This window comes from Oncorhynchus keta, unplaced genomic scaffold, assembly GCF_023373465.1.
Source record: "Oncorhynchus keta strain PuntledgeMale-10-30-2019 unplaced genomic scaffold, Oket_V2 Un_scaffold_1526_pilon_pilon, whole genome shotgun sequence".
Taxonomy (NCBI): domain Eukaryota; kingdom Metazoa; phylum Chordata; class Actinopteri; order Salmoniformes; family Salmonidae; genus Oncorhynchus; species Oncorhynchus keta.
This window is the reverse complement of record NW_026290798.1, coordinates 1,162,655-1,284,550: the sequence shown is the minus strand read 5'-3', so window position 1 is coordinate 1,284,550 and position 121,896 is coordinate 1,162,655. Positions and strand designations below refer to the sequence as shown.

Here is a 121,896-nt window from a genome sequence, read left to right as displayed (position 1 = left end):
TGATTCTGGCACCCTCATCATCTCAGGACTTATTGCTAGGAACAGCAGCGTGTTTGTCCAGAAACAATAGACGAGAGATTAGAATACATCAACACATGCTGCGGAATAGAATTCTACTTGACAAATGTTGCCATGTTAAGAAGTAATAGACTAGCACACCAAGATGGAAGCTTTTTTGTGTGCAAGTTTTGTTTTTTCATATGAACTTCCTAGTAACCGCCAAGAGGTGGCCCTCTTTCCTGTGTTTCAACTGTGGAGCAAAAACGATGAGTCTCAGTGGCAGATAAAGCAGAGGGAAGTGAGAAATACATGATTGATAGTAACAACATGAAGTCAAATAGGACATCATTCACACAAATAGAGAAATATATTTACTTGTCCATGTAGTTCTGTCGGCAACATAATAATGACCCAATTAATGGAATAAAGTCAAGAATCAACAGCTGCCATTTTCGTATCTATACATATCCCTCTATACGTACCCAAGTAAAACAAGATGACAAAATATTGAGGCTTGAGTGGCATAAATACACATAAATCTTACAAACACACATGTCATGGCTGTGTACATTTTCTGAGAAACTGGCACTTTTTGAAAATTGCACTTGTCAGACATGTTTCAATAAGGCATATTCTAATATTCACTAACTAAATTGATTGTTTCTATAACAAGTGTGTTATCTTTAAAGTGGCAATCAGCAGTTGAAACAATAACAAAGCTGCCTCCCCGCCCCTGGTTCAGTAAAAAGCTGAGGGATGGGACTGGAGAAATGGAATCACTTTCAAATTCATGGACAGAGATATGGATGCAACGATTGACCATCCATGATTTAAAAAAAGTATAGTTTTAACAAGGTTTTGAGGCTATATAGTGTTTGTTTACATTTGACTTGTTTACAAATATTGGAGTAAAACAATCCTATATTTTGGTTTGTAATGGGGAACGACAGTCGAACTAAGCTGCTGAGGCATTTATAAGTTATGTTCTTCAAGAATCGATGGGTACATATCATTCATGTATGAGTCCAAAAATGGATGTAGCAAATGCTGATGGCCCCTTTAAGGTGCTTCCATAAAGTAGCATACAGTACATTTCTAGCTATATTTGTCTTTCCTATAAAAGGCTGGTCTGGTATATATTCCCCTGAGGAGGTCATTCAGGTCCACCTCCCGCTGACCCCTCTCTGTAGTGAAGTACATAGTAGTCATGGACGTACATGAGCACGGCGATTGGCTGGCCAATGATGAGAGAGAGCCATACGGCTGCGTTGCCATAGTTACCTCGGAGAAAACGCGCCACAAACCAGGCCAGCGGAAGCTGTAAGCCAAGGACTCCATTTAGTGAGTAAACAAACACAACATTCATTTTAATGAGTGAAAAACACCACCAGTAAATTGTTTCAGACAATAAACTTGTGGATTATAATTTCTCAGTTCTAAAATCTCACCTGAGCCATCATGCCCATAAAAGCCCATGGCCTCAACATCTTCAGTGGAACACTGACCAGGTACTGTGAAGACAACATCAGCAACATTAAGTTTTAGTTTTCAAGAACAGTTTTCAACACAGTCATCTGCTTTATCCACAGTGAACAGGAAAATAATGTTTCCACTCCAGACAGCTAACCTATGGAATGACACCTGAGGTAACAGACAGGTAGCTAACCTATGGAATGACACCTGAGGTAACAGACAGGTAGCTAACCTATGGAATGACACCTGAGGTAACAGACAGGTAGCTAACCTATGGAATGACACCTGAGGTAACAGACAGACAGCTAACCTATGGAATGACACCTGAGGTAACAGACAGGTAGCTAACCTATGGAATGACACCTGAGGTAACAGACAGACAGCTAACCTATGGAATGACACCTGAGGTAACAGACAGACAGCTAACCTATGGAATGACACCTGAGGTAACAGACAGACAGCTAACCTATGGAATGACACCTGAGGTAACAGACAGACAGCTAACCTATGGAATGACACCTGAGGTAACAGACAGGTAGCTAACCTATGGAATGACACCTGAGGTAACAGACAGACAGCTAACCTATGGAATGACACCTGAGGTAACAGACAGGTAGCTAACCTATGGAATGACACCTGAGGTAACAGACAGACAGCTAACCTATGGAATGACACCTGAGGTAACAGACAGACAGCTAACCTATGGAATGACACCTGAGGTAACAGACAGACAGCTAACCTATGGAATGATTTCCTGAGGTAACAGACAGACAGCTAACCTATGGAATGACACCTGAGGTAACAGACAGGTAGCTAACCTATGGAATGACACCTGAGGTAACAGACAGACAGCTAACCTATGGAATGACACCTGAGGTAACAGACAGACAGCTAACCTATGGAATGACACCTGAGGTAACAGACAGACAGCTAACCTATGGAATGACACCTGAGGTAACAGACAGGTAGCTAACCTATGGAATGACACCTGAGGTAACAGACAGACAGCTAACCTATGGAATGACACCTGAGGTAACAGACAGGTAGCTAACCTATGGAATGACACCTGAGGTAACAGACAGACAGCTAACCTATGGAATGACACCTGAGGTAACAGACAGACAGCTAACCTATGGAATGACACCTGAGGTAACAGACAGACAGCTAACCTATGGAATGACACCTGAGGTAACAGGCAGGTAGCTAACCTATGGAATGACACCTGAGGTAACAGACAGACAGCTAACCTATGGAATGACACCTGAGGTAACAGACAGACAGCTAACCTATGGAATGACACCTGAGGTAACAGACAGGTAGCTAACCTATGGAATGACACCTGAGGTAACAGACAGACAGCTAACCTATGGAATGACACCTGAGGTAACAGACAGGTAGCTAACCTATGGAATGACACCTGAGGTAACAGACAGACAGCTAACCTATGGAATGACACCTGAGGTAACAGACAGACAGCTAACCTATGGAATGACACCTGAGGTAACAGACAGACAGCTAACCTATGGAATGACACCTGAGGTAACAGACAGGTAGCTAACCTATGGAATGACACCTGAGGTAACAGACAGACAGCTAACCTATGGAATGACACCTGAGGTAACAGACAGGTAGCTAACCTATGGAATGACACCTGAGGTAACAGACAGACAGCTAACCTATGGAATGACACCTGAGGTAACAGACAGACAGCTAACCTATGGAATGACACCTGAGGTAACAGGCAGGTAGCTAACCTATGGAATGACACCTGAGGTAACAGACAGGTAGCTAACCTATGGAATGACACCTGAGGTAACAGACAGACAGCTAACCTATGGAATGACACCTGAGGTAACAGACAGACAGCTAACCTATGGAATGACACCTGAGGTAACAGGCAGGTAGCTAACCTATGGAATGACACCTGAGGTAACAGACAGACAGCTAACCTATGGAATGACACCTTGTTTGTACAGGAAATAAAGGTATCTGAGGTAACAGACAGGTAGCTAAACTACGGAATGACACCTGAGGTAACAGACAGACAGCTAACCTATGGAATGACACCTTGTTTGTACAGGAAATAAAGGTATCTGAGGTAACAGACAGGTAGCTAACCTATGGAATGACACCTGAGGTAACAGACAGACAGCTAACCTATGGAATGACACCTAGTTTGTACAGGAGATAAAGGTATCTGAGGTAACAGACAGGTAGCTAAACTATGGAATGACTGCTGGATGACTATCAAGCCTCGCCTCATTGCTCTGAGTGATGGGGAGCTGACAGAACCCTGCTGTGTGACCCTCTGATCTACAGATCCCAGTCTCCTGATCCCTCCTGGAATTACTCAGGGAATTGTATGTGTGTGAGAGTGTGTGTGTGTGTGTGTGTATGTGTGTGTGTGTGTCTGTCTGTGTGTGTGTGACACAAGGATCCCTCCTGTCATTACTCAAGGGAGAGGGGGAGACTGGTGTCCCGCAGGGCGCTGTGGTGCTCCGCTCCTCTCTGCTCCGCTCGCTGTCCTCTGAAGGTCAGCGTTTAAAACAGCAGCAGCAGCCCCATTTGTCTGTCTGTCCGGGATGGGGATGAGGAGAGGGAGGGAGCCATATCTCTGTGAACCTGCTGACTGAACAGGCTCCTCACCGTACACTGCTCTTATCTCCTCCTCCAGAAGCACAGCAGCCTGATATGGCCTTGTGTTCCACTCCTTTCCTCCTCCTCTCATCCCAGCTACACTAACGTCCCTCCAACACTGACCTTCGTCAATGATGAAGAGTGCTGGATATAAGCCAAGTGCACCCACGTGTGTGTGTGTGTGTGTGTTTGTATGTGTGTGTCTGGACAGGTATTGCCACTGTGTAGTATAGCAACTGTGTAGTATAGCCACTGTGTAGTGTTGCCACAGTGTAGTATAGTCATTGTATAGTGTTGCCACTGTGTAGTATAGTCACTGTGTAGTATAGTCATTGTGTAGTATAGTCACTGTGTAGTATAGCATAGCCACTGTGTAGTATAGTCACTGTGCGGTATAGTCACTGTGTAGTATAGCCACGGTGTAGTATTGCCACTGTGTAGTATTGTCACTGTGTAGTATAGTCACTGTGTAGTGTTGCCACAGTGTAGTATAGCCACTGTGTAGTATAGTCACTGTGTAGTATAGTCACTGTGTATAGTGTTGCCACGGTGTAGTATTGCCACTGTGTAGTATAGTCATTGTGTAGTATAGTCACTGTGTAGTATAGCCACGGTGTAGTATTGCCACTGTGTAGTATAGTAATTGTGTAGTATAGTCACTGTGTAGTATAGTCACTGTGTAGTGTTGCCACTGTGTAGTATAGTCACTGTGTAGTATAGCCACTGTTTAGTATAGCCACTGTGTATTATAGCCACTGTGTAGTATAGTCACTGTGTAGTATAGCCACTGTGTAGTATAGCCACTGTGTAGTATAGTCACTGTGTAGTGTTGCCACTGTGCAGTATAGCCACGGTGTAGTATAGCTACTGTGTAGTATAGCTACTGTGTAGTATAGCCACTGTGTCGTATAGTCACTGTGTAGTATAGCCACTGTGTAGTATAGCTACTGTGTAGTAGTGCTACTGTGTAGTATAGTCACTGTGTAGTGTTGCCACTGTGCCGTATAGTCACTGTGTAGTATAGCCACTGTGTAGTATAGCATAGCCACTGTGTAGTATAGTCACTGTGCGGTATAGTCACTGTGCAGTATAGCCACTGTGTAGTATAGTCACTGTGTAGTATAGTCACTGTGTAGTGTTGCCACAGTGTAGTATAGTCATTGTATAGTGTTGCCACTGTGTAGTATAGTCACTGTGTAGTATAGTCATTGTGTAGTATAGTCACTGTGTAGTGTTGCCACAGTGTAGTATAGTCACTGTGTAGTATAGTCACTATGTAGTATAGTCACTGTGTAGTATAGTCACTGTGTAGTGTTGCCACGGTGTAGTATTGCCACTGTGTAGTATAGTCATTGTGTAGTATAGTCATTGTGTAGTATAGTCACTGTGTAGTATTGCCACTGTGTAGTATAGCCACGGTGTAGTATAGTCACTGTACTGTTATGCAATAACTATATCTGTGGCCTTTAAAGTCTAATCTGACTAGCAATCTCAGCAATTATGAAACTGTAGTCTGATAGAATGCAGGATTTCTTCACAAATGGTATACATACTGTATAAAGTCATTGTCTGATGAAAACCTTGTAACTACATGTTTTGCCAATTTAAATTGTTTTACATTTATTGAAAGTGGTATCTAACGTCAATGTACTCTGAACATTTCATGTCTTTAGAATCAAGAACATTCAAAATAGCTTCTAAATTGTCATAATTCTATATTCGTTGATGGAAAACATGTTTTTTTCTTGTATTTTCTCTTTGAAAAGTTGATGTTTTGGCGATTGAATGTTTGGGTCAGACTGTGATGATATGAGCTGCAGTAGCAGCAGAGCATCCTGGTTAAAAACCACCTGATGAAGCTAACACTCTGTTTCACTTCACAAGGAATAGTAAAGATGAGCGCAGCGGTCAGTCTGCTTTCACCCAGCTAGGAGCAGAGCACCTTACCTCATGAAAGAAGGCTGAAGCCAGGAACACTGCTGATTGGCCGAGCCACTTACTGACTCCACTCTTCAGCAGGGGCTTGTAGAAGTGGCTTTGGGAGAGAGAGAGAGGGAGCAACACAGGAGGAAGCATATCAAACACCTCATGGCAGCTACCAGCTCACAAATCCCCAATACATTCTCAATACATTTCTGCTCAGTATCAACCTCCATTCCACTGATTCCGTACCACTGAATCATTTATAGGATCTCAATGTTAACATATAGTATACTATGTATAGAATACATTGCATCTACTCACCGAAGGCACCATTTGTGTACTGGAATATTCCAGTTTTGCCAAAAGTATGTGATGGTCTCAGAGTTCCTGCAAGAAAGGGAAAAGTCTCCTAGTCATGTGAAGTGATGTATTTTACAGTGGTACATGCTATTGATATTTTACTTGTGTACATCTCAAATGATCACTTCTCCCTCTTAGTAACATACTGGCAATAAACAATGGGATGTCAGAAAACAGACCGTATTCATTTCACCTACCACCAGTCTCTGTAAAACTCTCGGTCTCCAAATTGCAGGAGCTCAGCAATAAAGTTCAAGGACGAGTGGAAGAACCAGTAGAAGAATATCAACCAGAGAAGATGATTGGGCACCTGATGGGAGAGAGAAGACAGGGGAATAATACTGTGTCCAGGACAACATAAAACAACAGTAGAACAACGGAACGGCCCAATACAATGTTTATGTCATATCTCTCAAGGCCCAAGGTTACTATCAAGCATGTTACCATGACCACATTACCCCGGTGTTCTCTTGTGTACTCACGGCTAGTCTGAGTAGACGCTCCATCATCATAGGCAGGTCCATATCCTACAGGATCAGGATCAATGAAGAAAGAGAGATTGTATTGATAGAGAAAAATTGTCAAAAATGCTTTAAATGTAAATCATAAATGTATCAGTAATCCTACTTTACCTCCAATGGCTTCATAGAACTCTGAATAATGGGTATCATCCACTGGAGGCAAATAAGAGACCGATGAGGTGAATAAACAGCACAAATCATAAATAAAATGAGGTGCTTATTCTCAATAAATACATGTAGTCACTATACATAAGTCAATGTCAGGAGAAAACATACCTGCTGTGTTAATCCCACCAATAACTGGGTGAAGAACAGCTGGGAAGACAGATGATTTGTTTACTTAGCATTTCTCCTCTAAATCAAACAAAGATACTGTGTGTGTGTGTGTGTGTGTGTGTGTGTGTGTGTGTGTGTGTGTGTGTGTGTGTGTGTGTGTGTGTGTGTGTGTGTGTGTGTGTGTGTGTGTGTGTGTGTGTGTGTGTGTGTGTGTGTGTGTGTGTGTGTGTGTGTGTGTGTGTGTGTGTGTGTGTGTGTGTGTGTGTGTGTGTGTGTGTGTGTGTGTGTGTGTGTGTGTGTGTGTGTGTGTGTGTGTGTGTGTGTGTGTGTAGGAAAAACGCTGTCTGCCTTTTATCTTTGGATAAGTCTAGGGACCAGAGTGCACATCTCCACAGTCGACCAATAACCAAGCTAATGTTCTAATGGAGGTTCAGAGAAATTCACAATGGAACTTGACATTGTTAAATAAGATACTTCTATTTGTTCTATCCATGTTTGCTGTAGATGACTGTGTCAGATCGTATTGAAGAGAATAGATCTGATGTTTGCTGTAGATGACTGTGTCAGATCGTATTGAAGAGAATAGATCTGATGTTTGCTGTAGATGACTGATCGTATTGAAGAGAATAGATCTGATGTTTGCTGTAGATGACTGTGTCAGATCGTATTGAAGAGAATAGATCTGATGTTTGATGTAGATGACTGGGTCAGATCATATTGAAGAGAATAGATCTGATGTTTGATGTAGATGACTGATCGTATTGAAGAGAACAGATCTGATGTTTGCTGTAGATGACTGTGTCAGATCGTATTGAAGAGAATAGATCCGATGTTTGCTGTAGATGACTGATCGTATTGAAGAGAATAGATCTGATGTTTGCTGTAGATGACTGGGTCAGATCGTATTGAAGAGAATAGATCTGATGTTTGCTGTAGATGACTGTGTCAGATCGTATTGAAGAGAATAGATCTGATGTTTGCTGTAGATGACTGTGTCAGATCGTATTGAAGAGAATAGATCCGATGTTTGCTGTAGATGACTGTGTCAGATCATATTGAAGAGAATAGATCTGATGTTTGCTGTAGATGACTGTGTCAGATCGTATTGAAGAGAATAGATCCGATGTTTGCTGTAGATGACTGATCATATTGAAGAAAATAGATCTGATGTTTGCTGTAGATGACTGTGTCAGATCATATTGAAGAGAATAGATCTGATGTTTGCTGTAGATGACTGTGTCAGATCATATTGAAGAGAATAGATCTGATGTTTGCTCTAGATGACTGATCGTATTGAAGAGAATAGATCTGATGTTTGCTGTAGATGACTGATCGTATTGAAGAGAATAGATCTGATGTTTGGTGTAGATGACTGGGTCAGATCATATTGAAGAGAATAGATCTGATGTTTGCTGTAGATGACTGTGTCAGATCATATTGAAGAGAATAGATCTGATGTTTGCTCTAGATGACTGATCGTATTGAAGAGAATAGATCTGATGTTTGCTGTAGATGACTGATCGTATTGAAGAGAATAGATCTGATGTTTGGTGTAGATGACTGGGTCAGATCATATTGAAGAGAATAGATCTGATGTTTGCTGTAGATGACTGTGTCAGATCGTATTGAAGAGAATAGATCTGATGTTTGCTGTAGATGACTGTGTCAGATCGTATTGAAGAGAATAGATCTGATGTTTGCTGTAGATGACTGTGTCAGATCGTATTGAAGAGAATAGATCTGATGTTTGCTGTAGATGACTGTGTCAGATCGTATTGAAGAGAATAGATCTGATGTTTGCTGTAGATGACTGTGTCAGATCGTATTGAAGAGAATAGATCTGATGTTTGCTGTAGATGACTGTGTCAGATCGTATTGAAGAGAATAGATCTCATGTTTGCTGTAGATGACTGATCGTATTGAAGAGAATAGATCTGATGTTTGCTGTAGATGACTGTGTCAGATCGTATTGAAGAGAATAGATCTGATGTTTGCTGTAGATGACTGTGTCAAATCGTATTGAAGAGAATAGATCTGATGTTTGCTGTAGATGACTGGGTCAGATCGTATTGAAGAGAATATATCTGATGTTTGCTGTAGATGACTGTGTCAGATCGTATTGAAGAGAATAGATCTGATGTTTGATGTAGATGACTGTGTCAGATCATATTGAAGAGAATAGATCTGATGTTTGCTGTAGATGACTGTGTCAGATCATATTGAAGAGAATAGATCTGATGTTTGCTGTAGATGACTGTGTCAGATCGTATTGAAGAGAATAGATCCGATGTTTGCTGTAGATGACTGATCATATTGAAGAAAATAGATCTGATGTTTGCTGTAGATGACTGTGTCAGATCATATTGAAGAGAATAGATCTGATGTTTGCTGTAGATGACTGTGTCAGATCATATTGAAGAGAATAGATCTGATGTTTGCTCTAGATGACTGATCGTATTGAAGAGAATAGATCTGATGTTTGCTGTAGATGACTGATCGTATTGAAGAGAATAGATCTGATGTTTGGTGTAGATGACTGGGTCAGATCATATTGAAGAGAATAGATCTGATGTTTGCTCTAGATGACTGATCGTATTGAAGAGAATTGATCTGATGTTTGCTGTAGATGACTGATCGTATTGAAGAGAATAGACCTGATGTTTGGTGTAGATGACTGGGTCAGATCATATTGAAGAGAATAGATCTGATGTTTGCTGTAGATGACTGTGTCAGATAGTATTGAAGAGAATAGATCTGATGTTTGCTGTAGATGACTGTGTCAGATCGTATTGAAGAGAATAGATCTGATGTTTGCTGTAGATGACTGTGTCAGATCGTATTGAAGAGAATAGATCTGATGTTTGCTGTAGATGACTGTGTCAGATCGTATTGAAGAGAATAGATCTGATGTTTGCTGTAGATGACTGTGTCAGATCGTATTGAAGAGAATAGATCTGATGTTTGCTGTAGATGACTGTGTCAGATTGTATTGAAGAGAATAGATCTCATGTTTGCTGTAGATGACTGATCGTATTGAAGAGAATAGATCTGATGTTTGCTGTAGATGACTGTGTCAGATCGTATTGAAGAGAATAGATCTGATGTTTGCTGTAGATGACTGTGTCAAATCGTATTGAAGAGAATAGATCTGATGTTTGCTGTAGATGACTGGGTCAGATCGTATTGAAGAGAATATATCTGATGTTTGCTGTAGATGACTGTGTCAGATCGTATTGAAGAGAATAGATCTGATGTTTGATGTAGATGACTGTGTCAGATCATATTGAAGAGAATAGATCTGATGTTTGCTGTAGATGACTGTGTCAGATCATATTGAAGAGAATAGATCTGATGTTTGCTGTAGATGACTGTGTCAGATCGTATTGAAGAGAATAGATCCGATGTTTGCTGTAGATGACTGATCATATTGAAGAAAATAGATCTGATGTTTGCTGTAGATGACTGTGTCAGATCATATTGAAGAGAATAGATCTGATGTTTGCTGTAGATGACTGTGTCAGATCATATTGAAGAGAATAGATCTGATGTTTGCTCTAGATGACTGATCGTATTGAAGAGAATAGATCTGATGTTTGCTGTAGATGACTGATCGTATTGAAGAGAATAGATCTGATGTTTGGTGTAGATGACTGGGTCAGATCATATTGAAGAGAATAGATCTGATGTTTGCTCTAGATGACTGATCGTATTGAAGAGAATTGATCTGATGTTTGCTGTAGATGACTGATCGTATTGAAGAGAATAGACCTGATGTTTGGTGTAGATGACTGGGTCAGATCATATTGAAGAGAATAGATCTGATGTTTGCTGTAGATGACTGTGTCAGATAGTATTGAAGAGAATAGATCTGATGTTTGCTGTAGATGACTGTGTCAGATCGTATTGAAGAGAATAGATCTGATGTTTGCTGTAGATGACTGTGTCAGATCGTATTGAAGAGAATAGATCTGATGTTTGCTGTAGATGACTGTGTCAGATCGTATTGAAGAGAATAGATCCGATGTTTGCTGTAGATGACTGTGTCAGATCATATTGAAGAGAATAGATCTGATGTTTTCTGTAGATGACTGTGTCAGATCATATTGAAGAGAATAGATCCGATGTTTGCTGTAGATGACTGTGTCAGATCATATTGAAGAGAATAGATCTGATGTTTGCTGTAGATGACTGATCGTATTGAAGAGAATAGATCTGATGTTTGCTGTAGATGACTGTGTCAGATCGTCTTGAAGAGAATAGATCTGATGTTTGCTGTAGATGACTGTGTCTGATCGTATTGAAGAGAATAGATCTGATGTTTGCTGTAGATGACTGTGTCAGATCGTATTGAAGAGAATAGATCTGATGTTTGCTGTAGATGACTGTGTCAAATCGTATTGAAGAGAATAGATCTGATGTTTGCTGTAGATGACTGGGTCAGATCATATTGAAGAGAATAGATCTGATGTTTGCTGTAGATGACTGTGTCAGATCGTATTGAAGAGAATAGATCTGATGTTTGCTGTAGATGAATGATCGTATTGAAGAGAATAGATCTGATGTTTGCTGTAGATGACTGTGTCAGATCATATTGAAGAGAATAGATCTGATGTTTGCTGTAGATGACTGATCGTATTGAAGAGAATAAATCTGATGTTTGCTGTAGATGACTGTGTCAGATCGTATTTAAGAGAATAGATCTGATGTTTGCTGTAGATGACTGTGTCAGATCATATTGAAGAGAATAGATCTGATGTTTGCTGTAGATGACTGTGTCAGACCATATTGAAGAGAATAGATCTGATGTTTGCTCTAGATGACTGATCGTATTGAAGAGAATAGATCTGATGTTTGCTGTAGATGACTGATCGTATTGAAGAGAATAGATCTGATGTTTGCTGTAGATGACTGGGTCAGATCATATTGAAGAGAATAGATCTGATGTTTGCTGTAGATGACTGGGTCAGATCATATTGAAGAGAATAGATCTGATGTTTGCTGTAGATGACTGTGTCAGATCGTATTGAAGAGAATAGATCTGATGTTTGCTGTAGATGACTGTGTCAGATCGTATTGAAGAGAATAGATCTGATGTTTGCTGTAGATGACTGTGTCAGATCGTATTGAAGAGAATAGATCTGATGTTTGCTGTAGATGACTGTGTCAGATCGTATTGAAGAGAATAGATCTGATGTTTGCTGTAGATGACTGTGTCAGATCGTATTGAAGAGAATAGATCTGATGTTTGCTGTAGATGACTGATCGTATTGAAGAGAATAAATCTGATGTTTGCTGTAGATGACTGTGTCAGATCATATTGAAGAGAATAGATCTGATGTTTGCTGTAGATGACTGTGTCAGATCGTATTGAAGAGAATAGATCTGATGTTTGCTGTAGATGACTGATCGTATTGAAGAGAATAAATCTGATGTTTGCTGTAGATGACTGTGTCAGATCGTATTGAAGAGAATAGATCTGATGTTTGCTGTAGATGACTGTGTCAGATCATATTGAAGAGAATAGATCTGATGTTTGCTGTAGATGACTGTGTCAGATCATATTGAAGAGAATAGATCTGATGTTTGCTCTAGATGACTGATCGTATTGAAGAGAATAGATCTGATGTTTGCTGTAGATGACTGATCGTATTGAAGAGAATAGATCTGATGTTTGCTGTAGATGACTGGGTCAGATCATATTGAAGAGAATAGATCTGATGTTTGCTGTAGATGACTGGGTCAGATCATATTGAAGAGAATAGATCTGATGTTTGCTGTAGATGACTGGGTCAGATCGTATTGAAGAGAATAGATCTGATGTTTGCTGTAGATGACTGTGTCAGATCGTATTGAAGAGAATAGATCTGATGTTTGCTGTAGATGACTGTGTCAGATGGTATTGAAGAGAATAGATCTGATGTTTGCTGTAGATGACTGGGTCAGATCATATTGAAGAGAATAGATCTGATGTTTGCTGTAGATGACTGTGTCAGATCGTATTGAAGAGAATAGATCTGATGTTTGCTGTAGATGACTGTGTCAGATCGTATTGAAGAGAATAGATCTGATGTTTGCTGTAGATGACTGTGTCAGATCGTATTGAAGAGAATAGATCTGATGTTTGCTGTAGATGACTGTGTCAGATCGTATTGAAGAGAATAGATCTGATGTTTGCTGTAGATGACTGTGTCAGATCGTATTGAAGAGAATAGATCTGATGTTTGCTGTAGATGACTGTGTCAGATCGTATTGAAGAGAATAGATCTGATGTTTGCTGTAGATGACTGTGTCAGATCGTATTGAAGAGAATAGATCTGATGTTTGCTGTAGATGACTGTGTCAGATCGTATTGAAGAGAATAGATCTGATGTTTGCTGTAGATGACTGTGTCAGATCATATTGAAGAGAATAGATCTGATGTTTGCTGTAGATGACTGTGTCAGATCGTATTGAAGAGAATAGATCTGATGTTTGCTGTAGATGACTGATCGTATTGAAGAGAATAAATCTGATGTTTGCTGTAGATGACTGTGTCAGATCGTATTTAAGAGAATAGATCTGATGTTTGCTGTAGATGACTGTGTCAGATCATATTGAAGAGAATATATCTGATGTTTTCTGTAGATGACTGTGTCAGATCATATTGAAGAGAATAGATCTGATGTTTGCTCTAGATGACTGATCGTATTGAAGAGAATAGATCTGATGTTTGCTGTAGATGACTGATCGTATTGAAGAGAATAGATCTGATGTTTGCTGTAGATGACTGGGTCAGATCATATTGAAGAGAATAGATCTGATGTTTGCTGTAGATGACTGGGTCAGATCATATTGAAGAGAATAGATCTGATGTTTGCTGTAGATGACTGTGTCAGATCGTATTGAAGAGAATAGATCTGATGTTTGCTGTAGATGACTGATCGTATTGAAGAGAATAGATCTGATGTTTGCTGTAGATGACTGGGTCAGATCATATTGAAGAGAATAGATCTGATGTTTGCTGTAGATGACTGTGTCAGATCGTATTGAAGAGAATAGATCTGATGTTTGCTGTAGATGACTGTGTCAGATCGTATTGAAGAGAATAGATCTGATGTTTGCTGTAGATGACTGTGTCAGATCGTATTGAAGAGAATAGATCTGATGTTTGCTGTAGATGACTGTGTCAGATCGTATTGAAGAGAATAGATCTGATGTTTCTGTATCTCTATAATGTGCTCCTTCACATGGGGCTAAACAGGAAGTTGTACATCTTCTTTTATACCCATAGCACAACATTGGGAAATAACCAGTAGGACAAAGCCGTGACAACATCAACTGTTCAATCTAGTTTACAGAGTATAAAGCAACGTATTAACAAACCTATGCAGAAAGGGTGATTGGGGACAGAACTCACCATCTCAAAAAGCCTCCTTAGCAGGAAGCTCATTCGAATCCGTGGAGACCGGGGGAAGTTTAATTCATAGCAGAGGGTTGGTGCAAAAACAAAATAATACAAATCTAAAAACACAAGAGAGATTAGAAAGAAAGAGGGGAGTGAGATAAATTAGAAAGAGGGAGATAGGAGAGAGAGAAAGAGAGAGGAGAGAGAGAGGAGAGAGAAAAATAGAAAACGAGAGAGAGGAGAGAGAGAAAGAGAAAAAGAGAGAGGGGAGAGAGAGCGAGAGAGAGAGAGCAAGAGGAGAGAAAGAGAGAGTATTATTATAGTCTGATATAGCTCCAGTAGCAGGCTACAGCAGGATAGGCTGAGGCAGCAGTGATAAGAGTGGGGTCTGCTACAGCAGGATAGGTTGAGGCAGCAGTGATACGAGTGGGGACTGCTACAGCAGGATAGGCTGAGGCAGCAGTGATAAGAGTGGGATCTGCTACAGCAGGATAGGTCGAGGCAGCAGTGATAAGAGTGGGGTCTGCTACAGCAGGATAGGTTGAGGCAGCAGTGATAAGAGTGGGATCTGCTACAGCAGGATAGGTTGAGGCAGCAGTGACAAGAGTGGGGTCTGTTACAGCAGGATAGGTTGAGGCAGCAGTGATAAGAGTGGGGTCTGCTACAGCAGGATAGGTTGAGGCAGCAGTGATAAGAGTGGGGTCTGCTACAGCAGGATAGGTTGAGGCAGCAGTGATAAGAGTGGGGTCTGCTACAGGGATCTGAGGCAGCAGTGATAAGAGTGGGGTCTGCTACAGCAGCAGGATAAATTGAGGCAGCAGTGATAAGAGTGGGGTCTGCTACAGCAGGATAGGTTGAGGCAGCAGTGACAAGAGTGGGGTCTGCTACAGCAGGATAAATTGAGGCAGCAGTGATAAGAGTGGGGACTGCTACAGCAGGATAGGTTGAGGCAGCAGTGATAAGAGTGGGGTCTGCTACAGCAGGATAGGTTGAGGCAGCAGTGACAAGAGTGGGGTCTGCTACAGCAGGATAAATTGAGGCAGCAGTGATAAGAGTGGGGTCTGCTACAGCAGGATAAATTGAGGCAGCAGTGATAAGATTGGGGTCTGTTACAGCAGGATAAATTGAGGCAGCAGTGATAAGATTGGGGTCTGTTACAGCAGGATAGGTTGAGGCAGCAGTGATAAGAGTGGGATCTGCTACAGCAGGATAGGTTGCGACAGCAGTGATAAGAGTGGGGTCTGCTACAGCAGGATAGGTTGAGGCAGCAGTGATAAGAGTGGGGTCTGCTACAGCAGGATAAATTGAGGCAGCAGTGATAAGAGTGGGGTCTGCTACAGCAGGATAGGTTGAGGCAGCAGTGATAAGAGTGGGGTCTGCTACAGCAGGATAGGTTGAGGCAGCAGTGATAAGAGTGGGGTCTGTTACAGCAGGATAAATTGAGGCAGCAGTGATAAGAGTGGGGTCTGCTACAGCAGGATAGGTTGAGGCAGCAGTGATAAGAGTGGGGTCTGCTACAGCAGGATAAATTGAGGCAGCAGTGATAAGATTGGGGTCTGTTACAGCAGGATAAATTGAGGCAGCAGTGATAAGATTGGGGTCTGTTACAGCAGGATAGGTTGCGACAGCAGTGATAAGAGTGGGGACTGCTACAGCAGGATAAATTGAGGCAGCAGTGATAAGATTGGGGTCTGCTACAGCAGGATAAATTGAGGCAGCAGTGATAAGATTGGGGTCTGCTACAGCAGGATAGGTTGAGGCAGCAGTGATAAGAGTGGGGACTGCTACAGCAGGATAAATTGAGGCAGCAGTGATAAGATTGGGGTCTGCTACAGCAGGATAAATTGAGGCAGCAGTGATAAGATTGGGGTCTGCTACAGCAGGATAAATTGAGGCAGCAGTGATAAGATTGGGGTCTGTTACAGCAGGATAAATTGAGGCAGCAGTGATAAGATTGGGGTCTGTTACAGCAGGATAGGTTGAGGCAGCAGTGATAAGAGTGGGACCTGGGTTCAAATACATGCATTTGTTATTTAAATAGGTTCTGTGTATTTGAGTATTTTCAAACACAGCCGAAAACAAGTACTTAAAACAAATATTTTAATGGTTATTTGTAAAAACCAAATAGTCGACCAAATTGTATTTTAAAGTATTTTCTAACACTATTTCAGATTCTATTTTCAAAAACATGGGTTAAATGCATGGGAGTGTATTTGAGTATCTCCAAATATATTCAAATACTTGTTTTTTCAAATAAAAGTTATCTGAATACTTGTTTTGAAACGTTATTGAAATACCTGAAATTGTATTTGAACCCAGGTCGTGGTCTACCTGGGATGGAATGTCCAACCTCTACTGACCTCTGAGGGTGACATTTCCAGGATAGGAGACCTGATAATCCTGTCCACTTTCCCTAGACCGTGGTATAGAGGAACCTGTAGAGGAGAGTACTAGCCATGTCAGCAATTAAACATGTATGATTCTCACAGTCACAATCACTCTACTTCGAGAACAGCTTCTTGTGTACAGTCAACCAGCAGGTGGCAGTGCAGCAGTTAAGGAGCGATGTGGATTGTAGTATCATGTGTGTGTGTAAATGTTTATGTGTACATTTTCACCAACAGGAAAACGGTTTCCATTAGGGTACATATACAAACACTCAGCATCGCCGCCTATTAAACATTAGGTCACAGTTGCCATTTCCGTGGAGGCGAGTCAGAAATCTCATTAAGCCCTTTATTAGTAGTCAAAGGTCAGTGTTGAACCCAGGTGACACAAACTCTCTAGACAAAGCAACTCTGGGAGTCAAAGGTCAACGTAGAACCCAGGTGACACAAACTCTCTAGACAAAGCAACTCTGGGAGTCAAAGGTCAATGTAGAACCCAGGTGACACAAACTCTCTAGACAAAGCAACTCTGGGAGTCAAAGGTCAATGTAGAACCCAGGTGACACAAACTCTCTAGACAAAGCAACTCTGGGAGTCAAAGGTCAACGTAGAACCCAGGTGACACAAACTCTCTAGACAAAGCAACTCTGGGAGTCAAAGGTCAATGTAGAACCCAGGTGACACAAACTCTCTAGACAAAGCAACTCTGGGAGTCAAAGGTCAATGTAGAACCCAGGTGACACAAACTCTCTAGACAAAGCAACTCTGGGAGTCAAAGGTCAATGTAGAACCCAGGTGACACAAACTCTCTAGACAAAGCAACTCTGGGAGTCAAAGGTCAATGTAGAACCCAGGTGACACAAACTCTCTAGAAAACACAACTCTGGGAGTCGTCACAGTAGAGCTTATAGGATGAGGGTTGAAATCAAACCTGTTATAACAATATTAGTTATTTTTCAAATACTTGATTGCCTGGCGCAATGGATAAAAAGGAATTGTCCATAAAGTACATACTCCGCCCATCTGGCACTCGAGGCAATCTCAATCAAATATAAAGTATTTGAAAAATCTCCCTCACACCGCACAAACTTCAACAACAGACGTATCAGTAGTCATTAAAGTAGTAGCAGTGTTGTTGTTGGCCAGTTACTGGTAGGGGGCATAGAGGACTGTGGAAACTGAGGACTTACATGAGAGGGACCGGGCCAGGCTATGGGCTTTAGCATGGGGCATAGAGGACTGTGGAAACTGAGGACTTACATGAGAGGGACCGGGCCAGGCTATGGGCTTTAGCATGGGGCATAGAGGACTGTGAAGACTGAGGACTTACATGAGAGGGACCGGGCCAGGCTATGGGCTTTAGCATGGGGCATAGAGGACTGTGGAGACTGAGGACTTACATGAGAGGGGCCGGGTCAGGCTATGGGCTTTAGCATGGGGCATAGAGGACTGTGAAGACTGAGGACTTACATGAGAGGGAGCGGGCCAGGCTATGGGCTTTAGCACGGGGCATAGAGGACTGTGGAGACTGAGGACTTACATGAGAGGGACCGGGCCAGGCTATGGGCTTTAGCATGGGGCATAGAGGACTGTGGAGACTGAGGACTTACATGAGAGGGACCGGGCCAGGCTATGGGCTTTAGCATGGGGCATAGAGGACTGTGGAGACTGAGGACTTACATGAGAGGGACCGGGCCAGGCTACGGGCTTTAGCATGGGGCATAGAGGACTGTGGAGACTGAGGACTTACATGAGAGGGACCGGGCCAGGCTACGGGCTTTAGCATGGGGCATAGAGGACTGTGGAGACTGAGGACTTACATGAGAGGGAGCGGGCCAGGCTATGGGCTTTAGCATGGGGCATAGAGGACTGTGGAGACTGAGGACTGACATGAGAGGGAGCGGGTCAGGCTACGGGCTTTAGCACGGGGCATAGAGGACTGTGGAGACTGAGGACTTACATGAGAGGGAGCGGGCCAGGCTATGGGCTTTAGCATGGGGCATAGAGGACTGTGGAGACTGAGGACTTACATGAGAGGGAGCGGGCCAGGCTATGGGCTTTAGCACGGGGCATAGAGGACTGTGGAGACTGAGGACTTACATGAGAGGGACCGGGCCAGGCTACGGGCTTTAGCACGGGGCATAGAGGACTGTGGAGACTGAGGACTTACATGAGAGGGAGCGGGTCAGGCTACGGGCTTTAGCACGGGGCATAGAGGACTGTGGAGACTGAGGACTTACATGAGAGGGACCGGGCCAGGCTATGGGCTTTAGCACGGGGCATAGAGGACTGTGGAGACTGAGGACTTACATGAGAGGGACCGGGCCAGGCTACGGGCTTTAGCATGGGGCATAGAGGAATGTGGAGACTGAGGACTTACATGAGAGGGACCGGGCCAGGCTATGGGCTTTAGCATGGGGCATAGAGGACTGTGGAGACTGAGGACTTACATGAGAGGGACCGGGCCAGGCTACGGGCTTTAGCATGGGGCATAGAGGACTGTGGAGACTGAGGACTTACATGAGAGGGACCGGGCCAGGCTATGGGCTTTAGCATGGGGCATAGAGGACTGTGGAGACTGAGGACTTACATGAGAGGGACCGGGCCAGGCTATGGGCTTTAGCACGGGGCATAGAGGACTGTGGAGACTGAGGACTTACATGAGAGGGAGCAGGCCAGGCTACGGGCTTTAGCATGGGGCATAGAGGACTGTGGAGACTGAGGACTTACATGAGAGGGACCGGGCCAGGCTACGGGCTTTAGCACGGGGCATAGAGGACTGTGGAGACTGAGGACTTACATGAGAGGGACCGGGCCAGGCTACGGTCTTTAGCACGGGGCATAGAGGACTGTGGAGACTGAGGACTTACATGAGAGGGACCGGGCCAGGCTATGGGCTTTAGCATGGGGCATAGAGGACTGTGGAGACTGAGGACTTACATGAGAGGGAGCGGGTCAGGCTATGGGCTTTAGCACGGGGCATAGAGGACTGTGGAGACTGAAGACTTACATGAGAGGGACCGGGCCAGGCTACGGTCTTTAGCACGGGGCATAGAGGACTGTGGAGACTGAAGACTTACATGAGAGGGACCGGGCCAGGCTACGGGCTTTAGCATGGCTCATCTCTCTACACCACTTGTTCACATCTTTGTAGGAGTAGAGCTTCAGGAAGAGGACGGTGTACACTCCCAGAGCAGACGCTCCACCCACTGAGGACAAGGACAATGTGCAATGTTAAATATCAGCAATATTTATGCAATATTTGCTGTTAGAATTCACAGTCAATCATATTAAGTGTTGTATGCACAACAGTACAATACATATTATCCATTAAATGGAGTTAATGATGTGGGTGTGGGTGGTTGTAAATGATCTTTATGTGTAGTAGCACAGTGCGTTATGTAGTATATTTAAGCAATAAGGCCTGAGGTGGTGTTGTATATGAATCAATATACCACGGCTAAGGGCTGTCCTTAGGCAGTGCCTGGATACAGCCTTTAGCCGTGGTATATTGGCCATATATCACAAACCCCGAGGTGCCTTGCTATTATAAACTGGTTACCAACATAATTAGAACAGTAAAAATAGATGTTGTGTCATACCTGTGGTATACGGTCTGATATACCACGGCTGTCAGCCAATCAGAATTCAGGGCTCGAACCACACAGTTTATAATATAGTACAGTCAACTTGAGGTATTCAACATGCATATCACACTGTAGAACAGAAAAGAATGAAACCCTCTGATTCCCAGTTAGCGAAGACATTGTCTTTGATGTGTAGTTAACAAACAGGCCCTAACAAGAAGCTGAGGAATGCTGCCCACCTGGTTCTTACTGTCCTTCTCTAGGGCTATCCATATATGTCAACAGTTACAACACTCACCATCCTCTCCTTGTCTATCACACAAGATGAACGACTGGGAACACAAAGTCCACTCACTTTCAACCAACTACCAGCGCTACCGCCCGAGGTCCAGGGAAACCTGGCAAGGCCCCCAGGTCATTCTAACAGACTAGTACTGCTTTATCAACAGCGGCCATATGCTGCATGGAAATGGGCCGTGCTGGTTACCTAGTAGATGGCATGGGCACAGAGAGAGAAAGACAGAGACGGTCTCCCTCGCCAAGAGGAGCATCCGTGGCCCTCTCCCCTGACCTTGATGTATAAACAGTAGCTCTGCATGAGGTACACGAGACAGATGGTACATCTTTGTCCGTTCCCGTGGCGACGGCAGATGAGGAGAGAGAAAGACTTTCAGGTAAGGAAGGATACTGTAGCTACGCAGACAACGTCCAGGGAAAGATGATCTGATTTGTGAGAGGTAAAATGAAGATCTTAAAGACACTAAGACACAAGACCTTCCTATTCTCCTCTAAGAGGAATGATAACTAAAAACTCATGACTGTAGCTTCACCTTTGTCTTTATGCGTTTACAGATGTAGGATCTTAATTTGAGCCAGTTTGCTACAGTAGGAAAATATTCCTGCACCAAAGGAATTGATTATTATTATGTGGACATTTGTGTAGGGGTTGATCCATTTTCATAAGGGAAAATCAAGTCTGAAATGCCAAAGTGGAAATGACAGCTTCAGAAATACACAAGTTATACATTTCCTTTATTGCAGGAAAATTCTCCAGCAAAAGTGGGAACAAACTAAGATCCTACATTTGTAAATATGAAACTATAGAACAACAGACAGTTAATATCATATTGTGGTTGTGGTCAGTTTCCTAAGTTCTGAGACATGTGTAGCCATGAGAGGCTCAGTTAGCTGTTGTATGTCACCAGATGCCATGCTGGCTAGCAACCAGCTTGATGAAGACAGGCAGAGCTGACCTGACATTGACCTGTCTCTCAGCCACTCCTCTTTTGGCCTCATATCCACCTCACTCCTTACTTCCTCTCCCTGTGAGCCAACTGGGACTGATCAAACACTGCCCAACTGATTCCATTCAGATAAAATCACATACTTGGATAATATAATGCTACATTAACAACACATTAATGACCAACTGATTCCATTAATATAAAATCACATACTTGGATAATATAATACTACAGTAACTACACATTAATGACCAACTAGATAATATAATACTACATTAACTACACATTAATGACCAACTGGATAATATAATACTACAGTAACTACACATTAATGACCAACTGGATAATATAATACTACATGAACTACACATTAATGACCAACTGGATAATATAATACTACATTAACAACACATTAATGACCAACTGGATAATATAATACTACATGAACTACACATTAATGACCAACTGGATAATATAATACTACATTAACTACACATTAATGACCAACTGGATAATATAATACTACATTAACAACACATTAATGACCAACTGGATAATATAATACTACATGAACTACACATTAATGACCAACTGGATAATATAATACTACATTAACAACACATTAATGACCAACTGGATAATATAATACTACATTAACTACACATTAATGACCAACTGGATAATATAATACTACATTAACAACACATTAATGACCAACTGATTCCATTAATATAAAATCACATACTTGGATAATATAATACTACAGTAACTACACATTAATGACCAACTAGATGATATAATACTACATTAACTACACATTAATGACCAACTGGATAATATAATACTACAGTAACTACACATTAATGACCAACTGGATAATATAATACTACATGAACTACACATTAATGACCAACTGGATAATATAATACTACAGTAACTACACATTAATGACCAACTGGATAATATAATACTACATGAACTACACATTAATGACCAACTGGATAATATAATACTACAGTAACTACACATTAATGACCGACTGGATAATATAATACTACATTAACTACACATTAATGACCAACTGGATAAAACACACAGAGACACACTAACTAAACTAATAGTGAAGACACACAGAGACACAATAACTAAACGAATAGTGAAGACACAGAGACACACTAACTAAACTAATTGTGAAGAAACAGAGACACACTAACTAAACTAATAGTGAAGACACACAGAGACACACTAACTAAACTAATAGTGAAGACACACAGAGACACACTAACTAAACTAATATTGAACACACAGAGACACACTAACTAAACTAATAGTGAAGACACAGAGACACACTAACTAAACTAATAGTGAACACACAGAGACACACGAACTAAACTAATAGTGAAGACACACAAAGACAAAATAACTAAACTAATAGTGAAGACACACAGAGACACACTAACTAAACTAATAGTGAAGACACAGAGACACACTAACTAAACTAATAGTGAAGACACACAGAGACACAATAACTAAACTAATAGTGAAGACACAGAGACACACTAACTAAACTAATAGTGAAGACACAGAGACACATTAACTAAACTAATAGTGAAGACACACAGAGACACACTAACTAAACTAATAGTGAAGACACACAGAGACACACTAACTAAACTAATAGTGAAGACACACAGAGACACACTAACTAAACTAATAGTGAAGACAGAGAGACACACTAACTAAACTAATAGTGAAGACACACAGAGACACACGAACTAAACTAATAGTGAAGACACAGAGACACACTAACTAAACTAATAGTGAAGACACACAGAGACACACTAACTAAACTAATAGTGAACACACAGAGACACAATAACTAAACTAATAGTGAAGACACAGAGACACACTAACTAAACTAATAGTGAAGACACAGAGACACAATAACTAAACTAATAGTGAAGACACACAGAGACACACTAACTAAACTAATAGTGAACACACAGAGACACACTAGATTCAGATACAGTTTTGTTTTTTTCTGAAAAGCAGGATTTGCTATACAGATGTAGGATCTTAATTTGAGCCAGTTTGCTACTGCAGGGAAAAACATACTGCAGCAACAGGAAATGTAAATGATTATGTGGATTATAATTCAAGAAAAACTTCACTCAGAAACTCTCCTTTGTTATTTTTTTCATTCATCCACAGTTGATACAATCCCAAAATGTTTTGCATGTCATCAGTCAAGTTTTCAAGATATTGGACTTTCAAGAAGCAACGTGTCACTGGCCAAATCATCATGGTGATGCAAAACGGAAAGTTCTCCTGCAATAGGGCGATCAAATTAAGATCCTACATCTGTAGGCTGACGAGAACACATACAGCAGTACCTGGAGTAATGGACTTCACCATTAGTACGATAGTCACCGGGAAGCACAGTGTGACTGACAGATTAATGGAATGAACCAGCAGCCCAACACGTTCACTGAAGCAGCCCTGGAGGGACAGAAGACCTGCACGTTAAGGCATAGCCACGGGAAGCAGAGGTGTGAGGGGGCTGCAGCACCCCCTGACAAATCACAATATATTTATACATTTGAAATCATTAAATAAAAATCACAAAAGTAGTGCACTGGGCCTTTAATAGTCCTGTATCAGTGGACTGATATAGCCGACAGCAGCGCAGGCAAAACTTTTTTTCTAACACTAATAGCAACACTGGTAAGTACATCAGAATGAAACTCACCACTGAGAGCCTTCGCTCTGTGTACAAAGCTGCCACAATAAACACGTTGGACACTGGAAGGAAAGACGAGACAAATGATGTCGGTTATCAAAGAAATGTTACCAAACAAACACACGACAAGCATGGCGAGTTAACATATACATGGGAGATGATAAAATAATGTTATATATGTTGTTCCTCCCTACAGTACTGGGGTGGGGGGGGTCCACCACTGCCCTGTTAAGATAAACCTGCTGTCACAGCATCAGCTTCTGGGACAAATGAGGCAGCACAAACACAGCATATGTGTTGCATAGACCACCTGCTACTACTGCACTGTTACTGTCCTACTGCAGGACTGGCAGGGGAGCTCTGCAGTGGGGAGGAAACACACACTTAAACCAAACACAAACACACGCATGAGAACGGACACAAACACACGCATGAGAACGGACACAAAGACACGCATGAGAACAGACACAAACACACGCATGAGAACGGACACAAACACACACATGAGAACGGACACAAACACACGCATGAGAACAGACACAAACACACGCATGAGAACGGACACAAACACACGCATGAGAACGGACACAAACACACGCATGAGAACAGACACAAACACACACATGAGAACAGACACAAACACACGCATGAGAACGGACACAAACACACGCATGAGAACAGACACAAACACACACATGAGAACGGACACAAACACACGCATGAGAACAGACACAAACACACGCATGAGAACGGACACAAACACACGCATGAGAACGGACACAAAGACACGCATGAGAACAGACACAAACACACGCATGAGAACGGACACAAACACACGCATGAGAACGGACACAAAGACACGCATGAGAACGGACACAAACACACACATGAGAACGGACACAAAGACACGCATGAGAACGGACACAAACACACGCATGAGAACGGACACAAACACAGACATGAGAACGGACACAAACACACGCATGAGAACGGACACATGAAAACGGACACAAACACACGCATGAGAACGGACACAAACACAGACATGAGAACGGACACAAACACAGACATGAGAACGGACACAAACACAGACATGAGAACGGACACAAACACAGACATGAGAACGGACACAAACACACGCATGAGAACGGACACATGAAAACGGACACAAACACACGCATGAGAACGGACACAAACACACGCATGAGAACGGACACAAACACAGACATGAGAACGGACACAAACACAGACATGAGAACGGACACAAACACACGCATGAGAACGGACACAAACACAGACATGAGAACGGACACAAACACACGCATGAGAACGGACACAAACACACGCATGAGAACGGACACAAACACAGACATGAGAACGGACACAAACACAGACATGAGAACGGACACAAACACACGCATGAGAACGGACACAAACACAGACATGAGAACGGACACAAACACAGACATGAGAACGGACACAAACACACGCATGAGAACGGACACAAACACACGCATGAGAACGGACACAAACACACGCATGAGAACGGACACAAACACAGACATGAGAACGGACACAAACACACGCATGAGAACGGACACAAACACACGCATGAGAACGGACACAAAGACACACATGAGAACGGACACAAACACACGCATGAGAACGGACACAAACACACACATGAGAACGGACACAAACACACGCATGAGAACGGACACAAAGACACACATGAGAACGGACACAAACACACGCATGAGAACGGACACAGAGACACGCATGAGAACGGACACAAAGACACACATGAGAACGGACACAAACACACGCATGAGAACGGACACATGAGAACAGACACAAACACACGCATGAGAACGGACACATGAGAACGGACACAAAGACACGCATGAGAACGGACACAAACACACACATGAGAACGGACACAAACACAGACATGAGAACGGACACAAACACACGCATGAGAACGGACACAAACACACACATGAGAACGGACACAAACACAGACATGAGAACGGACACAAACACACGCATGAGAACGGACACAAACACACGCATGAGAACGGACACATGAAAACGGACACAAAGACACACATGAGAACGGACACAAACACACGCATGAGAACGGACACATGAAAACGGACACAAACACACGCATGAGAACGGACACAAACACACACATGAGAACGGACACAAACACAGACATGAGAACGGACACAAACACACGCATGAGAACGGACACAAACACAGACATGAGAACGGACACATGAAAACGGACACAAACACACGCATGAGAACGGACACAAACACACGCATGAGAACGGACACAAACACACGCATGAGAACGGACACAAACACAGACATGAGAACGGACACAAACACAGACATGAGAACGGACACAAACACACACATGAGAACGGACACAAACACAGACATGAGAACGGACACAAACACAGACATGAGAACGGACACAAACACACGCATGAGAACGGACACAAACACACGCATGAGAACGGACACAAACACACACATGAGAACGGACACATGAGAACGGACACAAACACACGCATGAGAACGGACACAAACACACACATGAGAACGGACACATGAGAACGGACACAAACACACGCATGAGAACGGACACAAACACACACATGAGAACGGACACATGAGAACGGACACAAACACACGCATGAGAACGGACACAAACACACGCATGAGAACGGACACAAAGACACGCATGAGAACAGACACAAACACACGCATGAGAACGGACACAAACACACGCATGAGAACGGACACAAACACACGCATGAGAACGGACACAAAGACACGCATGAGAACAGACACAAACACACGCATGAGAACGGACACAAACACACGCATGAGAACGGACACAAAGACACGCATGAGAACAGACACAAACACACGCATGAGAACGGACACAAACACAGACATGAGAACGGACACAAACACACGCATGAGAACGGACACAAACACACACATGAGAACGGACACAAACACAGACATGAGAACGGACACAAAGACACGCATGAGAACGGACACAAACACACACATGAGAACGGACACAAACACAGACATGAGAACGGACACAAACACACGCATGAGAACGGACACAAACACAGACATGAGAACGGACACAAACACACACATGAGAACGGACACAAACACAGACATGAGAACGGACACAAACACACGCATGAGAACGGACACAAAGACACACATGAGAACGGACACAAAGACACGCATGAGAACGGACACAAACACAGACATGAGAACGGACACAAACACAGACATGAGAACGGACACAAACACACGCATGAGAACGGACACAAACACACGCATGAGAACGGACACAAACACACACATGAGAACGGACACAAACACACGCATGAGAACGGACACAAAGACACACATGAGAACGGACACAAAGACACGCATGAGAACGGACACAAACACAGACATGAGAACGGACACAAACACAGACATGAGAACGGACACAAACACACGCATGAGAACGGACACAAACACACGCATGAGAACGGACACAAACACACACATGAGAACGGACACAAACACACGCATGAGAACGGACACAAAGACACACATGAGAACGGACACAAAGACACGCATGAGAACGGACACAAACACAGACATGAGAACGGACACAAACACAGACATGAGAACGGACACAAACACACGCATGAGAACGGACACAAACACACGCATGAGAACGGACACAAACACACACATGAGAACGGACACATGAGAACGGACACAAACACACGCATGAGAACGGACACAAACACACGCATGAGAACGGACACAAACACACGCATGAGAACGGACACAAACACACACATGAGAACGGACACATGAGAACGGACACAAACACACGCATGAGAACGGACACAAACACACACATGAGAACGGACACATGAGAACGGACACAAACACACGCATGAGAACGGACACAAACACACACATGAGAACGGACACAAAGACACGCATGAGAACAGACACAAACACACGCATGAGAACGGACACAAACACACGCATGAGAACGGACACAAAGACACGCATGAGAACAGACACAAACACACGCATGAGAACGGACACAAACACAGACATGAGAACGGACACAAACACACGCATGAGAACGGACACAAAGACACGCATGAGAACGGACACAAACACACACATGAGAACGGACACAAACACACGCATGAGAACGGACACAAACACACACATGAGAACGGACACAAACACAGACATGAGAACGGACACAAACACAGACATGAGAACGGACACAAACACAGACATGAGAACGGACACAAACACACGCATGAGAACGGACACAAACACACACATGAGAACGGACACAAACACACGCATGAGAACAGACACAAACACACGCATGAGAACGGACACAAACACAGACATGAGAACGGACACAAACACAGACATGAGAATGGACACAAACACAGACATGAGAACGGACACAAACACACGCATGAGAACGGACACAAACACACACATGAGAACGGACACAAACACAGACATGAGAACGGACACAAACACAGACATGAGAACGGACACAAACACAGACATGAGAACGGACACAAAGACACACATGAGAACGGACACAAACACACGCATGAGAACGGACACAAACACACGCATGAGAACGGACACAAACACACGCATGAGAACGGACACAAACACACACATGAGAACGGACACAAACACACGCATGAGAACGGACACAAACACACGCATGAGAACGGACACAAACACACACATGAGAACGGACACAAACACAGACATGAGAACGGACACAAACACACATGAGCATGCACACACGAACATGCGTGTATGCACACACAGAAAGAAATGAAAGGCTCAACTATTTTGAATCGTGGGATTATCTAACTAGCTGCAGGGCTGCCTCTCGCTCCATACCATATCATGTGACCTGGTCTTTGGAATAATGTTTTTCTGCTGTGTTTTGAAGGAGACATCATAGAACCAATTCTAAAGGCCTACAGTATTCACAATGTCAAAGGCCTGATGGAATAGGTTGAGGTGGACTTTTATGGAAACCAACCTTCAATAAAACAGAATAAAATACAATAGGTGTCTGTCTCTAACACCTTGGCAACTTCTGTGGAAACCAACCTTCAATAAAACAGAATAAAATACAGTAGGTGTCTGTCTCTAACGCCTTGGCAACTTCTGTGGAAACCAACCTTCAATAAAACAGAATAAAATACAGTAGGTGTCTGTCTCTAACACCTTGGCAACTTCTGTGGAAACCAACCTTCAATAAAACAGAATAAAATACAGTAGGTGTCTGTCTCTAACACCCTGGCAACTTCTGTGGAAACCAACCTTCAATAAAACAGAATAAAATACAGTAGGTGTCTGTCTCTAACACCCTGGCAACTTCTGTGGAAACCAACCTTCAATAAAACAGAATAAAATACAGTAGGTGTCTGTCTCTAACACCCTGGCAACTTCTGTGGAAACCAACCTTCAATAAAACAGAATAAAATACAGTAGGTGTCTGTCTCTAACACCTTGGCAACTTCTGTGGAAACCAACCTTCAATAAAACAGAATAAAATACAATAGTCTTCTGTCTCTAACACCTTGGCAACTTCTGTGGAAACCAACCTTCAATAAAACAGAATAAAATACAGTAGGTGTCTGTCTCTAACACCTTGGCAACTTCTGTGGAAACCAACCTTCAATAAAACAGAATAAAATACAATAGTCTTCTGTCTCTAACGCCTTGGGAACTTCTGTGGAAACCAACCTTCAATAAAACAGAATAAAATACAATAGTCTTCTGTCTCTAACGCCTTGGCAACTTCTGTGGAAACCAACCTTCAATAAAACAGAATAAAATACAGTAGGTGTCTGTCTCTAACACCTTGGCAACTTCTGTGGAAACCAACCTTCAATAAAACAGAATAAAATACAGTAGGTGTCTGTCTCTAACACCTTGGCAACTTCTGTGGAAACCAACCTTCAATAAATCAGAATAAAATACAATAGGTGTCTGTCTCTAACACCTTGGCAACTTCTGTGGAAACCAACCTTCAATAAAACAGAATAAAATACAGTAGGTGTCTGTCTCTAACACCTTGGCAACTTCTGTGGAAACCAACCTTCAATAAAACAGAATAAAATACAGTAGGTGTCTGTCTCTAACACCCTGGCAACTTCTGTGGAAACCAACCTTCAATAAAACAGAATAAAATACAGTAGGTGTCTGTCTCTAACACCCTGGCAACTTCTGTGGAAACCAACCTTCAATAAAACAGAATAAAATACAGTAGGTGTCTGTCTCTAACACCTTGGCAACTTCTGTGGAAACCAACCTTCAATAAAACAGAATAAAATACAATAGTCTTCTGTCTCTAACGCCTTGGCAACTTCTGTGGAAACCAACCTTCAATAAAACAGAATAAAATACAATAGTCTTCTGTCTCTAACGCCTTGGCAACTTCTGTGGAAACCAACCTTCAATAAAACAGAATAAAATACAGTAGGTGTCTGTCTCTAACACCTTGGCAACTTCTGTGGAAACCAACCTTCAATAAAACAGAATAAAATACAGTAGGTGTCTGTCTCTAACGCCTTGGCAACTTCTGTGGAAACCAACCTTCAATAAAACAGAATAAAATACAGTAGGTGTCTGTCTCTAACACCTTGGCAACTTCTGTGGAAACCAACCTTCAATAAAACAGAATAAAATACAGTAGGTGTCTGTCTCTAACACCCTGGCAACTTCTGTGGAAACCAACCTTCAATAAAACAGAATAAAATACAGTAGGTGTCTGTCTCTAACACCCTGGCAACTTCTGTGGAAACCAACCTTCAATAAAACAGAATAAAATACAATAGTCTTCTGTCTCTAACACCTTGGCAACTTCTGTGGAAACCAACCTTCAATAAAACAGAATAAAATACAATAGTCTTCTGTCTCTAACGCCTTGGCAACTTCTGTGGAAACCAACCTTCAATAAAACAGAATAAAATACAATAGTCTTCTGTCTCTAACGCCTTGGCAACTTCTGTGGAAACCAACCTTCAATAAAACAGAATAAAATACAGTAGGTGTCTGTCTCTAACACCTTGGCAACTTCTGTGGAAACCAACCTTCAATAAAACAGAATAAAATACAGTAGGTGTCTGTCTCTAACACCTTGGCAACTTCTGTGGAAACCAACCTTCAATAAAACAGAATAAAATACAATAGGTGTCTGTCTCTAACACCTTGGCAACTTCTGTGGAAACCAACCTTCAATAAAACAGAATAAAATACAGTAGGTGTCTGTCTCTAACACCTTGGCAACTTCTGTGGAAACCAACCTTCAATAAAACAGAATAAAATACAGTAGGTGTCTGTCTCTAACACCCTGGCAACTTCTGTGGAAACCAACCTTCAATAAAACAGAATAAAATACAGTAGGTGTCTGTCTCTAACACCCTGGCAACTTCTGTGGAAACCAACCTTCAATAAAACAGAATAAAATACAGTAGGTGTCTGTCTCTAACACCTTGGCAACTTCTGTGGAAACCAACCTTCAATAAAACAGAATAAAATACAATAGTCTTCTGTCTCTAACGCCTTGGCAACTTCTGTGGAAACCAACCTTCAATAAAACAGAATAAAATACAATAGTCTTCTGTCTCTAACGCCTTGGCAACTTCTGTGGAAACCAACCTTCAATAAAACAGAATAAAATACAGTAGGTGTCTGTCTCTAACACCTTGGCAACTTCTGTGGAAACCAACCTTCAATAAAACAGAATAAAATACAGTAGGTGTCTGTCTCTAACGCCTTGGCAACTTCTGTGGAAACCAACCTTCAATAAAACAGAATAAAATACAGTAGGTGTCTGTCTCTAACACCTTGGCAACTTCTGTGGAAACCAACCTTCAATAAAACAGAATAAAATACAGTAGGTGTCTGTCTCTAACACCCTGGCAACTTCTGTGGAAACCAACCTTCAATAAAACAGAATAAAATACAGTAGGTGTCTGTCTCTAACACCCTGGCAACTTCTGTGGAAACCAACCTTCAATAAAACAGAATAAAATACAGTAGGTGTCTGTCTCTAACACCTTGGCAACTTCTGTGGAAACCAACCTTCAATAAAACAGAATAAAATACAGTAGGTGTCTGTCTCTAACACCCTGGCAACTTCTGTGGAAACCAACCTTCAATAAAACAGAATAAAATACAGTAGGTGTCTGTCTCTAACACCTTGGCAACTTCTGTGGAAACCAACCTTCAATAAAACAGAATAAAATACAGTAGGTGTCTGTCTCTAACGCCTTGGCAACTTCTGTGGAAACCAACCTTCAATAAAACAGAATAAAATACAGTAGGTGTCTGTCTCTAACACCTTGGCAACTTCTGTGGAAACCAACCTTCAATAAAACAGAATAAAATACAGTAGGTGTCTGTCTCTAACACCTTGGCAACTTCTGTGGAAACCAACCTTCAATAAAACAGAATAAAATACAATAGTCTTCTGTCTCTAACACCTTGGCAATTTCTGTGGAAACCAACCTTCAATAAAACAGAATAAAATACAGTAGGTGTCTGTCTCTAACACCTTGGCAACTTCTGTGGAAACCAACCTTCAATAAAACAGAATAAAATACAGTAGGTGTCTGTCTCTAACACCTTGGCAACTTCTGTGGAAACCAACCTTCAATAAAACAGAATAAAATACAGTAGGTGTCTGTTTCTAACACCCTGGCAACTTCTGTGGAAACCAACCTTCAATAAAACAGAATAAAATACAGTAGGTGTCTGTCTCTAACACCTTGGCAACTTCTGTGGAAACCAACCTTCAATAAAACAGAATAAAATACAATAGTCTTCTGTCTCTAACACCTTGGTAACTTCTGTGGAAACCAACCTTCAATAAAACAGAATAAAATACAATAGTCTTCTGTCTCTAACACCTTGGCAACTTCTGTGGAAACCAACCTTCAATAAAACAGAATAAAATACAGTAGGTGTCTGTCTCTAACACCTTGGCAACTTCTGTGGAAACCAACCTTCAATAAAACAGAATAAAATACAGTAGGTGTCTGTCTCTAACACCTTGGCAACCTCTGTGGAAACCAACCTTCAATAAAACAGAATAAAATACAGTAGGTGTCTGTCTCTAACGCCTTGGTAACTTCTGTGGAAACCAACCTTCAATAAAACAGAATAAAATACAATAGGTGTCTGTCTCTAACACCTTGGCAACTTCTGTGGAAACCAACCTTCAATAAAACAGAATAAAATACAGTAGGTGTCTGTCTCTAACACCTTGGCAACTTCTGTGGAAACCAACCTTCAATAAAACAGAATAAAATACAGTAGGTGTCTGTCTCTAACACCCTGGCAACTTCTGTGGAAACCAACCTTCAATAAAACAGAATAAAATACAGTAGGTGTCTGTCTCTAACACCCTGGCAACTTCTGTGGAAACCAACCTTCAATAAAACAGAATAAAATACAGTAGGTGTCTGTCTCTAACACCTTGGCAACTTCTGTGGAAACCAACCTTCAATAAAACAGAATAAAATGCAATAGTCTTCTGTCTCTAACGCCTTGGCAACTTCTGTGGAAACCAACCTTCAATAAAACAGAATAAAATACAATAGTCTTCTGTCTCTAACGCCTTGGCAACTTCTGTGGAAACCAACCTTCAATAAAACAGAATAAAATACAGTAGGTGTCTGTCTCTAACACCTTGGCAACTTCTGTGGAAACCAACCTTCAATAAAACAGAATAAAATACAGTAGGTGTCTGTCTCTAACGCCTTGGCAACTTCTGTGGAAACCAACCTTCAATAAAACAGAATAAAATACAGTAGGTGTCTGTCTCTAACACCTTGGCAACTTCTGTGGAAACCAACCTTCAATAAAACAGAATAAAATACAGTAGGTGTCTGTCTCTAACACCCTGGCAACTTCTGTGGAAACCAACCTTCAATAAAACAGAATAAAATACAGTAGGTGTCTGTCTCTAACACCCTGGCAACTTCTGTGGAAACCAACCTTCAATAAAACAGAATAAAATACAGTAGGTGTCTGTCTCTAACACCTTGGCAACTTCTGTGGAAACCAACCTTCAATAAAACAGAATAAAATACAGTAGGTGTCTGTCTCTAACACCCTGGCAACTTCTGTGGAAACCAACCTTCAATAAAACAGAATAAAATACAGTAGGTGTCTGTCTCTAACACCTTGGCAACTTCTGTGGAAACCAACCTTCAATAAAACAGAATAAAATACAGTAGGTGTCTGTCTCTAACGCCTTGGCAACTTCTGTGGAAACCAACCTTCAATAAAACAGAATAAAATACAGTAGGTGTCTGTCTCTAACACCTTGGCAACTTCTGTGGAAACCAACCTTCAATAAAACAGAATAAAATACAGTAGGTGTCTGTCTCTAACACCTTGGCAACTTCTGTGGAAACCAACCTTCAATAAAACAGAATAAAATACAATAGTCTTCTGTCTCTAACACCTTGGCAATTTCTGTGGAAACCAACCTTCAATAAAACAGAATAAAATACAGTAGGTGTCTGTCTCTAACACCTTGGCAACTTCTGTGGAAACCAACCTTCAATAAAACAGAATAAAATACAGTAGGTGTCTGTCTCTAACACCTTGGCAACTTCTGTGGAAACCAACCTTCAATAAAACAGAATAAAATACAGTAGGTGTCTGTTTCTAACACCCTGGCAACTTCTATGGAAACCAACCTTCAATAAAACAGAATAAAATACAGTAGGTGTCTGTCTCTAACACCTTGGCAACTTCTGTGGAAACCAACCTTCAATAAAACAGAATAAAATACAATAGTCTTCTGTCTCTAACACCTTGGTAACTTCTGTGGAAACCAACCTTCAATAAAACAGAATAAAATACAATAGTCTTCTGTCTCTAACACCTTGGCAACTTCTGTGGAAACCAACCTTCAATAAAACAGAATAAAATACAGTAGGTGTCTGTCTCTAACACCTTGGCAACTTCTGTGGAAACCAACCTTCAACAAAACAGAATAAAATACAGTAGGTGTCTGTCTCTAACACCTTGGCAACCTCTGTGGAAACCAACCTTCAATAAAACAGAATAAAATACAGTAGGTGTCTGTCTCTAACGCCTTGGCAACTTCTGTGGAAACCAACCTTCAATAAAACAGAATAAAATACAGTAGGTGTCTGTCTCTAACACCTTGGCAACTTCTGTGGAAACCAACCTTCAATAAAACAGAATAAAATACAGTAGGTGTCTGTCTCTAACACCTTGGCAACTTCTGTGGAAACCAACCTTCAATAAAACAGAATAAAATACAGTAGGTGTCTGTCTCTAACGCCTTGGCAACTTCTGTGGAAACCAACCTTCAATAAAACAGAATAAAATACAGTAGGTGTCTGTCTCTAACACCTTGGCAACTTCTGTGGAAACCAACCTTCAATAAAACAGAATAAAATACAGTAGGTGTCTGTCTCTAACACCCTGGCAACTTCTGTGGAAACCAACCTTCAATAAAACAGAATAAAATACAGTAGGTGTCTGTCTCTAACACCCTGGCAACTTCTGTGGAAACCAACCTTCAATAAAACAGAATAAAATACAGTAGGTGTCTGTCTCTAACACCTTGGCAACTTCTGTGGAAACCAACCTTCAATAAAACAGAATAAAATACAGTAGGTGTCTGTCTCTAACACCCTGGCAACTTCTGTGGAAACCAACCTTCAATAAAACAGAATAAAATACAGTAGGTGTCTGTCTCTAACACCTTGGCAACTTCTGTGGAAACCAACCTTCAATAAAACAGAATAAAATACAGTAGGTGTCTGTCTCTAACACCTTGGCAACTTCTGTGGAAACCAACCTTCAATAAAACAGAATAAAATACAGTAGGTGTCTGTCTCTAACACCTTGGCAACTTCTGTGGAAACCAACCTTCAATAAAACAGAATAAAATACAGTAGGTGTCTGTCTCTAACACCTTGGCAACTTCTGTGGAAACCAACCTTCAATAAAACAGAATAAAATACAATAGTCTTCTGTCTCTAACACCTTGGCAATTTCTGTGGAAACCAACCTTCAATAAAACAGAATAAAATACAGTAGGTGTCTGTCTCTAACACCTTGGCAACTTCTGTGGAAACCAACCTTCAATAAAACAGAATAAAATACAGTAGGTGTCTGTCTCTAACACCTTGGCAACTTTTGTGGAAACCAACCTTCAATAAAACAGAATAAAATACAGTAGGTGTCTGTTTCTAACACCCTGGCAACTTCTGTGGAAACCAACCTTCAATAAAACAGAATAAAATACAGTAGGTGTCTGTCTCTAACACCTTGGCAACTTCTGTGGAAACCAACCTTCAATAAAACAGAATAAAATACAATAGTCTTCTGTCTCTAACACCTTGGCAACTTCTGTGGAAACCAACCTTCAATAAAACAGAATAAAATACAATAGTCTTCTGTCTCTAACACCTTGGCAACTTCTGTGGAAACCAACCTTCAATAAAACAGAATAAAATACAGTAGGTGTCTGTCTCTAACACCTTGGCAACTTCTGTGGAAACCAACCTTCAATAAAACAGAATAAAATACAGTAGGTGTCTGTCTCTAACACCTTGGCAACCTCTGTGGAAACCAACCTTCAATAAAACAGAATAAAATACAGTAGGTGTCTGTCTCTAACACCTTGGCAACTTCTGTGAAACCAACCTTCAATAAAACAGAATAAAATACAGTAGGTGTCTGTCTCTAACACCTTGGCAACTTCTGTGGAAACCAACCTTCAATAAAACAGAATAAAATACAGTAGGTGTCTGTCTCTAACACCTTGGCAACTTCTGTGGAAACCAACCTTCAATAAAACAGAATAAAATACAGTAGGTGTCTGTCTCTAACACCTTGGCAACTTCTGTGGAAACCAACCTTCAATAAAACAGAATAAAATACAGTAGGTGTCTGTCTCTAACACCTTGGCAACTTCTGTGGAAACCAACCTTCAATAAAACAGAATAAAATACAGTAGGTGTCTGTCTCTAACACCCTGGCAACTTCTGTGGAAACCAACCTTCAATAAAACAGAATAAAATACAGTAGGTGTCTGTCTCTAACACCCTGGCAACTTCTGTGGAAACCAACCTTCAATAAAACAGAATAAAATACAGTAGGTGTCTGTCTCTAACACCTTGGCAACTTCTGTGGAAACCAACCTTCAATAAAACAGAATAAAATACAATAGTCTTCTGTCTCTAACGCCTTGGCAACTTCTGTGGAAACCAACCTTCAATAAAACAGAATAAAATACAATAGTCTTCTGTCTCTAACGCCTTGGCAACTTCTGTGGAAACCAACCTTCAATAAAACAGAATAAAATACAGTAGGTGTCTGTCTCTAACACCTTGGCAACTTCTGTGGAAACCAACCTTCAATAAAACAGAATAAAATACAGTAGGTGTCTGTCTCTAACACCTTGGCAACTTCTGTGGAAACCAACCTTCAATAAAACAGAATAAAATACAGTAGGTGTCTGTCTCTAACACCTTGGCAACTTCTGTGGAAACCAACCTTCAATAAAACAGAATAAAATACAGTAGGTGTCTGTCTCTAACACCCTGGCAACTTCTGTGGAAACCAACCTTCAATAAAACAGAATAAAATACAGTAGGTGTCTGTCTCTAACACCCTGGCAACTTCTGTGGAAACCAACCTTCAATAAAACAGAATAAAATACAGTAGGTGTCTGTCTCTAACACCCTGGCAACTTCTGTGGAAACCAACCTTCAATAAAACAGAATAAAATACAATAGTCTTCTGTCTCTAACGCCTTGGCAACTTCTGTGGAAACCAACCTTCAATAAAACAGAATAAAATACAATAGTCTTCTGTCTCTAACGCCTTGGCAACTTCTGTGGAAACCAACCTTCAATAAAACAGAATAAAATACAGTAGGTGTCTGTCTCTAACACCTTGGCAACTTCTGTGGAAACCAACCTTCAATAAAACAGAATAAAATACAGTAGGTGTCTGTCTCTAACGCCTTGGCAACTTCTGTGGAAACCAACCTTCAATAAAACAGAATAAAATACAGTAGGTGTCTGTCTCTAACACCTTGGCAACTTCTGTGGAAACCAACCTTCAATAAAACAGAATAAAATACAGTAGGTGTCTGTCTCTAACACCCTGGCAACTTCTGTGGAAACCAACCTTCAATAAAACAGAATAAAATACAGTAGGTGTCTGTCTCTAACACCCTGGCAACTTCTGTGGAAACCAACCTTCAATAAAACAGAATAAAATACAGTAGGTGTCTGTCTCTAACACCTTGGCAACTTCTGTGGAAACCAACCTTCAATAAAACAGAATAAAATACAGTAGGTGTCTGTCTCTAACACCCTGGCAACTTCTGTGGAAACCAACCTTCAATAAAACAGAATAAAATACAGTAGGTGTCTGTCTCTAACACCTTGGCAACTTCTGTGGAAACCAACCTTCAATAAAACAGAATAAAATACAGTAGGTGTCTGTCTCTAACGCCTTGGCAACTTCTGTGGAAACCAACCTTCAATAAAACAGAATAAAATACAGTAGGTGTCTGTCTCTAACACCTTGGCAACTTCTGTGGAAACCAACCTTCAATAAAACAGAATAAAATACAGTAGGTGTCTGTCTCTAACACCTTGGCAACTTCTGTGGAAACCAACCTTCAATAAAACAGAATAAAATACAATAGTCTTCTGTCTCTAACACCTTGGCAATTTCTGTGGAAACCAACCTTCAATAAAACAGAATAAAATACAGTAGGTGTCTGTCTCTAACACCTTGGCAACTTCTGTGGAAACCAACCTTCAATAAAACAGAATAAAATACAGTAGGTGTCTGTCTCTAACACCTTGGCAACTTCTGTGGAAACCAACCTTCAATAAAACAGAATAAAATACAGTAGGTGTCTGTTTCTAACACCCTGGCAACTTCTGTGGAAACCAACCTTCAATAAAACAGAATAAAATACAGTAGGTGTCTGTCTCTAACACCTTGGCAACTTCTGTGGAAACCAACCTTCAATAAAACAGAATAAAATACAATAGTCTTCTGTCTCTAACACCTTGGCAACTTCTGTGGAAACCAACCTTCAATAAAACAGAATAAAATACAATAGTCTTCTGTCTCTAACACCTTGGCAACTTCTGTGGAAACCAACCTTCAATAAAACAGAATAAAATACAGTAGGTGTCTGTCTCTAACACCTTGGCAACTTCTGTGGAAACCAACCTTCAATAAAACAGAATAAAATACAGTAGGTGTCTGTCTCTAACACCTTGGCAACCTCTGTGGAAACCAACCTTCAATAAAACAGAATAAAATACAGTAGGTGTCTGTCTCTAACGCCTTGGCAACTTCTGTGGAAACCAACCTTCAATAAAACAGAATAAAATACAGTAGGTGTCTGTCTCTAACACCTTGGCAACTTCTGTGGAAACCAACCTTCAATAAAACAGAATAAAATACAGTAGGTGTCTGTCTCTAACACCTTGGCAACTTCTGTGGAAACCAACCTTCAATAAAACAGAATAAAATACAGTAGGTGTCTGTCTCTAACACCTTGGCAACTTCTGTGGAAACCAACCTTCAATAAAACAGAATAAAATACAGTAGGTGTCTGTCTCTAACACCTTGGCAACTTCTGTGGAAACCAACCTTCAATAAAACAGAATAAAATACAGTAGGTGTCTGTCTCTAACACCCTGGCAACTTCTGTGGAAACCAACCTTCAATAAAACAGAATAAAATACAGTAGGTGTCTGTCTCTAACACCCTGGCAACTTCTGTGGAAACCAACCTTCAATAAAACAGAATAAAATACAGTAGGTGTCTGTCTCTAACACCTTGGCAACTTCTGTGGAAACCAACCTTCAATAAAACAGAATAAAATACAATAGTCTTCTGTCTCTAACGCCTTGGCAACTTCTGTGGAAACCAACCTTCAATAAAACAGAATAAAATACAATAGTCTTCTGTCTCTAACGCCTTGGCAACTTCTGTGAAACCAACCTTCAATAAAACAGAATAAAATACAGTAGGTGTCTGTCTCTAACACCTTGGCAACTTCTGTGGAAACCAACCTTCAATAAAACAGAATAAAATACAGTAGGTGTCTGTCTCTAACGCCTTGGCAACTTCTGTGGAAACCAACCTTCAATAAAACAGAATAAAATACAGTAGGTGTCTGTCTCTAACACCTTGGCAACTTCTGTGGAAACCAACCTTCAATAAAACAGAATAAAATACAGTAGGTGTCTGTCTCTAACACCCTGGCAACTTCTGTGGAAACCAACCTTCAATAAAACAGAATAAAATACAGTAGGTGTCTGTCTCTAACACCCTGGCAACTTCTGTGGAAACCAACCTTCAATAAAACAGAATAAAATACAGTAGGTGTCTGTCTCTAACACCTTGGCAACTTCTGTGGAAACCAACCTTCAATAAAACAGAATAAAATACAGTAGGTGTCTGTCTCTAACACCCTGGCAACTTCTGTGGAAACCAACCTTCAATAAAACAGAATAAAATACAGTAGGTGTCTGTCTCTAACACCTTGGCAACTTCTGTGGAAACCAACCTTCAATAAAACAGAATAAAATACAGTAGGTGTCTGTCTCTAACGCCTTGGCAACTTCTGTGGAAACCAACCTTCAATAAAACAGAATAAAATACAGTAGGTGTCTGTCTCTAACACCTTGGCAACTTCTGTGGAAACCAACCTTCAATAAAACAGAATAAAATACAGTAGGTGTCTGTCTCTAACACCTTGGCAACTTCTGTGGAAACCAACCTTCAATAAAACAGAATAAAATACAATAGTCTTCTGTCTCTAACACCTTGGCAATTTCTGTGGAAACCAACCTTCAATAAAACAGAATAAAATACAGTAGGTGTCTGTCTCTAACACCTTGGCAACTTCTGTGGAAACCAACCTTCAATAAAACAGAATAAAATACAGTAGGTGTCTGTCTCTAACACCTTGGCAACTTCTGTGGAAACCAACCTTCAATAAAACAGAATAAAATACAGTAGGTGTCTGTTTCTAACACCCTGGCAACTTCTGTGGAAACCAACCTTCAATAAAACAGAATAAAATACAGTAGGTGTCTGTCTCTAACACCTTGGCAACTTCTGTGGAAACCAACCTTCAATAAAACAGAATAAAATACAATAGTCTTCTGTCTCTAACACCTTGGCAACTTCTGTGGAAACCAACCTTCAATAAAACAGAATAAAATACAGTAGGTGTCTGTCTCTAACACCTTGGCAACTTCTGTGGAAACCAACCTTCAATAAAACAGAATAAAATACAGTAGGTGTCTGTCTCTAACACCTTGGCAACTTCTGTGGAAACCAACCTTCAATAAAACAGAATAAAATACAGTAGGTGTCTGTCTCTAACACCTTGGCAACCTCTGTGGAAACCAACCTTCAATAAAACAGAATAAAATACAGTAGGTGTCTGTCTCTAACGCCTTGGCAACTTCTGTGGAAACCAACCTTCAATAAAACAGAATAAAATACAGTAGGTGTCTGTCTCTAACACCTTGGCAACTTCTGTGGAAACCAACCTTCAATAAAACAGAATAAAATACAGTAGGTGTCTGTCTCTAACACCTTGGCAACTTCTGTGGAAACCAACCTTCAATAAAACAGAGAATAAAATACAGTAGGTGTCTGTCTCTAACACCTTGGCAACTTCTGTGGAAACCAACCTTCAATAAAACAGAATAAAATACAGTAGGTGTCTGTCTCTAACACCTTGGCAACTTCTGTGGAAACCAACCTTCAATAAAACAGAATAAAATACAGTAGGTGTCTGTCTCTAACACCCTGGCAACTTCTGTGGAAACCAACCTTCAATAAAACAGAATAAAATACAGTAGGTGTCTGTCTCTAACACCCTGGCAACTTCTGTGGAAACCAACCTTCAATAAAACAGAATAAAATACAGTAGGTGTCTGTCTCTAACACCTTGGCAACTTCTGTGGAAACCAACCTTCAATAAAACAGAATAAAATACAATAGTCTTCTGTCTCTAACGCCTTGGCAACTTCTGTGGAAACCAACCTTCAATAAAACAGAATAAAATACAATAGTCTTCTGTCTCTAACGCCTTGGCAACTTCTGTGGAAACCAACCTTCAATAAAACAGAATAAAATACAGTAGGTGTCTGTCTCTAACACCTTGGCAACTTCTGTGGAAACCAACCTTCAATAAAACAGAATAAAATACAGTAGGTGTCTGTCTCTAACGCCTTGGCAACTTCTGTGGAAACCAACCTTCAATAAAACAGAATAAAATACAGTAGGTGTCTGTCTCTAACACCTTGGCAACTTCTGTGGAAACCAACCTTCAATAAAACAGAATAAAATACAGTAGGTGTCTGTCTCTAACACCCTGGCAACTTCTGTGGAAACCAACCTTCAATAAAACAGAATAAAATACAGTAGGTGTCTGTCTCTAACACCCTGGCAACTTCTGTGGAAACCAACCTTCAATAAAACAGAATAAAATACAGTAGGTGTCTGTCTCTAACACCTTGGCAACTTCTGTGGAAACCAACCTTCAATAAAACAGAATAAAATACAGTAGGTGTCTGTCTCTAACACCCTGGCAACTTCTGTGGAAACCAACCTTCAATAAAACAGAATAAAATACAGTAGGTGTCTGTCTCTAACACCTTGGCAACTTCTGTGGAAACCAACCTTCAATAAAACAGAATAAAATACAGTAGGTGTCTGTCTCTAACGCCTTGGCAACTTCTGTGGAAACCAACCTTCAATAAAACAGAATAAAATACAGTAGGTGTCTGTCTCTAACACCTTGGCAACTTCTGTGGAAACCAACCTTCAATAAAACAGAATAAAATACAGTAGGTGTCTGTCTCTAACACCTTGGCAACTTCTGTGGAAACCAACCTTCAATAAAACAGAATAAAATACAATAGTCTTCTGTCTCTAACACCTTGGCAATTTCTGTGGAAACCAACCTTCAATAAAACAGAATAAAATACAGTAGGTGTCTGTCTCTAACACCTTGGCAACTTCTGTGGAAACCAACCTTCAATAAAACAGAATAAAATACAGTAGGTGTCTGTCTCTAACACCTTGGCAACTTCTGTGGAAACCAACCTTCAATAAAACAGAATAAAATACAGTAGGTGTCTGTTTCTAACACCCTGGCAACTTCTGTGGAAACCAACCTTCAATAAAACAGAATAAAATACAGTAGGTGTCTGTCTCTAACACCTTGGCAACTTCTGTGGAAACCAACCTTCAATAAAACAGAATAAAATACAATAGTCTTCTGTCTCTAACACCTTGGCAACTTCTGTGGAAACCAACCTTCAATAAAACAGAATAAAATACAATAGTCTTCTGTCTCTAACACCTTGGCAACTTCTGTGGAAACCAACCTTCAATAAAACAGAATAAAATACAGTAGGTGTCTGTCTCTAACACCTTGGCAACTTCTGTGGAAACCAACCTTCAATAAAACAGAATAAAATACAGTAGGTGTCTGTCTCTAACACCTTGGCAACCTCTGTGGAAACCAACCTTCAATAAAACAGAATAAAATACAGTAGGTGTCTGTCTCTAACGCCTTGGCAACTTCTGTGGAAACCAACCTTCAATAAAACAGAATAAAATACAGTAGGTGTCTGTCTCTAACACCTTGGCAACTTCTGTGGAAACCAACCTTCAATAAAACAGAATAAAATACAGTAGGTGTCTGTCTCTAACACCTTGGCAACTTCTGTGGAAACCAACCTTCAATAAAACAGAGAATAAAATACAGTAGGTGTCTGTCTCTAACACCTTGGCAACTTCTGTGGAAACCAACCTTCAATAAAACAGAATAAAATACAGTAGGTGTCTGTCTCTAACACCTTGGCAACTTCTGTGGAAACCAACCTTCAATAAAACAGAATAAAATACAGTAGGTTGTCTCTAACACCTTGGCAACTTCTGTGGAAACCAACCTTCAATAAAACAGAATAAAATACAGTAGGTGTCTGTCTCTAACACCTTGGCAACTTCTGTGGAAACCAACCTTCAATAAAACAGAATAAAATACAGTAGGTGTCTGTCTCTAACACCCTGGCAACTTCTGTGGAAACCAACCTTCAATAAAACAGAATAAAATACAGTAGGTGTCTGTCTCTAACACCTTGGCAACTTCTGTGGAAACCAACCTTCAATAAAACAGAATAAAATACAATAGTCTTCTGTCTCTAACGCCTTGGCAACTTCTGTGGAAACCAACCTTCAATAAAACAGAATAAAATACAATAGTCTTCTGTCTCTAACGCCTTGGCAACTTCTGTGGAAACCAACCTTCAATAAAACAGAATAAAATACAGTAGGTGTCTGTCTCTAACACCTTGGCAACTTCTGTGGAAACCAACCTTCAATAAAACAGAATAAAATACAGTAGGTGTCTGTCTCTAACGCCTTGGCAACTTCTGTGGAAACCAACCTTCAATAAAACAGAATAAAATACAGTAGGTGTCTGTCTCTAACACCTTGGCAACTTCTGTGGAAACCAACCTTCAATAAAACAGAATAAAATACAGTAGGTGTCTGTCTCTAACACCCTGGCAACTTCTGTGGAAACCAACCTTCAATAAAACAGAATAAAATACAGTAGGTGTCTGTCTCTAACACCCTGGCAACTTCTGTGGAAACCAACCTTCAATAAAACAGAATAAAATACAGTAGGTGTCTGTCTCTAACACCTTGGCAACTTCTGTGGAAACCAACATTCAATAAAACAGAATAAAATACAGTAGGTGTCTGTCTCTAACACCCTGGCAACTTCTGTGGAAACCAACCTTCAATAAAACAGAATAAAATACAGTAGGTGTCTGTCTCTAACACCTTGGCAACTTCTGTGGAAACCAACCTTCAATAAAACAGAATAAAATACAGTAGGTGTCTGTCTCTAACGCCTTGGCAACTTCTGTGGAAACCAACCTTCAATAAAACAGAATAAAATACAGTAGGTGTCTGTCTCTAACACCTTGGCAACTTCTGTGGAAACCAACCTTCAATAAAACAGAATAAAATACAGTAGGTGTCTGTCTCTAACACCTTGGCAACTTCTGTGGAAACCAACCTTCAATAAAACAGAATAAAATACAGTAGGTGTCTGTCTCTAACACCTTGGCAACTTCTGTGGAAACCAACCTTCAATAAAACAGAATAAAATACAGTAGGTGTCTGTCTCTAACACCTTGGCAACTTCTGTGGAAACCAACCTTCAATAAAACAGAATAAAATACAGTAGGTGTCTGTCTCTAACACCCTGGCAACTTCTGTGGAAACCAACCTTCAATAAAACAGAATAAAATACAGTAGGTGTCTGTCTCTAACACCTTGGCAACTTCTGTGGAAACCAACCTTCAATAAAACAGAATAAAATACAGTAGGTGTCTGTCTCTAACGCCTTGGCAACTTCTGTGGAAACCAACCTTCAATAAAACAGAATAAAATACAGTAGGTGTCTGTCTCTAACACCTTGGCAACTTCTGTGGAAACCAACCTTCAATAAAACAGAATAAAATACAGTAGGTGTCTGTCTCTAACACCTTGGCAACTTCTGTGGAAACCAACCTTCAATAAAACAGAATAAAATACAGTAGGTGTCTGTCTCTAACACCTTGGCAACTTCTGTGGAAACCAACCTTCAATAAAACAGAGAATAAAATACAGTAGGTGTCTGTCTCTAACACCTTGGCAACTTCTGTGGAAACCAACCTTCAATAAAACAGAATAAAATACAGTAGGTGTCTGTCTCTAACACCCTGGCAACTTCTGTGGAAACCAACCTTCAATAAAACAGAATAAAATACAGTAGGTGTCTGTCTCTAACACCTTGGCAACTTCTGTGGAAACCAACCTTCAATAAAACAGAATAAAATACAGTAGGTGTCTGTCTCTAACGCCTTGGCAACTTCTGTGGAAACCAACCTTCAATAAAACAGAATAAAATACAGTAGGTGTCTGTCTCTAACACCTTGGCAACTTCTGTGGAAACCAACCTTCAATAAAACAGAATAAAATACAGTAGGTGTCTGTCTCTAACACCCTGGCAACTTCTGTGGAAACCAACCTTCAATAAAACAGAATAAAATACAGTAGGTGTCTGTCTCTAACACCTTGGCAACTTCTGTGGAAACCAACCTTCAATAAAACAGAATAAAATACAGTAGGTGTCTGTCTCTAACACCTTGGCAACTTCTGTGGAAACCAACCTTCAATAAAACAGAATAAAATACAGTAGGTGTCTGTCTCTAACACCTTGGCAACTTCTGTGGAAACCAACCTTCAATAAAACAGAATAAAATACAGTAGGTGTCTGTCTCTAACACCTTGGCAACTTCTGTGGAAACCAACCTTCAATAAAACAGAATAAAATACAGTAGGTGTCTGTCTCTAACACCTTGGCAACTTCTGTGGAAACCAACCTTCAATAAAACAGAATAAAATACAGTAGGTGTCTGTCTCTAACACCTTGGCAACTTCTGTGGAAACCAACCTTCAATAAAACAGAATAAAATACAGTAGGTGTCTGTCTCTAACACCTTGGCAACTTCTGTGGAAACCAACCTTCAATAAAACAGAATAAAATACAGTAGGTGTCTGTCTCTAACACCTTGGCAACTTCTGTGGAAACCAACCTTCAATAAAACAGAATAAAATACAGTAGGTGTCTGTCTCTAACACCCTGGCAACTTCTGTGGAAACCAACCTTCAATAAAACAGAATAAAATACAGTAGGTGTCTGTCTCTAACACCTTGGCAACTTCTGTGGAAACCAACCTTCAATAAAACAGAATAAAATACAGTAGGTGTCTGTCTCTAACGCCTTGGCAACTTCTGTGGAAACCAACCTTCAATAAAACAGAATAAAATACAGTAGGTGTCTGTCTCTAACACCTTGGCAACTTCTGTGGAAACCAACCTTCAATAAAACAGAATAAAATACAGTAGGTGTCTGTCTCTAACACCTTGGCAACTTCTGTGGAAACCAACCTTCAATAAAACAGAATAAAATACAGTAGGTGTCTGTCTCTAACACCTTGGCAACTTCTGTGGAAACCAACCTTCAATAAAACAGAATAAAATACAATAGTCTTCTGTCTCTAACACCTTGGCAACTTCTGTGGAAACCAACCTTCAATAAAACAGAATAAAATACAATAGTCTTCTGTCTCTAACACCTTGGCAACTTCTGTGGAAACCAACCTTCAATAAAACAGAATAAAATACAGTAGGTGTCTGTCTCTAACACCTTGGCAACTTCTGTGGAAACCAACCTTCAATAAAACAGAATAAAATACAGTAGGTGTCTGTCTCTAACACCTTGGCAACCTCTGTGGAAACCAACCTTCAATAAAACAGAATAAAATACAGTAGGTGTCTGTCTCTAACGCCTTGGCAACTTCTGTGGAAACCAACCTTCAATAAAACAGAATAAAATACAGTAGGTGTCTGTCTCTAACACCTTGGCAACTTCTGTGGAAACCAACCTTCAATAAAACAGAATAAAATACAGTAGGTGTCTGTCTCTAACACCTTGGCAACTTCTGTGGAAACCAACCTTCAATAAAACAGAGAATAAAATACAGTAGGTGTCTGTCTCTAACACCTTGGCAACTTCTGTGGAAACCAACCTTCAAATAAAACAGAATAAAATACAGTAGGTGTCTGTCTCTAACACCTTGGCAACTTCTGTGGAAACCAACCTTCAATAAAACAGAGAATAAAATACAGTAGGTGTCTGTCTCTAACACCTTGGCAACTTCTGTGGAAACCAACCTTCAATAAAACAGAATAAAATACAGTAGGTGTCTGTCTCTAACACCTTGGCAACTTCTGTGGAAACCAACCTTCAATAAAAACAGAATAAAATACAATAGTCTTCTGTCTCTAACACCTTGGCAACTTCTGTGGAAACCAACCTTCAATAAAACAGAATAAAATACAGTAGTCTTCTGTCTCTAACGCCTTGGCAACTTCTGTGGAAACCAACCTTCAATAAAACAGAATAAAATACAATAGTCTTCTGTCTCTAACGCCTTGGCAACTTCTGTGGAAACCAACCTTCAATAAAACAGAATAAAATACAGTAGTCTTCTGTCTCTAACGCCTTGGCAACTTCTGTGGAAACCAACCTTCAATAAAACAGAATAAAATACAATAGTCTTCTGTCTCTAACGCCTTGGCAACTTCTGTGGAAACCAACCTTCAATAAAACAGAATAAAATACAATAGTCTTCTGTCTCTAACGCCTTGGCAACTTCTGTGGAAACCAACCTTCAATAAAACAGAATAAAATACAGTAGTCTTCTGTCTCTAACGCCTTGGCAACTTCTGTGGAAACCAACCTTCAATAAAACAGAATAAAATACAATAGTCTTCTGTCTCTAACACCTTGGCAACTTCTGTGGAAACCAACCTTCAATAAAACAGAATAAAATACAGTAGGTGTCTGTCTCTAACACCTTGGCAACTTCTGTGGAAACCAACCTTCAATAAAACAGAATAAAATACAGTAGGTGTCTGTCTCTAACACCTTGGCAACTTCTGTGGAAACCAACCTTCAATAAAACAGAATAAAATACAGTAGGTGTCTGTCTCTAACACCTTGGCAACTTCTGTGGAAACCAACCTTCAATAAAAACAGAATAAAATACAGTAGTCTTCTGTCTCTAACACCTTGGCAACTTCTGTGGAAACCAACCTTCAATAAAACAGAATAAAATACAATAGTCTTCTGTCTCTAACGCCTTGGCAACTTCTGTGGAAACCAACCTTCAATAAAACAGAATAAAATACAATAGTCTTCTGTCTCTAACACCCTGGCAACTTCTGTGGAAACCAACCTTCAATAAAACAGAATAAAATACAGTAGGTGTCTGTCTCTAACGCCTTGGCAACTTCTGTGGAAACCAACCTTCAATAAAACAGAATAAAATACAATAGTCTTCTGTCTCTAACACCTTGGCAACTTCTGTGGAAACCAACCTTCAATAAAACAGAGAATAAAATACAGTAGGTGTCTGTCTCTAACACCTTGGCAACTTCTGTGGAAACCAACCTTCAATAAAACAGAATAAAATACAATAGTCTTCTGTCTCTAACACCTTGGCAACTTCTGTGGAAACCAACCTTCAATAAAACAGAATAAAATACAGTAGTCTTCTGTCTCTAACGCCTTGGCAACTTCTGTGGAAACCAACCTTCAATAAAACAGAATAAAATACAATAGTCTTCTGTCTCTAACGCCTTGGCAACTTCTGTGGAAACCAACCTTCAATAAAAAAGAATAAAATACAGTAGGTGTCTGTCTCTAATTCCTTGGCAACTTCTGTGGAAACCAACCTTCAATAAAACAGAATAAAATACAGTAGGTGTCTGTCTCTAACACCCTGGCAACTTCTGTGGAAACCAACCTTCAATAAAACAGAATAAAATACAGTAGGTGTCTGTCTCTAACACCCTGGCAACTTCTGTGGAAACCAACCTTCAATAAAACAGAATAAAATACAATAGTCTTCTGTCTCTAACGCCTTGGCAACTTCTGTGGAAACCAACCTTCAATAAAACAGAATAAAATACAATAGTCTTCTGTCTCTAACGCCATGGCAACTTCTGTGGAAACCAACCTTCAATAAAAACAGAATAAAATACAATAGTCTTCTGTCTCTAACGCCTTGGCAACTTCTGTGGAAACCAACCTTCAATAAAACAGAATAAAATACAGTAGTCTTCTGTCTCTAACACCTTGGCAACTTCTGTGGAAACCAACCTTCAATAAAACAGAATAAAATACAATAGTCTTCTGTCTCTAACGCCTTGGCAACTTCTGTGGAAACCAACCTTCAATAAAACAGAATAAAATACAGTAGGTGTCTGTCTCTAACGCCTTGGCAACTTCTGTGGAAACCAACCTTCAATAAAACAGAATAAAATACAGTAGGTGTCTGTCTCTAACACCTTGGCAACTTCTGTGGAAACCAACCTTCAATAAAACAGAGAATAAAATACAGTAGGTGTCTGTCTCTAACACCTTGGCAACTTCTGTGAAAACCAACCTTCAATAAAACAGAATAAAATACAGTAGGTGTCTGTCTCTAACACCCTGGCAACTTCTGTGGAAACCAACCTTCAATAAAACAGAGAATAAAATACAATAGTCTTCTGTCTCTAACGCCTTGGCAACTTCTGTGGAAACCAACCTTCAATAAAACAGAATAAAATACAGTAGGTGTCTGTCTCTAACACCCTGGCAACTTCTGTGGAAACCAACCTTCAATAAAACAGAATAAAATACAGTAGGTGTCTGTCTCTAACACCCTGGCAACTTCTGTGGAAACCAACCTTCAATAAAACAGAATAAAATACAGTAGGTGTCTGTCTCTAACACCCTGGCAACTTCTGTGGAAACCAACCTTCAATAAAACAGAGAATAAAATACAGTAGGTGTCTGTCTCTAACACCTTGGCAACTTCTGTGGAAACCAACCTTCAATAAAACAGAATAAAATACAGTAGGTGTCTGTCTCTAACACCCTGGCAACTTCTGTGGAAACCAACCTTCAATAAAACAGAATAAAATACAGTAGGTGTCTGTCTCTAACACCCTGGCAACTTCTGTGGAAACCAACCTTCAATAAAACAGAATAAAATACAGTAGTCTTCTGTCTCTAACACCTTGGCAACTTCTGTGGAAACCAACCTTCAATAAAACAGAATAAAATACAGTAGGTGTCTGTCTCTAACACCTTGGCAACTTCTGTGGAAACCAACCTTCAATAAAACAGAATAAAATACAGTAGGTGTCTGTCTCTAACACCTTGGCAACTTCTGTGGAAACCAACCTTCAATAAAACAGAATAAAATACAGTAGGTGTCTGTCTCTAACACCTTGGCAACTTCTGTGGAAACCAACCTTCAATAAAACAGAATAAAATACAATAGGTGTCTGTCTCTAACACCTTGGCAACTTCTGTGGAAACCAACCTTCAATAAAACAGAATAAAATACAGTAGGTGTCTGTCTCTAACACCTTGGCAACTTCTGTGGAAACCAACCTTCAATAAAACAGAATAAAATACAGTAGGTGTCTGTCTCTAACACCTTGGCAACTTCTGTGGAAACCAACCTTCAATAAAACAGAATAAAATACAGTAGGTGTCTGTCTCTAACACCTTGGCAACTTCTGTGGAAACCAACCTTCAATAAAACAGAATAAAATACAGTAGGTGTCTGTCTCTAACACCTTGGCAACTTCTGTGGAAACCAACCTTCAATAAAACAGAATAAAATACAGTAGGTGTCTGTCTCTAACACCTTGGCAACTTCTGTGGAAACCAACCTTCAATAAAACAGAATAAAATACAGTAGGTGTCTGTCTCTAACACCTTGGCAACTTCTGTGGAAACCAACCTTCAATAAAACAGAATAAAATACAGTAGGTGTCTGTCTCTAACACCTTGGCAACTTCTGTGGAAACCAACCTTCAATAAAACAGAATAAAATACAGTAGGTGTCTGTCTCTAACACCTTGGCAACTTCTGTGGAAACCAACCTTCAATAAAACAGAATAAAATACAGTAGGTGTCTGTCTCTAACACCTTGGCAACTTCTGTGGAAACCAACCTTCAATAAAACAGAATAAAATACAGTAGGTGTCTGTCTCTAACACCTTGGCAACTTCTGTGGAAACCAACCTTCAATAAAACAGAATAAAATACAATAGTCTTCTGTCTCTAACACCTTGGCAACTTCTGTGGAAACCAACCTTCAATAAAACAGAGAATAAAATACAGTAGGTGTCTGTCTCTAACACCTTGGCAACTTCTGTGGAAACCAACCTTCAATAAAACAGAATAAAATACAGTAGGTGTCTGTCTCTAACGCCTTGGCAACTTCTGTGGAAACCAACCTTCAATAAAACAGAATAAAATACAGTAGGTGTCTGTCTCTAACACCTTGGCAACCTCTGTGCCTGGCTCACAATCAGAACAAGTGCTTGAGTTTAACTGATACTACAGACAATAAAACAGACACTGGATCACGCCTCAATGACTACGAGTGTTAATGAAATACACATGCTGCAATGCATATAAAACCAGTGCCTTCTGAGGGCGTCCTTGTCTGCTATGCCCAGTACTGTACTGTACTGTATAGGGAGTCCCTTGTCCCATAGTCCTTCTCTCTGTACTGTATAGGGAGACCCTTGTCCCATAGTCCTTCTCTCTGTACTGTATAGGGAGTCCCTTGTCCCATAGTCCTTCTCTCTGTACTGTATAGGGAGACCCTTGTCCCATAGTCCTTCTCTCTGTACTGTATAGGGAGTCCCTTGTCCCATAGTCCTTCTCTCTGTACTGTATAGGGAGACCCTTGTCCCATAGTCCATCTCTCTGTACTGTATAGGGAGTCCCTTGTCCCATAGTCCTTCTCTCTGTACTGTATAGGGAGTCCCTTGTCCCATAGTCCTTCTCTCTGTACTGTATAGGGAGACCCTTGTCCCATAGTCCATCTCTCTGTACTGTATAGGGAGACCCTTGTCCCATAGTCCATCTCTCTGTACTGTATAGGGAGACCCTTGTCCCATAGCCCTTCTCTCTGTACTGTATAGGGAGTCCCTTGTCCCATAGTCCTTCTCTCTGTACTGTATAGGGAGACCCTTGTCCCATAGTCCATCTCTCTGTACTGTATAGGGAGTCCCTTGTCCCATAGTCCTTCTCTCTGTACTGTATAGGGAGTCCCTTGTCCCATAGTCCTTCTCTCTGTACTGTATAGGGAGACCCTTGTCTCATAGTCCATCTCTCTGTACTGTATAGGGAGACCCTTGTCCCATAGTCCATCTCTCTGTACTGTATAGGGAGACCCTTGTCCCATAGTCCATCTCTCTGTACTGTATAGGGAGACCCTTGTCCCATAGTCAATCTCTCTGTACTGTATAGGGAGACCCTTGTCCCATAGTCCATCTCTCTGTACTGTATAGGGAGACCCTTGTCCCATAGTCCATCTCTCTGTACTGTATAGGGAGACCCTTGTCCCATAGTCCATCTCTCTGTACTGTATAGGGAGACCCTTGTCCCATAGTCCATCTCTCTGTACTGTATAGGGAGTCCCTTGTCCCATAGTCATTCTCTCTGTACTGTATAGGGAGACCCTTGTCCCATAGTCCATCTCTCTGTACTGTATAGGGAGTCCCTTGTCCCATAGTCATTCTCTCAGACCTAGACCTACAAATCAGCTATATAACAAAAACGTTATTTAAAATTTTTAAAAAGATGTGTGTTCATACACACGATAAACATTGACAGAAAGGCAGAAATAGCATTTCCAAGATGATGATTCAGGTGGTACTCAAGAGTTAGCCATTCCACCTGATTCACAGTGTTATAGTAACAATAGAGTAAAATATGTTAGAAAATGCCTCTAAAGAAATGTCAGCGTCAAAATACAAACGTAGATCTCAGATATGTAAGCATTGTGACCAACTGAAATGGGGTTTCTATGTACATGGCCGGCCCATAAAATAGGCCAGGGGGATGGTCCTCAGGAGACGGCTGCAACAGGACAGCCTGTAATGACCTGCCTACAGATCTACTGTGTACGGGGAGTGATAGTGTGTAAGGGGGAGTGATCAAGTGTGTAGGGTCTGGGGAGTGATAGTGTGTAAGGGGGAGTGATCAAGTGTGTAGGGTCTGGGGAATGATAGTGTGTAAGGGGGAGTGATCAAGTGTGTAGGGTCTGGGGAGTGATAGTGTGTAAGGGGGAGTGATCAAGTGTGTAGGGTCTGGGGAATGATAGTGTGTAAGGGGGAGTGATCAAGTGTGTAGGGTCTGGGGAGTGATAGTGTGTAAGGGGGAGTGATCAAGTGTGTAGGGTCTGGGGAATGATAGTGTGTTGGGTGAGTGATCAAGTGTGTAGGGTCTGGGGAATGATAGTGTGTTGGGCGAGTGATCAAGTGTGTAGGGTCTGGGGAATGATAGTGTGTAAGGGGGAGTGATCAAGTGTGTAGGGTCTGGGGAATGATAGTGTGTAAGGGGGAGTGATCAAGTGTGTAGGGTCTGGGGAGTGATAGTGTGTAAGGGGGAGTGATCAAGTGTGTAGGGTCTGGGGAATGATAGTGTGTAAGGGGGAGTGATCAAGTGTGTAGGGTCTGGGGAATGATAGTGTGTTGGGCGAGTGATCAAGTGTGTAGGGTCTGGGGAATGATAGTGTGTTGGGCGAGTGATCAAGTGTGTAGGGTCTGGGGAATGATAGTGTGTAAGGGGGAGTGATCAAGTGTGTAGGGTCTGGGGAATGATAGTGATAGTGTGTTGGGAGAGTGATCTGCGTAGGGGAGTGAGGGGTAATATCCAGAAGGGCCCTAAATGACATGCTGGAGCAGAGTAAAGTCCACGTACCGATAACAAGGCAGGCTGCAGGCATGTTGTAGGGGTCCTTTATGAATAGAGAAACCACTTGTATTGGGTCCACTAGAATGCCATACCTAGAAAAACACAACCCTGCGGTTAGACACTCACAGCTCAGCTGAATCAAACCACAGTCGGATTTTATATCTCCTGTGTTTTTGTTCTACCTTGTTATATTTAGTATTACATTGTTATTTATTATTGCATTGTTGGGATTAGAGCTTGCAAGAAAGACATTGCACTGCACTTGTGCATGTGACATTAAAACTTATTACAGCCTTTCAGTCATCAGAATGCTGCGAGTGTAAGTGATGCAGCATGTTTGAGTGAATCAGGCACAGAACCTCCTATCTTACTTTACAGTAATACATGACAATGTACCCTCCTTGCACGTCTTGACCACAGTATGCCTTTAGTAAGCAATGCCTGGCAGCTCCCTATAGGCTGTTATTGTGCTGGGCATCTGTGGACAGTCAGGAGGCATCGCGCTTGCAGTAGCGTACAGGACAGCATAAGGTCTTAGCAGTGAAGGGGCCTTACATTCCATTCTCTGAAAACGGGGCCTTTACTTCGAACAGTCAAAGGACAGCCGTAAGACTACACTCTCCTTTCCCCCTCTTCTCTTATAGCAAGCTCCTCATAACATTCTGTACTTACTTTAAAAGGTTTTCCAAGAACAGACGGGCATTGCTTAAGACCTACAACAAAAGAGGGCTTGTAAATTCATTGCATCCTTGAAAATACAGTTTGTTTCACTTGGTAGAAGCATACATTCATCATATGATTCAATTACAGTGTCTCTTCTCCACTGTAGTTTCAAGTTTTATTAGTCATATATACGTGATACACATGGTATATATCGTCAAATGAAATGCTTACTTGCAGGTTCCTTTTTGACAATGCAACAATAAGAAATAATAACAATTAAGAATACAAACAAAGTAAATGTCTCAGTAGAGTAAAATGTTAAGCATAATAATACAGGAAGGCACAATTTATAGTTCAATATTTACACATGTTTTGGGGAAGGGAGGATTGGGGGAGAGTGTGGGGGACAAGTGTTTAAATGATGAGGTATTTAGCAATCATAATGAGAGTGTTACGTGGGGTGGAGCAGGTGGACCCAAGTGCAGACTCAGACGAGGAGACAGGAATAAGGTAAAACCAAGGTATTTATTGAAAAGCGGGGAGAGCGGAGAGAAAAGCAGCGTCTGACTGGAGAAAACAGGCAACACAGGATAACAAGATCTATGCAGGAACAAACGGCTTCAAATGCAGACTGACAGAGCAGAGGCTACGATCTGGCAGCGTGGAAGTGGCAGGGCTGAGTATTTGTCGAGTTCTGATTATGGAACATGTTGCAGCTGGTGGGGATCTGCTCTGACTCCAGCACATCTGCCGCCACTCCCACAATCAGATACACCCACACAGAGAGAGAGAGAGGGAGAGAGCACTGGGGCGGCAGGTTTGGGAGACACAGGATGAGAAGTAGACAAGGGCAGATGTAACAAAGAGTCTGGTAGCAGCAGTTGTGATGTGTGTGTAGCATGAATGTATGAGGGTGTGTGTGGATGAGTTTACATGTATATCTGTGTAGGTGTGAGTGAGTGCATGTGTACTAAGATGCAGTATTTATTTTCCACTGTAGATGTACCTAACTCCATAAGAGAACCGGAGAAAACTCCATAAGAGAACAGGAGGAAACTCCATTAGAGAACCGGAGGAAACTCCATGAGAGAACCGGAGGAAACTCCATGAGAGAACCGGAGGAAACTCCATGAGAGAACCGGAGGAAACTCCATTAGAGAACCGGAGGAAACTCCATGAGAGAACCGGAGGAAACTCCATTAGAGAACCGGAGAAAACTCCATACGAGAACCAGAAGAAACTCCATAAGAGAACTGGAGAAAACTCCATAAGAGAACCAGAGGAAACTCCATAAGAGAACTGGAGAAAACTCCATTAGTGAACCAGAGGAAACTCCATATCAAGGGGACTTTATTCATTTTATGAATATGTCCAAAGGCCACGCAATATACCTCAGTAAACCCTTTAAGGGCAGTAGACTGTAACATTTTACACTATACCTCAGTAAACCCTTTAAGGCAGTAGACTAACATTTTACACTATACCTCAGTAAACCCTTTAAGGCAGTAGACTGTAACATTTTACACTATACCTCAGTAAACCCTTTAAGGCAGTAGACTAACATTTTACACTATACCTCAGTAAACCCTTTACGTGCAGTTTGGTTTAGTTCATTTCTATGCACTAGACAGGGCGAAGGACGCCAGAGATGGCTGTTAAATTTATTGCACATTGTGCAGTGATGGGCATCTAAAAAGTCCACATAGGTAGCTAAAACGAAGGATTAAATTGAAACTTCAGCTGGAGAAAACTCAGACTCGGTTGGTGAGGTGAAGGATTAAATTGAAGCCTTAGTGGGGATGGAAACTCCATCAGTAGCTCGTTGCTATGAGCTGAATGACACAGTTGCTAGGGTGAAAACTGTGGTTGAAGCTGGAGGAATTATTGCATTTTCATTGTCGATTTCGTTGCACTTACCTATGAATCACATTATTATGAACAGTACTGACGTCAAACGGAAGAACCAAGGACACGGGTGGTTCCTAATGTTGTGAGATTCTCGCTAGTGTTTAGAGAACAACTGGTTCTGAGAGATTAGGATCAGGACCTGCAGTTGTAACAGTAAGCAACTGTAACAAAATGGATGACTGCAGTGTAGCCGTTATTATGAGGACATGTTGCAATGATTGCTAAGGCTACTAATATTAAAGTGTGTATACTTATTTAAAATGTATGTAGTTCTGTACCTGTCTATTTTTTTTAAATGTTAATAAAAATGTCTATTAATGTTATGTATTGTCATTTTATGTCATTCTGTCCTTCAGCTGTAATGGTCTATTAATGTCATGTTTGATGTGGACCACAGGAAGGGCAGCTACAGCTTTGGCTCTAGCTAATGGAGATCCTAAAAAACACCAAATACACTACTATTTCTGGAACTCATCTTCACAGCTAAAAGATTACGTGTTTGCAAGTCAAGATAATCACTCTCTTGATTTTTAGGTCTGTCTTGAGATTCTCTCCCTCCATCGTAGAACATTTTCCATTTTGGATTGTAATATATTATTATGGAATACAAAGACTTCTCCACGTTCAATGGGAATTTGAGAAGAAGTTCAAAGAATGAACAAAGTACTGTGATGACAAAATGATCTTGTTTCAGAGAGTGGATTATCAACAGTTTTAGAACTGTGAATTTATTCTCCACGGCTTTGATGAAGGGGACTAAGCTGGCGTTGCTCTAGATTGGACGTGAATTCAGATCAACAAACTAGCTGTTGCAGAATGATTACTTTCGATAGAATCTCAATACCATATTTCCCCACAATTGTTACACATCTGAATGTCAGTATGTTTTTCTAAGGGAATGGTACCACCATGTTTCCCTTAGCATCATCAAACCATCCTTGAACTCCAACATCTCTCTCTAAAGAGTAAAACAATGGTTTATGTGGTTGTATTGAGACTCACTGAGAGCGAGAGGAATGGGAATGTCCTGCTGTTTCCCATCCTCTCACACACTGACTTCAAAGCCAAACTGAATTAGCAAAACACAAGGTTATTAACAAAGTGATTAGCTAACTATATAGCTAAGCGTTACGTGTCCCACTTTAGGATTGGACAGAATAGTCTAGTCCAGTAAGTGCCGCGGCACAAGTGCAATGTACCTCTACTATCCTGCGTCTAGTAAATTAAGACAAAGGGAATCTTACAGAATATCAGATTATTACATGAAAGCAGGATGACCTTGGACTCACTTCAATCCACATCACCTCCTTTAGCAGCAAAATCATTAAAAGACAAAAGAATATGATTTATGATTTTGTCTCACTTTCACTGTAATCTTGCTTAAATAAAAGAACAGGAACACAGAGTAGCCTCGGGCTAGACATATAATCCTCGAGGTGTTCTGAATAAGTGTCTGGTGTCTTTAAACACTGTGGTTTCAGGCCCAGCGTGGGATGAATATGCCTTCTGGTGAGACCTGGGGGCACACACCCACCACCGCACAGTGATGCTCTCTGATCGACTCCTCTTGTCGGAGGTAAGCCAGTTAAGAACTAATTCTTATTTACAATGACGGCCTACAAGGGGCCAAACGCGGACGGCGGTGGGCCAAAAGTGCGCCTACCCTACGGGACTCCCAATCACAGCCAGTTGCGATACACCGGCCAAACACGGACAACGCGGGGCCAATTGTGCACCTGCCCTTTGGGACTCCCAATCACAGCCGGTTGTGATACAGCCTGGATTCGAACCAGGGTGTCTGTAGTGACGCATCTAGCCTTAGACCACTGCGCCACTCGAGAGCCCCAATGTTTTAAAGGCTACAGTCACTACAGACACCCTAGTCTAAGCACTGTTTAAGATGAGGGGTAGTGTTCTACTAAGCTATATGGAATTATTTTAAGAAGGTCATACCAAGGATCATTTTTTAAATTTGATTTAGAATTTTAAGAGCCATTGAGGTATAAAAATAAAATAATAAAAAATATTTGATGAAAGATGTTATTTTGCCTTACTGTGTCACGCCCTGACCGTAGATTGCTTTGTCTGTTTCTATATTTTGTTTGGTAGGGGTGTGATGTGGGTGGGAATTCTATGTTTGTATGTCTAGGTTTTGTATTTCTATGTTTTGGTCTGTTATGGTTCTCAATCAGGGACATCTGTCTTTCTTTGTCTCTGATTGAGAACCATACTTAGGTAGCCTTTTTTCCCACTGTTAGTTGTGGGTGGTTATTTTCTGTTTAGTGTTTGTTGCACCTGTCAGAACTGTTTAGGCTATTCTTTTAGTTATATTGTATTCAGTGTTCAGTCAGAATAAATAATATGAACACGTACCACGCTGCACCTTGGTCTTCACCTTCTTCTAATGAAAGTCGTTACATACTTCAATTAGCCCATACAAACACATGTAATAACAGGTAGTCCTTACTGCTATTAGCCCATACAAACACATGTAATAACAGATTCACTACATGGAACAACAGGTAGTCCTTACTGCTATTAGCCCATACAAACACATGTAATAACAGATTCACTACATGGAACAACAGGTAGTCCTTACTGCTATTAGCCCATACAAACACATGTAATAACAGATTCACTACATGGAACAACAGGTAGTCCTTACTGCTATTAGCCCATACAAACACAAACACATGTAATAACAGATTCACTACATGGAACAACAGGTAGTCCTTACTGCTATTAGCCCAAACACATGTACAAACATGGAACATGTAATAACAGAATTCACTACATGGAACAACAGGTAGTCCTTACTGCTATTAGCCCATACAAACACATGTAATAACAGATTCACTACATGGAACAACAGGTAGTCCTTACTGCTATTAGCCCATACAAACACATTGAATAACAAACACATATTCACTACATGGAACAACAGGTAGTCCTTACTGCTATTAGCCCATACAAACACATGTAATAACAGATTCACTACATGGAACAACAGGTAGTCCTTACTGCTATTAGCCCATACAAACACATGTAATAACAGATTCACTACATGGAACAACAGGTAGTCCTTACTGCTATTAGCCCATACAAACACATGTAATAACAGATTCACTACATGGAACAACAGGTAGTCCTTACTGCTATTAGCCCATACAAACACATTGAATAACAGATTCACTACATGGAACAACAGGTAGTCCTTACTGCTATTAGCCCATACAAACACATGTAATAACAGATTCACTACATGGAACAACAGGTAGTCCTTACTGCTATTAGCCCATACAAACACATGTAATAACAGATTCACTACATGGAACAACAGGTAGTCCTTACTGCTATTAACCCATACAAACACATGTAATAACAGATTCACTACATGGAACAACAGGTAGTCCTTACTGCTATTAGCCCATACAAACACATGTAATAACAGATTCACTACATGGAACAACAGGTAGTCCTTACTGCTATTAGCCCATACAAACACATGTAATAACAGATAGTCCTTACTGCTATTAGCCCATACAAACACATGTAATAACAGATTCACTACATGGAACAACAGGTAGTCCTTACTGCTATTAGCCCATACAAACACATTTAATAACAGATTCACTACATGGAACAACAGGTAGTCCTTACTGCTATTAGCCCATACAAACACATGTAATAACAGATTCACTACATGGAACAACAGGTAGTCCTTACTGCTATTAGCCCATACAAACACATGTAATAACAGATTCACTACATGGAACAACAGGTAGTCCTTACTGCTATTAGCCCATACAAACACATGTAATAACAGATTCACTACATGGAACAACAGGTAGTCCTTACTGCTATTAGCCCATACAAAAACACATGTAATAACAGATTCACTACATGGAACAACAGGTAGTCCTTACTGCTATTAGCCCATACAAACACATGTAATAACAGATTCACTACATGGAACAACAGGTAGTCCTTACTGCTATTAGCCCATACAAACACATGTAATAACAGATTCACTACATGGAACAACAGGTAGTCCTTACTGCTATTAGCCCATACAAACACATGTAATAACAGATTCACTACATGGAACAACAGGTAGTCCTTACTGCTATTAGCCCATACAAACACATGTAATAACAGATTCACTACATGGAACAACAGGTAGTCCTTACTGCTATTAGCCCATACAAACACATGTAATAACAGATTCACTACATGGAACAACAGGTAGTCCTTACTGCTATTAGCCCATACAAACACATTAATAACAGAATAACAGATTCACTACATGGAACAACAGGTAGTCCTTACTGCTATTAGCCCATACAAACACATGTAATAACAGATTCACTACATGGAACAACAGGTAGTCCTTACTGCTATTAATAACAGATTCACTACATACAAACACATGTAATAACAGATTCACTGCATGGAACAACAGGTAGTCTACATGGAACAACAGGTAGTCCTTACTGCTATTAGCCCATACAAACACATGTAATAACAGATTCACTACATGGAACAACAGGTAGTCCTTACTGCTATTAGCCCATACAAACACATGTAATAACAGATTCACTACATGGAACAACAGGTAGTCCTTACTGCTATTAGCCCATACAAACACATTGAATAACAGATTCACTACATGGAACAACAGGTAGTCCTTACTGCTATGAGCCCATACAAACACATGTAATAACAGATTCACTACATGGAACAACAGGTAGTCCTTACTGCTATTAGCCCATACAAACACATGTAATAACAGATTCACTACATGGAACAACAGGTAGTCCTTACTGCTATTAGCCCATACAAACACATGTAATAACAGATTCACTACATGGAACAACAGGTAGTCCTTACTGCTATTAACCCATACAAACACATGTAATAACAGATTCACTACATGGAACAACAGGTAGTCCTTGCTGCTATTAGCCCATACAAACACATGTAATAACAGATAGTCCTTACTGCTATTAGCCCATACAAACACATGTAATAACAGATTCACTACATGGAACAACAGGTAGTCCTTACTGCTATTAACCCATACAAACACATGTAATAACAGATTCACTACATGGAACAACAGGTAGTCCTTACTGCTATTAGCCCATACAAACACATGTAATAACAGATTCACTACATGGAACAACAGGTAGTCCTTGCTGCTATTAGCCCATACAAACACATGTAATAACAGATAGTCCTTACTGCTATTAGCCCATACAAACACATGTAAAAACAGATTCACTACATGTAATAACAGATAGTCCTTACTGCTATTAGCCCATACAAACACATGTAATAACAGATTCACTACATGGAACAACAGGTAGTTCTTACTGCTATTAGCCCATACAAACACATGTAATAACAGATTCACTACATGGAGCAACAGGTAGTCCCCCCAAATACTCTAAAGGAAGTTTGTTCTGAAGTGTCTGCCCTATATCTGAGAGGTATACTGTAAACTATATTATTTAATGTATTATTATATGTATAACCCCTAAGTCCTGTCTAAACCGGGGGGCTACTAAGCTATATGGAATTGTTTTAAGGTCATACCATGGATCATTTTTCTATTTGATTTAGAATTTTAAGATCCCTTGAAGTATCAAAAATGTTATTTTTTACAAAATTATTAGATGAATAATTGTAATTTTGCCATACTTCTATTAGCCCATACAAACGCACTGTATAACATATTCACTACATGGAACAACATAGTCCCCCCCAAAAAATGATTAGGTATTAAGATGTAGCCTAAGAGGGAAACCTGGCCAGTGATTGTGGTGCTTACACTGACCTGAGTGTTGTTGAGCAGCCTGGAGAATTAACTGAGACTCTCAGTATGACGTTGCAGAAGAAAACTTACCAGCATGACAACACACCAGTTGAGGACTCCTCTGTAGTTTCTATAACCACTGGCAGAGCTCAACAGGGACTCCTGCAACCTGTGGCAACTGAGGCATGAAGACACGTGGGATAGTTTGAATACGTGCGCACTCATTTACTGTACTGTACTACAGCTATAGTTAACTGATCTGAAATACCCTTCCCAAATGACGTCCGCAACACACCACCGACTTCCCTTCGAGATTTGTAAAAAAATATATACGTACCCCTTTTTATCCCCAATTTGACATATAGCCTATTGGACCAGCATGGGTGACATATAGACAATGCGAAATGGTTAAAATTACATTATTCATTCTACGCCATTATAAATAACTGTTCATAAGGGAAGATTGCACAAGTGGGTGAAGTAATAAATAGTCGCGATCTGTTTTTCCTGGCATAAATTCACCCCACTATAACGACACGTCTGGGTTTTGTTAGTTAATGCCTCACCTCTGTCTATCACTAGGAACATTTATTCGTTTCTTCCTTTCTTTTGACGTGGTAGAAGGCAAATCGGACAAGTTTCGCTTAGTTACAATGTTGCCGCTGTCACTGCGGCGGTTAACACTTTCATCAACTTCTGACCGCCCATTCACTTGTTTCAAAGGAACACATTTTCCAGTGGATATAGTGGCTCTTCTTTTGCGGATAAGGGCCCCTGTTTCTTCCATGATATCGCCGATCTTCAGAGCTCTAGATTCATTTGACGTCTCGCCTACTTTGCAGGCAGCTATAACACATGCCCACTATTGCCAAACATCATACTGTCATAGAGAGCAAGAGGAAATTGGGATTGCAAAACGCGATATGTCAATAACTGTATGAATACTGTAGTTGTAGTGGGCAGCAGAAAACAGTTCCGTATTGACTGTATACGTAAGAATGTGGCGTGGTGGAACAGAAACGTCGAGGAGTGGCAAGTCTGTCGACACTGGTTGGACTGCTGCCAGTTATGAAGGTGAGGGCTATATTAAGTTAGGAACAGATCGCAATTTAATGGAGAGAGGGGTGGTCCAAAATAGGAGAGGGTTGTTAAACGTTTTGTGTTGCTTTGGGGAGAGTTTTTATTCGGCACAGGGGAGGCTAGTATGTTTTCTTTCCTGGTTAATGTTCACACTTTTGTAGGTTTTACTATATGTCTTCCATATAGCCAAATGTCCTATCTGATTTTTTTTACTATATAATGTCTTCCATATAGCCAAATGTCCTCATCTGATTTTTTTTTACTATATAATGTCTTCCATATAGCCAAATGTCCTCATCTGATTTTTTTTACTATATAATGTCTTCCATATAGCCAAATGTCCTCATCTGATTTTTTTTTTACTATATAATGTCTTCCATATAGCCAAATGTCCTCATCTGATTTTTTTTACTATATAATGTCTTCCATATAGCCAAATGTCCTCATCTGATTTTTTTTACTATATAATGTCTTCCATATAGCCAAATGTCCTCATCTGATTTTTTTTACTACATAATGTCTTCCATATAGCCAAATGTCCTCATCTGATTTTTTTACTATATAATGTCTTCCATATAGCCAAATGTCCTCATCTGATTTTTTTTTACTATATAATGTCTTCCATATAGCCAAATGTCATCATCTGATTTTTTTTTACTATATAATGTCTTCCATATAGCCAAATGTCCTCATCTGATTTTTTTACTATATAATGTCTTCCATATAGCCAAATGTCCTCATCTGATTTTTTTTTACTATATAATGTCTTCCATATAGCCAAATGTCATCATCTGATTTTTTTTTACTATATAATGTCTTCCATATAGCCAAATGTCCTCATCTGATTTTTTTTACTATATAATGTCTTCCATATAGCCAAATGTCCTCATCTGATTTTTTTTTACTATATAATGTCTTCCATATAGCCAAATGTCCTCATCTGATTTTTTTTTACTATATAATGTCTTCCATATAGCCAAATGTCCTCATCTGATTTTTTTTACTATATAATGTCTTCCATATAGCCAAATGTCCTCATCTGCTTGCATGCGCCTGCCCTATATCAAGGTGCTTTCATACTTCCCTTATGTGCTATAGGCTTTTCAGTTTTCTGTGTGCTTACTTTTGCTATACAGGTCAGTATAGTCTACACTCTAAACATTAGGGGTTCTTCTAAGATCCTCAAAGTTCTTTGAAGAACCCCATAAGAGGTGGGGTTCATCGAGGAACCTCCTTAGTTGGTGGGGGTTCTTGCAGGAAGCTAACTGCCCAACTGAAACATTTGAATTTGAAAGGATAGCAGGTGCAGACACTTAAGTGAAAAATGTAAAGATTTAAGGTAAGTTTGTTCATTGTATGATCTAAATTGATATTGTTTTATGATGATACCATTTATCTTTTCATATTTGTGCAAATCTTTCAAAAACAGAAAATGGACACAATTCAATGGATATCAACACAGAGGTAAGAATATGTATGCTATAAGAATATGTTGAAGGCTAGCTGTTTATGGTGCAGATGACTGAACTGCTCATGTTTGTGTCTGTGGGTATACAGACAAGGAGGCATACAAAGGTATGTCAATTGGTATTGGTATTTTATGCAGGTCACATTTACCATCTGTAATGGTTGTTGTCTGAGGAAGGAGAGAAGGACCAAGGTGCAGCGTGGTAAGTGTTCATATTATTCAATGAAATATGCAACACTAGACAAAACAACAAACACGACAAACAAACAGTCCTGAAAGGTGAAACAAAAACACTAAACAGAAAACAACCACCCACAAAAAACAATGGAAAACAGGCTACCTAAACATGGCTCTCAATCAGGGACAACGATTGACAGCTGCCTCTGATTGAGAACCATACCAGGCCAAACACAGAAATAGAAAATCATAGACAAACTAACATAGACAACCCACCCAACTCACGCCCTGACCATACTAAAACAAAAGACAAAACAAAGGAACTAAGGTCAGAACATGACACCATCCTCCTCCCTTACGTCTTCAATGAATATCCCATATAAAGGTCTCTACATTATGGACACGGTATGTGTATGAAAACCATTATCAAAACACTTTTTTTCATTCACATTTACCACAAAAAGGTATGAATAGTGTCATGTGCATGTTTTGTTATTCCTCAGTATCAGGGATTCCCATACTGGGGGTATGCACAATGCCGTTGGTTCAAGGATTCCCATACTGGGGGTATGCACAATGCCGTTGGTTCAGGGATTCCCATACTGGGGGTATGCACAATGCCGTTGGTTCAGGGATTCCCATACTGGGGGTATGCACAATGCCGTTGGTTCAGGGATTCCCATACTGGGGTATGCACAATGCCGTTGGTTCAGGGATTCCCATACTGGGGGTATGCACAATGCCGTTGGTTCAGGGATTCCCATACTGGGGGTATGCACAATGCCGTTGGTTCAGGGATTCCCATACTGGGGTATGCACAATGCCGTTGGTTCAGGGATTCCCATACTGGGGGTATGCACAATGGCGTTGGTTCAGGGATTCCCATACTGGGGGTATGCACAATGCCGTTGGTTCAGGGATTCCCATACTGGGGGCATGCCGTTGGTTCAGGGATTCCCATACTGGGGGTATGCACAATGCCGTTGGTTCAGGGATTCCCATACTGGGGGTATGCACAATGCCGTTGGTTCAGGGATTCCCATACTGGGGGTATGCACAATGCCGTTGGTTCAGGGATTCCCATACTGGGGGTATGCACAATGCCGTTGGTTCAGGGATTCCCATACTGGGGGTATGCACAATGCCGTTGGTTCAGGGATTCCCATACTGGGGGTATGCACAATGCCGTTGGTTCAGGGATTCCCATACTGGGGGTATGCACAATGCCGTTGGTTCAGGGATTCCCATACTGGGGGTATGCACAATGCCGTTGGTTCAGGGATTCCCATACTGGGGGTATGCACAATGCCGTTGGTTCAGGGATTCCCATACTGGGGGTATGCACAATGCCGTTGGTTCAGGGATTCCCATACTGGGGGTATGCACAATGCAGTTGGTTCAGGGTTCATTCCCATACTGGGGGTATGCACAATGCCGTTGGTTCAGGGATTCCCATACTGGGGGTATGCACAATGCCGTTGGTTCAGGATTCCCATACTGGGGGTATGCACAATGCCGTTGGTTCAGGGATTCCCATACTGGGGGTATGCACAATGCCGTTGGTTCAGGGATTCCCATACTGGGGGCACAATGCCGTATGCACAATGCCGTTGGTTCAGGGATTCCCATACTGGGGGTATGCACAATGCCGTTGGTTCAGGGATTCCCATACTGGGGGTATGCACAATGCCGTTGGTTCAGGGATTCCCATACTGGGGGTATGCACAATGCCGTTGGTTCAGGGATTCCCATACTGGGGGTATGCACAATGCCGTTGGTGGTACGCCAATAAAAATATGATTCACATTAAAAAAAATAATAATAATAAATGAAAAAATGTCTTCACATTTCCAAACAGTACATTAATATTTTCCATTGGGGCTATACATTTGGGTGAGGTTTTTTCTCGCCTGAGTAACCTGGTTTCACTGCCAATAATACAATTAAACCATCTAGTGTTCAGCGAAATAACAACAATGTCAAATACAGGTAGCCTAGTTAAATAATTAACATCCAATCACATTAACCGTTACTCTCTCGCGGAGATTCCACTAACGGTCTGTATGAAGCCAAACGTAGCTGCTGCTCATGTTGGTATCTGTACTGATGGTGCAAAAGCCATGACAGGGAGACATAGTGGAGTGGTAACGTGCGTGCAAGCAGTTGCTCCCGACGCCACTTGGGTACACTGCAGCATCCACTGAGAGGCTCTTGGGTAAACTGCAGCATCCACCGAGAGGCTCTTGGGTACACTGCAGCATCCACCGAGAGGCTCTTGGGTACACTGCAGCATCCACCGAGAGGCTCTTGGGTACACTGCAGCATCCACCGAGAGGCTCTTGGGTACACTGCAGCATCCACCGAGAGGCTCTTGGGTACACTGCAGCATCCACCGAGAGGCTCTTGGGTACACTGCAGCATCCACCGAGAGGCTCTTGGGTACACTGCAGCATCCACCGAGAGGCTCTTGGGTACACTGCAGCATCCACCGAGAGGCTCTTGCTGCCAAGGGAATGCCTGACCGCTTGAAAGATGTTTTGGACACTACAGTGAAAATGGTTAACTTTGTTAAAGAAAGGCCCCTGAACTCTCGTGTATTTTCTGCACTATGCAATGATATGGGCAGCAACCATGTAATGCTTTTACAACATACAGAAGTGCGCTGGTTATCAAGGGGTAAAGAATTGACAAGTTTTTTTTAAAATTGAGAGACGAGCTTAAAGTGTTCTTTACTGACATAATTTTCACTTGTCTGACTGCTTGCATGATAACGAGTTTCTCACACGACTGGCCTATCTGGGTGATGTTTTTTCTCACCTGAATGATCTGAATCTAGGATTACAGGGACTCTCCGCAACTATATTCAATGTGCGGGACAAAATTGAGGCTATGACTAAGAAGTTAGCTCTTCTCTGTCTGCTTTAACAAGGACAACACACAGGTCTGTCCATCATTGTATGATTTGTTTGTGTGCAAATGAACTCAAGCTTATGGACAATGTCAAATGTGATATAGTGAAGCACCTGAGTGAGCTGGGTGGGCAATTACGGAGGTACTTACCCAAAATGTATGACACAAACAACTGGATTTGTTATACTTTTCATGCCCTGCCTCCAGTCCACTTACCGATATCTGAACAAGACAGCCTCATCCAAATTGCAACAAGCGGTTCTGTGAAAATGTAATTCAATCAGAAGCCACTGCTAGATTCTCTCATGTGAGCCTGCTGGTTAGGAGAGAGAGAGAGCCTTGTCCTAGGCCACTGTTGATGGAGGCCTTTTTCATTGAAGTAAAACTACAGTTAGAGGACAAAGAGTGAAAAGCCTCCAAGGGGAATTTAATATAGAGTGTATTCTACAATGTAGAAAATAGTCAAAGTAACGAAAAACCCTTGAATGAGTAGGTGTGTCCAAACCTTTGACTGGTACTGTAAGTTTTAATATTGTCGTGGAAGATGAGAAGAACGTTGGCACATTCTAGGATGCAATTTTGGAACATTTGTTTTTAAATCACTATTATTTATCATTATTGTGTATCATTGTTATTATTGTAAGCCTATTTATTAATCAAAATGTGGTTAAAAAAAACAACAACAGTTTTGTTTAATTCTGTTGACATTTTCATTGGCTAAATTACATTCCATCTGTCTTTTTAACTGTGTGCTCCATATTTAGATGAAGATGGGTTATAAGTAGGTCTGTTGTAAAATACCTAACATTAGACTATTGCTGTCATTTGTTGGCTACTGTAGACACTTACCTTTGTTGGTAATTGCTGCAATAAAGCCTGTTCAAAACTTTGTTTTGCTTTATTTCATTCTATTGAGCCAATTTTCTTTGGCCAAATTAAGCCAATGTTCTTGTTATATAACAATTCATTTCTCAAAATCACTCAGCCTTCAAGAAACATCTAATGAATATCAATATTCAGGTGGTTTATGCCTACTAGTTGAAGATCCTTGACATTGTCTTACTTATGGACAAATATGTGTTTATGAGTTGTGAGTCCCCCTACCATCTATGTCTAGCATGTACCCAATACTAAAATGTCAAGAATTATACTTGATTCCTGGAGCATTTAATATCCAATGCTTATCTATATGACCTATCAAAACTGTCCATGAATGGTTGCAAAAATACATGCCTCATGTAATTCATTTTCAAAGATAAAAGTACCGTAGGCATAAAGCCAAAAAAAAAAAAAAAAGGTGAAGTTTTCGGTTGCATTCCTCTGCCCAAGAGTTGCTGACTCATGCCAGATCTTACAAATAGGTATTTTATGTAGGCTATCAGCTAACCACCTCATATGTTATAGCAATCTGTCAGTCGATGACACATTCGATGACGTGGTACACACCCATTGGTTGATGTATGTATTGTCTGAGCAGGCGAGCATGACCAGAATGGAGGGAGGGTTTGGTTACCGATTGTAAAATGAAGGAGGCTTATATATTTCAAAATTAACTACGGGTTCAAAGACCAATCACAGAGGGAATAAAAAACTAAACACGTCATTCGTTAATAAGTAGACTACATTTTTTCAACTCAATTTACAGATAACATTAAGTTGTGTTTAGCTTTCAAACTGTGATTGGTCCCTGAAACCTAAGAGGCCATTTTGAAAGATAACCATGAAGGGGGATTGTGTTTCTTTCTGTAGAGATTATTAACCAAAGGGCCGAAACGAGTTGGCTTTACCTTTAGCAGTAAAGAAGAAGCACTTTAATTAACTTCTACTGTTCTCCGAGAGTTGCTGAGTTGTCTCTTCAGGAGTTTGTTGCAGTGGGCAAAATCAACAGTTCCAGATGTAATTGTCAATCAACTGAATCGATTTTCTTTTCAGACCTTTCTACTAGCAAGAGTAATGAGTTAGCAATGAATTACCTTGAATATACTAGCCCTATTTTTAATATGTAGCCTACATGGAACAATTGTATCCTCTCACAGTAGGCCTGGCTAAACCATCTGATTAGTAGACTACTGCACCTGCTGCTCATGGTGACAGTTTGGGCTTCCATAGCTCTGGTCCACCGCGTTAGTGTAGGAAGGTAAACAAGTACAAATGCCCTGGACAAGAGCTAGACCGGTCTCCTCATCAGAGCAGACTCTACAAGACCTAATGTTATTGTTATTGTGTATGCCTCATCAACTGCAGATGTGTTGTAATAGCTATTAGATATGCCCATGCATGTCCAACCTACATCACAGTGGAGGCTGCTGAGGTAGGACGGCTCACAATAATGGAATGGAGTGGAGCGAATAGGATGGCATCAAACACATGGAAACCATTTTTTGACGTGTTTGATACCATTCCACTGATTCCACTCCAACCATTACCATGAGGCCGTCCTCCCCAATTAAGGTGCCACCAACCTCCTGTGCTACATAAGTGTGTTAGTGGAAAAGACAGATAGAGAATAAAATGCAGTTTCCTCACTTGACATGATCATGTATTCAATCCATTGATTTGATTGATATTGACAGGTGAGTCAGACAGGTTAGCACCATTGATTTGATTGATATTGACAGGTGAGTCAGACAGGTTAGCACCATTGATTTGATTGATATTGACAGGTGAGTCAGACAGGTTAGCACCATTGATTTGATTGATATTGACAGGTGAGTCAGACAGGTTAGCACCATTGATTTGATTGATATTGACAGGTGAGTCAGACAGGTTAGCACCATTGATTTGATTGATATTGACAGGTGAGTCAGACAGGTTAGCACCATTGATTTGATTGATATTGACAGGTGAGTCAGACAGGTTAGCACCATTGATTTGATTGATATTGACAGGTGAGTCAGACAGGTTAGCACCATTGATTTGATTGATATTGACAGGTGAGTCAGACAGGTTAGCACCATTGATTTGATTGATATTGACAGGTGAGTCAGACAGGTTAGCACCATTGATTTGATTGATATTGACAGGTGAGTCAGACAGGTTAGCACCATTGATTTGATTGATATTGACAGGTGAGTCAGACAGGTTAGCACCATTGATTTGATTGATATTGACAGGTGAGTCAGACAGGTTAGCACCATTGATTTGATTGATATTGACAGGTGAGTCAGACAGGTTAGCACCATTGATTTGATTGATATTGACAGGTGAGTCAGACAGGTTAGCACCATTGATTTGATTGATATTGACAGGTGAGTCAGACAGGTTAGCACCATTGCATGCAGCCCTCTCAACCTCCCTGTATGAAGAAGTTATTTTTGATATAGCGGGGCATTTAACATTTAGAGAATAAGCGGTTTTTCAATCAATTATCAATTATGACCACAACATTTAGTGTTATTCCCTTCTGTCTGGTCCGAGTGTCATGAACAACAGTTGATGTGACCACAACATTTAGTGTTGTTCCCTTCTGTCTGGTCCGAGTGTCATGAACAACAGTTGATGTGACCACAACATTTAGTTCCCTTCTGTCTGGTCCGAGTGTTGTTGATCCATTTAGTGTTCTTCTGTCTGGTCCGAGTGTCATGAACAACAGTTGATGTGACCACAACATTTAGTGTTGTTCCCTTCTGTCTGGTCCGAGTGTCATGAACAACAGTTGATGTGACCACAACATTTAGTGTTGTTCCCTTCTGTCTGGTCCGAGTGTCATGAACAACAGTTGATGTGACCACAACATTTAGTGTTGTTCCCTTCTGTCTGGTCCGAGTGTCATGAACAACAGTTGCTCCCTTTCCCCATCTGTCAGTAGAATTCCACATGTCGTCTTGACCTGCTGCCGTTTTCTTCAAGAACGGGCAAAAGAGATTCATTCAGTATTTTACAATTGAAAGTGGGTTGTTTTTTATGCTTCGCTGCGCTTAAGCTGCACCTCTCTTGTATCGAAGGCGGTGTGTCTGTCAAACAGTGTAGGCACTAGGCACTGTGCCTGGGGTTGTGTTTACAAGGTGGCAAGGACAGTGTTGAAGTATGGGGTGCGGTGAGAGTTTGTCCTTGGGGTTGTAATGAAGTTGTTGGGGGGAAATTACTCATTCTAACACAGGAGAAAGACACAGGGTCCTTAATCAAGAAGATGCCACATTTATTCAGAATCATTAGTGACCAAAAGCTAGTTTATCTCAGTAGAGATCCCGGCAGACTGATATAGGCATCACAAGTGGCATGGTGTCAGCACTTCCACAGTTCAGTCAAGGACTCCTCTGCTCTGCTACACTCTTTCTTCTCAAACAGGCAGGCAGGGCAGACGGAGATAGGGGCAACCTGGGAAACCTGCTTTGTGTAGCAAGCTCATATAGAGCTGTGTCTTATCCAATGCAGCTCAGAAAGACCCTTCAGAAAAAAGTATGAGTGGTGCTCTCCCTCCCACCTGATTACATCATCTGTTTATGCAATAGATCTCTTACTTCATCAGAATCTTGCTTAATCTAAATGTTTTGTTGATCTAATTAGTAGTTGTTGACTGAGTTTGAAAATACATGCACCGATTTAGCTGTTCCACTATTAAAGCTGGCTGTTTGACTGTCTTAGTATTATAGATGGCTGTCTGGTTGACTGTCTGAGTTGACCAATAGCTGGCTGTTTGACTGTCTTAGTATTATAGATGGCTGTCTGATTGACTGTCTGACTTGACCTATAGCTGGCTGTTTGACTGGCTTAGTATTATAGATGACTGTCTGGTTGACTGTCTGAGTTGACCAATAGCTGGCTGTTTGACTGTCTTAGTATTATAGATGGCTGTCTGATTGACTGTCTGAGTTGACCAATAGCTGGCTGTTTGACTGTCTTAGTATTATAGATGGCTGTCTGGTTGACTGTCTGAGTTGACCAATAGCTGGCTGTTTGACTGTCTTAGTATTATAGATGGCTGTCTGGTTGACTGAGTTGACCTATAGCTGGCTGTTTGACTGTCTTAGTATTATAGATGGCTGTCTGATTGACTGTCTGAGTTGACCAATAGCTGGCTGTTTGACTGTCTTAGTATTATAGATGGCTGTCTGGTTGACTGTCTGAGTTGACCAATAGCTGGCTGTTTGACTGTCTTAGTATTATAGATGGCTGTCTGGTTGACTGTCTTAGTATTATAGATGGCTTTCTGGTTGACTGTCTGAGTTGACCAATAGCTGGCTGTTTGACTGTCTTAGTATTATAGATGGCTGTCTGGTTGACTGTCTTAGTACCTATAGATGGCTGTTTGACTGTCTTAGTATTATAGATGGCTGTCTGATTGACTGTCTGAGTTGACCAATAGCTGGCTGTTTGACTGTCTTAGTATTATAGATGGCTGTCTGGTTGACTGTCTGAGTTGACCTATAGCTGGCTGTTTGACTGTCTTAGTATTATAGATGGCTGTCTGGTTGACTGTCTGAGTTGACCAATAGCTGGCTGTTTGACTGTCTTAGTATTATAGATGGCTGTCTGGTTGACTGTCTGAGTTGACCTATAGTTGGCTGTTTGACTGTCTTAGTATTATAGATGGCTGTCTGGTTGACTGTCTGAGTTGACCAATAGCTGGCTGTTTGACTGTCTTAGTATTATAGATGGTTGACTGAGTTGACCTATAGTTGACCTTTAGTCTGGCTGTTTGACTGTCTTAGTATTATAGATGGCTGTCTGGTTGACTGTCTGGTTGACTGTTGACCAATTTGACTGTCTTAGTGGCTGTTTGACTGTCTTTTGACTGTCTTAGTATTATAGATGGCTGTCTGGTTGACTGAGATGGTGTTTGACTGTCTTAGTATTATAGATGACTGTCTGGTTGACTGTCTGAGTTTACCTATAGTTGGCTGTTTGACTGTCTTAGTATTATAGATGGCTGTCTGGTTGACTGTCTGAGTTGACCAATAGCTGGCTGTTTGACTGTCTTAGTATTATAGATGGTTGACTGAGTTGACCTATAGCTGACTAGTTGACTGTTTTAGTATTATAAATAGCTGGCTAGTGGACTGCCTTAGTTGCCAGCGTCTTTCATTCTGTGTGGCGAGTAACACTTGTGTTTCATCATGGTCATGTGCTATGGTACAGTACACCTGTGACTGTCTGGGCAAATTATTTTTCTCTTCAGGGCAGTTTATTCCATCTGAGGAGGTTCCACTCAGCAAAGTGGTCAGACAAATGAGAATGCAACAGCCAATTTTCTGCCTCCTAAAATAGGGCAAGTTCCAAAACATTTCAAAGGGCACACTCACTGGCAATGGTCTTTGTATCTCAAGCAGAGCGTATTTGATGTTCTGCCCTGAGGAAATATATTCTATTCCTTTATTCCTGTCTCCTCTGATGATGATGTTTGACCGGACCATCCACACTATAGTAAAGCTGACTGTTTGGCCAGACAGAATGAGATGGGGACTGGGGAACTATCCACACTATAGTAAAGCTGACTGTTTGGCCAGACAGAATGAGATGGGGACTGGGGAACTATCCACACTATAGTAAAGCTGACTGTTTGGCCAGACAGAATGAGATGGGGACTGGGGAACTATCCACACTATAGTAAAGCTGACTGTTTGGCCAGACAGAATGAGATGGGGACTGGGGAACTATCCACACTATAGTAAAGCTGACTGTTTGGCCAGACAGAATGAGATGGGGACTGGGCTGAACTATCCACACTATAGTAAAGCTGACTGTTTGGCCAGACAGAATGAGATGGGGACTGGGGAACTATCCACACTATAGTAAAGCTGACTGTTTGGCCAGACAGAATGAGATGGGGACTGGGGAACTATCCACACTATAGTAAAGCTGACTGTTTGGCCAGACAGAATGAGATGGGGACTGGGGAACTATCCACACTATAGTAAAGCTGACTGTTTGGCCAGACAGAATGAGATGGGGACTGGGGAACTATCCACACTATAGTAAAGCTGACTGTTTGGCCAGACAGAATGAGATGGGGACTGGGGAACTATCCACACTATAGTAAAGCTGACTGTTTGGCCAGACAGAATGAGATGGGGACTGGGGAACTATCCACACTATAGTAAAGCTGACTGTTTGGCCAGACAGAATGAGATGGGGACTGGGGAACTATCCACACTATAGTAAAGCTGACTGTTTGGCCAGACAGAATGAGATGGGGACTGGGGAACTATCCACACTATAGTAAAGCTGACTGTTTGGCCAGACAGAATGAGATGAGATGGGGACAGAATGAGGGGGAACTATCCACACTATAGTAAAGCTGACTGTTTGGCCAGACAGAATGAGATGGGGACTGGGGAACTATCCACACTATAGTAAAGCTGACTGTTTGGCCAGACAGAATGAGATGGGGACTGGGAACTATCCACACTATAGTAAAGCTGACTGTTTGGCCAGACAGAATGAGATGGGGACTGGGGAACTATCCACACTATAGTAAAGCTGACTGTTTGGCCAGACAGAATGAGATGGGGACTGGGGAACTATCCACACTATAGTAAAGCTGACTGTTTGGCCAGACAGAATGAGATGGGGACTGGGGAACTATCCACACTATAGTAAAGCTGACTGTTTGGCCAGACAGAATGAGATGGGGACTGGGGAACTATCCACACTATAGTAAAGCTGACTGTTTGGCCAGACAGAATGAGATGGGGACTGGGGAACTATCCACACTATAGTAAAGCTGACTGTTTGGCCAGACAGAATGAGATGGGGACTGGGGAACTATCCACACTATAGTAAAGCTGACTGTTTGGCCAGACAGAATGAGATGGGGACTGGGGAACTATCCACACTATAGTAAAGCTGACTGTTTGGCCAGACAGAATGAGATGGGGACTGGGGAACTATCCACACTATAGTAAAGCTGACTGTTTGGCCAGACAGAATGAGATGGGGACTGGGGAACTATCCACACTATAGTAAAGCTGACTGTTTGGCCAGACAGAATGAGATGGGGACTGGGGAACTATCCACACTATAGTAAAGCTGACTGTTTGGCCAGACAGAATGAGATGGGGACTGGGGAACTATCCACACTGGGGACAGAATGAGATGGGGACTGGGAACTATCCACACTATAGTAAAGCTGACTGTTTGGCCAGACAGAATGAGATGGGGACTGGGGAACTATCCACACTATAGTAAAGCTGACTGTTTGGCCAGACAGAATGAGATGGGGACTGGGGAACTATCCACACTATAGTAAAGCTGACTGTTTGGCCAGACAGAATGAGATGGGGACTGGGGAACTATCCACACTAAAGCTGAGTAAAGCTGACTGTTTGGCCAGACAGAATGAGATGGGGACTGGGGAACTATCCACACTATAGTAAAGCTGACTGTTTGGCCAGACAGAATGAGATGGGGACTGGGGAACTATCCACACTATAGTAAAGCTGACTGTTTGGCCAGACAGAATGAGATGGGGACTGGGGAACTATCCACACTATAGTAAAGCTGACTGTTTGGCCAGACAGAATGAGATGGGGACTGGGGAACTATCCACACTATAGTAAAGCTGACTGTTTGGCCAGACAGAATGAGATGGGGACTGGGGAACTATCCACACTATAGTAAAGCTGACTGTTTGGCCAGACAGAATGAGATGGGGACTGGGGAACTATCCACACTATAGTAAAGCTGACTGTTTGGCCAGACAGAATGAGATGGGGACTGGGGAACTATCCACACTATAGTAAAGCTGACTGTTTGGCCAGACAGAATGAGATGGGGACTGGGGAACTATCCACACTATAGTAAAGCTGACTGTTTGGCCAGACAGAATGAGATGGGGACTGGGGAACTATCCACACTATAGTAAAGCTGACTGTTTGGCCAGACAGAATGAGATGGGGACTGGGGAACTATCCACACTGAGATACTGTAAAGCTGACTGTTTGGCCAGACAGAATGAGATGGGGACTGGGGAACTATCCACACTATAGTAAAGCTGACTGTTTGGCCAGACAGAATGAGATGGGGACTGGGGAACTATCCACACTATAGTAAAGCTGACTGTTTGGCCAGACAGAATGAGATGGGGACTGGGGAACTATCCACACTATAGTAAAGCTGACTGTTTGGCCAGACAGAATGAGATGGGGACTGGGGAACTATCCACACTATAGTAAAGCTGACTGTTTGGCCAGACAGAATGAGATGGGGACTGGGGAACTATCCACACTATAGTAAAGCTGACTGTTTGGCCAGACAGAATGAGATGGGGACTGGGGAACTATCCACACTATAGTAAAGCTGACTGTTTGGCCAGACAGAATGAGATGGGGACTGGGGAACTATCCACACTATAGTAAAGCTGACTGTTTGGCCAGACAGAATGAGATGGGGACTGGGGAACTATCCACACTGTAGTAAAGCTGACTGTTTGGCCAGACAGAATGAGATGGGGACTGGGGAACTATCCACACTATAGTAAAGCTGACTGTTTGGCCAGACAGAATGAGATGGGGACTGGGGAACTATCCACACTATAGTAAAGCTGACTGTTTGGCCAGACAGAATGAGATGGGGACTGGGGAACTATCCACACTATAGTAAAGCTGACTGTTTGGCCAGACAGAATGAGATGGGTCGCTTTGGATAAAAGCGTCAGCTAAATGGCATATATTATTATTATTATTTAGATGGGGACTGGGGAACTATCCACACTATAGTAAAGCTGACTGTTTGGCCAGACAGAATGAGATGGGGACTGGGGAACTATCCACACTGTAGTAAAGCTGACTGTTTGGCCAGACAGAATGAGATGGGGACTGGGGAACTATCCACACTATAGTAAAGCTGACTGTTTGGCCAGACAGAATGAGATGGGGACTGGGGAACTATCCACACTATAGTAAAGCTGACTGTTTGGCCAGACAGAATGAGATGGGGACTGGGGAACTATCCACACTGTAGTAAAGCTGACTGTTTGGCCAGACAGAATGAGATGGGGACTGGGGAACTATCCACACTATAGTAAAGCTGACTGTTTGGCCAGACAGAATGAGATGGGGACTGGGGAACTATCCACACTATAGTAAAGCTGACTGTTTGGCCAGACAGAATGAGATGGGGACTGGGGAACTATCCACACTATAGTAAAGCTGACTGTTTGACAGAATGAGATGGGGACCAGACAGAATGAGATGGGGGACTGGGGAACTATCCACACTATAGTAAAGCTGACTGTTTGGCCAGACAGAATGAGATGGGGACTGGGGAACTATCCACACTATAGTAAAGCTGACTGTTTGGCCAGACAGAATGAGATGGGGACTGGGGAACTATCCACACTATAGTAAAGCTGACTGTTTGGCCAGACAGAATGAGATGGGGACTGGGGAACTATCCACACTATAGTAAAGCTGACTGTTTGGCCAGACAGAATGAGATGGGGACTGAGGGGGAACTATCCACACTATAGTAAAGCTGACTGTTTGGCCAGACAGAATGAGATGGGGACTGGGGAACTATCCACACTATAGTAAAGCTGACTGTTTGGCCAGACAGAATGAGATGGGGACTGGGGAACTATCCACACTAGATAGTAAAGCTGACTGTTTGGCCAGACAGAATGAGATGGGGACTGGGGAACTATCCACACTATAGTAAAGCTGACTGTTTGGCCAGACAGAATGAGATGGGGACTGGGGAACTATAAGCCACACTATAGTAAAGCTGACTGTTTGGCCACACTATAGTAAAGCTGACTGTTTGGCCAGACAGAATGAGATGGGGACTGGGGAACTATCCACACTGTAGTAAAGCTGACTGTTTGGCCAGACAGAATGAGATGGGGACTGGGGAACTATCCACACTATAGTAAAGCTGACTGTTTGGCCAGACAGAATGAGATGGGGACTGGGGAACTATCCACACTATAGTAAAGCTGACTGTTTGGCCAGACAGAATGAGATGGGGACTGGGGAACTATCCACACTGTAGTAAAGCTGACTGTTTGGCCAGACAGAATGAGATGGGGACTGGGGAACTATCCACACTATAGTAAAGCTGACTGTTTGGCCAGACAGAATGAGATGGGGACTGGGGAACTATCCACACTGTAGTAAAGCTGACTGTTTGGCCAGACAGAATGAGATGGGGACTGGGGAACTATCCACACTATAGTAAAGCTGACTGTTTGGCCAGACAGAATGAGATGGGGACTGGGGAACTATCCACACTGTAGTAAAGCTGACTGTTTGGCCAGACAGAATGAGATGGGGACTGGGGAACTATCCACACTATAGTAAAGCTGACTGTTTGGCCAGACAGAATGAGATGGGGACTGGGGAACTATCCACACTATAGTAAAGCTGACTGTTTGGCCAGACAGAATGAGATGGGGACTGGGGAACTATCCACACTATAGTAAAGCTGACTGTTTGGCCAGACAGAATGAGATGGGGACTGGGGAACTATCCACACTATAGTAAAGCTGACTGTTTGGCCAGACAGAATGAGATGGGGACTGGGGAACTATCCACACTATAGTAAAGCTGACTGTTTGGCCAGACAGAATGAGATGGGGACTGTAAAGGACTGTTTGGCCAACAGAATGAGATGGGGACTATCCACACTATAGTAAAGCTGACTGTTTGGCCAGACAGAATGAGATGGGGACTGGGGAACTATCCACACTATAGTAAAGCTGACTGTTTGGCCAGACAGAATGAGATGGGGACTGGGGAACTATCCACACTATAGTAAAGCTGACTGTTTGGCCAGACAGAATGAGATGGGGACTGGGGAACCATCCACACTATAGTAAAGCTGACTGTTTGGCCAGACAGAATGAGATGGGGACTGGGGAACTATCCACACTATAAAGTAAACAGCTGACTGTTTGGCCAGACAGAATGAGATGGGGACTGGGGAACTATCCACACTATAGTAAAGCTGACTGTTTGGCCAGACAGAATGAGATGGGGACTGGGAACTATCCACACTATAGTAAAGCTGACTGTTTGGCCAGACAGAATGAGATGGGGACTGGGGAACTATCCACACTATAGTAAAGCTGACTGTTTGGCCAGACAGAATGAGATGGGGACTGGGGAACTATCCACACTATAGTAAAGCTGACTGTTTGGCCAGACAGAATGAGATGGGGACTGGGGAACTATCCACACTATAGTAAAGCTGACTGTTTGGCCAGACAGAATGAGATGGGGACTGGGGAACTATCCACACTGTAGTAAAGCTGACTGTTTGGCCAGACAGACAGAATGAGATGGGGACTGGGGAACTCCACACTCCTGACTGTTTGGCCAGACAGAATGAGATGGGGACTGGGGAACTATCCAACTATAGCTGACTGTTTGGCCAGACAGAATGAGATGGGGACTGGGGAACTGTAAAGCTGGAACAGAATATCCACACACTACAGTAAAGCTGACTGTTTGGCCAGACAGAATGAGATGGGGACTGGGGAACTATCCACACTGCAGTAAAGCTGACTGTTTGGCCAGACAGAATGAGATGGGGACTGGGGAACTATCCACACTATAGTAAAGCTGACTGTTTGGCCAGACAGAATGAGATGGGGACTGGGGAACTATCCACACTATAGTAAAGCTGACTGTTTGGCCAGACAGAATGAGATGGGGACTGGGGAACTATCCACACTACAGTAAAGCTGACTGTTTGGCCAGACAGAATGAGATGGGGACTGGGGAACTATCCACACTATAGTAAAGCTGACTGTTTGGCCAGACAGAATGAGATGGGGACTGGGGAACTATCCACACTATAGTAAAGCTGACTGTTTGGCCAGACAGAATGAGATGGGGACTGGGGAACTATCCACACTACAGTAAAGCTGACTGTTTGGCCAGACAGAATGAGATGGGGACTGGGGAACTATCCACACTATAGTAAAGCTGACTGTTTGGCCAGACAGAATGAGATGGGGACTGGGGAACTATCCACACTATAGTAAAGCTGACTGTTTGGCCAGACAGAATGAGATGGGGACTGGGGAACTATCCACACTATAGTAAAGCTGACTGTTTGGCCAGACAGAATGAGATGGGGACTGGGGAAACATCAACACTACAGTAAAGCTGACTGTTTGGCCAGACAGAATGAGATGGGGACTGGGGAACTATCCACACTACAGTAAAGCTGACTGTTTGGCCAGACAGAATGAGATGGGGACTGGGGAACTATCCACACTATAGTAAAGCTGACTGTTTGGCCAGACAGAATGAGATGGGGACTGGGGAACTATCCACACTATAGTAAAGCTGACTGTTTGGCCAGACAGAATGAGATGGGGACTGGGGAACTATATAGTAAAGCTGACTGTTTGGCCACACCACAGTAAAGCTGACTGTTTGGCCAGACAGAATGAGATGGGGACTGGGGAACTATCCACACTATAGTAAAGCTGACTGTTTGGCCAGACAGAATGAGATGGGGACTGGGGAAACATCAACACTACAGTAAAGCTGACTGTTTGGCCAGACAGAATGAGATGGGGACTGGGGAACTATCCACACCACAGTAAAGCTGATTGTAGGCCTACAGTATATGCTGGGTTTATAACATAGAGTTGTCTGAGCCTTTATACTAGAAATGTACTTTGAGGAGTTGATTAAGTAACTCAGTTCAACTCCGCAAAGCAAGTACAATGAAAGTGGCTCACCGAACAAATCTTTCAGATCTAACCTTATCTGGGGCAGGCTAACTCAGTGCTAACTCCATTATCCGGATTGGAGTGGCTGCAGTTCCGCATTGTCTGGATCCCGACTTGCCATATTTACTGATTCGGAGATTTCTGTGCATGAGCAGTATTTGTATTTTTTTGTAGCTGCTGCCCAGTTTTGTTCTGCTCAGTGCTCCCACTGCTCTGCTGACGCTCCCCCTCGTTGACATGGAGGAGGAACCATCATGTTGTACACTAAAGACATGTTCAAACTATGCATTCCATGTCTCAATCGCAATGTCATGTTCTTTTTTCAGGAGGGGTGTTAGGATACATGTGGCTATGTTGTACACAAAAGACATGATGACATATTCGTAAAATAACGTGTCTATAGTAACCGTATATTTAGGAAAGCATATCAAACACAAGCAAGACACACCCAGGCAGTTTTTCCCCCAGCAACCCTCACTACGATAAGGCAGCATAATAACGATGAAGGTTATTGTCGCAAATATTCGTCAGCCTAAAGCAGTAGTTCACAAACGACATAAGTAAAAATAGCGCGCCGGGCAATGCAAAACGAACTCACCCATTGGCTGACTGGTTACTGGTCCGGATACACATTATCGGGCTGTTATTATAATACAATAAGAACAGCACGGCTAAACTCCTATTTCAAGCCATTGCCTACTGAACTTGCAAGATAACTATTGTTTTATTTTGATTTCGGCACAAATGAAACTGTGGCACTGACATGCCCATGGATTGTTGTTTCAGCATGTCTGAATGAAGAGTTCGACCAGCCACAGGCTGCAGGCGCAGATATAAGCCTGCTGGAGTTAGCGGCAGGTGGAGCAGAAATATCTACTGTCATAGTTCGGAGGAAGCCTGAGCTGGAATGTGAAGCTAAATGAAGCTGAGTAGATCTAGCTTGATTCTCACTATACCCCTCAGGTCACAGTCTTTGACCAAATGTATTTTCATGTTTCATCTCCAGCAGACCAGCAGTGTCTGAATAAACCTCCCTTAGCATTTGCTCACCCGTGGCGCTTCGATATTTGCAACCCACCACACACTTTAATGTACAGTGTACTCGAACAAAGTTTTCAACCCGGATCCATTCTAAGCTCTTCGACAACAAATTCAAGTTTGTCCCTAACGAAAATAACGTTGTTGTAAGATGCAGCTGTAACCAGTGTATGTCCATTGAGAATTCATTCAGTTTTCACCAATAAACACAAGTTCTCTTCCCACCATTTCTTTCTGTTTATATGGGTGAAGAGTAAGGCAATAATCAAGCATTTTCTTCATTTCTTTCTGTTTAATCAAGGCATTTTTCCTTCCATTTCCTTCCATTTTCCAGCATAAGTCATTGAGAAATGAATTAGCAGAATAAATACGTTTCAGCAATTATATTGCACTCTTTATCCAATTAACAGTATGTAAACAACTGTAATGATCAGTCATTCTTGTTCAAAAGCTACTTTGAAGTATTTTACCAGTCAATACCATGTAATTCCTCCTAATAATAATTGTTCATATTTAGCTGTTCTGTTCATACTCCTTTCACTTATGGATAGAAATGAACTCCACTTGTTAAGTAAGCTTTTACATCTGGAGCTAAATCACAATGGAAACTATTACTTGGAATGATCACCTTAAACTTAACTGTTGCAGAGATGGTACATTGGACACACTAATAATCAACGTAGGTTAAAAGAGGTGTCTTCTAGGCCTATAAGATCAGTACAATGCATTAGTTACATGTATTTACATAATCAACATCAATGAGAAACTGGCCAGGATTAGAATGCTATTTATTTCTTGTTGCTGTTCATTAAGAAATTCAAGGCTTTATTGCATACCTGTTAATTAAGCAACTAGAATGAATTCACTGGAGGGATTTGTTCCACTCTTTTTTTCCCCCTCTGTCTTTTGCGTGGAGGACTTGTGCTATTTGTGCAAGATTAGTTTAAGTGTCTCCTTTCCTCTGTCTCTCCTCCCTTAGATAGTGTCTGGAGACCTAACAAAAGGAGGGGAGGGCTGCTGTGGAGTTAATAAAGTCATACCCACAAAAAACTGGGTGTGTTCCATTGGTTCCAAAAGTAGGGGAGGGCTTTATTTTGTCATAAACACAGAAGCTACGTTTATTTAAAGTTAGAATGTTCTACTCTGAGTGTACAAAACATTAGGAACACCTGCTCTTTCCATGACATAGACTGACCAGGTGAATCCAGATGAAAGCTATGATCCCTTATCGATGTCACTTGTTAAATCCACTTCAATCCGGGAGGAGACCGGTTAAAGAAGGATTTTTAAGCCTTGAGACAATTGAGACATGGATTGTGTGTGTGTGACATTCAGAGGGTGAATGGGCAAGACAAAATATTGGTAGTAGGTGTCAGGCGCACCGGTTTGAGTGTGTCAAGAACTGCAACGCTACTGTTTTTTCCTTGCTCACTAGTTTCCCTTGTGTATTAAGAATGGTCCACCACCCAAAGGACATCCAGCCAACTTGACACAACTGTGGGAAGCATTGGAGTCAACATGGGCCAGCATCCCTGTGGAACGCTTTTGACACCTAATAGAGTCCATGACCCTACAAATTGTGGCTGTTCAGAGGGCAAGATGGGGTGCAACTCAATATTAGGAAGGTGTTCCTAATGTTTTGTACTCTCAGTGTATAGAGTTATATATAGTGGATCTTTCTCATTTAAGAGTCCATGAATAAAGTTAGACCTATTCTCTTGTGACAATGTGCAAGTGAGATTTGGTTGAAATATACATTTTTTCTGTGTGTCCTTTCCCTTTGCTGGGTAGTGATCTATAATGCATATGGCTCTTCCTGAGAATGTGGATTATCTTACAGAGAAAGTGCCAAATGCAGCGTAAAAAAGCAGAGTGCTGACAGTGATGCTGCAGAACCTGCAGGGAGGCAGCACACAGAGACACTGGAGGAACTCTCTCTCTCTCTCTCTCTCTCTCTCTCTCTCTCTCTCCCTTCCCATCTCCTCTCTCTCTCTCTCTCTCTCTCTCTCTACGTCTGTCTGTCTCTCTCCTTCACTCTCTCTCTCTGTCTTGCTCTCCTCCTCCTCACTGTGATGAAGATGTATGGCCCATCTCAGGACTGGGCTGCGCTGCCACAGCACAATAGATTGAGGCAGAATCGTTCAAAGCCTTAAGAATCCACTTCCCAAGACCCCGATTCAGAGACAGACACAGATGGAGAAGATAGATAGAGGAGGAGAGCGAGAGGGAAGAGGAGAGAGAGGGGGAGAAGGAGAGAAACAGAGAGCGAGGGAAAGAGAGAGAGGAGACAGAGATTCATCATGTTGTGGGAACCTGACTGAGAGGTCCAGTGTGTCCAGCAGGTGGGGATGTTGAGTGTTGAATCTCAGCCAAGTTTCTCTCTGGCGCCCGGCCTCAGCCAGTAATGTAACAACAATGGCATAACCTGCCTGTCTGCATCCAGGGCTTTTAAATCTAAACATAACCTGACAGTCTGTAGATTGAATTTGAAGGGCTCATTTCCAACTAGAGGAGAGTATTTTTTACAAGGTTAACAGCAATAAAGGGTAGAGAAAAACCACTGCTGCTGTTTGCAGGGATCAATATTTCCCCCTCCACTCAAGTGGTGCGAGGATCTGCCTCCCAGAGTTAAACCCTTTACAACGGCAACAGGGAGAAACACAAAAACATGCATTTCAGTGCCTCAGTGCATTTCAGGCGTTTCGCTCATTTCATCCACTCCTTAAACAGCATGGATTTCATGTGTTTGACTGTTTCCAGTAGTTTTCCTCTGCGTTGTCACAGGGAGCCGAGGGAGGCCCTCTTAGAGCCACTTTACAGAGGGCAGCTACTGAGCTACCTCGGGTAATAAATAAGACATGTCCCCTGGTAATTATGTGCATGCCTAATTTTGCATAACTTTCATTTTCCCTTAGCATCTGGGGCCTTGCGAGGCCGTAGGGGTGTCCACGGGGGTGCCAGGGGAGTTCAGACGCCTGTATGAGTCGTTAGTAGGGGACTGGGAGGGGCCTGCACAATCCTTTAACACCCTGATGAGGGTCGATTGAGACCAAAACATTGGTTAAAAAGATAATTAACATTTTATTGAAGAAGCATCAATATGTTCGTGTGCTGGAGTTATTTTTATTGAGTACACTTTTTCTCTTTGTTCACCCAAATGACACATTGGTTTCCTTACCCTGTAAGCAGTCTATGGACAAGGTATGACAGCACTGTAACGGTTTTCTAGGTATGAAGGAGAGTCGGACCAAAATGTGGCGTGTAGATTACGATTCATGTTTAATGAAAAAACACACTAAACACAAACACTACAAAACAATAAACGTAACGAAAACAGCCTATACTTGTGTAAAATAACACAGAACAAGGACATCAGGACACTAAGGACAATCACCCATGACAATCTCAAAGAATATGGCTGCCTAAATATGGTTCCCAATCAGAGACAACGATAAACACCTGCCTCTGATTGAGAACCACTACAGACAGCCATAGACTTTGCTAGATACCCCACTAAGCTACAATCCCAATACCAACACCAAAACCCCAAGACAAAACACACCACAATACAAAAACCCCATGCCACACCCTGGCCTGACCCAATACATGAAGATAAACACAAAATACTTCGACCAGGGCGTGACAAGCACAAAAAAAGGATCATATCGGTCCCATGACTTGAGTGGGATTTGTACCACAAATGCTAAAACGTTGCACGTGGAAACAGTGGCAGGGAAACATGGATTGCTGTCAAAACTTGCAGGGTAAGGAAACCAAAATGTAATGTTCTTTTCATTCTTTGCAGGTACTTAACGTATAATGGTTGTGCAATTCCAGTTTCCTGATTTGGATGCCCTCCCAATCCCTCCTCTGACCCCCTCTCTAATGAGGTCTGGTCCAATCCCTCCTCTGTCCCCCTCTCTAATGAGGTCTGGTCCAATCCCTCCTCTGTCCCCCCTCTCTAATGAGGTCTGGTCCAATCCCTCCTCTGTCCCCCCTCTCTAATGAGGTCTGGTCCAATCCCTCCTCTGTCCCCCCTCTCTAATGAGGTCTGGTCCAATCCCTCCTCTGTCCCCCTCTCTAATGAGGTCTGGTCCAATCCCTCCTCTGTCCCCCCTCTCTAATGAGGTCTGGTCCAATCCCTCCTCTGTCCCCCCTCTCTAATGAGGTCTGGTCCAATCCCTCCTCTGACCCCCTCTCTAATGAGGTCTGGTCCAATCCCTCCTCTGTCCCCCTCTCTAATGAGGTCTGGTCCAATCCCTCCTCTGTCCCCCCTCTCCAATGAGGTCTGGTCCAATCCCTCCTCTGTCCCCCTCTCCAATGAGGTCTGGTCCAATCCCCTCCCCCCTCTGAGGTCTGGTCCCCCTCCTCTGACCCCCTCTCTAAAGAGGTCTGGTCCAATCCCTCCTATTGTCCCCCCTCTCCAATGAGGTCTGGTCCAATCCCTCCTCTGTCCCCCTCTCCAATGAGGTCTGGTCCAATCCCTCCTCTGTCCCCCCTCTCCAATGAGGTCTGGTCCAATCCCTCCTCTGTCCCCCCTCTCCAATGAGGTCTGGTCCAATCCCTCCTCTGTCCCCCCTCTCCAATGAGGTCTGGTCCAATCCCTCCTCTGTCCCCCTCTCCAATGAGGTCTGGTCCAATCCCTCCTCTGTCCCCCTCTCCAATGAGGTCTGTCCCAACTCCCCTGCCCTCTGCAAACCCCATACTGTGGCGACAGGTAGCTTAGTGGTCAGAGCGTTGGGCCAGTAACCAAAAAGTTGCTGGATTGAATCCCTGAGCTCACAAGGTAAAATACTGTCATTCTGCCCCTGAAAAAGACAGTTTACCCACTGTTCCCTGGTAGGCTGTCACTGTAAATAATATATATATTTTAAATACTGCCTGTTCTGAGGGAGCACGTCAAAGGAGAATGCAATGGCTCCCAAATGCCCATAATGGCTCCCAAATGCCCACACTCAGCCAGAAGCCATTGTCTTCTTCAGTGCAGACATTCTCCACCTGTAATGTACTGTAATGTACATGTGGCATCATGTAAAATTACCCTAGTTTCACATTGCTATACTGTCTTTGCTATCTATGCCTGCTTGTGTAGGATACAGTATGTGTGAATCACCCACTTATCCAAGGCTTATTTTGTCTCCAGGAATAGAACTATGTGTTGGTCAATCTGCTGTGGATGTCTCCAGGAATAGAACTATGTGTTGGTCAATCTGCTGTGGATGTCTCCAGGAATAGAACTATGTGTTGGTCAATCTGCTGTGGATGTCTCCAGGAATAGAACTATGTGTTGGTCAATCTGCTGTGGATGTCTCCAGGAATAGAACTATGTGTTGGTCAATCTGCTGTGGATGTCTCCAGGAATAGAACTATGTGTTGGTCAATCTGCTGTGGATGTCTCCAGAGCATATAGAACTATGTAACCCCAGGAATATGTGTTGGTCAATCCGACTGCATGGCAAATGGCTCAGGAATAGACTATGTGTTGGTCAATCTGCTGTGGATGTCCAGGAATACTACCCCCAGGAATGTCAATTTGCTGTTGTCTCAGAATAGAACTATGTGTTAGTCAATCTGCTGTGGATGTCTCCATAGAACTAATCTTGTGGATGTCAGCTAGTGTTGGTCAATCGTGTGGATGTCTCCAGGAATACCTGTCTCCAGGAAAGAACTATGTGTCCCTGTGGATGTCTCCAAATAGAACTATGTGTTGGTCAATTTGCTGTGGATGTCTCTGAAGACATCGATAGAACTATGTGTTAGTCAATCTGCTGTGGATGTCTCCAGAACCAACACTGAACTATGTGTTGGTCAATCTGCTGTGGATGTCTGTAATGAACTGTCAATCTGCTGTGGATGTCTCAGCCCACCCAGGAATAGAACTATGTGACCCCCTTCCTAGATGATGTTGGCTGGTGGATGTGAATAGAACTATGATTGGTCTTAATTGTACTACAATCTTTCGATGTCTGAATAGAACTATGTGTTGGTCAATCTGAATGTCTCCAGGAATGATATGTGTTGGTCAATTTGAATGTCTCCAGGAATAGAACTATGTCAGATCTGCTGTATAAATGAAATGAATCTGCTGTGGATGTCTCCAAGAATAGAACTATGTGTTAGTCAATCTGCTGTGTCCTGTATCCTACCAATGGAAACTGGCTGTATTATATACAATCTGCTGTGGATGTCTCTAGAACTATGTGTTAGTCCTATGTCTCAGGAATGGAACTACTGTTAGTCAATCTGCTGTGGATGTCTCCATAGAACTACAATCTAGTCCTGTATCCTACCAATGGAAACTGGCTGTGGATGTCTCCAGGAATAGAACTATGTGTTGGTCAATCTAGTCCTGAACTAATCTGCTGTGGATGTCTCAATGGAAACTGGCTGTATTATATAATCTGCTGTGGATGTCCTGAACTATCAATCTGCTGTGGATGTCTCAAATGGAAACTGTTAGTCAATCTGCTGTGGATGTCTCCATAGAACTATCTAGTCAATCTGCTGTGGATGTCTCCAGGAATAGGTGTTAGTCAATCTGCTGTGGATGTCTCCCTATGTGTTGGTCAATTTGCTGTGGATGTCTCCAGGAATAGAACTATGTGTTAGTCAATCTGCTGTGGATGTCTCCAAGAATAGAACTATGTGTTGGTCAATATGTCTTTATTTCACCTGGATGTTAGAGAAGGACCATGTAGGCTAGTTAATACAACTAGAGTTCTCATTCCGCCTAATTGATGAGCTCTCCGTCATAAAATAGCATGGCAAATGGAACTCAGACAATGCCCACATGGCCAGTAAACAATTATCAAGTCAACTATGTGTAGTCTGTTCAAGAAGTAGAAAAAAATCTCTACAGCAGCTACACCTGTGTGAAACGTGTCCCCTAAGGAGGTACTCTGAAGACATAATACAATCTTTGGATGTCAGAACCAACACTGGACACTGTGATAAATGATCAGATGGGCATGCCCACAGGTAGATGTGATATTGGTGATGTTGGCTGGATTGAAAAGTAGTTTTACTAAAAATATGAATATGATCTGAAAACATGTATAATTAGAATATGAAGTCAGATCTGGTGAAAATGAAATGAATGTCTGTCCTATTTCCTATAGACTATGTAGCTGCTCGTCTCCAGAATCCTGTATCCTGCTCAATGGAAACTGGCTGATATTATATACTCTAGAAGTTCCTACCAATGGAGAGGCTGATATAACTCTAGTCCTGTATCCTACCAATGGAAACTGGCTGTATTATATACTTCTAGTCACAGTATCCTACCAATGGAAACTGGCTGTAGAGTACTGGAACCTGTATCCTACCAATGGAAACTGAGGTGTATGGCTACTTAGGGATGATGGAAACTGGCTGTAGTACTCTAGTCCTATCCTACCTGGAAACTGAGCTGTATTATATACTCTAGTCCTGGGGAAACTGGCTGTATTATGACCTAGTCCTGTATCCTACCAATGAAACTGATTATATACTCTAGTTCTGCCTACCAATGGAAACTGGCTGTTTATATACCTAGCATGGACTGGCTGTATTATGACCTGGATCTCTCTCGTAGTCCTGTAGCCTCGGTCCTGTACTGCTGTATTATATACAGTGTATCCTACCAATGGAAACTGGCTGTATTATATACTCTAGTCCTGTATCCTACTAATGGAAACTGGCTGTATTATATACTCTAGTCCTGTATCCTACCAATGGAAACTGGCTGTATTATATACTCTAGTCCTGTATCCTACCAATGGAAACTGGCTGTATTATATACTCTAGTCCTGTATCCTACCAATGGAAACTGGCTGTATTATATACTCTAGTCCTGTATCCTACCAATGGAAACTGGCTGTATTATATACTCTAGTCCTGTATCCTACCAATGGAAACTGGCTGTATTATATACTCTAGTCCTGTATCCTACCAATGGAAACTGGCTGTATTATATACTCTAGTCCTGTATCCTACCAATGGAAACTGGCTGTATTATATACTCTAGCCTCATAGGCATCTCTTTGTCTCACCTTGAAACTCTATGACCTTCATGCCTAGAATAATGCCTTGTAATACTTGTTAATGCCCTGTAACTTAAGCTTTATGCCTTGTATGTGAAACCATTCATTTTACAACGTTATTAAATTATACTTGCTTTGATATTGGCTTCTCGTGACCATTCCTTGATGTTAGTCATCTAAACTCATAATACTTGATGGCACCTGGTTTTACTAGAATGTTAAATCGAGTCAGATAATTAATTTAATAGACTTTGTAGCAGACAACTGACATGGTTGTATTATGGATCATGCTGTACAGAATGTTGCAGTGGGGCAAAAAAGTATTTTGTCAGCCACCAATTGTGCAAGTTCTCCCACTTTAAAATATGAGAGAGGCCTGTAATTTTCATCATAGGTACACTTCAACTATGACAGACAAAATCAGAAAAGAAAATCCAGAAAATCACATTGTAGGATTTTTAATGAATTTATTTGCAAATTATGGTGGAAAATAAGTATTTGGTAAATAACAAAAGTTTATCTCAATACTTTGTTACATACCCTTTGTTGGCAATGACAGAGGTCAAACGTTTTCTCTAAGTCTTCACAAGGTTTTCACACACTGTTGCTGGTATTTTGGGCCATTCCTCCATGCAGATCTCCTCTAGAGCAGTGATGTTTTAGGGCTGTTGCTGGGCAACACGGACTTTCAACTCCCTCCCAAAATGTTCTATGGGGTTGAGATCTGGAGACTGGCTAGGCCACTCCAGGACCTTGAAAAGCTTCTTACAAAGCCACTCCTTCGTTGCCCGGGCGGTGTGTTTGGGATCATTGTCATGCTGAAAGACCCAGCCACGTTTCATCTTCAATGCCCTTGCTGATGGAAGGAGGTTTTCACTCACGATACATGGCCCCATTCATTCTTTCCTTTACACGGATCAGTCGTCCTGGTCCCTTTGCAGAAAAACAGCCCCAAAGCATGATGTTCCCCCTCCATGCTTCACAGTAGGTATGGTGTTCTTTGGATGCAACCCCTGCATTCTTTGTCCTCCAAACACGACGAGTTGAGTTTTTACCAAAAAGTTATATTTTGGTTTCATCTGACCATATGACATTCTCCCAAACTTCTTCTGGATCATCCAAATGCTCTCCAGCAAACTTCAGATGGGCCTGGACATGTACTGGCTTAAGCAGGGGGACATGTCTGGCACTGCAGGATTTGAGTCCCTGGCGGTGTAGTGTGTTATTGATGGTAGGCTTTGTTACTTTGGTCCCAGCTCTCTGCAGGTCATTCACTAGGTCCCCCCATGTGATTCTGGGATTTTTGCTCACCATTCTTGTGATCATTTTGACCCCACGGGGTGAGATCTTGCGTGGAGCCCCAGATCGAGGGAGATTATCAGTAGTCTTGTATGTCTTCCATTTCCTAATAATGGCTCCCACAGTTGATTTCTTCAAACCAAGCTGCTTACCTATTGCAGATTCAGTCTTCCCAGCCTGGTGCAGGTCTACAATTTTGTCTCTGGTGTCCTTTGACAGCTCTTTGGTCTTGGCCATAGTGGAGTTTGGAGTGTGACTGTTTGAGGTTGTGGACAGGTGTCTTTTATACGGATAACAAGTTCAAACAGGTGCCATTAATACAGGCAACGAGTGGAGGACAGAGGAGCCTCTTAAAGAAGAAATTACAGGTCTGTGAGGGCCAGAAATCTTGCTTGTTTGTTGGTGACCAAATACTTATTTTCCACCATAATTTGCAAATAAAATCATTAAAAATCCTACAATGAGATTTTCTGGATTTTTCTTTCTCATTGTGTCTGTCATTGTTGAAGTGTACCTATGATGAAAATTACAGGCCTCTCTCATCTTTTTAAGTGGGAGAACTTGCACAATTGGTGGCTGACTAAATACTTTTTTGCCGCACTGTACATGCGAGGTCATATGTTACCTTCTCCTCTGTTTTATTCTGGATAGTATTGTTTCTTTACCTGTGTTGTAAATTAGATTTGAGAGTAAGAACATGCAGTATTGGTTCATACTGGGGCACATGCTGCTTATTAAACTGCTTTATTTCTACTGGGTTTTAGTGTTCCTTCACCTGTGAACTGCAGTAAGTTCAGAGAGGGATTTACACCATTCTGCCAGCGATGGATGACTGGCTGCAGCTCATAAGGAGATATAACAATTGAGTGATGGGTCGTAAGTTAAAATCAGACTGATAGCATGTGTTTGGAGTCCCTCTGCTCTAGCTAGGTTAGAAATGAATGGATGCATACTTTACTGTCACATAGATAAATATGCTTGGCAACATTACAGGCATGCCTGTAAGTCCCTCTGTGGTCAGTCCCTCTGCAGTCAGTCCCTCTGCAGTCAGTCCCTCTGTAGTCAGTCCCTCTGTAGTCAGTCACTCCGTAGTCAGTCCCTCTGCAGTCAGTCCCTCTGCAGTCAGTCCCTCTGTAGTCAGTCCCCTGTAGTCAGTCCCTCTGTAGTCAGTCACTCTGTAGTCAGTCCCTCTGTAGTCAGTTCCTCTGTAGTCAGTCACTCTGTAGTCAGTCACTCCGTAGTCAGTCACTCTGTAGTCAGTCCCTCTGCAGTCAGTCCCTCTGTAGTCAGTCCCTCTGTAGTCAGTCACTCCGTAGTCAGTCCCTCTGCAGTCAGTCCCTCTGCAGTCAGTCCCTCTGTAGTCAGTCCCTCTGTAGTCAGTACCCCTGTAGTCAGTCCCTCTGTAGTCAGTCACTCTGTAGTCAGTCCCTCTGTAGTCAGTTCCTCTGTAGTCAGTCACTCTGTAGTCAGTCCCTCTGTAGTCAGTCCCTCTGCAGTCAGTCCTTCTTCTGCAGTCAGTCCCTCTGTAGTCAGTCCCTCTGTAGTCAGTCCCTCTGCAGTCAGTCCCTCTGTAGTCAGTCCCTCTGTAGTCAGTCCCTCCGTAGTCAGTCACTCTGTAGTCAGTCCCTCTGTAGTCAGTCCCTCTGCAGTCAGTCCCTCTGCAGTCAGTCCCTCTGCAGTCAGTCCCTCTGTAGTCAGTCCCTCTGTAGTCAGTCCCCCTGTAGTCAGTCCCTCTGTAGTCAGTCACTCTGTAGTCAGTCCCTCTGTAGTCAGTTCCTCTGTAGTCAGTCACTCTGTAGTCAGTCACTCCGTAGTCAGTCACTCTGTAGTCAGTCCCTCTGCAGTCAGTCCCTCTGTAGTCAGTCCCTCTGTAGTCAGTCCCTCTGTAGTCAGTCACTCTGTAGTCAGTCCCTCTGTAGTCAGTCCCTCTGCAGTCAGTCCCTCTGCAGTCAGTCCCTCTGCAGTCAGTCCCTCTGTAGTCAGTCCCCCTGTAGTCAGTCCCTCTGTAGTCAGTCACTCTGTAGTCAGTCCCTCTGTAGTCAGTTCCTCTGTAGTCAGTCACTCTGTAGTCAGTCCCTCTGTAGTCAGTCCCTCTGTAGTCAGTCCCTCTGCAGTCAGTCCTTCTTCTGCAGTCAGTCCCTCTGTAGTCAGTCCCTCTGTAGTCAGTCCCTCTGCAGTCAGTCCCTCTGTCACACTTTAGTCTCACTCACGAGCCCAACTGCCCTTTTTCCCCTTCTCCCAGAAGTGTGCATTCGTTCACCTCCCTCCCCACAAGGATTTAGAACCATTGGATTGGTGTAATCATGGACTGGAGGGAGTTTCCAGTCCACCATTTTCCTGCCAGTCACATTCTGTTAAAGGTCCCCAAAGCACACATATCCCTGGGTCACTCCTCTTTTCAGTTCGCTGCAGCAGGCGACTGGAAGAGCTGCAAAAAACTGTCAAACTGGACAGTTTTATCCTCATCTCTTCATTCAAAGACTCAATAATGGACATTCTTACTGACAGTTGTGGCTCCTTCGCGTGATGTATTGTCGTCTCTACCTTCTTGCCTTTGTGCTGTTGTCTGTGCCCAATAATGTTTGTACCATGTTTTGTACTGCTACCATGTTGTTCTGCTGCCATGTTGTGTTGCTACCATGTTGTTTTCATGTGGTGTTGCTACCATGCTGTGTTGTCATGTGTTGCTGCTATGCTATGTTGTTGTCTTAGGTCTCTCTTTATGTAGTGTTTTGTCCTATATATATACAGTGGGGAGAACAAGTATTTGATACATTGCCGATTTTGCAGGTTTTCCTACTTACAAAGTCTGTAATTTTTATCATAGGTACACTTCAACTGTGAGAGACGGAATCTAAAACAAAAATCCAGAAAATCACATTGTATGATTTTTAAGTAATTAATTTGCATTTATTTTTTGTTGTTGAATTTTTACCCCTTTTTCTCCCCAATTTTCATGGTTTCCAATTGTTAGTAGCTACTAACTTGTCTCATCGCTACAACTCCCATACGGCTCGGGAGAGACGAAGGTTGAAAGTCCTGCATCCTCCGATACACAACCCAGCCAGCCGTACTGCTTCTTAACACAGCGCGCATCCAAACCCGGAAGCCAGCCGCACCAATGTGTCGGAGGAAACACCGTGCACCTGGCAACCTTGGTTAGCGCGCACTGCGCCCGGCCCGCCACAGGAGTCGCTTGTGCACGATGAGACAAGGACATCCCTACCAGCCAACACCTCACTAACCCGGATGACGCTAGGCCAATTGTGCATCGCCCCACGGACCTCCCGGTCGCGGCCGGTTACGACAGAGCCTGGGCGAGAACCTAGAGTCTCTGATGGCACAGCTGGCGCTGTAGTACAGTGCGCACTGCGCCACCCGGGAGGCCCTTTAAATTTGCATGACATAAGTATTTGATCACCTACCAACCAGTAAGAATTCCGGCTCTCACAGACCTGTTAGTTTTTCTTTAAGAATCCCTCCTGTTCTCCACTTATTACCTGTATTAACTGCACCTGTTTGAACTCGTTGCCTGTATAAAAGACACCTGTCCACACACTCAATCAAACAGACTCCAACCTCTCTGCAATGGCCAAGACCAGAGGGCTGTGTAAGGACATCAGGGATAAAATTGTAGACCTGCACAGGGCTGGGATGGGCTACAGGACAATAGGCAAGCAGCTTGGTGAGAAGGCAACAACTGTTGGTGCAATTATTAGGAAATGGAAGAAGTTCAAGATGACGGTCAATCACCCTCGGTCTGGGGCTCAATGCAAGATCTCACCTCGTGGGGCATCAATGATCATGAGGAAGGTGAGGGATCAGCCCAGAACTACACGGCAGGACCTGGTCAATGACCTGAAGAGAGCTGGGACCACAGTCTCAAAGACAACCACAACACACTACACCGTCATGGATTAAAATCCTGCAGCGCACGCAAGGTCCCCCTGCTCAAGCCAGCGCATGACCAGGCCCATCTGAAGTTTGCCAATGACCATCTGGATGATCCAGAGGAGGAATGGGAGAACGTCATGTGGTCTGATGAGACAAAAAATAGAGCTTTTTGGTCTAAACTCCACTCGCCGTGTTTGGAGGAAGAAGAAGGATGAATACAACCCCAAGAACACCATCCCAACCGTGAAGCATGGAGGTGGAAACATCATTCTTTGGGGATGCTTTTCTGCAAAGGGGACAGGACGACTGCACCGTATTGAGGGGAGGATGGATGGGGCCATGTATCGCGAGATCTCTGCCAACAACCTCTTTCCCTCAGTAAGATGGGTCGTGGCTGGGTCTTCCAGCATGACAACGACCCGAAACACACAGCCAGGGCAACTAGGGAGTGGCTCCGCAAGAAGCATCTCAAGGTCCTGGAGTGGCCTCGCCAGTCTCCAGACCTGAACCCAATAGAAAATCTTTGGAGGGAGCTGAAAGTCTGTATTGCCCAGCTACAGCCCCGAAACCTGAAGAATCTGGAGAAGGTCTGTATGGAGGAGTGGGCCAAAATCCCTGCTGCAGTGTGTGCAAACTACAGGAAACGTATGATCTCTGTCATTGCAAACAAAGGTTTCTGTACCAAATATTAAGTTATGCTTTTCTGATGTATCAAATACTTATGTCATGCAATAAAATGCAAAGTAATTACTTAAAAATCATACAATCTGATTTTCTGGATTTTTGTTTTAGATTTCCTCTCTCACAGTTGAAGTGTACCTATGATAAATTACAGACCTCTACATGCTTTGTAAGTGGGAAAACCTGCAAAATCGGCAGTGTATCAAATACTTGTTCTCCCCACTGTGTGTGTGTGTGTCTGTGTATGTATATATTTTTTTAAATCTCAGCCCCCATCCCTGCAGGAGTCCGTTTTCCTTTTGGTAGGCTGTCATTGTATATAAGAATTTGTTATTAACTGACTTGCCTAGTTAAATAAAGGTTAAATGAAATAAAATACACCTGTGAGGGAGAGTGAGCAAGGTCACACTTAGGTGACAACAAGGAGAAAGAGGACAGGGCCCCTGATGATAGAATACTGAGTCAGGGTCGGACAGACCTCATTGGAGAGGGGGAACAGAGGAGGGATTGGACCAGACCTCATTGGGGAGGGGGAACAGAGGAGGGATTGGACCAGACCTCATTGGAAAGGGGTGACAGCGGAGGGATAGCACCAGACCTCATTGGAGAGGGGGGACTAAGGAGGGATTGGACCAGACCTCTTTGGAGAGGGGGGACAGAGGAGGGATAGCACCAGACCTCATTGGAGAGGGGGGACAGAGGAGGGATTGGACCAGACCTCATTGGAGAGGGGGGACAGAGGAGGGATAGCACCAGACCTCATTGGAGAGGGGGGACAGAGGAGGGATTGGACCAGACCTCATTGGAGAGGGGGGACAGAGGAGGGATAGCACCAGACCTCATTGGAGAGGGGGGATAGAGGAGGGATTGGACCAGACCTCATTGGAGAGGGGGGACAGCGGAGGGATTGGACCAGACCTCATTGGAGAGGGGGAACAGAGGAGGGATTGGACCAGACCTCATTGGAGAGGGGGAACAGAGGAGGGATTGGACCAGACCTCATTGGAGAGGGGAACAGAGGAGGGATTGGACCAGACCTCATTGGAGAGGGGGAACAGAGGAGGGATTGGACCAGACCTCATTGGAGAGGGGGAACAGAGGAGGGATTGGACCAGACCTCATTGGAGAGGGGGAACAGAGGAGGGATTGGACCAGACCTCATTGGAGAGGGGGAACAGAGGAGGGATTGGACCAGACCTCATTGGAGAGGGGGAACAGAGGAGGGATTGGACCAGACCTCATTGGAGAGGGGGGACAGTGGAGGGATTGGACCAGACCTCATTGGAGAGGGGGGACAGCGGAGGGATTGGACCAGACCTCATTGGAGAGGGGGAACAGAGGAGGGATTGGACCAGACCTCATTGGAGAGGGGGAACAGAGGAGGGATTGGACCAGACCTCATTGGAGAGGGGGGACAGAGGAGGGATTGGACCAGACCTCATTGGAGAGGGGGGACAGAGGAGGGATTGGACCAGACCTCATTGGAGAGGGGGAACAGAGGAGGGATTGGACCAGACCTCATTGGAGAGGGGGGACAGTGGAGGGATTGGACCAGACCTCATTGGAGAGGGGGGACAGAGGAGGGATTGGACCAGACCTCATTGGAGAGGGGGGACAGCGGAGGGATTGGACCAGACCTCATTGGAGAGGGGGAACAGAGGAGGGATTGGATCAGACCTCATTGGAGAGGGGGGACAGAGGAGGGATTGGACCAGACCTCATTGGAGAGGGGGGACAGCGGAGGGATTGGACCAGACGTCATTGGAGAGGGGGGACAATAGGAGGGATTGGGCCAGACCTCATTGGAGAGGGGGGACAGAGGAGGGATTGGACCAGACCTCATTGGAGAGGGGGGACAGAGGAGGGATTGGACCAGACCTCATTGGAGAGGGGGGACAGAGGAGGGATTGGACCAGACCTCATTGGAGAGGGGGGACAGCGGAGGGATTGGACCAGACCTCATTGGAGAGGGGGGACAGCGGAGGGATTGGACCAGACCTCATTAGAGAGGGGGGACAGAGGAGGGATTGGACCAGACCTCATTGGAGAGGGGGGACAGAGGAGGGATTGGACCAGACCTCATTGGAGAGGGGGGACAGAGGAGGGATTGGACCAGACCTCATTGGAGAGGGGGGACAGAGGAGGGATTGGACCAGACCTCATTGGAGAGGGGGGACAGAGGAGGGATTGGACCAGACCTCATTGGAGAGGGGGACAGAGGAGGGATTGGACCAGACCTCATTGGAGAGGGGGACAGAGGAGGGATTGGACCAGACCTCATTGGAGAGGGGGACAGAGGAGGGATTGGACCAGACCTCATTGGAGAGGGGGGACAGCGGAGGGATTGGACCAGACCTCATTGGAGAGGGGGACAGAGGAGGGATTGGACCAGACCTCATTGGAGAGGGGGGACAGAGGAGGGATTGGACCAGACCTCATTGGAGAGGGGGACAGAGGAGGGATTGGACCAGACCTCATTGGAGAGGGGGACAGAGGAGGGATTGGACCAGACCTCATTGGAGAGGGGGGACAGAGGAGGGATTGGACCAGACCTCATTGGAGAGGGGGACAGGGAGGGATTGGACCAGACCTCATTGGAGAGGGGGGACAGTAGGAGGGATTGGACCAGACCTCTTTAGAGAGGGGGTCAGAGGAGGGATTGGACCAGACCTCATTAGAGAGGGGGACAGAGGAGGGATTGGACCAGACCTCATTGGAGAGGGGGGACAGAGGAGGGATTGGACCAGACCTCATTGGAGAGGGGGGACAGAGGAGGGATTGGACCAGACCTCATTAGAGAGGGGGGACAGAGGAGGGATTGGACCAGACCTCATTAGAGAGGGGGGACAGAGGAGGGATTGGACCAGACCTCATTAGAGAGGGGGGACAGCGGAGGGATTGGACCAGACCTCATTAGAGAGGGGGGACAGAGGAGGGATTGGACCAGACCTCATTAGAGAGGGGGGACAGAGGAGGGATTGGACCAGACCTCATTAGAGAGGGGGACAGCGGAGGGATTGGACCAGACCTCATTAGAGAGGGGGTCAGAGGAGGGATTGGACCAGACCTCATTAGAGAGGGGGTCAGAGGAGGGATTGGACCAGACCTCATTAGAGAGGGGGAACAGAGGAGCTATTGGGAGGGCATCCAAATCAGGAAGATGGAATTGCACAACCATTATACGTTAGGTACCTGCAAAGAATGAAAAGAAAACCCCCATAAAATGCACCTACTATATGAAGTGTATGATAACCACACAGTCCTCTTGTAAACGGTCCATATCTCAAATGAATTGCCCATAATCACCTACTGTATAAAGAGGTTAGGAGAGCAGGTCGTCTTAGGAACCTGTACTTATGTTTTCTTCCTCCTGAACCCTGAGCGCAGTTGTATTGTTGGTCTTCCCTTCCTGACAGCTTCCTTCAAGTGCTGGAGTGTCTCTTGTCTTGATGAGGAGATCAAGCAGCGCATTGAAAAGGTAGACTGTCTGTCTGAGGCTGCTGCCTGTCTGAGGGATGCACTGTATGGTTAATGGAAGAGGTGTGTGTGTGTGTGTGTGTGTGTGTGTGTGTGTGTGTGTGTGTGTGTGTGTGTGTGTGTGTGTGTGTGTGTGTGTGTGTGTGTGTGTGTGTGTGTGTGTGTGTGTGTGTGTGTGTGTGTGTGTGTGTGTGTGTGTGTGTGTGTGTGTGTGTGTGTGTGTGTGTGTGAACTCACACACTGCAAGCACACATTCCTTCACTGGGACTTACATGTTTCAGTGACAGCAGAGAAATACATATTCTTCTGCAGCGTCTTCAGGGACCCTCAAAGGACTGCGTTTTCTTATTATCCTTGTAAGTGCACTGCAGTAATGGCTGGTGTTCTATTGCTCTTGAAAATGATGGCATTTATAGTCCCTGTTGCACTCCCTGTTAACTACGTCTGGCAGTTGAAGAGCTATTGTTAGACCAAAAAACACCCAAACTACATTTATTTTTTTACAGCATTATTAATTAAAACGAAAATATCTGAAATCCACCATATAGATATTTCTTACTTAGAAAATGGTGTACCATTTGCTGTGTCATCAACAGATTTCTTGGAACAGGAATTTGCATAACGGTGGACTTTGTTGTGTGGATTGTTTTTATTTAATTGTTTTCCCCACAATCCGCTATATCTAACATCCCTTACTGCAACTTCAAATAAATCAAAGGACTATTGAATCTATGGGTTGGTTTACAGGCCACAGTATGTCGCTCACATTGATTAACAAAGCAGCAATCTGGATAGTTTTTTGTTGGGGAAGAAACAACCCATGCTACAGAGCTCGATAGTAGGCCAACAGCAGCACTCCACTGAGAGGATCTGAAAGGATGGGTCAGCTGATCTACAGTACTAGGAAGGGAAAGGGAATTCAATGCATTGTTTTGGGATGGAATTCTCTCTGTTACGTTGGAGTCTTCTGTCTGTCTGTCTGTCTGTCTGTCTGTCTGTCTGTCTGTCTGTCTGTCTGTCTGTCTGTCTGTCTGTCTGTCTGTCTGTCTGTCTGTCTGTCTGTCTGTCTGTCTGTCTGTCTGTCTGTCTGTCTGTCAGTGTTCCTCTTTCTCCTCGTGTCAGGAAGCCTCATGTCTCCCATTGAACTCAGAGCCAATCTGCACGACTGATCTTACAGCATGTCGAGTCATCTTAGTGAAGAAGAAGAAATGCATGGCACTGCTAAAGCCCACTGTCGCTCACAGACAGACGGTATCCTACCTCTCTGTATGTCTGCAGCTTTAGCCAGACAGAAACCCAGCTCCCTGCATAACAGTGCAAAGAGTTAACAGTTTTTCCCCAGGCTGACATCTCTGCAATGGCTGCTGAATCAGTTCTTCCCTCAGTACTCCAGACATGAAACCATTGATTTGTGCTTTAACAGTTGGAGAACAGGGAGAAGGAGGCCCTTACTAGTGGGCACTAATCGTCTAGGCTCCTCTGGCTAGTCTACCATATTAATGAGCTCTGAGTTTGGGTCTCTCTCTGGCCCATATGACAATTTGACAAATTGATTGAACCCTGAATTAAGACGGCAGATAGAAAGGAATGTGGTGTTATTGTAAGGTAATAGAAAGGAATGTGGTGTTATTGTAAGGTAATAGAAAGGAATGTGGTGTTATTGTAAGGTAATAGAAAGGAATGTGGTGTTATTGTAAGGTAATAGAAAGGAATGTGGTGTTATTGTAAGGTAATAGAAAGGAATGTGGTGTTATTGTAAGGTAATAGAAAGGAATGTGGTGTTATTGTAAGGTAATAGAAAGGAATGTGGTGTTATTGTAAGGTAATAGAAAGGAATGTGGTGTTATTGTAAGGTAATAGAAAGGAATGTGGTGTTATTGTAAGGTAATAGAAAGGAATGTGGTGTTATTGTAAGGTAATAAAAGGAATGTGGTGTTATTGTAAGGTAATAGAAAGGAATGTGGTGTTATTGTAAGGTAATAGAAAGGAATGTGGTGTTATTGTAAGGTAATAGAAAGGAATGTGGTGTTATTGTAAGGTAATAGAAAGGAATGTGGTGTTATTGTAAGGTAATAGAAAGGAATGTGGTGTTATTGTAAGGTAATAGAAAGGCATGTGGTGTTATTGTAAGGTAATAGAAAGGAATGTGGTGTTATTGTAAGGTAATAGAAAGGAATGTGGTGTTATTGTAAGGTAATAGAAAGGAATGTGGTGTTATTGTAAGGTAATAGAAAGGAATGTGGTGTTATTGTAAGGTAATAGAAAGGAATGTGGTGTTATTGTAAGGTAATAGAAAGGCGTGTCTGATTTCCTGTAGTAATAAAAATGGCCTCTCATTTGGGAAATACATTGCTTTAATAAGATCTTGCCTCATAGACTTGTGTTTCACGTTGGCAAGATAATTGTGCTGAAGCAGCCTACAACTCCCTATTGAGCTCTTGTTTCTGTCAAGATTTAGAAAGAGAGAACATCCTCCAGTTTCTATCTTTTACTCCCACAGCGGTCTTTAAATGTACTTAAACAACCTTGAATATTGATTTCTGTGCAAAAACCTGTAGGTAAAACTGTTTATGCAGTACGAGAGAACTAATGCAAACAGAATATATTTGAGTTATGTGGTGCCATTACCTTGAATTCATTCAAGTTGTTCAAGCCGTTTTCAGTGATATGGATATTAGCATGGAAGTACTGGAGTTAGTTCCATATTCATTGCGATTATTTTGGTCTCATCAAATGGAGAGTAAAAATACCTCTGCAAACAAATGAGGGAGAAGTGCATTGGCTTTAAACTGTATCCTTGGCAGTTGATCTTGTTTGAGAGGAAAACTTAAAAGAAAGGACATTTGGCTAAGATTAGCTTATTGGCAACTCAATTGAATTGATTTGAATTGGGAAGAGTTTCCCTTTGAGACTTCATCTTTTAATCATGGCAGTTTTCAGTCTCAGACACGGTGCCATCTGATGTTCACACAAGAAGGGGGCTGCAATTATGTGCCATGTTTTCAGACAGAAGCCCCGTTGGAATCAACAATGTCTGGCACTCTCCCCGTGGTACTTTGACTGCAGTCTGCAGAAACAAACCAGGCTTCATTCTGTGATGTCCTGGGCATCTCTGTTTGAAAAGGACTTTGGGATGTTTTGCTTTCCTCTCTTTTATTCACTTTTCACAAATGACTTCGCTGGAAACATTGAATTATACATCCAATTCATCTAGAGAATACTTGCTGTATGAAATGTAAAAACAACAACCTTTTTTTCCAAGAAATCTTCAAGATGTGTAGCTACACACATAAGATGCTGTATAATGCTTGCAGTGGGGATATGTCTTACACAGGGCATTTGATCTTGGGCAGAGAACTAGCAGTCCTTGAGCTTATGGAATTGCTCCTGTGTGCCAGCTCTAGAGAGGGAGGGAGAGAGAGAGAGAGAGAGAGAGAGAGAGAGAGAGAGAGAGAGAGAGAGAGAGAGAGAGAGAGAGAGAGAGAGAGAGAGAGAGAGAGAGAGAGAGAGAGAGAGAGACAGAGAGAGACAGAGAGACAGAAAGGCAGAGAGAGAGAGGCAGAGAGAGAGAGAGAGAGGCAGAGAGAGAGAGAGAGAGGAGAGAGAGCAGAGAGAGAGGCAGAGAGAGGCAGAGAGAGAGAGAGAGAGAGGCAGAGAGAGAGAGAGAGAGAGAGAGCAGAGAGAGAGAGAGAGAGAGAGAGAGAGAGAGAGAGAGAGCAGGCAGAGAGAGAGAGAGAGGCAGAGAGAGAGAGAGAGCAGAGAGAGATGAGAGAGAGGCAGCAGAGAGGCATAGAGAGGCAGAGAGAGGCAGGCAGAGAGAGGCAGAGAGAGACAGGCAGAGAAATGCAGAGAGAGAGAGAGGCAGAGGCAGAGAAAGGCAGAGAGAGGCAGAGAGGCAGAGAGAGGCAGAGAGAGGCAGAGAGGCAGAGAGGCAGAGAGAGGCAGAGAGAGGCAGAGAGAGAGAGGCAGAGAGGCAGAGAGAGAGAGAGAGAGAGAGAGAGAGAGAGAGAGAGAGAGAGAGAGGCAGAGAGCAGAGAGAGGCAGAGAGGCAGAGAGAGGCAGAGAGAGGCAGAGAGAGAGAGAGAGGCAGAGAGAGGCAGAGAGAGGCAGAGAGAGGCAGGCAGAGAGAGGCAGAGAGAGACAGGCAGAGAAATGCAGAGAGAGAGACAGAGGAGGCAGAGAAAGGCAGAGAGAGAGAGGCAGAGAGAGGCAGAGAGAGGCAGAGAGGGACAGAGAGAGACAGGCAGAGAGAGGCAGAGAGAGGCATAGAGAGGCAGAGAAAGGCAGAGAGAGGCAGAGAGAGACAGGCAGAGAAAGGCAGAGAGAGACAGAGAGAGACAGAGAGAGGCAGAGAGAGGCAGAGAGAGGCAGAGGCAGAGAGACAGAGACAGAGAGAGACAGAGAGAGAGAGAGAGAGACAGAGAGAGACAGAAAGGCAGAAAGGCAGAAAGGCAGAAAGGCAGAGAGAGGCAGAGAAAGGCAGAGAGAGGCATAGAGAGGCAGAGAGAGACAGAGAGGCAGAGGCAGAGAGACAGAGACAGAGGAGACAGAGAGAGACAGAGAGAGACACAGAGAGGCAGAGAGAGGCAGAGAGAGGCAGAGCAGAGAGAGGCAGAGGCAGAGAGGCAGAGAGAGACAGAGAGAGTGACAGAGAGAGACAGAGAGAGAGAAAGAGAAAGGCAGAAAGCAGAGGCAGAGGCAGAGGCAGAGGGCAGAGAGAGAGCAGAGGCAGAGAGAGAGCAGAGAGAGGCAGAGAGAGCAGAGAGAGAGAGAGAGAGAGAGAGAGAGAGAAGGCAGAGAGAGGCAGAGAGAGGCAGAGAGGCAGAGAGAGGGCAGAGAGGCAGAGAGACAGGCAGAGCAGAGAGAGGCAGGCAGAGAGAGACAGAGAGAGGCAGAGAGCAGAGAGAGAGAGAGAGAGAGAAATGCAGAGAGAGAGGAGAGAGGCAGAGAGAGAGGCAGAGAGAGAGAGAGAGAGAGAGAGAGAGAGAGAGAGAGAGAGAGAGAGAGAGAGAGCAGAGAGCAGAGAGAGAGGCAGAGAGAGGGCAGAGGCAGAGAGAGAGAGGCAGCATAGAGAGGCAGAGAGAGAGAGAGGCAGAGAGAGAGGCAGAGAGAGACAGAGAGAGAGAGAAGGCAGAGAGAGGCAGAGAAGGCAGAGAGAGGCAGAGAGAGGCAGAGAGGCATAGAGAGGCAGAGAGAGGCAGAGAGGCAGAGGCAGAGAGAGGCATAGAGAGGCAGAGAGAGAGAGAGGCAGAGAGGCAGAGAGAGAGGCAGAGAGAGGCAGAGAGAGGCAGGCAGAGGGGCAGAGAGAGGCAGGCAGAGAAAGGCAGAGAGAGACAGAGAGAGACAGGCAGAGAAAGGCAGAGCGAGGCATAGAGAGGCAGAGAGAGGCAGAGGCAGAGAGACAGAGACAGAGAGAGAGAGAGAGAGACAGAGAGAGAGACAGAGAGAGACAGAAAGGCAGAAAGGCAGAAAGGCAGAAAGGCAGAAAGGCAGAGAGAGGCAGAGAAAGGCAGAGAGAGGCATAGAGAGGCAGAGAGAGACAGAGAGGCAGAGGCAGAGAGACAGAGACAGAGACAGAGAGAGACAGAGAGAGACAGGCAGAGACAGGCAGAGAAAGGCAGAGAGAGGCAGAGAGAGGCAGAGAGAGGCAGAGAGGCAGAGGCAGAGAGAGACAGAGACAGAGAGAGACAGAGAGAGAGAAAGGCAGAGAGAAAGGCAGAGAGAGGCAGAGAGAGGCAGAGAGAGACAGAGAGGCAGAGGCAGAGAGACAGAGAGAGACAGAGAGAGACAGAGAGAGACACAGAGAGACAGGCAGAGAGAGAGAGACAGAGAGAGAGAGACAGGCAGAGAGACAGAGAAAGGCAGAGACAGGCAGAGAGAGACAGAGAGACAGATAAAGGCAGAGAGAGAGAGAGAGAGAGAGAGAAGGGTGGAGAGGTGTAGGTGGTAGACTAGAGAGGTCCTTCTATGGGAAGGACCAACAGCTCTGTGCTACCAGAGGGCTTTAGACCCAGGAGAGTGGCAGTGGCAGAGAGGTCTGCTGTGGACACAGCGGGCACAGTGGACGTGGCAGCGGCTGCATCTGGCCAACCCTTCCATGTCCCAATGCTTCCGACAACAGGGCCTGCCAGCCTGGCAGCTGGGTTAAAGTCTTACTGTTCGTCAAAGGGCATTGAGCTGACGAGGCAAGACAGAGGCTGTAGCGTTGACTCCGTGCACAGGAGAGATTAATGGAGAGGAGAGACAGAAAGACAAGGGAATTCATCTGGATTACACCCAGAGACTAATGGCTAATGTGGACGACGAGATGGCAGCTTGAGGGATGGCACCTGGATCGCTTAGCTAGCTACCTCACGCTCAGAGGTTGAGGACTGCTGGCGGTAGTTTAGCAGGCTCGTTCTACAAAAAATATACTTTTGTTTTATAAAGGTTTCTCAGTAACTGAAGTATATTGAAAATTGCAATATTCTAGGTATAAGAGGAGACTAGACGGTGGTTAAACCAGAACCATGCCAAGGATTCCCCATGAGCAACACCATCACCCCTTTACCATCTCAGGGAGAATGGTGATATCAGCTGAAACAACTCTTGTCCTTCCATGTCTGCTCTCACAGACAACACATACAGTGACATCTGCATCAGTACAGATAGTGCACAACAATACGCTGATCATGGATCTGAGCATTTCCTCACTTCCTCCTATAATCCTACATAATATATGTGACTTTGCAAGAGGAAGTTGGAGGGAAGTCAATGTGGGATCCTCAGGGAAGATAAACAGAGATTACTTCTGCAGCATCTGTGACGAGACTCTGGCAAGCGACTGTTTAGCCACAATCTATCTTCAGTCTCTTTTACCTCTGTGGAAAGGAAAGCACACAGAACACATTATACATGGCTGCTTTATCTACATTAGTGCTTCCCACACATATCCCACATGCCGAGTTGAAATGAGGATATAAGTCTTGATATGGAAGGAGAACTGCTTTTACATGAGTGCCATCAAACGTACTGCAACACCCAAAACATGGAAGGAAGGCCAGTGGAACGGTTCTCCTATGTGTGTGTCACACCCCGTCCCTACACAGTAGGAGTCTGATATCCGGTGAAGTGTCTGTCATTGACTAATAATCAATTGTGGGAAGTTGATTAGTGCTAAGTTGATTATTGCTAAGTTGATTATTGCTAAGTTGATTATTGCTAAATTGATTGGGGTGGCAGGTACCCTACTGGTTAGAGCGTTGGACTAGTAACCACAAGATTGCGAGATCTAATCCCTGAGCTGACAAGGTAAAAAACTGTCATTCTGCCCCTGAACAAGGCAGTTTACACACTGGCCATCATTGAAAATAAGAATTTGTTTTTAACTGACTTGCCTAGTTAAATAAAGGTAAAAAATATATATATATTAAAAACGGGATAGATTACAGTCCATCTCACCAGTAAATCCTGCTTGATCATCTCCCCTCACTGTTATTAGCCTTTTAACACACTTCCAGACGACAAAATGGTCTGAAACAGGAACTGAATATTCTGAACCAGCCCAGGACGACATCAGGAGTTAGAGCCGGGCGCGCGGGCGGGCAGCTGATTATTTGAACAGTTGGTGGCAATCTGTGTGTCGCCATTGGCCACCATGACCAGGGAACATGGTTGCAGAGGAGGGAAATGTCTTCTGCAGACAATTGGTGTTTTATCACTAAGCTCATCCTGCCCTGGATCAGAAGGTGAGCTGAGATAGTATCTAACGGCTCAATAGTTTGGTTGAGACTTAGTAAAGCCATGTGTTACTGCCTACTGGCCTGGAGTGATACAGGCCTAACTCCTGGAAAGTGATTACTGATGTTGTTTCGTAGTGTAGCTTACCTGATGATACAGTGCAGATAACATTCCTATACAGCAGAGAAGACATCATGACATCTACTTCAGATGGATCCGTGTTCATTCAGGACATCCACTGTATTGTCTGATTCTGAGAAGTAGAAAATGACCCGTCCTAATTCTATAAACACATTGAATGATGTATCTTATTTACTCCCTTATCAAGTGGTCTGTTTGATTGACAATAGCTTTCAGCCCAGTGCATCACCTGTGTGCAGCCCGTGGGCTCAGGCTATGTGGTCTTCCTGTCTTTGCCTGAGAACCAAGGTCTTCTGGGGTGCCAGTTGAGCAGTATGCATATGGGTATTATTTTCTCTTTGACAATGGAGAGATGGAGAGAGAGAGAGAGAGAGATGGGGAGATGAAGGGAAAGGTAGAGAGAGGGAGAAAGAGCCTGCCAGCCAGCTGGGGACCAGGGTTAGATGGGAGGGGGGGAGGGGAGGGGGGGCGTCCAGTCCAGGATGCATTGTGTTGTACTTCCCTGGCCCCTGAGAGATGGTACTGCTGCTGCTCTGGCCCCTGAGAGATGGTACTGTACTGCCCTGGCTCCTGAGAGATGATACTGTACTGCCCTGTCCCTTGAGAGATGGTACTGTACTGCCCTGGCCCCTGAGAAATGGTACTGTACTGCCCTGCCCCCTGAGATATGGTACTCTACTGCCCTGGCCCCTGAGAGATGGTACTGCTGCTGCTCTGGCCCCTGAGAGATGTTACTGTACTGCCCTGCCCCCTGAGAGATGGTACTGTACTGCCCTGGCTCCTGAGAGATGGTACTGTATTGCCCTGGCCCCTGAGAGATGGTACTGCTGCTGCTCTGGCCCCTGAGAGATGTTACTGTACTGCCCTGGCTCCTGAGAGATGGTACTGTACTGCCCTGGCTCCTGAGAGATGGTACTGTATTGCCCTGTCCCCTGAGAGATGTTACTGTACTGCCCTGCCCCCTGAGAGATGGTACTGTACTGCCCTGGCTCCTGAGAGATGGTACTGTATTGCCCTGGCCCCTGAGAGATGGTACTGCTGCTGCTCTGGCCCCTGAGAGATGTTACTGTACTGCCCTGGCTCCTGAGAGATGGTACACTGCTGTTCTGACCCCTGAGAGATGTTACTGTACTGCCCTGGCCCCTGAGAGATGATACTGCTGTTGCTCTGGACCCTGAGAGATGGTAGTGTACTGCCCTGGCTCCTGAGAGATGGTACTGTACTGCCCTGACCCTGAGAGATGGTACTGCTGCTGCTCTGGCTCCTGAGAGATGGTATTGTACTGCTCTGCCCCCTGAGAGATGGTACTGTACTGCCCTGGCTCCTGAGAGATGGTACTGTACTGCCCTGGCTCCTGAGAGATGGTACTGTACTGCCCTGGCCCCTGAGAGAATGTACTGTACTGCCCTGGCCCCTGAGAGATGGTACTGTACTGCCCTGGCTCCTGAGAGATGGTACTGTACTGCCCTGGCCCCTGAGAGATGGTACTGTACTGCCCTGGCTCCTGAGAGATGGTACTGTACTGCCCTGGCTCCTGAGAGATGGTACTGTACTGCCCTGGCTCCTGAGAGATGGTACTGTACTGCCCTGGCTCCTGAGAGATGGTACTGTACTGCCCTGGCCCCTGAGAGATGGTACTGTACTGCCCTGGCTCCTGAGAGATGGTACTGTACTGCCCTGCCCCCTGAGATATGGTACTCTACTGCCCTGGCTCCTGAGAGATGGTACTGTACTGCCCTGGCCCCTGAGAGATGGTACTGTACTGCCCTGGCCCCTGAGAGATGATACTGCTGTTGCTCTGGACCCTGAGAGATGGTAGTGTACTGCCCTGGCTCCTGAGAGATGGTACTGTACTGCCCTGACCCTGAGAGATGGTACTGCTGCTGCTCTGGCTCCTGAGAGATGGTATTGTACTGCTCTGCCCCCTGAGAGATGGTACTGTACTGCCCTGGCTCCTGAGAGATGGTACTGTACTGCCCTGGCTCCTGAGAGATGGTACTGTACTGTCCTGTCCCCTGAGAGAATGTACTGTACTGCCCTGGCCCCTGAGAGATGGTACTGTACTGCCCTGGCCCCTGAGAGATGGTACTGTACTGCCCTGGCCCCTGAGATATGGTACTGTACTGCCCTGGCTCCTGAGAGATGGTACTGTACTGCCCTGGCTCCTGAGAGATGGTACTGTACTGCCCTGGCTCCTGAGAGATGGTACTGTACTGCCCTGGCCCCTGAGAGATGGTACTGTACTGCCCTGGCCCCTGAGAGATGGTACTGTACTGCCCTGGCTCCTGAGACATAGTACTGCTGCTGCCTGTGACTAAGGTCTTCAAAATACGTTGTCCTTCACCTTATAATGACAGTAGTCTCTACGAGGCTACCCTGCCGCCCCATAATGACAGTAGTCTCTACTAGGCTACCCTGCCGCCCCATAATGACAGTAGTCTCTACTAGGCTACCCTGCCGCCCCATAATGACAGTAGTCTCTACTAGGCTACCCTGCCGCCCCATAATGACAGTAGTCTCTACTAGGCTACACTGCCGCCCCATAATGACAGTAGTCTCTACTAGGCTACCCTTCCGCCCCATAATGACAGTATTCTCGGTCAGCATCCCAAATGGCCGGGGAGCATCCCAAATGGCACCCTATTCCCTATAAAGTGCACTAGATTTGACCAGGGTCCATAGGGACTACTTAGTATCTGAACTTCCATTGTAAAATAATGATTCAATTTGGATTTTAGATGAATTTGTGTACTGGAGAGGCTACGACCAAACATTGGCCTGTGTTCAATATCCATTGCCTTGGTGTCCTGCTCCATTGTAATTGAATGGGAGAAATGTTGCATCCGGTTGAAAAGCATCAGTATCCACATGCAGTGATTGAGTGTTGCCTCGTCAGCCTTGGTCACATTGACCCTGTGCTCCAGATCAACACTCCAGGTATGTAGAGCTATTTCAAGCATGATCATTGAATTAGTTACATCATTGTTAGTGAATAACTAAATTAAACCATGTAAGAGTGAACATTGATGACAAAACCAATGGGCATCTATAAAGCGACTCTTCTTCCCCAAAGCAAGAGACCGTATGAAGTGTTTACGCCACAGGAGGCTGGTGGGGAGGCTGGTGGGGAGGACGGGCTCGAGGTAATGACTGGAGCGGTGGGATGGTATCAAATACATCAAACAAATGGTTTCCATGGTTTCCAGGTGTTCGATGCCATTCCATGTGCTCCGTTCCGGCCATTATTATGAGCCGTCCTCCCCTCAGCAGCCTCCACGGATGTAAGCATATGTATCAACAGGAAATGTATTCATAACACGCGTAACACATCACACCCAGCGCTCTACATGACAAATATGCACATATGGAAATCTGCTGTGCAGAATAGTAACTGATAGGTGTTTAGCAGTGAGAGCAGTTTATGGGAAGCGTATTAAATTAAAGACCTTTGAACGAAGGCTGGAAATGATTTGTCTGTGTACCTCTATGGATGTACGTGCATGTACATTGTGGTCTAGAACCTTAAGTAAGGATTTGTTACCAGCCTCCTGTGTCTCTTGAATATCATGGCTTCTTTCTTGTTGCATGTGGGTAGTAATCTGTTTCAACCTCAAGTTACTCTGTCCCTTTCCGTTTTCATCAAATGCCCACAACATCCCAGTGTGTCATCAAAAGGTGTGTGTGTACATTTCCAGCCCTGACAGGCATCACAGATGTTACGAGGAAAATGATGCTTACTGCATATTTAAAGCATAGGATCGGGGCGAGGCTGGGTGTCTGCCCGTCTGTCTGTGCGATATCATTAGCACCACTCTGCCCTTGAAAGTGGCGAGATTATCAAAGGTTCCCTTTATCAGAAAGCATGAAGTGCTGCTAGCCAATCCCCATGATGGCTTCAACATGTAACAACAGTGGAGAGAAGTGTTCAGAAGGACATTCACTGTTGTATTCCTAGACAGCAGCAGCAGAGAGCTCAGAGATACCCCCAAGCTCTTTCATCTCCTGGTTTCATTGTTTTCTGCTGTTTCGGAAAGACAGGAAGTGAGGAAGAGAGGAGTACTCTGCTCTCTGCTGCTGGGTTTCTGAGGTCCTTGTCTGGCTGTCTCACCAGGAAAAACAGAATGCCTGCTCACTGTTTTGATGTCTTAAAAACCACTGCAACTTGACTAGAAAAAGCAGAGGCAAAAAAAATTAAACTTGTCAAGTTGTGGTTTGTGGCCCATTGCATTCAACAATTTTCCTTTGAAAATTCTTTACAAGGGGGCAGGAGTCGGTGTAGGTTTGGACATTATATTCTCCAGATGAGGGCAGGAGTCGGTGTAGGTTTGGACATTATATTCTCCAGATGAGGGCAGGAGTCGGTGTAGGTTTGGACATTATATTCTCCAGATGAGGGCAGGTTTGGTTATATTCTCCAGATGAGGGCAGGAGTAGGTTTGGACATTATATTCTCCAGATGAGGGCAGGAGTCGGTGTAGGTTTGGACATTATATTCTCCAGATGAGGGCAGGAGTCGGTGTAGGTTTGGACATTATATTCTCCAGATGAGGGCAGGAGTCAGTGTAGGTTTGGACATTATATTCTCCAGATGAGGGCAGGAGTCGGTGTAGGTTTGGACATTATATTCTCCAGATGAGGGCAGGAGTCATTTGGATTATATTCTCCAGATGAGGGCAGGAGTCGGTGTAGGTTTGGACATTATATTCTCCAGATGAGGGCAGGAGTCGGTGTAGGTTTGGACATTATATTCTCCAGATGAGGGCAGGGAGATCAGGTGTAGGTTTGGACATTATATTCTCCAGATGAGGGCAGGAGTCGGTGTAGGTTTGGACATTATATTCTCCAGATGAGGGCAGGAGTTGTGGTTTGGACATTATATTCTCCAGATGAGGGCAGGAGTCGGTGTAGGTTTGGACATTATATTCTCCAGATGAGGGCAGGAGTCAGGTTTGGACATTATATTCTCCAGATGAGGGCAGGAGTCGGTGTAGGTTTGGACATTATATTCTCCAGATGAGGGCAGGAGTCGGTGGTTTGGATTTGGTTTGGACATTATATTCTCCAGATGAGGGCAGGAGTCGGTGTAGGTTTGGACATTATATTCTCCAGATGAGGGCAGGAGTCGGTGTAGGTTTGGACATTATATTCTCCAGATGAGGGCAGGAGTGTAGGTTTGGACATTATATTCTCCAGATGAGGGCAGGAGTCGGTGTAGGTTTGGACATTATATTCTCCAGATGAGGGCAGGAGTCGGTGTAGGTTTGGACATTATATTCTCCAGATGGGGGCAGGAGTTATATTCTCCAGATGAGGGCAGGAGTCGGTGTAGGTTTGGACATTATATTCTCCAGATGAGGGCAGGAGTCAGGTTTGGATTATATTCTCCAGATGAGGGCAGGAGTCGGTGTAGGTTTGGACATTATATTCTCCAGATGAGGGCAGGAGTCGGTGTAGGTTTGGACATTATATTCTCCAGATGAGGGCAGGAGTCATTATATTCTCCAGATGTGTGTAGGTTTGGACATTATATTCTCCAGATGAGGGCAGGAGTCGGTGTAGGTTTGGACATTATATTCTCCAGATGAGGGCAGGTCGGTGTAGGTTTGGACATTATATTCTCCAGATGAGGGCAGGAGTCGGTGTAGGTTTGGACATTATATTCTCCAGATGAGGGCAGGAGTCGGTGTAGGTTTGGACATTATATTCTCCAGATGAGGGCAGGTTTGGACATTATATTCTCCAGATGAGGGCAGGAGTCGGTGTAGGTTTGGACATTATATTCTCCAGATGAGGGCAGGAGTCGGTGTAGGTTTGGACATTATATTCTCCAGATGAGGGCAGGAGTCGGTGTAGGTTTGGACATTATATTCTCCAGATGAGGGCAGGAGTCGGTGTAGGTTTGGACATTATATTCTCCAGATGAGGGCAGGAGTCGGTGTAGGTTTGGACATTATATTCTCCAGATGAGGGCAGGAGTCGGTGTAGGTTTGGACATTATATTCTCCAGATGAGGGCAGGAGTCGGTGTAGGTTTGGACATTATATTCTCCAGATGAGGGCAGGAGTCGGTGTAGGTTTGGACATTATATTCTCCAGATGAGGGCAGGAGTCGGTGTAGGTTTGGACATTATATTCTCCAGATGAGGGCATTATATTCTCCAGATGAGGGCAGGAGTCGGTGTAGGTTTGGACATTATATTCTCCAGATGAGGGCAGGAGTCGGTGTAGGTTTGGACATTATATTCTCCAGATGAGGGCAGGAGTCGGTGTAGGTTTGGACATTATATTCTCCAGATGAGGGCAGGAGTCGGTGTAGGTTTGGACATTATATTCTCCAGATGAGGGCAGGAGTCGGTGTAGGTTTGGACATTATATTCTCCAGATGAGGGCAGGAGTCGGTGTAGGTTTGGACATTATATTCTCCAGATGAGGGCAGGAGTCGGTGTAGGTTTGGACATTATATTCTCCAGATGAGGGCAGGAGTCAGTGTAGGTTTGGACATTATATTCTCCAGATGAGGGCAGGAGTCGGTGTAGGTTTGGACATTATATTCTCCAGATGAGGGCAGGAGTCGGTGTAGGTTTGGACATTATATTCTCCAGATGAGGGCAGGAGTTGGTGTAGGTGTGAATTGATTATAGAGACAAAGAAATCATCCAATTACCTCCTAACAGTAATCACTATATACAGTAGAATAGTACACTTGACCATCATACCTAGCATGCCACACACACACACACTTGTCTTTATATATCCCCATTTATACTTTTTAAAAGTGTGCTTGTGAAAGTAGTCTCCCCTGTGTGTGTGTGTGTGTGTGTGTGTGTGTGTGTGTGTGTGTGTGTGTGTGTGTGTGTGTGTGTGTGTGTGTGTGTGTGTGTGTGTGTGTGTGTGTGTGTGTGTACGCATGGCTTATCCCTGCCCAGCACGACAATTAGAAAACGTCAGCAGTCTGCAGTGCTGTGAAATTGAATCATGTGATAATGGTCAAAAGGATATTTCAACCAAAGTCACTGAAGATTACACAGCCTCTCAATAACACGCCTCCTCTATACCCCCACTACAGTACATAAGGTTGATATAACCTCAAATCAACCAATGGTATGTATCAGATGGGCTGGTGAGCCTACAGTCAGATGGACATTATCGGTTATCTCAAATTATAACTTGGTCAACAGGTATCGTGTACCAGGTGTCAGATAGATAGACTTGGCTACTAACAGGTATCATTATCAGAACTCAGGATAAGACCCAGATGCAGACAGGTACAGAACAGCAGGCAGGCTCAGGGTCAGGGCAGGCAGAATGGTCAAAACCGGTAGAACTAGAAAACAGGGACTTTAGAAAACAGGAGCAGGGAAAAACCCGCTGGTAGGCTTGAAGAGTCAAGACAAACAGAAAACACAGATATAAATGCACAGGGGATAATGGAGGAAATTGGTGACACCTGGAGGGGGCAGAGATAAGCACACACAGGTGAAACAGATCAGGGTGTGACAGTACCCCCCCATCCTACCCAGGCACATACAGTCAACTTAACCGTGATAGTCTGGCTCATGGTTAGGTAATAGAAAGATATGCAGTGTTATGCAGGATCTGAGGGGGGTTTAATTATTAACACACCTATAAAAAACCCTTTGTTCATTAAGTCACAGATCTTAATTCTTTAATAATGGAGCATCGGCTCTAACAGAACCGTGATGGTGCCTGCTGTAATAACCGCACATTGAATCAATAAGGTATCAACATATTACCATTTCTAAACGGGTTCTGTAGCTAGCAATACCAACAACAAACAGCTGTCCTGGCTAGAAACCATACAGAAACCATACTGAAAAATGAAAGACTCTCCTGGCAAGAAACCATACTGAAAAATGAAAGACGCTCCTGGCCAGAAACTGTACTGAAACCATACTGAAAAATGAAAGACTCTTCTGGCCAGAAACCATACTGAAACCACACTGAAAAATGAAAGACTCTCCTGGCCAGAAACCATACTGACAAATGGAAGACTCTCCTAGCCAGAAACCATACTGAAACCATACTGAAAAATGAAAGACTCCTGGCCAGAAACCATACTGACAAATGGAAGACTCTCCTGGCCAGAAACCATACTGAAAAATGGAAGACGCTCCTGGCCAGAAGCTGTACTGAAACCATACTGAAAAATGAAAGACTCTCCTGGCCAGAAACCATACTGAAAAATGAAAGACTCCTGGCCAGAAACCATACTGACAAATGGAAGACTCTCCTAGCCAGAAACCATACTGAAACCATACTGAAAAATGAAAGACTCCTGGCCAGAAACCATACTGAAAAATGGAAGACGCTCCTGGCCAGAAGCTGTACTGAAACCATACTGAAAAATGAAAGACTCTCCTGGCCAGAAACCATACTGAAAAATGAAAGACTCCTGGCCAGAAACCATAATGACAAATGGAAGACTCTCCTGGCCAGAAACCATACTGACAAATGGAAGACTCTCCTGGCCAGAAACCATACTGACAAATGGAAGACTCTCCTGGCCAGAAACCATACTGACAAATGGAAGACTCTCCTGGCCAGAGACCATACTGACAAATTAAAGATTCTCCTGACCAGAAACCATACTGACACATGGGGAAGACTCTCCTGGCCAGAAACCATACTGACAAATGGAAGACTCTCCTGGCCAGAGACCATACTGACAAATTAAAGATTATCCTGACCAGAAACCATACTGAAAAATGAAAGACTCCTGGCCAGAAACCATACTGAAAAATGAAAGATTCTCCTGACCAGAAACCATACTGACAAATGGAAGATTCTCCTGACCAGAGACCATACTGAAAAATGGAAGATTCTCCTGACCAGAGACCATACTGAAAAATGACAGACAAGTGAGAACACAAAGCAGATGGAGAACAGCTGACAAAACTTAACAAAATCCACTCAAATGATGACTTCAAATACCTCCGACACATACAGGGATCAAACCTGATAATGAAATCAGCCAGATTCTAGCTCGGGCCCTAGAGGCGTCTCTTTCATCAGATGTTGCTGTTGCATGTCGGCAAACTAGGCATTTCCAGGGTGGCTCAAATTATTCCAGGCTTTGTTCCAAATGGCACCTTATTCCCTATGTAGTGCATACATTTCTCCAGAGCCATGATGGGCCCTAGTCAAAAGTTGTGCACGAGATAGTGATTAGGATGCGATTTGGAGCGTATCCCCAGTCTTGTGACAACCTGCGTAGGATCAATGAGTCTGCAGATCTGATGAAGCTGACAATTTCCTCTGGACTGTCAAAGCTTTCAGGAATACCTAGCTACTTCGTTATATTGTACTCCACAGGGCTTAGTCTCACTTTTATGGTGGTGAAATTATCCTTAAGAATAGCTGTGAGTTTGAAAAGTGTCTTGGTCTATCTTTGTCATGGAACACAAGGTGGTAATCAATAATGCTGTATGTATGGTAGTTAATATACAATGTTTATAATGTGTTACAGAAACAGGTTATTTACCATTGGCTGGCTTTACGGGAAGAGTAGTGACACACACAGTGGTCAGATTCTAGGGGAGGGAACCATAAGCCATAAAGCAGTGAACTATGGAGCTGATGATAGTACCAGGGATGGAGTTACCCTGACGATAGTACCAAGGAAGGAGTTACCCTGATGATAGTACCAGGGATGGAGTTACCCTGACGATAGTACCAAGGAAGGAGTTACCCTGATGATAGTACCAGGGATGGAGTTACCCTGATGATAGTACCAAGGAAGGAGTTACCCTGATGATAGTACCAGGGAGGGAGTTACCCTGATGATAGTACCACGGAGAGAGTTACCTGATGATAGTACCCCAGGGAAGGAGTTACCCTGATGATAGTACCCCGGAGGGAGTTACCCTGATGATAGTACCAGGGAGGGAGTTACCCTGATGATAGTACCATGGAGGAGTTACCTGATGATAGTACCATGAGGGAAGGAGTTACCCTGATGATAGTACCCCAGGAGGGAGTTACCCTGATGATAGTACCAGGGAGGAGTTACCTGATGATAGTACCAGGGAGGAGTTACTCTGATGATAGTACCATGGAAGGAGTTACCCTGATGATAGTACCAGGGAGGGAGTTACCCTGATGATAGTACCAGGGAAGGAGTTACCCTGATGATAGTACCAGGGAGGGAGTTACCCTGATGATAGTACCAGGGAGGGAGTTACCCTGATGATAGTACCAGGGAGGGAGTTACCCTGATGATAGTACCAGGGAAGGAGTTGCCCTGATGAGATTCCCTTGGAGGGAGTTACTCTGATGATAGTACCATGGAGGGAGTTACCCTGATGATAGTACCAGGGAGGGAGTTACCCCGATGATAGTACCATGGAGGGAGTTACCCTGATGATAGTACCAGGGAGGTAGTTACCCTGATGATAGTACCAGGGAGGGAGTTACCCTGATGATAGTACCAGGGAGGGAGTTACCCTGATGATAGTACCCCGGGGAGTTACGCTGATGATAGTACCAGGGAGGAGTTACCCTGGTGATAGTAACCCGGTGGGAGTTACCCTGATGACAGTACCAGGGAGGGAGTTACCCTGATTATAGTACCAGGGAAGAAGTTACCCTGATTATAGTACCAGGGAAGGAGTTACCCTGATGATAGTACCTATGGAGGGAATTACCCTGATGACCGTATCGGGAGTGAGTTACCCTGAAGATAGTACCAGGGAAGAAATTACCCTGGTGATAGTACCCGGAGGGAGTTACCCCGATGATAGTACCAGGGAGGGAATTACCTGATCATAGTACCAGGGAAGGAATTACTCTGGTGATAGTAACCCGGTGGGAGTTACCCTGATGCTAGTACCAGGGAAGGAGTTACCCTGATGATAGGTCTATGGAGGGAGTTACTTTGATGATAGTACCAGAGAGTTACCCTGATTATAGTACCAGGGAAGGAGTTACCCTGATGATAGTACCAGGAAAGGAGTTACCCTGATGATAGTACCAGGGAGGGAGTTACCCTGATGATAGTACCATGGAGAGAGTTACCCTGATGATAGTACCAGGAAGGGAGTTACCCTGATGATAGTACCAGGGAAAGAGTAACCCTGATTATAGTACCAGGGAAGGAGTTACCCTGATGATCTTACCAGGAGGGAGTTACCCTGATGACAGTACCAGGGAGTGAGTTACCCTGATGATATTACCAGGGAAGGAGTTACCCTGATGATATTACCAGGGAAGGAGTTACCCTGATGATATTACCAGGGAATGGGTTGCACTGATGATCGTACCCCGGATCAAATCAAATCAAATTTTATTTGTCACATACACATGGTTAGCAGATGTTAATGCGAGTGTAGCGAAATGCTTGTGCTTCTAGTTCCGACAATGCAGTGATAATCAACAAGTAATCTAACTAACAATTCCAAAACTACTGTCTTATACACAGTGTAAGGGGATAAAGAATATGTACATAAAGATATATGAATGAGTGATGGTACAGAGCAGCATACAGTAGATGGTATCGAGTACAGTATATAAATATGAGATGAGTATGTAGACAAAGTAAACAAAGTGGCATAGTTAAAGTGGCTAGTGATACATGTATTACATAAGGATGCAGTCGATGATGTAGAGTACAGTATATACGTATGCATATGAGTTGAATAATGTAGGGTAAGTAACATTATATAAGGTAGCATTGTTTAAAGTGGCTAGTGATATATTTACATCATTTCCCATCAATTCCCATTATTAAAGTGGCTGGAGTTGGGTCAGTGTCAATGACAGTGTGTTGGCAGCAGCCACTCAATGTTAGTGGTGGCTGTTTAACAGTCTGATGGCCTTGAGATAGAAGCTGTTTTTCAGTCTCTCGGTCCCAGCTTTGATGCACCTGTACTGACCTCGCCTTCTGGATGATAGCGGGGTGAACAGGCAGTGGTTCGGGTGGTTGATGTCCTTGATGATCTTTATGGCCTTCCTGTAACATCGGGTGGTGTAGGTGTCCTGGAGGGCAGGTAGTTTGCCCCCGGTGATGCGTTGTGCAGACCTCACTACCCTCTGGAGAGCCTTACGGTTGAGGGCGGAGCAGTTGCCGTACCAGGCGGTGATACAGCCCGCCAGGATGCTCTCGATTGTGCATCTGTAGAAGTTTGTGAGTGCTTTTGGTGACAAGCCGAATTTCTTCAGCCTCCTGAGGTTGAAGAGGCGCTGCTGCGCCTTCTTCACGACGCTGTCAGTGTGAGTGGACCAATTCAGTTTGTCTGTGATGTGTATGCCGAGGAACTTAAAACTTGCTACCCTTTCCACTACTGTTCCATCGATGTGGATAGGGGGGTGTTCCCTCTGCTGTTTCCTGAAGTCCACAATCATCTCCTTAGTTTTGTTGACGTTGAGTGTGAGGTTATTTTCCTGACACCACACTCCGAGGGCCCTCACCTCCTCCCTGTAGGCCGTCTCGTCGTTGTTGTTGTTGTGTCGTCCGCAAACTTGATGATTGAGTTGGAGGCGTGCGTGGCCACGCAGTCGTGGGTGAACAGGGAGTACAGGAGAGGGCTCAGAATGCACCCTTGTGGGGCCCCCGTGTTGAGGATCAGCGGGGAGGAGATGTTGTTGCCTACCCTCACCACCTGGGGGCGGCCCGTCAGGAAGTCCAGTACCCAGTTGCACAGGGCGGGGTCGAGACCCAGGGTCTCGAGCTTGATGACGAGGATGGAGTTACCCTGATGATAGTACCAGGGAGGGAGTTACCCTGATGATAGTACCATGGAGGGAGTTACTCTGATGATAGTACCATGGAGGAAGTTACCCCGATGAGAGTACCATGGAGGGAGTTACCCTGATGATAGTACCATGGAGGGAGTTACCCTGATGATAGTACCATGGAGGGAG

At 43.2% G+C, this 121,896-nt stretch overlaps 1 protein-coding gene and 2 long non-coding RNA genes across 28 annotated transcripts; 2 read left to right on the top strand and 1 right to left on the bottom strand.

The window, feature by feature from the left end:
• Window positions 1-358: 358 nt before the first annotated feature.
• Window positions 359-64,494, bottom strand: dgat1b (diacylglycerol O-acyltransferase 1b). 2 transcript variants are annotated; one of them, XM_052514122.1, is made up of 17 exons: window positions 64,056-64,493; window positions 63,580-63,667; window positions 55,773-55,813; window positions 55,107-55,192; window positions 24,542-24,594; window positions 24,186-24,291; window positions 20,042-20,170; window positions 16,935-17,009; window positions 14,587-14,690; window positions 7,191-7,229; window positions 7,026-7,067; window positions 6,876-6,920; window positions 6,591-6,703; window positions 6,355-6,420; window positions 6,058-6,145; window positions 1,449-1,511; window positions 359-1,318 (listed from the first exon to the last, which is right to left on the bottom strand). In XM_052514122.1, exons 1-17 carry the CDS (start codon window positions 64,274-64,276, stop codon window positions 1,154-1,156), a joined length of 1,524 nt encoding a protein of 507 aa, XP_052370082.1. In that variant the 5' UTR covers window positions 64,277-64,493; the 3' UTR covers window positions 359-1,153. The 2 variants fall into 2 exon arrangements, with proteins under 2 accessions (XP_052370082.1, XP_052370083.1); XM_052514123.1 differs by lacking the exons at window positions 24,186-24,291; window positions 24,542-24,594 and having other exon boundaries at window positions 64,056-64,494.
• Window positions 1,617-6,049, top strand: LOC127927570 (uncharacterized). 23 transcript variants are annotated; one of them, XR_008128034.1, is made up of 6 exons: window positions 1,617-1,696; window positions 1,970-2,153; window positions 2,272-2,661; window positions 2,779-2,934; window positions 3,013-3,168; window positions 3,247-3,562. It is a non-coding gene; the product is annotated as an uncharacterized LOC127927570 (long non-coding RNA). The 23 variants fall into 23 exon arrangements; XR_008128031.1 differs by having other exon boundaries at window positions 1,622-1,735; XR_008128037.1 differs by having other exon boundaries at window positions 1,628-1,696; window positions 1,892-2,153.
• Window positions 14,703-15,823, top strand: LOC127927571 (uncharacterized). Of its 3 annotated transcripts, none has more exons than XR_008128039.1 (3): window positions 14,703-14,979; window positions 15,205-15,294; window positions 15,518-15,823. It is a non-coding gene; the product is annotated as an uncharacterized LOC127927571 (long non-coding RNA). The 3 variants fall into 3 exon arrangements; XR_008128040.1 differs by lacking the exon at window positions 14,703-14,979 and adding an exon at window positions 14,997-15,114; XR_008128041.1 differs by lacking the exon at window positions 14,703-14,979 and adding an exon at window positions 14,997-15,159.
• Window positions 64,495-121,896: the final 57,402 nt, after the last annotated feature.

Coding starts and splice junctions, on each gene's coding strand:
- dgat1b (XM_052514122.1), bottom strand. CDS start 64,276: ATGGAAGAAACAGGGGCCCTTATCCGCAAAAGAAGAGCCACTATATCC. Junction 7,230..14,586: donor TAAGGAGGCTTTTTGAGATG/GTGAGTTCTGTC, acceptor CTGTCTTCCCAG/CTGTTCTTCACCCAGTTATT. Junction 1,512..6,057: donor CTTCAGCCTTCTTTCATGAG/GTAAGGTGCTCT, acceptor TTGTCTTCACAG/TACCTGGTCAGTGTTCCACT.